Genomic DNA, 144,179 nt, shown 5'->3' with positions numbered 1-144,179 from the left:
TTCCACACACTGGGGAGAAAGTTCCTCCAGAAAGGACACAACAAAAGAAGCTTTCCCCAGACAGAAGAGACGTTTTTGTTTAATTTAATTCAAATTGAAATTCTAATACCGCAAAGCTAGATGTTTGTAAAATACAGACCCAAAGAGTAAGCAACAGAAGGGCAAGAAGATGTCACAATGTCAATTCACTGGTGCCAGAGCACTTTCAGGGCAAAGGGTATTTAAGACAGATGCCAGAAAACACCTGAGAAGACCTGCTTACCGACCATACATAACCCATTCTTTCTACTTTCACTTCACTTGACATAAACCATTGAGGAAGGCAGGGAAAGAGCAGCAGTAGAAAATCAGAAGTCTTTGCAGAGGATGTCAAGGAGACCATTCACTCATTCATTATTCAAAATTTACCATGGTCAAAAGAATTCATGGTTTGCTAAGGATATAGCTGTGAGCAAAATATACAGTGTCTATCTTGTGGAGCTTCAGTCTAGTGTCGTGCTAGTTTTAAGAAAGAACATTTATTGCTACAGCACATCTTGAGGCCAACAAAGTTGTCAGCTTAATGTGCCAAAAATCACAAGCTTTGTGATTGGCATGTGATCATGGCATGTGATCAATGCAACCTGAGTTTATGCGAGGTAAGAGGTTATTGTAGACTGTCACAAAGAGAGAGAAAGATTTCTAGGAAGATCAATCATCCACAATTTGTATAAAAGTGTTGAATCTTGTAACCCTTCTTGATAAGGGGGAAGAGATATGCCTCAAGAACAGGACGGAGAAAGGGAGGATGCCAATGGTGCCAGGAGGCATCTTTATTGGCAGGAATTTAACTGAGAAAGAAGTCATTTACACTCCCCTCTTGTCCAGGATGGGGAAGAAGGGGTGGTCTACAGAAGAACACACGATGTCCTTAGTGTCAAAGAAATGGATACATGGCTGAGCTCAAGGTCACAGGGAGACCATAACTAGAAAGCAGAATTCTGTAACAGTTTGAAGGCTCTCTCCTTTTCAACAGAATCGTTAGAAACAAAGCCTCTCCCAGTCAAACTGAGCAGTTCTGTGCCCTCATTGTGCAAAGAAATGGAATCTCATGGTGTCAGCTGTCATCCAGGCCATCGCATTCTACCTGGCAGGTGGGAAATGAGATGCGGAATGACATAGTCAGCTTTCTCCAATGAGCACTGGTTCTCGGGCTCATCAGTCAATCCTGCTGTACCGCAAAGTGGTCCCAGAGGGCCTTTCGGCATGAAGCGTATTTTCTGAAGGCAAAATTCTATACAAATTGTTGAGAAACTATCTTGTTTATTTATGCATCAGATGCCCTAGGATCCTGATTGTCCATATTGCTAGTAAGCCCCAACTCCTGTCAAGGCTGTCTACCTAGGCATAACCTCAGCAGTTCTGAGTCTACGAAAATCTAAAGTAAATATTAAATTAATCCTAACCATATACATATATAATGGGGGAGATGAAGGATTACATTAAAATGAAAGCAGGGTATAGAATAACTCATTAAATTGTGGAGTCTTTGCTTGATCTGTAGTACCAGACTCAAAAAAAGAACTACAGGTATATGCTCCAGATAAGTGTGAGTACATATATAGGTAGAAAACAGATTTCCAGATACAGCTGCCAGACTGCCTGAGCAGATCCTACCACTTCAGTCAACAGGGGCTGTTTTGGGGAGATGGGACATTTTGCTGGGATTAAGAGTAGTCGAAAGTACTATTTAGTGAATGCACAATAAATATTTGCTGAATGAGTTACGTTTCCAAGAACAGTCGAACACAGGAGTCTTGTGTCTCAGCCATTGGCTTAAAGAGACTGAACAGCAATGAAAGGCTGCTAGGCAGTAAAATGTTGTCTATAGGTCAGGAAAGGTGACCCTGAGAAAGTGACCTGGAGGATACACGGAATGTATCCCAAGAGGGAGAGTTAATCTTCAAGGCTAAAGAAATGTTGTATGTTCATGTGACTTAAGCCTGGTACATGTGGGTAGATCAGGGCAAGTGGGAGTAATGAAATGAGTCTGAGGCACAAGTCAGCTGGCCAAGACTAAAGACGAGGGGCTCAGAAGTACACGCCCCACTGAAGCAGGGACTGCAAAGCTTTCTGGCAAAGGGAGGAAGAACTGGGTCCAACACATTTACCCGTGAAATCCACTACCATATTATTTCAAAAATTTTGAAAAATAAAAATAGAAGGACATCTTTATACTGCTTTTAAAACAACTAAATATTTAATAAAATGAAAATAAGGTTGACTTCATCTTTTTTTTTTCTCTGAAATACTAAGTATCAGAATAATTGGGAACAATGTAGCAGACTGAATAATGTACCCCCTCCCCGACAACCAAAGATGGCCACATCATAAGGCCCACAATCTGTGATTATGCAAACTTACAAGGTAAAGGGGACCTCAGAGGTGTGGTAAACTGAGGATTTTGAGGACAGCAGATTACCCTAGATTATCCAGCTGGACCCAATGTAATTATGAAGGTCCTTAAAAGAGGGAACAGGATCAGGGTCAGAGAAATGACGGAAGAATCAGAAAGAAGAGAAGATGCTATTATACTGGCTTTGAAGCTGGGGGAAGGAGGCATGAGCCAAGGAATGTAGATAGATGTTCCCTATCAACTGGAAAAGGAAATGAATTCTCCACTAGGGACTCTCGAAGGAACCAAATATGGTCACACCCATTTATTTTAGCCCAGTGAAATTGATTTCCAACTGCTGATATCCTGAACTGTAGGATAATAAATCTGTGTTGTTTTGAGCCACTAAGTGTGTGGTAACTTGTTACAGCAGCAGTAGGATACTAATGTGCATGATCTAAAGAAATTCGAAGAGGAAAATGTTGTGGCTTAAGCCTATTTTACCCAATAAATTGTTTAAATATATATTTTAAAAGAAATGTCATCAGAAAGCCAAAGATTTAGTAAATATACATATTTATATCAATTTTATTGACTAAATCTCTGTTTAGGTAGTTGCTATGAATAACATCACTTCATTTTTATACTACTACTTTCTGGGCTGGGCACGGTGACTCAGACCTATAATCTCAGCAGACCTACATGGGCAGATAACTGGAGGTTAGGAGTTTGAGACCAGTCTGGCCAACATGATAAAACCCTGTCTGTACTAAAAATACTAAAATTACCCAGGTGTGGTGGTGTGTGCCTGTAATCCCAGCTACTCGGGAGGCTGAGACACGAGAATCACCTGAATTCGGGAGGTGGAAATTGCAGTGAGCCGAGACCGTGCCTCTCCACTCCAGACTGGGCAACAGAGTGAGACTCTGTCTCAAAAACAATAATACTTTCTTACTACTGACATTTTTATTTTGATAAAATTTTGGATTGACTCTAATAGGTCTTCAAATACTTTTTTTTTTTTTTTTTTTTTTGAGACAGAGTCTTGCTCTGTCTCCCAGGCTGGAGCACAGTGGCACAATCTCAGCTCACTGCAAGCTCCGCCTCCCAGGTTCACTCCATTCTCCTGCCTCAGCCTCCTGAGTAGCTGGGACTACAGGTACCCGCCACTACACCCGGCTAATTTTTTTGTATTTTTGGTAGAGACGGGGTTTCACCGTGTTAGCCAGGATGGTCTCGATCTCCTGACCTCGTGATCCGCTCGCCTCGGCCTCCCAAAGTGCTGGGATTACAGGCATGAGCCCCCGCGCCCACCCTTCAAATACTTTTTCAAAGAAAAACAAGTGGATATTGTTTCTGAGGCTTTTTATGTCTAAGACATTTCTATTTCTATTGCTGTAGCACGTGAACATTAGGTTGGCTTGTTTCACATGTTTAGGCCAAAATCTTTTGCCCTCAAGTATAGCTTTAAATGTTTTCATGTTAAACAATAAAGAATAAAATTTAATGAACTATTAAACTTGAGATTCTTAGAAAAATACAAAAACGCTAAAAATTAAATAATTCAGAATAGGATTAGGGTTATGGCTATGGTAAGGCAAAAAGTAAAACCAATTAAATGGACAGACTTCTGGCATATCTAATTTTTAAATGTGTGAAACATAAATAAGGGAGATATAGATACCTACAGAGAGAACACTAACAGTAAAGAAATATTTCTATAGTCATTATGTAAAAACTTTGCCCTTTAAAAAAATGGACAATGTCTAGATAGGGCTTTCATTCTCAAACTTTTTCTCTCAGGACTCCTTTTAACACTTAAAATGTATTTCAAAAGCCCAAAGTGCTTCTGTGTAGGTGAGATATCTCTATCAATATTTACCACATTAAAAATTAAAACTAAGAAATATTTAAGACACAAGAATACACGAACACAGTTTTCACTAGCTGTCAGAGTAGTAATATCAATATGCATTATTTATTTTCTGGAAAATACCATGTACTCAGAAGAAAATGAGAATGAAAAGGCAAATATCTTCATTTTACTATGAAAATAATTTTGACCTTGCAGTGTCCTAAAAATGTATTGGACTATACTTTGAAAATAACTAATCTAGTATACACGACCACATTACAATTGTGTAATAAAAATTACCAAAATTAAGAGGAAGGTTTGTTTTTTTAAAAAAAAAAAAAAAAACAATAAACTAGTAACCAACGAAGGACTTGGAAGTGTCATCAAGGATTTATGTACAAATAAGACTGCTAAGTGAATGAGTAAAACGATGAATTTAAATATTCAATAAAGAGAAAAATGTGCTAATAAAAGTTTAACATAAAGTCCTGTGAGCATACACACACACAAAAGAAACCTAAAAACCAATTTTACTAATAAGTGCAAAAATCTTAGATAAAATACTTGTAAACTCAAAAAGACTGTCAGTAGTGGGGTCAAGGCTTGGTCTCTGTAGGTGTCTCCAACCTTAGGTCCCAGGCTCTTTCTAGCATGACACTGAGCCTTCCGGAAGCAATGTTACACAGTGACCCCTTCTGCTTTTTCATAAGCCTGAGACATGAAAGTTTTGCTTCATTATTTCCCTTCTAATTTTTGTCATTTAAAGAGTGTTTAAATTTCTATTCTCTGTAACAGTTGGTACTATCTTTGAAGTAAAAGCAGATAACAAAACTTCTATATTGATAAAATATCTGAACACTACGTAAATACACTAATTTCCTATTTGCATAAGTTTGTGTACTTTTCTTAAAAATTGCATAAGAACTTTAGTATATCAAATTATTTACCTACGCAAACAAGATCTCTTCTCACCAGAAATGCAATGTTGATTTTAGTATTCATCTGATGAATATTAATATGTAGAATATTACATTAAGAGATTGTGTGTTAAAAATATGATTTCAATGAATGCCAGAAAAACATTTGACAATATTAAATATATTATTATTATTTTTATTTGTAGAGATAAGGTCTCGCTATGTTGTTTAGGCTGGTCTCGAACTGCTGAACTCAAGTGATCCTCCCGCTTTGGCCTTTCAAAGTACTGGAATTACAGGAATGAGCCACCATGCCAGCCTATTGCTAATATTTTAAAGAAGATTAAGAATAGAAGAGTCTTCTTCAACATAATAAGGGTTATGTAACTTAAGTCAATCTACATCTTGCAGTCACAAGTGGAACCAGACTTGTGTTGTAACAGACACTACCAACGGAAGAGCAAAGAAACTCGGTCTTCAGGGACAATGACAGACAAAGAATTAAGGCAACTCTAAATTCCACTCTACCCTCTGAACTTTCAAGTTATCAATCTATTTTCTTATAGCATAAGCCATTTTTAGTTATATTTGTTATTTTCAACACACAGAGCTCTAACTGATCCAGTAGTCTGTGGTATGGCCATGCCATATTTATATGATCAACCTCTTTTAGAGGAACAGTTGTTTTGCTTACAACCTTTTATTATTATCAATAAGGTGGCCATGAATATTTTTCTATATACAACTTTGATATCAAGCATCAATATATCTTCAGGTATCATTCCTGCAACTTAAATTGCTATCAAAAAAGAGACAATTTTAAGTTTTAGCAGAAATTTTCAAATTTCCCTTACAGGAAGTTTGTAGCATTTTTTACACACATTGACAAAGTATAAGAATGTCCATTTGGCCAGGCACATTAGCTCATGCGTATATTCCTAGCACTTTGGGAAGCCGAGGTGGGCAGATTGCCTGAGCTCAGGAGTTTGAGACCAGCCTGGGCAACATGGCAAAACCCCGTCTCTACTAAAAATACAAAAAATTAGCCGAGCGTGGTGGTGTGCACCTGTAATCCCAGCTATTCAGAGGCTGAGGCACAGGAATCTCTGGAACTCAGGAGACAGAGGTTGCAGTGAGCCGAGATCACGCCACTGCACTCTAGCCTGGGTGACAGAGTGAGACCGTCTCAACAAAAAAAAAAAAAAAAAAAGAGAGAAAGAAAAAAAAATACACAGAATGTCCATTTGCCAAACATTAACACAGAGTTATCAAAGTTCTTGACCATCAAATATTTACAATCAATATTTAATGCTGGCAGAGATATAATAAGTTAGGCATCCTTGAATACTTCTGTTATGAGTGTTTAATTACCTGTAACTTTTCTGGAAAGCAATCAGGCAATATGAATCAACAGACTTCAAAGTTCATTCTTTCTGATCCACTTTCCACTTTGGGGAACTCTATCATGAGGAAAATTTTAGACAGGTGGACAGTGATTTATACATAAAAGAACATTGAATTATTATGTAAAAGAAAACACTAAAGAAAAATGGTACCATAAATTATAGCTTATCCATAAGATTAATATTATTTCATCATTAAATATCATGTTTTTGAAAGACAATGGGGAAATATGCTTCTAATGTAAGGTTAAGTTACAATTGCTCATTTAAGATAACATGCTGAATTTGAAAGTATGCACACTCATACACACACATATATATGCATTTCTATTTGGCAAATATGTATATGTAAATATTATTTATTTATGTATACAGGTGTTAAAGGATTTATGCACCAAAATATTGTGTTTGTTTTTTTCTTTCTCTGGTAAATTAACCAGTGGTTGATTCTTAATTTCTTCTTAACAATCCTCTACATTTTTAAATTTCATGTAATGAGCAAGTGTTATTCTATAATCACGAAAATGCTATCTTCTCTTACTATCCCTTGGCTTTAGCTTGACAAGCAGTCTGAATTCATAATTAATTGGAGGAAGGAAAAATGATTTCTGGTTCATGAAACTTTCAATATGAATAAAAAGTGAATACTTTTCATAACATTTCTGAAATGCTGATCTCTCTACTCCAGACTCTTAATTTATTAAGTTATAAGGCTATGAAAATATTCATTGCTTATTTCAAACTCTTCTGCCCAATGCTAATTTAACCTAGCAATATGAAATTCCAAGGTAGAGCACACATGTGAGGGGAACTCAACATTTAAAATGCAGTCATGTCAATACATGGTCTGGTATTTAATTTACTCCATTGTTTTCATGCTTTCATTACTGGTTGTAATATGCACCACAGTAATGAGCAAAACAGACTATCTTTCTTGCAGTGAGGGAATAGACATTCATGAACAATCTCACAAATGCACATTTTAGCAATGATAAACCTGAGAGACAGAGGCAGCATAAGTGAGATAGTTAAAAGTCTGGACTCTGAGTTAGATGCCTGGGGTTGATCCCGACTGCCATGGACTGGGGGTGTGACTCTGAGCAAGTTACTTCACCTCACTGTACCCAGTTTGCTGATAGGTAAAATGGACACCTTAAAATTATTCCTTGTATAGGATTATTAAGAGTGCTGTGTTATTTAAAGTGCTTATCCTGTGTTTGCCAGAGAGTAACCTGTAGTCAAATTTATCCAAAAAAATAAATAAATAAATAGAATGCTATACATGTATTGAAAGAATTTATTAGGGAGATGTGACTGAGGTGGCCAGAGAAGGCTTCCCTGTGTAGCTGGTGATTGAATGGCAAGAGTTACCTATGTGGAAAATGCAAGATGAGGGAATTGTAAAAGATTCATGTGGAACATGAAGAAAAGTGAGGACCGATCATGTAGGGCACGTTTGCCCACATTAAGTATTTCAGTTCTTATTTTATGAAAGTGTTCTATGGAAGGGGTGATTTGATCAGGGTTCTGTTTAGAGAAAAAAAAAATCACTGACTGCAGAGTCAAAACTGGAAGAGTACAACTGGGAATAAAAGAACGTCCCCTAGGAAGCTATTACAACCATCTAGGTGAGAGACAAGGTGGCTTGAACCAGGGGAGGTACAGTAGAGAAGAAAAAGGGACAAATTTGAAAAGCACCAGGAGGATAAAAGAATCTCCCTAGGGGCTAGATGAGATACTGGGAATGAGAAAGGTGGAAATGGGAATGTTAACTCCTGAGTTTCTGGAGCTACTGAGACAGGGACCACTGGAAGAAAAGACTAGATGTGCCAGCTAGAGTATGACTTTGAGTCTAAATAATTTGAGTTCAAGGTGACTTTGAATCATCCAAGTAAAAATGTCAAGTAGCCTATTGGTTATACGAATCTGGAGCTCAAGAGGATTGCAGAGTTGGTATATATTATCAAATGCTGCTGAAAAACCAAGTGAGATTGACTAAAAAATATACAATTTGGCAACATGGAGGTAATTATTGACCTTAAAATGGCTTTTTTTTTCTCATTACATAATGGGGATTGACACTAAATTTTTAAAAATTGATTATGGGATGGGGTAGGATAAAGGAATGGTAACAAGTATGGAAAACCCTTTCAAAATGCTACAAAGAAAAGTGCAATAACTAGTTGGGACTTGGGGTACAGAGAGAATTTCTGGCTCTTGATTTAATGGAGAGCTTCAAAAACTGATTAGAAAGATATACTTGAGAGGCAGATGTTTACTATATAAGCAAAGAAAGCATAATCAATAGCACAAGATTCCTGAGTAAGTAAATGAATTAGCCCTAAAAAGAGGAGAGGAAGACCTGTGTTGAGACCAAGAAAGAAGGACAGATTGGGTTCAGATGTAGGTTTCTATCACATTAGCCACCCCTTGTTCTCATACTGCCCAATTAGTCTCATGTCATTGATCTAGTAAATTAATGTGAAGTTCTGTGGGCTACCCAAACTATCCAGATCTCTTCATATCCTATTATGAGTGGAAAAATTAGTTAACATAGCCTTAGGTAGAGCAAACCTGTTAGCAAATATTTTTGTCCATTCCATGTAAACATTAACTATTTTTGATCCTTTTCTTATCAAAATATAAAAAATTCATTCAACAATTTAATGTTCCAGTATCATGTAGCTGAGGCTGTATATTTGGCACAATAGCTGCAACTGGGGTTACTATATGGTTGAGCTCATAGTCATCTACAGTTATTCTTCAGGATTCATTAATATCTGGGGGTGGGGGCAGACTGGCAAATTAAAGGAGATAAGAAAATGATGGAGACCACAGCCTCGCTAATCTCTGCCGCACTCTCACTACTACATCTTTTTCCATGCCTGTATTCACCAGTATGGGTGGGTCAATTTCAAAGGCTTCTGTTTGGCCTGTCTCACTATATTATCTCTTACCCAACAGGCCAAAGTCCCAGTGAATGGATTATTCCAACTACTAAATGTGTCCATTCTGATTGCACTTTTAGGAAATGACTGGGGAGTAGCTTCATGGACTCAATGAATCCACTGGAAACTGGGTTTTAGTTAGAACTCCATTTATTGCCTGCCTTCCCCCATAAGCTACCACATTAGCAGGGGGGATGCATTGGCCATGAGGATGCATTGGTTCCCCAAGTGTCAAATTCAACTCCTGCCTGTGCCCAGTAGTTCTTGAAATGTCTGGGTATTTACGTGTTCTCAGTGTGCAGTCACCTGAGTCAGTGGTGTAGATTTTGGTGGGAAGGACTGGGAAAATCATTACACTTTACAATTTCTAGCGAGTTGTGTTTACATGCCTCCTAGGAGTGAGGCTGCCTTATAATCAATGGATTCCAGAGCTTGGCTTGGGTCCAGAATGAACAAGGGGTGATGAAGTTTTATCGTACTATCTACCCTTAGCCTCCTGCTTCTCCTTGGTACCTTCTTCTGATTCTACATGTCAAAAATGCACATGCATCTATTTGGCCCCTAGAGGCACCATACTTTGTTAAGCTTTCTCCATAACTTCTTAAAATGGTCTTAAGGTTTCTAAGGTTTCTTTTGTTTTGTTATTTTTTGAGACAGAGTCTCATTCTGTCGCCCAGGCTGGAGTACAGTGGTGCGATCTCAACTCACTGCAACCTCCACCTCCCAGGTTCAAGCAATTCTTGTGCCTCAGCCTCCCGAGTAGCTGGGACTACAGGCACATGCCACCATGCCCAGCTAATTTTAGTATTTTTAGTAGAGACAGGGTTTCGCCATGTTGGCCAGGTTGGTCTCGAACTCTTGACCTCAAGTGATCCGCCTGCCTCAGATTCCCAAAGTGCTGGGATTACAGGTGTAAGCCACTGATCCCAAGCCCAGTCTTAGATTTCTTAAAGGTTTACACACATCCACTATATGACTTAGCTATTGCATTCCCAGATATTCAGCAGAAATAAAAGCAGGTGTTCATACCAAAACTTGTACATGGATGTTCAGGGCAGCTATATTTGCAATAGATAAAAAGTGGAAACAACCAAAATATCCATTAGCTTGTGAATAAATTGTGGTATATTTATACTCAGCAACAAAAGACACTATTACCACATGACATTAATCAAAACATAAAACACCACGGATGAATTTCAAAAACATTATGCAAAATGAAATCAGTCAAATACAAAAAACTATAAACTGTATGTTTCTATTTGTATAAATGCTGGAAAAGGCAAAACCATATTTCCAGAAAGATCTGTAATCATCTAATCCCAGGGAAGTGGATAAATTTCAAAAATGCATATGGAAACTTTTTACAGTAATAGAAATATTCTCTCTTGATTGTGATGTGATAACTGTATACAATTACCAAAATTCATCAAACTACACTTAAAATGGATTTCATTGCATGTAAATTATGTCTCAAATCTGAAGAAGGATGATTTGCTAAGCACTAAGGACATAAAAAGATATAATAATCATATTCCTGTGTTCAAAAAAATACATAATTTAGTAAGCAAGAGAAAAATACAAATATGCTTAATAAAAATATGTAACATGAAGCATGACACAAAAGGAATGCAAGTGATGTGAGAATTTAAAGGAGAAAGAGGTCGCTTCCATTTGGGATGTTCCAACAGAGCTCAAGGAAAGAGGCAGTATTTAAATTAAGTCTTGACCAATAGGTTAGACAGCTAAGGGTAGAAGAAATTCCAGAAGAACTGGATAAGGAATGCATTTATATTTGTATTTACTTATTTACTTATATTGTTGTTTATATCTATGAAATCTGAAGAGTGTGTTTTGAAAATATGTAACTGCAGCATAAAAATTATGTAGAAAATAAGGTATAAGGCAATAAAAAGTAATTGGAGCTAAACCATAGAATGCCTACAATTCTAGAGGATAAGCAACAGATGCCACCGGAAGTTGTGTGACAGATCTTTGCTTCCAGTGAAGATAATACTGGTAAGTCAATGCAGGATGGATCAGACAAGAGGCATGGGAGGAGGCTAGGAGACTCTCTGGTGGTGCTGGAATTTTCCAGTTACAAATGCTGACATGAAAATGGAGTAGAAAATATGTATGAAAGTTTGCAGACAAGAAATTGGTGACTGAGTGGGTATGGTGGTGGAAAATGAAAGACAACAAAGATGATAGCAAAGAATATACTGAATCCATAACATTAATATTAAAAAAAATCATTGTCAGAGTGTCTGAAAATTAAAGCAGAATGAGGTTTGAGAAGGGGCTATTAAATTAGGTGATTACATAGTTACTCAATGAATAATTACGAGTGCCACCTGTGTACCAGTCAAGACATACAGGGGATAATGTGAGGCACCAGTCAGAGACAGTCCCTGTTCTTAAAGGGTTTATATTCTTGTTTGTAGAGATAGACAATAAGCACTTAAACATACAGTAAGTCCTCACTTAACATCCTCAGGAGGCTCTTGAAAACTACAACTTTAAGTGAAAGTATGTATAACAAAACCAATTTTACCATAGGCTAATTGATATCAAAAAGAGTTACATTCTTCCAGCGTATTTCTGATCACGAAAACATCACCAAACTTTATAGAGACTCAATATGCTTCTAATATTAAACACTGTAATAAATGTGAACTATACATACACTTAAAATAGATTAGTAAAAACAAGATAGTTTTAACTTTTATTTTAGGTTCAGAGTACCTGTTCAGGTTTGTTACAGAGCCAAATTGTGTAGCACAGGGGTTTGGTGTACAGATTATTTCATCACTCAAGTAATATGCATAGTGCCCAATAGGTAATTTTTTAATCTTCTCCTTCCTCACAAACTCTACCCTCAAGCAGACCATGGTATCTGTTGTCCCCTTAAGATAATTATTTAACCAAGTTTTGGCGAATCAGTTAGTGACAGCAGTTGATAGTGGTAGTATGTTAAATCAATGAGTAAATATTTGCAAAGCAAACATTGCAAGGAGCAGTTCCAACCACCACGCAGTTCAAAAACTACTTTAAATTTCATATGGAACCAAAAAAGAGCCTGCATAGCCAAGACAGTCCTACGCAGAAAGAACAAATTTGGAGGCATCATGCTACCTGCCCTCAAACGATACTACAAGGCTACAGTAACCAAAACAGCATGGTACTCACACCAAAACGGATATATAGAACAATGGAATAGAACAGAGGCCTCAGAAATAACATCACACATCTACAGCCGTCTGATCTTTGACAAACCTGACAAAAACAAGCAAGGGGAAATGGATTCCCTATTTAATCAATGGTGTTAGGAAATGGCTAGCCATATGTAGAAAACTGAAATTGGACCCCTTCCTTATACCTTATACAAAAATTAACTCGAGATGGATTAAACATAAGACCTAAAACCATAAAAACTCTAGAAGAAACCCTAGGCAATACCATTCAGGACATAGAGATAGGCAAAGATTTCATGACTAACACACTAAAAGCAATGGCAACAAAAGCCAAAATTCACAAATGTGATCTAATTAAACTAAAGAACTTCTGCACAGCAAAAGAAACTACCATCAGAGTGAACAGGCAACCTAGAGAATGGGAGAAAATTTTTGCAATCTATCCATCTGACAAAGGGCTAATATCCAGAATCTACACGGAACTTAAATTTACAAGAAAAAAAAAAAAACATCAAAAAGTGAGTGAAGGATATGAACAGACACTTCTCAAAAGAAGACATTTATGTGGCTGACAAACATATGAAAAAAAGATCATCACTGGTCATTAGAGAAATGCAAATCAAAACCACAATGAGATGCCATCTTACACCAGTTAGGATGGCGATCATTAAAAAGTCAGGAAACAACAGATGCTGGAGAGCATGTGGAGAAACAGTAATGCTTTTATACTATTGGTGGGAGTGTAAATTAGTTCAACCATTGTGGAAGACAGTGTGGCAACTCCTCAAGGATCTAGAACCAGAAATACCATCTGACCCAGCAATCCCATTACTGGGTATATACCCAAAGGATTATAAACCATTCTACTATAAAGACACATGCACACACATATTTATTGTGGCACTGTTCACAATAGCAAAGACTTGGAACCAATCCAAATGCCCATCAATGATAGACTGGATAAAGAAAATGTGGCACATATACACAATGGGATACTATACAGCCATAAAAAAGAATGACTTCATGTCATTTGCAGGGACATGGATGAAGCTGTAAACCATCATTCTCAGCAAACTAACACAAGAACAGAAAACCAAACATTGCATGTTCTCACTCATAAGTGGGAGTTGAACAATGAGAACACAGGGACACAGGGAGGGGAATGTCACACACCAAGGCCTGTCAGTGGGTGGGGGATAGGAGAGGGATAGCATTGGAGAAATACCTATTGTAGATGATAGGTTGATGGGTGCAGCAAACCACCATGGCACACATATACCTATGTAACAAACCTGCGTGTTCTGCACATGTATCCCAGAACTTGAAGTATAATAAAAATTAAGAATGTATGAGAACAAAGAATAAGATGACAGGTAAAAATACAGAGAAAATGTACGATGGTAAATACCTGAGGGAATAGGAGTTGGGAAATAAATTGGACTTTGTGTTTGCTTTTACAGACAGTTTTCCTCATGTTAGTGAGGATGAAAGAAAGATCTGTGGATGGGTTTCCAGGTCTGAAGATAGAGAAACAATTTTTGGAATGGCAGCTATGAGGAATATGAGTATCAACCATAGCAACTAGCTAGCAGGGCATGCTGAGAACCCATAACACATTACAAGCCATACATTTTTTGGAGCACCTAATCAGCACGACTTTCTCCAGCAATCTGAGAGCAAAAAATGTTGAATATTTAGGTTGTGAAACAAAATTAAATAATTGATTTAATGGGAATATATGGCAGAAAGTTGAGGACATTTGGTATTTTAAAGTGTTGCTGAAATGAATGGCAAGAAAAAAGAAATCAGAATCACAAAGATAAGCCATGGTCAGTCAGTGACAGAAATGACAAGCAAATGAAGAATAAGGTTACTGGAAAAATGGTCAGTAAGAAGATTGTAGGCAGAAAGCAATAGTCAAAACTAAGATACAGGGTTACAGAAGCTCCTAGAATTAATGTAGTCAGAATAAGGTGTTAGACCTTAATTAAAAATATTCTGCATGGGAAGCATTTCAAAAAAAATACTTTTCAAATTTCAACCTATCATATATTTACAGATCTCTATGTGAAATCTTAAGGTGCTAATTAAAGTCTTTATAAACATTTGCACATAGTAATTTCATAATTATTTGAGGAAATATGGAGAAGCACTTCATCTTTTGAGCATTGTCTATTTCTGCAAATGATCATTATTAATGTGAAGTTATAAAAAGGAAATTTCAGATGTCTTCTCTGTACAGTTGACAACAGTCTTTTTTCAGCCAGGATGATGTGATTGGATTATGGACTAGAAGATTCCAAATGGGCCTCATGCTATATATATGATGATTGAAGTAAATTTCTTTACCCTCAGGATTTGGTGATCAACGTGAGGAACAAATAGAAACTAAAGAAATAGAAAAGAACATTTTCTCCTAACATTCTGCTTCTTAGTTGAGAAAATGAATTTTTAGGAGCTATATTATTTTGACTGGAAGAAACAAGACTCTGGCAAGGCAGCAGGTGGTTATCATTTTGAAACAGAAAAATAAACACAAATTCCCATACTTAAAGTTCAAAGTGTTTCTTTGAATTTAGTCTGACTGAGTATCAATGCCTCTTGAGTACTGGTGTCTATGGGTGAGCTCTGAAATGCTAATACCATGACTGACTTCATTACTCTGGAGCACATAGTCAAAGTCCTAAATTATAGAAAAAGAAAATATCTTACGCCTTTTTAGTCTATAAAAGACACACTTCTGAAAGCAACATCCATTGGGGAACACCCATTGGAATCATTGCGGTGATAATGGAACCAAAACATTTAATAATACCAATTCCTATGCATGCTTTACCTCACCTGAGCAGCACACACTATAGTCCTGAGGTCTCCCCAGAATAATATCTCTATTTTGGATGAATTACAGAATATTAAATGGGCTAAATTGCTCAGACCAATTCGGTCACATCACTATAAATATGTTTATTTCACTTATTTTCTTCTACAATGGAAGATTTTTTTTCTCTCTCCTTTTCTAGAATGCACAGTAAATTCTTCTTCTGACTATAATTAGGAAGTTCTGCCAAATGCTTCGTGGTCTGCTATGTTAGGTATAAAACAGAAGCAGATGGATCGGGGCCTAAAAATTACACAACACCAGAAGACATCATTCATGCAGAGTACAATGCTCTGTCCCAGGTGGTGTCATTCATGTTATATTCTGTGTTGTGCAACATAGTGTCTCCGTGGGGAACAGATGACAGATGAGCTTACCAGCTAAGTGTACATGATCAAACATTTGCCATGAGAAACAGGTTGTCTATTCATCATGAAATACAGAAAGAGTAAACACTTACATAACACCAACTTATACCAGGCATTCTTTTAACCCTATGGGAAACATAACATTATTATTTCATTTTACACATGAGGAAACCAAAATGGAGACAGATTATATACCTTTACCCATGGTCATAAAGCTAATAAGTGGTAGAGCCAAGATTTGAAATAAGATAGTCTGCCTTCAGAATCTGGGCTCGTCTGTTTATTAGAGATTTCAGTTTTTTCCCCAAAATGAAAGGAAAATAACAAAAAAGCTTAGCGTACTTGAGTTCTGCAATGAAAGGTTTAGTAGTAGATTTATGATCCAAGCTTGGCTTTCCAAAAGCAAACCACAGGATATGTTGTCTACCAACTTTTAGAAATATAAGACAAAATAAATTGACAGTGGCACCTGAGAGAGCAAATTTAATTATGCAGCAATTACCCCTTCCTTCGTAATACATCAAATCTGCACAAAAAAATAAAACTACAAAAAGCGTTTCTTCAATGGTAATTACCACAACCTAGTTTTTATTTCCCATCTCTTTTAAGTAAAACTGAAAGAAAAGTATGGGCTTTATTGTGCAACTGGTTTACTTTTAAACACAAGGTTAAAGTTGAAGTTAATAAATGGTAACATAACAATACATGAAAACCTAGATTTATAAGGAATAAAAAAATTATAAAAAGGAAGACAAATACTGGCATACTCATTTTCAATTGATTTCAGTCATATGCTTCTGGATGATTCTGTATTTTTTTTTCTTAATTGATAATGTCTAATTCAAGTAAATTTTTCAAGAGTATGAGAGACAACTACTCACAGTGTTAGAATTTTTGTCACATAATTCAAATTTATCAAACACATAAACTCTCTTTCTTTAGTTAAAATAAAGCACTTCAGCTTTAAATGTGCCAGGCAACGGCATAATATAGTTTGTTCTCCAAGATGTATCCTCTCCTTGACAATGTTCATGCATCACTCTCAGATGCTGACAGATAACATGATTGTAAAAATTTTTACAACCAAGCTAGTGAGATATGTCAAGGTTCACATAAAAGAAACTCTGGCAATTGGTAAAACTCTTCTCAATGAAATGGAACACTCTTCCATCTGAAGTAGCTATTGTTAAATACTGAGAGATGAAAGCATTTGGTTAGAAACTCCTTGGCAAAGTCAAAAGTAGCAAACACATTTTACAATTCAACTTGGCCCTACTACTTTAAGATGAATGTCACAAACCAGAATAAAGATATTATCTTCAGAGAACAAGGGTGAAAATTTCCATCCCGAAAACTCTTAAGATAAAAAGATGTTTCCCACTTATGAGTAGGTTTAAAGGTGCCAAAAAGCAAATGTGTTAAAGAGAACTAAAATTATTCGTATTTTGTTTAGGTTTTCTGGAGTTTGATATAGAAAACTTTAATATAACAAATATTAAAGCCACATTCTTGGCTATTAGATATTCAATATTTAACCACATGCTGAGGCTACTTGCAATTTATTTTGCTATCTCTATGGAATATTACATAAGAGTGTTGAAAATATTAACATTACCACTGATATTAATATCGAACTTAATAATTTATGTCTGCAGATACTTTAGGAGTGACACCAGTCTCCAGTTGTAGGAAAGAGTATGTCCTGAGCCTGAAGCTGGGTTCTCCACTCTAAATAGCAAGTCTAGGGCACATCTGAGACAATGCTTTCCATATAAAAGTTGTTGGCATGTTTATTAGGAGATATGTAAAGTTTGGTTTTTATACCACCTTGTCTTTTATTGGCCCAACAGAATTCATATTATACAAATTGAAAGGGAAATTTTAGTCAAGTCTGGAGAGTAAACCTGAGAAGCAAAAAAGACGGAATGTGCATGTATGTGTGTGTGTGTGTGTGTGTGTGTGTGTGTGTGTGTGTGTGTGTACTTTATCTATTGGTCTAGCTAAGCCCAGGAGAATGAAAGATGTATGAGTTAATAAAGAAATGTAGTATTAATAAGCACTTTTCTACAGCCTTTGCACTAGCTGGATTTGAAGGTCAATGTGATTTTACCAAGAAATGCTGCCTATGAGAATGCATGGCAAAGAGCCAAGACTAGCAGCAAAAGAGAAACAAAACAGGAAATAACAGAGCTGGCAGTTTCTGTTCCCTGATTGCTTCTTTTCCCTTTTCTCACCTCTCTACTTCAAGAGTATGAGAGACAACTGGACTTCTGGACCAGGAACCATTTGTTAGGGTTTTGTTCTTTTGTTTTCAAGTAATAAAAAGCCACTGCAGTTATCTCATCTGGGGGAAAGGAAGTTGAATGTAAAGATGCTCAGTTGAAGAACTGAGGTACTGTGCAAACTCTTCTTTGTCTTTTCATTTGCCTTTCTTCATCTCTGTTTCTGTGTATATCTCTCTTTCCTCTCTCCACCTCTTCATAGCTTTTCTGCTCCCTTATAATTTCAGTTTGCACATGACTTTGGATAAGCCACAGTCCTGATCTATAACATCCCTTCAAAAAGACAATTCCTTTTTTGTTTTCAATTCAGATTCCCAAGACAAGGAATGTGGTTAGCTCAATTCATTATTTTATGTCTAGTCTTGATTCATAAATCTTTGGTCAGTATTATTGAATGAATTCTGTGCCACAAAAACATATATTGAAGTCCTAACCCCCAATACCTGTGAATGCGACCTTATTTGGAAATAGGGACTTTGCTGATATAATTGAGTTAAGATGAGGTCATTAGGGTGGACTCTTAATCCATTATGATGGGTATCCTTACAAGAAGCCAGAAATTTAGACACAGGCACAGAGGGAAGATGGCTGTGGGAAGACAGAGGCAGAGACCGGAGTCACACATCCACAAGCCAAAGAATGCTTGGGGAAGATGTAAGGAAGGATCCTCCCTTAAAGACTCCCTGCCAGCACCTTACCTGTGCACCTCTAGTCTCCAGAACAGAGAAGAAATACATTTCTGTTGTTTGTCTTAAGCCATGTAGTTTACAGTCCTTTCTTACAGCAGTCCTGGAAAACTCATACAGTCACTTTAGTCAATTGTCTAACCCTGATCCAAATATTTGAAAGGTGTCATACATCCAAAATATGACAATTTTGCCCTTTGGCTGAGCTTGTGGGAAGACATTTTCTGTTAGAAATTGTAGGAGTTGGTAGCCTGTGTCTACATCATTGTCAAGAATGTACCTAATAGCTACTGCTAGTAAAAATCCCAAAAAACAAAGATAAAAACCAATGTGTTCCTTTTCATCAGAAGTGCATATGGTTTATTTCCCACATTTTAGAAAAGAGGAAAATGTCTAAAGGAAAAAAATCAGTTATTTCTTCTAAAATTTAAACAAAGGAAGTTATTTTAAATGTATTTTACCCTCTTACACAAGTTGTCATACTTCTCGTAAGAGAATTTAAATACAGAAAGAATTTTATATTTAACATTGACCATCAGTTGTCATTTCTTAAAATCTTCTGCTCTCATTAGTGTCATGAAAGGTACTAAAACCTAAAATAAAGTCAATAAAGAAACAGGCATGGGCTGGGCACAGTGGCTCATGCCTGTAATCCCAGCACTTTGGGAGGCCAAGGCAGGTGGATCACGAGGTCAGGAGTTTGAGACCAGCCTGACCAACATGGTGAAACCCCATCTCTACTAAAAATACAAAAATTAGCCAGGCAAGGTGGCACGCACCTGTAATCCTAGCTACTCAGGAAGCTGAGGCAGGAGAATCACTTGAACCCAGTGGGTGGAGGTTGCAGTGAGCCAAGATCACACCACTGCACTCCAGCCTGGGAAACAGAGTGAGACTCCATCTCAAAAAAAAAAAAAAAAGCCAGGCGCGGTGGCTCAAGCCTGTAATCCCAGCACTTTGGGAGGCCGAGACGGGCGGATCACGAGGTCGGGAGATCGAGACCATCCTGGTTAACACGGTGAAACCCCGTCTCTACTAAAAAATACAAAAAACTAGCCGGGCGAGGTGGCGGGCGCCTGTAGTCCCAGCTACTCGGGAGGCTGAGGCAGGAGAATGGCGTAAACCCGGGAGGCGGAGCTTGCAGTGAGCTGAGATCCGGTCACTGCACTCCAGCCTGGGTGACAGAGCGAGACTCCGTCTCAAAAAAAAAAAAAAAAAAAAAAAAAAAAAAGAAAAAAGAAAAGAAAAGAAACAGGCATGACATGCCACCCAACAGATCCTTCTCAGTGCCCTTTATATAAACCAACATGGCCATGCAAACCAATGAAAGACCTAGTTAGAAGCCCCCCTCCAGCTGTTTGCACTTTGGCAAACTATGTCAAAACAGGGGTCAGCAAATTGTGACCTGTGGGATCAATCCAATCCCCTTCCTATTTTTGTAATGTTTTATTGTAACATGGCCATGGCCATTTATTTGCATATTGTCTATGGCTGCTTTTATGCCACAACTTGGGACAGAGACTGTACAGCCTCAAAGCCAAAATCCTCTACTATCTGGCCCTTTCCAGGGCAATTCCAAAGACATTTTTGTTCCTTTACTCCACTACACAAAGCCTCACCTTCCTGGTTTCTCTACTTCCATATTGGCTCCCTACTTGACTCCCTCTCTCCATCCCTAAATCAACTACCTTAAGATGACAGCTGGTTTGGGCTTGATATTTCACATTTGTAATTCAACAGCCTCCAGGGCACAACTTCTGAATTCGGCCTTCCAGTGTCCCCCCATCAGAACTACAAACCAGACCCTTCCTGTCACTGCTGCCACAGAGTAGCACAGCTTCCATAAGACGACACAGCACATTGTGCTCTCTGTTCACGTAAGTCAAATGCCCACCCCTGACACCGGTTAGTCTAGCTGCTGGTAACCATGAGAGATACTAGCTCTGCATTTGCAAATATTCTCCCCAGAGCCACTGTGGTTACTTCTCCCCATCCCAGACAACCATGCTGTGATTCCGCTGAACTCTTTCCTCTTAATGTGTTTCTCTTTGTATAGACACTAAACTCTATGTTCCTGGGTCATCCAAACACATCAAATCTTAGCCCCACACCTGTCAGGGGACACAGACTTCCCTGAAGCCCATCAGTTTGCACTTAGCCTTATCCCTGTGCAGAAAAACAGATTATTTTCCATAAAAGTGGGATGAATTAATGGAGACTGCTGGTTGATCAAGTTGCTCGTGTCCCATCACCGGGAAGCTGGATGGTAAGAAACACACTAACTCTTACAACCCTATTTAAAGAAGTCTTCAAGGAAGTGTTAATTGTGGAATGCTCATGAAATTCTAAGCTTCCCATTGTTTCATTCTCCCACTTTCTGCCCAGTTTTTTTCAACTAAAGTTTTGATGCAGATAGAGGCCCAGTTGAACACATTAACATATTCTTAACCTAAACTACATGCAGTTACATCCATATCAAGTTGGCCCCAGTAAGTAGGATCAACCGGGCCAGGTGGCTATACATGCATTTGGTGACAGGTCACTCTCCAGGTACCTATCCTCCCAACAGAAACTCCACCTGGAAGGAGGGGCAGATGGGCTGACCCCTGCGCTGCAGCTCCACTGCATTTCAGCTCTCAGCCATGGAATTAACAAGAGAGGTATCATGCCTCTACTAGAAGGCACTGATGGACTCTGAGGGATTAGGCAACTTAGAGAACCAGGCCCTAGTCCAGGTCTCAACTGCCTATCAAGGCCATCTCCTATGAGTATACTCTGATGAAAGAATTCCTTCCTCTGGGGAGAATGAACCACCCCCTGGAATCTCCTCACATAGTTCCATAAAAAACAAAGTCAACAGCATGGGATCATCTGTCATTTACCTCTCAGACTTCCTCAAGGTCTATGCTATATTTCGCTGGGTAATAATTTTTCCATCAATCACTCCACAGATGACCACATGTATACTAAATGCAACACCCTACCTTCAAGGAGGTGTTAGACATGGAGCTTGCCCTCAAATCACATGACAACCACAATATCTCCTAGTGCCTACATTTCAGTCAAGCCAGGTATTCTACCCTTTAAAGCCTAAAACCTGAGATCACGAAGTCTTCAAAGAGACGAACGTCATTCAGCTCCACAACTCATAGATATCTCAGAGCTGGACCCCCACATTCCTTCATTCTCAGAAGATCATGGGAGGGAGATGTCCTCCCAGATACTCTTAGCAATGTTCAATGTCTTTCAGTGCTATCTGGCCAGCAGTATGTACTAAAAATCTTTCGGAAATTAATGAAGGGGCTCCTGTATTGTTTTCCTGGACAAATACTAACATGACTAGGTAGCATTTTTTTTTTTTTAACCTTACCACACCCTTCTGGTCTGAGATCTTAATTCTCTGTGGCAGCTTTTCATCCAGGTCAAGCCTGAGAAATGTCTTTCAAGAGTTGATGTCAGTTCTAAGGGCAGTTGTCCAGAATAAAGACATCCTAGAATTCCTAGATATTTTGGGAGATCAACTAATTGAACATTTTATTTGGCCCAATAAAAGACATGTTTAATAAGCAAAGTAGGCTTGGCTGTATGTTTAATGTTTGTGAAGGTCTTGTGGAAACTAAAGCGCTTGTTCACTCCTTTCCTTAGCATTACCAACTCTAACCCAGTTCAGCTGTTCACTATCAAAATTGAGAACTCAAAAATAGCAGTGTAGACCATTCAATAGAGGAAAATAACAGCTCTAATGACCTCTTTCCTACCCCGTTTCTCCAGTGAGTCTCAGCTACAGTCAATTATAGTAGCTAACACATGTGGTTAATTTCTGGCACCTCCAAGGAATGGAGGAATTACCCCAAGAAATATGGTGCCCCTTGAAGATGTGTTAAGACCTTTCTCTGCCACCCGGAGTAATTGAGAAACTCAGAATTTCAGTGTATTTGGCAGTCACATTTCCTCATTTGTTCACCAATTGCCATATAAATGTCCTTTCTCAGAAGCAAAAGTAGCGTAAGGGGGAATGCGTCCTGTAAGTAGATCTAGATGCAGAAACCAGTATAGGTATAAGTCTATAGCCCCACAGCAGCTAGATGCACTCTTATGTTACCCTTGAACAAATGCTTAACAACAATGGGGCAAATATGAGCATTTCCTGGTGTCCCTAGAGGCAAAAAAGAAGCTTGTACCTGGTTCTAGAAGGACAGAACAAAATATACTTGGTCACTGTCCACAAAAGACACATGCCTCACGATGCCATCCTGGTTAGTACTCAGAGCCATTTAGATGGTCCACGAAATTCACAATAATAACCTTGCACCCACACCGACACATGCCCAAAATGCTACTACCTACAACTCAGGTGTGAGGTCAAAGACAGATCAGAAATAGTGCCACAGTTTCCTGACCTCCCAATTTCCAAATATGCCCCAAGATGCTATGCTAGTAGACTTTACCTATTCCACTAAACCACTTTCATTTGTACTGGAGGATTCCAGCAGGAAACAACAACAGCCCATTTCAGCATGTACCCTTCCAATGGTGGGCTGAAACCAGCTTGTACCAGCTGCCAGAGCCAAATGTTAAAGTTTCAGAAATTCTGTGAGCCAGTTGACATTACACTGGAAGCTTAAAATCAGCCATCCTGGGAGTATTTACTGAACAAACATTATCAGCAAATAATTCCAGAAAGAAAAAAAAAAAAAAAGAGTCTCTTTTTCCAAAGAGTGGCTGCTAGACATCTATCAGAACACCAATGACTCTGTTCCACTCCTATTGTCTCAGCCAAAATTTCATTTCTTAAAAGAGGTATTCCACTTTGTATAACTGTCTAGCCACTTGAACACCAAGTTCCAGTTTCTTGCTGCTTTCTATTTCTGAATCTACCTGTTTATCATCTTCCCTTTGCCACAGAACAACAAAGAAACAAAGGAAATCAGCTGTTTGACCTCCCAGCAGCAACACATCTGGTCCACACATCAGGGAATTCATTTCTTATCACTCATAATTCTTCTATAGTAGCAAGAGCTATTATCACTGCGATCATTTTGCAATTCAACCCCAACTCCTACAGATCCTCCAAAAGCAGTGACAAAATGTTAAGAAACAGATTAAGTGTAAAAGTGAGCATTTGAAAATGTTTAGTGATAAGTATTTTAATTCCAAACTAAGCCAAAAGGAGCATATCCCCCGAAATAAATAGAGATTAAGACTGATGCCTTAGACAGGCTGCTTCTGCAAAGTCCCGAAAAGTAGCTGTGAATGTTGGCCTCCATCCCATTTGATAAGCTGGGGATTGTCTGCTGCCGTTCATGGAAATTTTAGTGTTCACGACTCCACTCTTTAAGATCTATAATAGGGATTGTTTATCCCTCATGGTTTTCGATTTATTTCTCTCTCACAGAAAGGGAAATGAAACTTGCTCTAAATGTAAACCCTTCCAGACTGCAATAATAATATAAAAGGATAAATCCTTTATTATTTTAATAACTGCACTCCTTTTGTCCTCTCCCCTGTGTGTGTGTGTGTGTGTGTGTGTGTGTGTGTGTACCTAATGAAACAGAAATAATCATAAAAGGGCCGGTTTATGGATAGATTGTTCCTGAAAGATACACACAAAATGCTATTCTGTCTAAAAATTATCCTTACTAGCTATCTATAATGTATAAGTTTCTACCATTAAAGAGTTATTCCCTTGGTTTAAAGAACTATGTTAAGCTATCAAATTTTAATATGAATCAAATAGTCCAAAAATTAAAAAACATATTTTTCATCTTACAATCTTTACTGAGTTCCTAGAGTTTATGAGGCCCTGGACTGCATTAAAGGAACACATATATGAAGTTTAGACTTGATCAGTGGAGATCTTCATGAAGAATACGTGGTTCCTAATAAAGTGTCTGTGACAATGGGACAAGGATAAGTTTGTTTCCATGTTGCAAGGTAAGAAGTTAGATAATATGCCCAAGATCACAAAACTAGTAAGCGGTAGAGCTAAGAGTTAAGCCAAGGTCTAATTTCAAAACTCTAGAGTCTTTTCTTTACATTGTTGCTTAGGGGAATAGAAATTAGGGACTGATATCTGGTAATATGCAACAATCCCAGGAATTATGGTATCCTTGTCCTGAGTGATACATACTCAAGATATTAAAATTTTTTACCTGTTGCTCTGCAAAAATCCTTGACCAGACAAAACATGACCTAAGAATTCCACTGTTTTTTGAAACCCATGTATTAGGGGTTGAAGGAAGGTGATAACCAGTTTTCATTTAATAGTTCTTGCATTAGTTTCCCGTGGCTGCTATAAACTGGGTGGCTTAAAACAACAGAAAGTTATTCCCTCACAGTTATGGAGGCAGAAGTCCATAATCAAAGTGTCAGCAGGGCTACACTGTCTGGAGGCTCTACGGAGAATGTTCTGTGGCTGTTGCAGCTTCCAGCAGCTATTAGCATTTCTTAGCTTATGGCTGCATCTCTCTCTCTGCTCTGTCTTCATATCACCTTCTCCTCTATGTGTCTGTATTATCTCTTTTTGCCTCTTTTAAGAAAATTTATGATGGCATTTGGGAACCACCCAGATAATCCAAGATAATCTCCCCATCTAAGAATCCTTAACTTACTTGCACCAGCAAAGATTCTTTCTCTAAATAAAGTACCATTTACAAGTCCCAGGTACTGGGATTTAATATCTTTGGGTGGCCAACTGTATTAGTTCATTTTCAGGCTGCTGATAAAGACATACCTGAGACTAGAAAGAAAAAGATGTTTAATGGACTTACAGTTCTGTGTGGCTGGGGAGACCTCACAACCATGGCAGAAGGCAAAGAGGGGCAAGTCACATCTTACATGAATGGAGGCAGCAAAGAGAGAGAACTTGTGCAGGGAAACTCCCTTTTTGAAAACCATCAGATCTCTTGATTGTTTATCCCTTACGGAACTATCATGAGAACAGCACAGGAAAGACCCACCCGCATGATTCTATTACCTCCCACCAGGTTTCTCCCATGACACATAAGAATTGTGGGAGTTACAATTACAAGATGAGATTTGGGTGAGAACACAGCCAAACCATATCACCAACCTACTACAATGCTATATTTAGTGGAGTCTATTTCTCACTCACATAGAGAACTGGATATAGTGGTGTTAGATTATCAATCTATTTTTGCTCGAGAAAAAGAACAAGATACTACTCTGTTCCTTTTCCTCCCCACATCCATTGCCTATCATCCCATGCTAAATTGGACCATATTTGGAGGAAAGGCAGACTGCTGCTTCATTCTCATGGCTGATTAGTCCCATTATTCCATTTTCAAAGTACAGCTTAGCAAAGGCTGTAAGTAATGCTGCCTTTAGATGTAGGCTACAAGGGTCCCCAACATGAGTCCTGCACTTTGGAGGAACAACAATGGTCTGTCTATTGCTGTACCCCTCCCCCTAAGGCACACTCCATGAGACAAGAAGGGCCTACCTAGAGCTCATAACCTCCACCTTCCATCCCAAACGGTATTCTGAGGACTGAAATCTTAAAATTCCCTGGCTTAAGTCTTTTCTCCCAAAGGTAGACTACATTGTGGACACCCCAAGCCCTGAGAAATGTTCAAGATGTGGGTAGGTAAGGTATAGATTCACTTGGACGAACTGTTGGGACCATTTGTACCTATGTACTCCAGGCCAGAGCCAGGTTTAACAAATGGAGGTGGGAGATCTATAGACTGGAGTCTGCATTTATTTTTTTATCTAAGGTCCTGCAAATGTCAGAGGTAGACTTGGCCATGAGAACAGGGGAAGAGGTAAAGCCAGACAATGGCCATTAGCCGCCATTTGGCTTCTCCATGATATGGCAGGAGACAAGAGGATGCTACATAATTAGGAATAGCTAAGTAACTACTCTGCTGCTGAGTTCATTTCCAAAAAATGTTAAAATATATAATACTTGCTTTAATATATATTAATGGCCTTAATAGAGTTCATACTTTTTGGCTCAGTAATTTCACTTCCTGGAGTTTAATCTTTGGAAATGTAAGAATTAAAGAAAGAGGAGAGAAACACTACGGGTGGCTTTACAGTCAACAAGGACAGGTTTATTTTAAATAAACCTGAGAGGAACTTCTGGACAAGTTAGGTCAGAGCCACACTCACTTACAGACTAAGAGTTTTTAGGGGTTCGGGGTGGGAGAGTTTATCAGAGGCTGGGACTCCTTCTGTGTCTCTCTGTTGTGCTTATCTAGGAGGGAGAGTTTTGTGTCTGTTTCCATACATCTTTCTGCAGCTGCAGGCATGTCCCTTGAATCTGCTTTTAGCTTCCCTATCTTAGTGCACCTGAAAGGAAAGGAATGTGCTTATTAAGGCCCACTGTTTTAATGGGGCCCATTGTATGATAGTGAAGTTTGACAGTGACCCAAGAGACTTTCCTTCTATTTCCCTCTGTGCCCGAGCTGTCTTATCTGTGTTTTACTTTCTGCTGTTTCTGTTTGCTTGTAGTTAGGAGAGAAGTGATTTCCTTGAAATGCATGAGGCTAGAAAGGGAGCTGGAACTGGTGATGGTGTTTGCCCGAGATGACAATGCTCCTGCTCTGTCAGGAAATATTTCAAAATGCGAAATAAAAAGGCTTTATATACAGATTTTCATTACCTTTTTTTTTCATTTAAGAAGATAAAAAAGGTAAACATTCCAAATGTCCAATAATAGACACATAGCTAAATAAATGGCAGTATGCTGAAATCAACATAATGGAGTTTATAAAAATAGTGTTTACAAATTGTTTTAATAACATGGAAAACCCATATAGTGTTGATTTAAAAATAAAAGAAATGAGAAACAAAATCGTCTCAACTATGTAAAACTTAATTCTAGCCAAAAAAGATGACTTCAGGAAATAACAAAATGTTAATTGCCCTAAGAAAATGGGCTTCTGAATTATTTTTATTATAATTTATAATTTAATTAAAAATTGCCTACAATAATATACATTACTTTTACAACCAGATTTTTAAAAATGCAACACTATAAACACGGAAACCAGTTACACATGGCAGATGGAACATGTATGTTTGTTATCTCCTTCCCCAAACCCTACTAGATGACAGCAGATTTTTTTAAGGGCATAAACCCCCAAAGAAAAAGAACAGAGAAGACAACAGCAAAACAACTTGGCAAACTACAAAGCTAGTAGATAAGAAGTGACTAACAAGTAGACCTGAGGAAGGTAACTTTACTGCCAGCCGTGGAGGGAAACCAATCTGATCCACAGAAAAGCTCAGGAATTGGGGACACCTCCTATAACAGAGTGGGATAACAAATTGGTATTAAAATAAGGAATTGATTGAAAATTGGAACAAAATGCATTGAGAGGCCAGGTGCAGTGGCTCATACCTGTAATCCCAGCACTTCGGGAGGCCGAGGCGGGCGGATCACTTGAGGTCAGGAGTTCAAGACCAGCCTGGTCAACATGGTGAAAACCCATCTCTACTAAAAACACAAAAACTTAGCTGGGTGTGGTGGCAGGTGTGTGTAGTTCCAGCTACTCCAGAGGCTGAGGCATGAGAATCACCTGAACACAGGAGGCAGAGCTTGCAGTGAGCCCATACTGGGGCACTGCACTCCAGTCTGGGTGACAGGGCAAGACTATCTAAAACAAAACAAAACAAAAAATTGCATTGAGAACCTCAGAAATCTCTCCAAAGCCAACAGAATTCAGAGGTTTACTCTCTGAAAAGACTGAATCAAAAGATTCTGGACTCAACCCTTAGGCAGAGCTGAGGGTTGGTGTGCTATATTGAAAATACAGGCATTAAGTAAATGGTGAAATTCCTGCTCACTTCTCCAGAATGCTGGTATAAGGCTTATACCTTTCCAAGAGTAAACTGACTAAACCAAGGAAAGACTTACACATGCTAGCAACTGGGGGTGGGCGGAGAGGGCATTTTTGATAGGCTATTCATCGATATGGCTTTTTCATTTATACACAGTAATTGACTAACATTTTATTGCCTCATTCTTTAAAACGAATAGAAGCCAAGAATCACAAGTCATTTGAGAAAAGTATCCAATGTGAAAGAGAATCTAAGAGATATAAAAAGCAAAAACAAAAACAAAAAACTTCAAGGGAAACAAACAATGTAGTAAGCAGGTAGGAACTTTGAATGAGCAATAACCGAAACCCTCAGAGAAGTAATGCAGTAAACTTAATCCATAAAACGGGAACAGAAGGTTATAAACCTAAGAATATTGAGAGAAAAAAGATATGTGAAATTTAAAAATAATGTGATAACAAAATGAAAATCTCAAAAAAAGTTTGGAAGCAAAATCACTTTTGCTGGATGAGTGGTAGTAGTGCTCATCCTCGAACCTAACTTTGAGTTCAAGACCAGTGTCCTCTCTGCCTTCTATCAATGCCTGCCCCCAATATATTTTCATAGATGGTGCCTGGGGTTTGAAGAATTCATCTGTGGCATTCTATACCTCTCTTGAAACTGTTATATGAAAGCACTCTAACTTCATCAACAATAAAATTTTATTGTCAGACTCTGCCATTTATCTGGAAACGGAAGAACAGGTTTCCTCTGCCTCCTATTTTTCTCATATCATTCTCAAATAAAGTTTGTATGATAATTTTATAATACCAACTGCCCAGTGGGTGTTTTTCTTTCTTTTCCCAGGAGGCCCACACAAAATTGACTCTTGTTTTATAGCCTTCGGAAATAGTAACTGGAATTAAGAGGAAGTATGGACATATTCCCAGAGGCAATGCCCAGCTCCAGTAGAAACTTTTGCTAACACCAGCCAGCTCTATCCAGAAATAAAGACCCATCATGAACCACTCTGTACTCAGTGCTCTAATCTACGCAAGATCATTAATTACCCACTCCTTCAACACATTTATGCTGTAGTTCTAGGTGCTGACAACATAGGCTTGTCTCCTTTTATGTGGCCACTTGAAACTTTGACAGCAGCCAAAGCTCAGATTTAATCATTTGATTCTGATTACTTTCTGTACCAAATTGTAATGGGATTGAAGTACAGTATGACAGTTCAGGGACAATAACACTGCTGATCAATGTCATTCTCACAGCCAGGGGTCTAGCTTTGCAGAAAATTAAAGACTTGGTTTTAAAAAGCTTTTAGACATTTAACGGGGCTGTGCTAAAAGCTTTAACTTGTTTTTGTTGTCGGGGTCTGAAATACACTGGGGTTCTAAGAAAGGCCAAATATGCATTTATCAAGATATCTTCTACTTATAGTGAATCAGAATTATTAGGTAAAACATTAGTTCATTGCAATGGATGTGCTTTAAAACAGCAGGGCAAGTATGCCCTGTTTGAAAAAGTTTGACACCTGAACTTATCAAACAAATATGCTAGAGGAAGTCATTCATACCACTGAGATGTCTAATCAACTAGAATATATTTCAAAAATGAAATTTTTTAGTCTACCAAAGCCGCAAAACCACATACTTTGTAATTTATAACTATATGTTTTGGAGCACATAAGTTTACTATTATAAGAGCTACAATATTTATCTGAGTTTGCAAAATATTTTGCCTACATTATCTCATTTGAGCCTATTTAAAGCCCTGTGATAAGTAGCTCTTATCTCCCATGTATAGATGTTGAAATGATTTATAATAAAACAGGTTTTCTTCAAATAAATGTTTATCCCTTGAATATACCAATGCTTTTAGCAGCACTTGAAAGCTAGAAATGGAGTGCCTTATTGACTACCTGAAAATAACTAAACAAATGTTTCTTGAAAAAACTATAACCTGAAGAAAATGTTTGCTTTCAAAATCATACCTTTCTTAAGGGGTTTCAGAGAAAAATGTTTGCAAGACTAACCCATACGGTAGAATACTGATGTAGCAAAAGTACTGCTTCCCTGGCTTTTTGGAAGAGAAGAAAGATCTCTTGACTTATACTCTGAATATAAGTCATCTCTTGGTTGGAATGTCAGCTTGGCTTGCTTTATCATTTACAATGTCCCTAGCCCAGAAATCACTAGAGTAAACAAATAAGGTAAAAACTAACTAGTGTGGGACAACTTGGCAGCTGCCTAGCCTGAATTATTGTAATCTGAAGTACTGAAGCTATTAAATGAATAGCTCTCCTTTTTGACTTACATAAAGGAACTTGAAGAATGCCAATAAAATGACTTCATGGAGAAATAAGTAAAATTTATTATAACTAACATGTTTCTTATAATGGTTGGCTTTGTATACATAGTTTTGGGACAGTGGTGGCCACATTGTTTGGTAATCATCTGTTTCCACGTATAACCATCTTTACCTTCCACCTCCAGAGAAGGGTCTGGATTTTATTCATCTCTGCACTGCCAGAGCCTGTCGGGTAAATGTATGTGAGACTTGAAAAATGTTTGGTAAATAAGTTAATTAATGAATAAAATGCAGCTGAGTGGTTGCTGGCTGCATCTTGGCAGAGAAAAAGGCACAAGCCTTAGTCAACAACACTTTGGAATTACTTTCCAACCCACCTGAAGAGTAGTTGTGTGGTCTGAAATTTCTCAATCTTTCTGGGACTCTGTTGTCTCAACTGTAAAAAGAAGGTAATCATGAGGGATAATGCCTATCTTATGGGGTTGCTCTGATAAGAAAATGGGAGAATGTATGTCAAGTGAAAAGAGTATTCAATTAATCGTAGGTAAATATTTTAATTGTGTTTCCTAACACCTTGTAAATGCTGTAAATATACTTTAATAATAAAAAATTATTAAGATGTCTTAGTCTGTTTTGTGCTGCTGTAACAGAATACCACAGACTGGGTAATTTCTAAGGAAAATAAATGCATTTCTTACAGTTCTGAAGGTCAGGAAGTCCCAAATCAAGGTGCCAGCATCTGAGGAGGGCCTTCTTGCCATGTCATTCCACGGCAGAAGGCAGAGAAGCAAGAGAGTATCAAAGAGTAAGAGAGGAAGGGGGCTGAACTTTTCCTTTTACTAGGAAAATACTCCCATCTAATCCACTCTGGCAATAATGGCATCAATCCATTCATCAGGGCAGAGCCTTCATGAGTGAATCATCTCTTAAAAGAACCACATCTCAACACTGTTGCATTGGGAATTAAGTTTTCAGCACATGAACTTTAGGAGACATATTCAAACAATAGCACAGGCTAAACTTCAAATCTCAAAATAGCACAGCGCTGAATTTTCAAATACCAAAATAAAAGACTCCAGCTAAATGTATCATCTTTTTTGAACACACAAAATATCATGAGTAATTAAAAGTACATACTAGCGACTATTAATTGAAAATAACAAAATGAATAGTAGGTATAAATCAATATTAAGACATCTCCAAGAATATGGACTTGTTGCTTATTAAGTTTGAGAGTAAACATTCATTTGACTTCTTTAAAATTAATAGATTTGTCCCATTAAATTGTTGAAATTTAAATTCTGGGGTTATTTATTGGCAGCAAATTCTACATAGGAAAAGTATAGTTCATGAAATAGCTTGGAAGCCATGTCGATAGCCAAAAAACAATTTAAAGAACAAAAATGTGTGCAAAACCTTAGTGGGAATTCTATATTTCCATCATTGCAGAGGATGAAAGCTTGGCCTGGTGTGATTTCTAATTCCCTGCAAGCTCTTCCACAATGCAAATGTCATGCTGAAAAATTTGGCAATTGCTTTAGGGAAAGGTAAGTTGCCCAGATCACTGGAAAATGTTTTGACATTTCAATGACCCTTCCATCCTGTTTTACAAAAGAAGTTCCAATTAAGCTCAGGGCTTTCATCTTATTTAGTATACTGACCCTGGAAATACAGGCTGAGAAGTTGAACACTATTTCTGCTGTGGGAGCAAGGCTGAAAGTTCTGCAAGGAATAGAACTCTAAGCCATCTCCCAAGAAGATGAGAGTTGATGAAAATTGCTGTTTTTCGTAACATTTATCACCATCTCCCCACAGCACTGTTTTTTCCTTGGCTGTGGCCCAACACAGATGTTCACTTAGGCAGGCAGAACACAGGGAGGAGTCTGATGTTGGAAGGTTCTGGTCATGGTTTTGCTACTAATTTATCACATAACCTTGAATAAACTTCTATCTCTTAGAGCCTCTGTTTTATTATCTGTTAAACTAGGGGGCTGCACCAGATGATTTCCAAGGTTCCTTCTATTTCCAATATACTGTGTGTGTATATTTGTGGTCAGAAGGGAAAGAAGGAAAAGACAGACTACCTGTGTGATAATGTGATTCCTCAAATGCAGCCAACTGCCCCCTGCTTCCAGTGGAAACCCCAGAGTTAGAATAAAATAACCAAAATTTGCTGAGCCTAAGGGTGGCAGACTCACAGTTATTCAGCTCCAGAGTCCAATATTTGATTCACTGGCTTATTTGAAATAATACTGGATAAAGGCACTTCTACTTCCTCTCTTGTGCTAATTAGTACTCTTTGCTTGTAGGCAGTAGAAATCACACCAAGGTAGCTTAAGGAAAAGGGAGAGCTGGTTATACAAATATAATCTTGACCCAGGAAGGAAGTGGAACTATGAATCCCTCAGAAACTTAGGCAGTTTTTATCTACTGTATTCTGTCTGTGCTCCTTTCTGCATTTATCTGCTTTCTCCACCTCCTCTCCTCCTCTTCCTTCCCTCCACATTTTCTTCCTCTCCCTCTCCAGTTCTTCTTCCTTCTTCTCTTCCTGTGTCTGTCTCCTCCTCTTCATCGTTCTGATCCTCCATTTCCTTCCCTCCTCATTCCCTTTCCCCTACCGACAGGCTTTCTCTACCTCTCTATCTACCACCACCCCGTCTTCATGTGTGACAGTTCTACTTGTATGAAGTGAAGAAATGACCATTCCTGAATCCAGTTCCAATGTCCCTAGGCAGAGAAATTGAATGGACCAGGTGTCTATGCCTTGTCCCAACAAATGTGACAAAAAAGGAACTCTCAGGAACATGTGAATAAATAATAGTTCGAAAGCCTCAACTGTAAGTCCTGATCTTTTTAAGCAATCTGCAGACATAAGCAAACTTCAGTAATCACCTGGTTCTATTTGCCTATTTGAAATTGATTATATGAATGTTGAAGCTCACTGACATTTATGATGTAACTAATGACCAAAATTTTTTAAAACCTGTCAAGATTGATATTTTTAAATAGTGCTGTATAATTAAACATAATCACATTCAAAATGATAAGTCTTTAAACACCTTTCAAGATCTTACTTGATTTCGTTGCTGCCACTTGGTTGACATAATTCAGAATATTGCACTCCAGAGACTATTTCCTCTGGAATTTCTTCTTGAAATAATTCATTCCTAATCAACATAAAACGCTGTTCTTGAGTTCCCTAATAAGTTATGTTTATAGCACCTATGATATAAAGATTCCATGGTGTCAAGACACTGAGGACAGCTTGAGGAATTGCAAGAAGAGAGAAAGAAATGGCCAGAGATATTTGAGCACTTCTTTCCTAAGGTAGCATCAGATAAATAAGATTGCCAGATCCTACGAAAAATTTATACAGCCTTTGTATGCTTAGCTACCCAGGCATATCAATATGTCTCTATTTAGTCCTTTATTCACTCAACAAGTAGTTATTTGTTGTCTACTCTGCAAAAATAATTGCTATATTCTTTCTTCCACAGTTGATTAGATTGGTCATTTGTTACCCAGAGAAAAACATTATCCACTATGCCCCACTAAGAATCACTTATGAGTCATTAAGCATCTACCATAATATATTTTCACAATTTTATAGGACTTTTTAATTCCTGAATTTAAAAGCATATACTGTAAAAAAAAATTTCAAGTGCTAGAAAAATGAATAAAGCAGAACATAAAACTCTCCTATAATCTCAGCCTTTCCTCTGTTAAGTTTGCTTTTAAATTCTACCAAATTTTTCATATGCATACACTGATACAAATTGTATGTGCATATAATTCACAAACATAAATGCATATAGAACATATATACTTATTTTTATAATAGAATCAAAATGTGCATATAATTTTATAATCTGGTTTGGTTGCTTAATGATATATTATATAATAAATGTTTGTTCTTACCCACCTCAATGTTTTAAAAGGCAGCCTAGTAGTCCATGATTTGGATATAGCAAATGCCATTCAATCAATCTCCTATTAATACCCACTGTAAGTATTTGCATTTCTTCTGTACAAACAATGCTTCTATGAGCACTCTTAGATATATACCTTTGTGCACTGGAGTCACATTCCTAAAGAATGAAATCCTAGAAATGAAATTGCTACATCAAAGGGTATGTATACTTACTGTTCAAATAATAATTGTCAAACTGCTTTCCAAAAAGCTTTAACCAAATTACACTTCGCCTAGGGTTCATGACAATCGTGTTCTACACTCTGCCCAGCACTGGGTATTTAACAAATCATCATTAGTTTGCCAGATTTAAAAAGGGTTATTTTAATGTTTTACTTTTCATTTCTTGGCAAAACACATTTGTCTGTTTATTTGTATTTCTTCTGATACTATTTATTTTTTGCTCATTTTCTATTGAATTGGGTTTTTATATTGATTTTAGTATGCTTTACATATCATTATCATTAACCTTTTTTTGCATTTCATATGACCTTCCATAGTTTTCACTTGCCCTTCAGCAGGTGTGTGAAATGGAAATCATATCAGAAATTTTTTATGTAGTCAAGTCTATCCTTTTTTATGTTTTCTGGTTTTCATATCATATTGTTTGCATCTTGTATGCTGCTGTAACAAATTAATACCAACCTAGTAGCTTAAAACAACACAAATTTATTAGCTAACAGTTGTAGCGGTCAGAAGACTTATAATCAAGGTGCCTGTAGGGCTGAGTTCTTTCTGAAGACTCCAGGAAATAATCCATTTCCTTGCCTTTCCCAGCTTCTAGAAGCCACCTGGCATTCCTGGGCTCATGGAGCTTTACTTCATCTTCAAATCCAGCAGTGAGGCCTCCTTTCTCCCTCTTTCTCCTCTTCTCCCTCTCCCACTCTCCTACTCCTGTTTCCATTGTTCCATCTCCCACTCTGATGGAGGTCCTCCTGCTCCCTTCTCAAAGACCCGTGTGATTATACTTTATCCACCCAGATAATCAAAAATAATCTTCCTATCCCAATGTCCTTAACTTGCTCACATCTACAAAGTTCCTTTGGCAATGTAAGATAACATACCATTGACTTTTAAAATACATGCACAAAGTAAGAAAAGAAATCAACTAGGAACACTTTTGCACTGTTGGTGGGAATTTAAATTAGTTCAACCATCGTGAAAGACAGTGTGGCCATTCCTCAAGGATCTAGAAGCAGAAATACCATTCGACCCAGCAATCCCATTACTGGGCATATACCCAAAGGATTGTAAACCATTCTACTATAAAGACACATACACACATATGTTTATTGCAGCACTATTCACAATAGCAAAGATTTGGAATCAACCCAAATGCCCATCAATGATAAATCAGATAAAAAAAATGTGGTACATATATATCATGAAATACTATGCAGCCATAAAAAGGAATGAGATCATGTCGTTTGCAGGGCCATGGATGATAAAACAAAGCCATCCTCCTCAGGAAACGCAGGAACAGAAAACCAAACACCATATGTTCTCACTCATAAGTGGGAACTGAACAATGAGAACATATGCAGACAGGGAGGGTAACAACACACACCGGAGTCTGTCCGCCGGGGCCGGGGGTGGCGGGAGCAAGCAAGGGAGAGCATCAGGACAAATAGTTAATGCATACAGGGCTTAAAACCTAGATGATGGGTTGATAGGTGCAGCAAACCAACAAGGCATGTGTATACCTATGTAACAAACCTGCATGTTCTGCACATGTATCCCAGAACTTAAAAACGAAAAAAAAAAAAAAGAAAATAAACCAGCCTATCCTGAGGGCAGGTTTTGGAGTTAAAAAGATCTACATTTAAGTTCGAGTTGTGTGTGATCTTGGGAAACTTATTCTCTCTGAGCCTCAGTTTCCTTACTTTTTTCTTTAGAGGGGTTTATTAGAAATATGAATGAGGCGGCTGGGCACCGTCGCTCTCACCTGTCATCTCAGCACTTTGAGAGGCCGAGGTTGGAGGATCACAAGGTCAGGAGATCAGACCATCCTGGCTAACACGGTGAAACCCCATCTCCACTAAAAGTACAAAAAATTAGTCAAGCGTGGTGGTGGGCACCTGTAGTCCCAGCTACTTGGGAGGCTGAGACAGGAGAATGGGGTGAACCCGGGAGGCGGAGCTTGCAGTGAGCTGAGATCGGGCCACTGCACTCCAGCCTGGGTGAGAGAGTGAGACTCCGTCTCAAAAAAAAAAAAAAAAAGAAAAAAAATCAACAACAAAAAAAATTTAAATGAGGCAATACATGAAAACGCATAACATGTTGAAAAAAGACTAGGCTTTTGGCTCCTTTTATCCCACTGTCACTGTGTCTTTTAACTCATTTCCTGTGTCTGCAACAGGGAGAATAAGAACTAAGGATAATGTAATATGAAAGACAACACATATAGGACATTGATTTAAACTTTTTTCTGTCATGACTGACAATCTTAATTACTTTGTCCCTTTAGAGTCTTTTGTCTGTATATTTTAAAGACTATAAAAGCAAGAATTATAATACATAATTTATAACAACAGTAGCTAGTTTAGGGGGTTCATGATTTGTAAGTTTCCCTGTGATCCTCATAAAACCAGCAGCTTTTTTGTTTGTTTTTGTTTTTTTTCTGTCTGTTTTAATTGTGGCTAAGAGCTAATTATATGCGGTCCTTTTAAATATGAATTGCTGGCTAATGATCTGACCAAAATTACATGTTTAAGGACAGATAAGGGTAAGAATTGAGGAAACTGGAGCCAAACTATCCAACATTTTGCTTCTAATCTAATACAATTTAGGGATCACTCTTGCGTCTTATTATATAGTCTATTTTTCTTCAGATTCCTCAAGCTTCACTTAACACCACTAGTCAGCTTTGGGACTGGGTTGAGTAAGTCTAAATCTCTGGGGTGGCAGGGGTTGTTTTTTGTATTTATTTTTGAGACAGGATCTGACTTTGTCACCCAGGTTGGAGTGCACTGGCATAATCTCAGCTCACTGCAACCTCCACCCTTCCAGGCTCAAGCCATCCTCCCACGTCAGCCTCTCAAGTAGCTGGGACTATAGGCATATACCACCATGCCTGGCTAATTTTTCTATTGATTGTCTCAAAGGCTAGTCTCAAATTCCTGAGCTCAAGCAATCCGCCTGCCTCAGCCTCTCAAAATGCTGGCCACCATGCTGGGCTAAATCTCATCTCTAAATTGATTGAACTGGGTAAGCTTGATTCCAGCTCCATGGTTCTCTGAGTCTCCATGTACAACTGGAGGCTTCTGGACACTGAGGGACCAACTGCCCTGTTCACCAGTAACACAAAGAAGTCAAACACACAGTCTTTTTAGCTTCCTTTCTGAGTGGAAGTAGTTGCAAGCAGCAGTGAAGGGCAGGTCACTATTTGACCTTGCCAGGGCTAGGGCAAAGCAGCAATAGAGTTGAGGGTTGAGAGTTGCATGCAGGGACCAAATGGCAAAGGAGAAAGCTGAGAAGGCAGCTTACAGCCAAGATGCTTAATGGTCCAGATGCACTCCTGTCTTGGCAAAGACCAAATAAACACGCTTGAGCTGTTGATGGTTCTGTTTACTGTGCAACCTAAGGTTCTTTAGTTGAAATGGTGTTTTTGTGCAGGAGCCTTCTGTGTAATGACTTGGTTCTTTCTATGGGTACATCTAAACTATGTAGGAATGCAAAAAGCTAAAGAAAAAAAAATGTAAAGATAATCAGGGAATAATTGCACCAAAAAAGGAGACTTTTGAGAATGGGTGATCCAACTTTTATCCAGCTTTTTGCCCCTCCAATTTATGGGTAATAAAAATGAAGATGAGGAGAGAGATTAATGATCTGTTCAAGTATCTGGGTTATCTTGATCTGACTTAAGTATCTGAGATGATAGAGTTAACAAGTATTAGATACTTAAATTATCAAGTATCTTAGCTTGAGTTATCAAGTATCTTAACAGAATCTTGTTAACTTGATCTCAGTATCTGAGTTAACTTAAGCCATTTGATTTATAGACCAAAGCCCACTAATGTGTGGATCATATTTGTACCTGCCTTTGTGAGAACCTGGCTACTCATGCATTCAAAACCAAAAATAATCTCTGCCATTTCAAAGTATATATTCAGACTGGATCTAACCTAATCATTGTCCCTTTGATATGGACTTGCCCTTGAGGTTCAGGTTGGAAGCCCCTGAGGCCCCAAGAATTCCTATATGTGAAATGTTCATCAGTCCCATTGTCATCTTTGGTCTTTTGGTCAACAGTCTTCCACAAGTGCCTCTTGCATTTCAAGCCCTTCCCAGTTTCTGACCCTGTAGGGCAGCCCAGCTGAGAAATCAGATAGTTAGTCAAATTTTGTATAGTAATAATTTTTTTTTTAATTTTGTAGCCCTGAAAACTCCAGAGGCTTACTCAACAAGCATTTATTTTTTACCTAAGGGTCTGCGGGTCTGCAGGTCTGCTGAGACTCTGCCTGGGTCTGCTCCACGTGTCTTCTCATTCTTGGGACGTTGGTTTAATGGGTAGCTCCATCTACATATCCTGTTCTCCTAGCAGACAGCAAGAGCAAAAGGCTGAATCAAACCATAAAGAACATTTAAGTTGCCGATTGGAAGGGCATACATCACACCTACCCCATTCTACTGGCCAAAGAATGTCACATAGTCCATCCTGACTATAGGACAAATAAGAAACATCTACTTGGAATCATGGCAAGGGTGATGATACTTGATATCCTACAGGGGAAGAAATAAGTAATTGGAAACAATAATATAACACATCTGTGATGGCTGATTTTATGTATCAACATGATTACATTCAGGGATGCCCAGATAGCTGGTAAAACATGATTTCTGGGCATGTTTCAGTCTCCACTGTCATGTTTTTGGAAAAGATTAACATTTGAATTCTCTTAGAAATTAATTAGCCTAAATTTTTTTTAAAAAGTAATGTTGTTGTTTAACAAAAATGAGATAGATGACTTCCTGAGTCAACAGGTTGTGTATTTTGTAACAGTGGGAATCTTTTCCAAAAAGCAAAATCCCATTTAGGATTCTCCCTTAGTATTGAGATGGCAATATCTTTATTTTCACTTTATTCAAATTTATCTAAATGTTTTCTTAGTTTCTGTAGATTCTTTCCAAGGCAATAAGAGAAAGTGTTCGTAGAGGCTAAGGGAAATCGTAGATTTTAATATGGGGACTTTCCCAGTGGTAAATACCAGTAGCTTGGTCCTAGAAAGAGTGTGGGTTTAGAATTTGGATTATCTTTGTCCAAGCAACAGCTCTACCACCTTCCATGACCTTCAGTTTCTTGTTTAAACTTTCTATAAAACAGACATAATAACACCTGCCATCACAGGCTGAAGATAATTGAGATAAAAAAAGAAAATACTCTATAATCTCTAGAAGCCTTGAAACACTAGTAATTATTGGTATATTGCATATATAAAATATTGTTAATTAAAAGTGCATCAATGTCTTAGAAACTAGGATATGTCAAATAAAATTAGACTATTCTTTAAATTAGGCATAGAATGTTTTTGATTTCCAAAACTCCTCTAAAACTCAAAGCAAGTTTATATAAGATGTTTACCTCAGCCAAGTTAAAAAAGATTCTCCAAGAGTCATCTAATCTACTACCTAGTTGGCTCAAAGCCATAATGTAAAATAAATGACCCATGGTACCATGTTGATTTACTATTTCATCTTATAAAAAATATTTCCGTCTTCAGGGTTCTGAGAGCATGTAATTTTCAAAGAGGAATAGTGAGACTAACTTGAAACTAAAGGCACAGAAAATCGCTAGATTTTCTGAAACAGGTTAAATAAGTTGCTTCGTCAATACACACGTATAACCGAAAGTTAGGAGTCTTTTCTTAAGGTAAGAAAGAAACACCTCAAGGAATAATCAATTGATTTGGAGGAACAACTGATGAGCAAAAGCCTAAAAGGGATTCACTGGGCTGTGCTGAGGATTCAAAAATAAACATATGATAACTGGTGGAGCTTGGGACAAGAGGTCCCACTGTGAAGAAACTGTATAGATTGAAGCCATTCACCCAGCAGTCCAGGCCATTGCTAACACTCAGGAGCACAATGGATACAGAGTTAGAGCTTATAAACTACTCAGTCTCTACTCATGTGAGTGATGTCTGAACCAAAAAAAAAAAAAAACCCAGCTACACCAACTGTCTTCCCCCCACTGGTGTTCAGTGAGGATCTACCTTTGACAGCAGCTAGCACTGATCACTAGTTATTGACAGCCAAAATAAGTGACATCCATTGAAGCCCCATGCCTTTGCTTTATCTCTGTCAAACTCACTTCTATATAAAAATCCCTTTGTCCCAAAGAACTCCTAAACTCCAGAGCTGTATGAACATGGGAAGCAAGAGACCTGATAAAGGGGTAAGGGGTACAACAGAACCACTCCCCATATCTGTAATTAACTGAAGCTAAACACATATATAGCTTGAGATCTATCCCACAGGTAAATGTGTGTGTAAAAATGAGAGCGTTTTCATTCTCCTGCAGATACAATAGAGGATCTCAGAGTTCCAAGATAGGCCTAAGACTGAAGATGTTTCCATACCATCTTCATCATTATTTATAATGCCTACTGGGCCCCTTGTGAAGAAATTCCAGACAGTTGTCATTTGAAAAGATAGAGCCTTTCAATTGGGCTTTGTGGGAAATTAAATTTTTATGGGAAGATACACATTTGATTGACCATCCAATATTGATTCTACCACTTTTCATTGTTCATCATGAAAGGGGATTGACTCCATTCCCGGAGAGAAACTAAGTAGTCCATGCCAATCATGAAAATTTCTTTACCCACATAAGCATCAAGAAACCAGGCATAGACCAACAGCTCATGGCATTTCCCAGGAAACAGACATCAGTTCAGGAGTAAGCATGTGATTCAAATCAGGTCAATGAGACATCAGGGAACAATTCCAGAGGCTTCTCTGTAGTAAGAGTCACAGAAAGAAATGCTTTCTCTTCTGCCAGAATGGTTGAGAAAGCCAGCAACTTCATTTGTTACTGGCAGCATTTTTATTATTTTCAGGGATCCGGCTTTAGTACGAAGTTTACAATGTGAATGGCAGACAAAGAGATGGGAAAAAAACTAAATCCTTTTTTGACATCTTTGAGTTACTGGATCAACTAATCCTGGTGCCTTCCTTGCTTCCACTAAGAGATTCTATTTCCTCTGTGTTTTAGCCAGTTAAAACACTGGGCAAAGGCCCAGAAGAATTTTTATCCTCAGATTAAAGTTAGAAAGAATTGGATGACCTCAGGAGAAGAGCAGAGTGAAAACATCTTTCTTAACCTTGTGAATAAAGGCATTTTCTAGAAACAAGAAGTGAGATGCAATTGGAAAGCTAGGAAATAAGAAACCTATCTAAGATGCTCTTTTAGGAGTGAAAATCATGTTACTATTACAAGAAAATGCTAATACTGTACATACAGATTGTAGTTTTGTCTATAACATCTCTATTTTATAGATGCTTGTTTACCTTTAGCATTAAAATTGTTTTTGAAATGTTTAGAATACCTCTGCTGTACTATGAGAAAACCAAGACTATATGCATCATGGTAATAGAAATGGAAGTGAGAGGGCTGTAATATTACCAAGAAAAGTTAGGGCACATGATGCTGAATCCTTCTCTTTGGAGATTATACTACCTAGGCTCAACCTAGGTTTTATTCTGTTGATATCATATTCTTTACATTGTCGTTTCCTTGTGGCTATGTTGTATTAAAATGGACAAAACTCAGCATCTAGATGGCCTAAGTGGTCACATTGGTGACAGATCCATTGGCCCTGGATGGTGTGTCCTCACCTCAGAGATGCCTAGGTCAGCAGAGTCACTGTTCAGAGTGCTTATAAAACCTCAGGCACCATCAATCCCCAGCCTACAGTGTGGACCCACTTCCTCCCATGTAACACTTGCAGCTTGAAAACTGAAGTTTCTCTGAATTGGTACCAGCCCTATTTATAGATATTAAGACCCTGCCCATTCATTTTGGAGCATCTTGCAGATTCTTACTTTAACAGAAAATCAATATATGGAAAGTAATTTGTGTATCAGCACATTCAGCAATGCACAAAGGCAAAGACAAGGAAAGTAAGCATTTTTTTCTTTATTCTTGGGTAAAACGTAAGTTATGGCAAATTTTTCTCTCTAAGTATCTCAGAAAAAAGAAAATACAGTTTTAGTGTGTCAACCTTTACTGGCTGGTTGTAGATCTATTTGACTCTAATCACCTTTTTTGGAGCAATTTTAATATGTTTTATATGTATATGTATACACACCAGGTTAACTTGCTCAAAAGGCTTTAGAACTGTTTCATTGGGAACACAACCAAGTTCCTGAAAGAAAACAAACCTAAGAAACAAAATATCATACAAATTCATAACAATGTAATTAACAATTTTTTAATTTGGTTGGGTGTTTCTGCATATCCCCAAGCAATTGCACATATCAGTTGCTTCTTGTGCAATTTTAACTCAGAGTGACAAAACTATTTCTGAATTCTAATAGATAACATTGGTTTTGTTTTGCTTTTGCAATTCATTTGAATCCCAGATATGAGCTTTATTTTTTATAATTATGCTAGGGTATAAAATCTTCATTCTGTGCCCTTGAGTTTTGGTTAGTGGTTATTTTTGTTATTTTGAAGTTAGAAGTCACTCACTCAAGAGAGACACAGCAGCACTCCCCTTTGAAAATCTCAGCTATGTACTGTATTTTATTATCATCAATACCACGTTTTTGACTTAAAAAATAGAAAGCCCAAGGTATCAAAAAGAACTTACTTATGCACCACATGACATCCCTTTATTTAAAAATAGAAAGCTAATCTTTGGAGCAGGCATTTGTAGTGATATTGGGTCTACGCTTCTAGTTATTGTTACTTTCATTATTCCTCAGTAATTTGGTTCATAGGACAGTAAAATATAGGACACCATGAGACTCATTTTCAGCACAGCAAGCAGATACAAGGTTTCACTATTCAACTTGCAACAGCCTTACTGTGCAAGGAGAAATACATTTCCCCACACCATGATGAAATTAATGCAAGTAAGACCACACTCAGAAGACAGTAGTACTGAAATAGGTAGGCTGGAGCATCTGTTGTTAGGTAGGTAGTAGAAAAAAGAAAAAAGTTAAGGATCTCAGAGGTCAGTTAATTTTAACAGTGGGGACCGCCTAAGTGAGATCATTTAAATCCTAGAGTTAAAAAAAAAAAAACTAGTTCTTGTTGACCAAAGTAGTAATATAAATGTTAGATACTGTTTTCAACAGCAGGCAGCTCTGAGTAAGGTGCATATGATGTAATTCAGATTATCTGTTTTTCTTTTTGACTTAATGTGCTAAGATGATTTGTGCAGAGTGGAGGTGGTAGTTTACATCTCTAATACTTCTAAAGCCATTTCAACAGGTAAATTCAGCCAACAGTCACTGGTCACAATGCATTCTTTGAGGAAGGTACAAAGTTGAGATAGGGATTCACACATCCACTTACTACTCCCACAAACATGTAGCGGGACCCTGCTATGTTAAGGTACTGTGCTAGGAACTGAGGTAATCACAGGAAGTGGCAGCCATTGAGCCTGCTGTCCCCTGGCTGACACCAGGAGAAGGAATGACACAAACCAGGTGGCTGATCCTATTTCTATATGGCCATGTACAGTGATTACAGTACTGCTTTCAGAGACAGACTGACCTGGATCACAACCCAGGCTCAAATCTCAAATTCTTACCTCTCACATGCCTTTCAGAAAATCGTTTCTCTGGGCTTTAGTTCTTTTATCTGTAAAAGGTCAATAGTAGCACCTACCTTGCAGATATTTTTAGGATTGAGATAATCTCTGTAAAATGCCAAAGAAGGTGTGCAAATAAAGGTTCTTATTTAGATGACGATGGTAAGTTTTAAATGGGCAAGGAAACCAGTTAGTAGCCCTTTAATCAGGTAACATTGATCACACTCTTCTATTGATGACTTGAAGGATGTCAAAAATATGCTGGTGCTAACCACCAGTGGGGTTATATCCTGTCTTGGAGCTCATTCCTTTTGAATTAAGACCTTGTGTTCTGTTAAAATAACATGCATAGACATTTTCAGTCATTAAACATCTTAATATAAATGACTTCATTGTGTCCTACATGGAGGACCCACATGACAAGGTTTTCAATTGTGTGCAAGAAAAAGGGTAGGTCCAGAGAATACAGCATTGTCATCATGAATACATTGGATCTGCACAGTCAGGAGTATAAAGACCCAGAAAACATGGGTAAGGAAGAGAAAAAGGGAAGGAGAGGTAGCAGCAAGAGGGAAGATGGGCATTTTTAAACTAACACTGACAAAAAAACTATTCTAAAAATCTTACGTGCATATCTCACGTGGTACTTTTGCTATTCTTATTAGGTAAGTACCACTCATGCTCCCAGTTACAGTTGAGGAATTTGAAAAAGAGAAGTTAAATAACTTTCCCCAAGATGCACAGGTAATGTTACTGACAAAGCCAAGATGCACACAAAGGCAGCCTGACTCTAGAACCCTCTTCAGCATGGTCCTACACAGGTGCATTCAGCTCTTTAGCCACATTACTAGTTTGGACTTTATGACATTTATCCAAGATTCTCAAAGTTCTTTGTATGTGTAAGTCCACCGTGAGTCGATGAGAAGGCCCATTTTTACATCAGGAACTTCATGAGACTGCAACACAAAGGGCAGCAAAGGAGAAACAAAAGCAAGAGATTCTGTGTCCTAGCACTTTTATGGAGAATGTCTAAAGTGAGTACAATATGTACTGACACCTGTGAAAAGCATTTTGGAAGCTCTTTATTAGGAAGAAACCGTTGTTTACTTTTAAGCACAGCTGTTAGAATGTAGTAAACAGTGTTCTCTTGAGACATGGCCAGACATTGCTACTTAACAAAACAGGACTCACCAAATCCATTTACTTGGTAATAAATGGAGACGGAACACTGCAACCTACCAATTTACTTTCCGGCAGGAAGTACAGCTTGTGGTTGTATTGGAGGTTGGAAGCCCAGATTTCAGCAGGAATTTCCATGATGCAGAAATCTGGAGACATGCGTAGTGGGGTGGAGGTGAAGGGAGCATGTAGAATTTCTTATTTAAGCACAAGGGCAGCTTATTGTATGGGAATTACATTTTTCTCTTCCTATTATTTTAGTTCTTTGGGGCTTCAGTTAAAAGTAAAATGAATTCCTCACCCTGGAGACCAATATGTCATTTATAATTTCTGGCTTCAGCTTGGAACCATTTGTAAGTCTTATTACCACTAATGTTTCTTTTTGCCTTCTAATAACTTGAACTGGCAGAGATAGGGTGTTAGCTTCCCTATAGAGAGGGACTGAAGAATGAAAGACAGGAATCAATGAACAAAAGGGGCCTTTTTCATCCCAAGAGACCAATGTTGCCTTTTAATTTTCATTAGTGTTCTGATGGATTCAGGAAAATGGATGAGGAAACTAGCACTTCCAAAATGACTTCCAGGCCTATTAAAACATCAAAGCCAAAATATTGTTTCAGAAATAAACTCCAGATGAAAGTTTAAAAGAAGACACACCAAAATAAGTTCTTCTTCATATTCACGAAACCTAAGCCTCCCGTCTTCATAGTGTTCTATGTTTTTATGTATTGAATAGCTTGTAATCATGTCAAATACGAGCATGTGGCATTCATATAGAGACAGACAATCTAAAACACAATGCTTAATCATTCAGTATCACTCTAGTCTTTTCCAATACTGACAGGGTAAAAGTTGAAGTTGTCATGCAAATTAAAATAGAGGAAGAACACTTCTACAGGACAATTCTTTTGGAAATTTTTATTGTCACAAAAATGTTCCCAACCACTGGAATATAAAAGGTACACAAACGCATACAAGCATGAAAGGAGCTAAGAACATATAGTAGTGAAGAACTCTGTAGAAAAACATATACTTTTATTTGTAATAAAGACTTTCATTTTTTAGAGCAGTTTTAGGCTCATAGCCAAATTGAAAGTACAGAGATTTCCCACGTCTCTGCTGTCCCCACACATGTATAGCTTCCCCCATTATCAACATCCCCACCAGGGTGCTACATTTGTTACAACTGATGAACCTACATTGACACATCATCATCACCGGAAGTCCACAGTTTCATTAGGGTTCATTCTTGGTGTTGTACAATCTATGGGTCTGGACAAATGTATCCACCATTATAGCATCAAACGGTAGTTTCACAGTCCTAAAAATCCCCTCTCCTCCCTATTTACCTATTTTTAAGTATATAGCTCTGTGTTAATCTCTTTCAAATAAAAGTGATTCAAGTAAGAATCAAGCCTGATTTTAATTAACTTTTTAATGCATAGTAAGGTTGGTATGAAATCGGATATGCAGTTTTGAGCTCTTTGTGACCCTGTGGGTGCTCTCCTGAAGAGTTTACGTTAGAAACTCCAATCCATTCAAACATCTGAATATTGGTAGACTTTGATATTCAAAGTCGGCTGATGCTTTCACAAGAATGGGGACACGTGTACCTTCTCTGCTAATATTCCCTTGTGAGCAAAGCTGAGGAGCTGAATCCTTTCCAGGGATGCAGTTATGCCCTCTGCAGCTGGCAATGGGAGGTGTCCACAGAGATTCCTTATTCTAAAGTCTGTATGGGACTAGAAACTGCACGTGCCAAGTTGTCAGGGACACTACTCATGTGAAATATTTGGTGTTATTGTCCCAGATAGACAGTTCCCAGACCATGTGTACTGATTTTTCTCACAGAAAATATGGTCACCATATGTTCAGATTTCTATGTTTTACTAGTTCTATTTCCTCCCCTCTCCCTTTTCTTTAGCAGTTTATGGTTTCTTTTCCTTGACAAATTGCCAAGTCTTAATTTAGAAAACAGACGATGTGTAAAATAACCATAGTGAAGAAACCAAAACAAAGAGAAAATAAAGCAAAAAGAAATAACACATCAAAATATTTTCCATCACAGAGGTATGACCTGTCTTCCACCTTCGTGACGTAAGCCCCTAAAGCATTCAAGGGCAGCAAAAACCACCGAGAGGGCACCAACCTATGATATCTACATTTTTTGTCTGTTCGGTGAGGTGAGGAGACTTGTTCAATTTTCTAACAAGTCAGCGTCCTTAAAAAATAAAATGAAGTAACAGGCAAAGAACTGATAAGTTGAGCATTTTCAGAAAACACATTTTCTTACTCCAGTTCAACCAAAATAAAAAGCAACCATCTTGAAGTAGAAAAGCCCAGGAAACTTTCAAATCTTGCCCAGTACCTAAGCGTCTAAAGAGGATTTCACAGGACTGTTCCCCTGGGTCATTCCTTTTTCCTTTGTCTCAGCCAAGTAGGAGGAAAAGAAAATCTCTCCCTTCCTGTCTAGCTTATACGGTTTATCCTCCTATTTCTTTCCCCGCTTATTCAACTCCCCAGATACTTATGGCTCTCCCTAGACTGCACTGTTACATCTGACACCTGCAAAATCTGCGCTGTACCCTCAGCTAGAGGCCTCTGCTAAGGTCAGTTCATGGACCTAATCGAAGAGTATAGATTCTCTGTTCAAGATAAAGTTCTTGCCTATTCTGACTCAATAAGACTTCATTTATTTGCCTAAATCCCACCTCCCTAAATTGAGGAAAGACTTGGTCTTACAATAAGAGGAAATGGAGTACTTCCCGTATCCTAAAAAACTGTCTCGTCTCTAGCTTACCAATAATATTAACCTACCTAAGCGTGTGTGCCTGAAAGGAGATGACCAGGATGAAGGTATGGACCAGAAGTCAAAAGGAGCCTCTGGCAGGTGTGTTTGACATGGTGCAGGAGAGGTTGGTGCTGTTCACCAGACTGTTCCAAAAGAAGTGGCAACTCATCAGCTCTTGTAGGGAAGGGAGTTGCAGGAAATCACCCTCCTCACTTCCAGGCTACCTTCTTCTCCTTCCTCTCTCTTCAGGCTCACAAGGTACTCTGATGACTGGACTGGCTTCCCAAGTGATTCTATTCTTGGGGTAGTGTCCTGAATAGGGGGCATAATCACCAGAAAGGAATGCCCTCCTCCCCCAGCCTTAATTTCTGCTTCTAGTTTCCATGACTGACCGATGGTGTCGTGACTGGTGTCAGTTCATCTCTGAGATCGTGATGTGTCTAGAAGTACTGATAATGCTGAGGTCTTGGAGCTGTGAGGATGAAAACTGAACATCCTGTCTCACTTCAACATATTTACCAAGGTTAGGTGGCCTTAAAGATAAGAAGCCTATTGATGAAGAGCCAACGATACATGTTGGCCTCTCAGAACCAACACTTCCCTTCAAATGTCACCAAATAACACCAAATACAAACTTTAATCAACCTCTTCCAATCCCTTCTTTCCTTGCTTTATCCTTTATCTCTCCAGGTTACTCACCATTCTACTAACATGCCAAGAACATGCACATCCCTACCCCTTTCTAAAACTGGTATTGCTCTCTAGAATTCCTTAGGACTGTCTCCAGGAAGTCATGGGGGAACAGAACTTTGAGGAGAGATTCAATAGTGCCTATTCCAAGTGGGTGGAAGGAAGGGGGTACCATTAAGTGAAGTGAAATACAGACAGGGTGAGAGCAGATCTGGGAGACAGCAAGACATGGTGGGGACAATTGGTTCGGGGCCCTGTGGTCTTTAAAGTATCTATGAAACATTTCAGAAAAGACACATGCAGCAAGTAGCCCAGGCAGAGGTTGGAAATGGTGACTGATACATGAGAACCATGAAAATAAAGCTGTGATTGGGAGGCCGAGGTGGGCGGATCACGAGGTCAGGAGATCGACACCATCCTGGCTAATATGGTGAAACCCCGTCTCTACTAAAAATACAAAAAAAATTAGCCGGGCATGGTGGCAGGTGCCTGTAGTCCCAGCTACTCGGGAGGCTGAGGCAGGAGAATGGCGTGAACCCGAGAGGCAGAGCCTGCAGTGAGCCAAGATCATGCCACTGCACTCCAGCCTGGGTGACAGAGCAAGACTCCATCTCAAAAATAATAATAAAAAATAAAAATAAAGCTATGATTGATGAAGAGATTTCCAAAGGAATGAGAGTAGAAAAAAAATAAGAATGAGGACAGAGGTTTAGTATACAAAAATAGGGCACAAAAATGTAAGCAGCATAATAAAATCCACTCAAGAAAACAGAGAAACAGGAGAACCAGGAGACTTCCCAGTCACAGAAGCCAATGGAGTATCCAAAAAGAATCAACAGTTTGAAGCAATACCAAGACCCTAAGCAACAGAAGAACTGGAAAAAGAAAAATGACTACACAGGGGAATTTAGAGATAGAGGAAACCTTGAGTAGGAGGCAACATAGTTAACTATGGAACGGGACTGCCTGGGTTTGCATCCTGCCACATCCTTGCTAGCTGTGCCAACCTGGGCCAGTTCTTTACTCTCTCTCTGCCTTAGTGCCTCATCTGTAAAATGGAGATTATGATAGTGCCTATTTCAGAGAGTTGGTGTGAGGATCCTATGAGTTAGCATATTTAAAGTACTGATACCACCACCTGACACAAGCTCTTTGTGACTATTTGCTATTATTTAATATTATGACATTTCAAGGAACCACAATGTATATTGTGGTTATATATATTATACTGTAAAAAAGAGTTCCAATAAACTGAAGGAGAAAGAACACTATCTTTAGTAGGAAGATAAGCACAGCCATTTTTCCTTTTGACTTTCTCCCACATCAATACTAAGGGTGGGACGAAGAAATATCAAATTCAGGATAGTTGCAGCATAAATACTAGTAACACTGAAACCACAGCTTTTGTCAAATACTGGAAAACTTCAAAGCCTTTATAGATATTTCTACTCTGACTACCTGAAAACATGGAGTAAACATCTTTCTGATGGTACACTAGGTACCATCAGGTACATTTTTTAAATGTCCTTAAAGTACTTTTTAAAAATTTCTTCCAACTCTGATTATATAATTTGGTAAATAGAGTATCTATCAATTTTAATCTTTAACTTCATCATCCCTAACATGGCTTTCAGAAGTAAATATTGCATCAAAATAAACTTATAAAGTAATTTACTCTTTCCAAAGAAACATTACAAGAATAACTAATCTATACACCATATGTCAGTACTTTAAGAACAAATTATGCTTCCCCAGATAATTTTGCTTTAACTCTGGCCATCAATCATCTTATAATTAGTAAAGAAAGTGGTTCTTCTCCCTAATTGTGTAAATTCTTTCATCTATAAATAAGAAGTAGAAAATAAAGGAAGGATTTATTATAAGGAATATAAGGTACTTTTTTAAATCAAAAAAATGAGCATAGTTTTCAGTTTTCTCAGCATTTGGGATCATTCTGTTGGTGTAGTATTCCACTGTATTCTTATTTCATAGCCTCACAAAGCTTCCATTCACATCAAAAGTATGCTCAAGACCCTAACCTTGACCATGAAAGTTCTCTTTGTCTTTATGATTACAGCTGGTAGCGCTTAGCTGGCCATCTGTTATCAATTATTCTATTTAGCATCGTAGACTATATTGGCCTCCTCCGCAAAGTCTTTCAAGTAAGATTTAGTTGGAAATTTTTGTTTCTTCTTTTTTCATTTTGAAGGAAGAAACTAAGTTAACAGAAGTTTTTTTTTTTCAAGAGAATTAATAAATTATATTTGGAAAGTAAAACAACCAGGACTATCACAAACAAGTTACCAACTGAACATCTCATTCCAGTTTGTGCCCAGTTAGGTGTGCTAGGTACTGCAAAGTTGTGGCTTGCCAATTTATCTATGTCATGCTCCACCTGCCATCCCATCAAACAATCTTAGTGTCTCCATGGCTTTCTTTTTAAAGTACGTTTTTGGACTTCTAAAATTTTGTGTCAAATTTTAAGAATTTAAGTTGAGTAGATGAATCTGCTGTTTGAGAACCTCTAGTGTAAGGAAAACAAAAACTTTAAGAGTCAAGCCCCTGTTTGTAAGAATACAGACTTAACTTGGGAAGCAAAACTCACAAACATGGAATGATTAGATATCAGCAAAGTATGAAGCAGTGGGAAACTGTCCATAAATGCAATGAGAGTGGAAAAAAGGGAGGTCAACCATGAAAAGCAGAAGTAAACATTCACCTTATTGGAAAGGAATTAAGGATGAGAAGAAGGGCTCTCTATGGTAGGAAGACAACTTGAGAGAAAAATCCCAGCAATATTTTTGCCAAGAGAGGGCCCAAAAGGAGCCTTGGAAGATTTCCAGGAACTAGTTCAAGCAACAACATCGTTTAAATGGGTCACTTTCAGTCCACAGACTTTTCTTTTCATCTTGAACAGGAGAGTTTACTTTATAATTTGGTATGTTATGTCATTTTATTGCTCTACCAAATTTATAAATTAAACAAGAAATTTCTCACATGGGCAACCTAAAAAAAGAAAACTTAAAAATGTTTGTCCTCCTTAAAATGAAATCCATGTTCTTTTATGGTTCATTATGTACGATCATAGTCTATTTTCAAAACATGTTTATGCTTCAGGTTTTGTTTTCCTGGCATCATGCTGCACATAATAGCAAGCCCTGCATGGCTTCAAGGAAAAGCTGCTTCATACCCTCCCTGGCCAAGGTTAAGAGAAGATTCTGCCTACATAGTCTGGTCTGGGAAGCAACCTGACTCTGGCTATGTTTACTGGCCACAGATCTGAAAGGACATATACTTTCTAAGAGACTGCTGATGCTCCCTGCAGGATGTTTAATTCTACTCAGAAGTTGACTTTAAATGAGCTAGCTGTTAAGAGAGGGGGCTCTGTCAGATCTCAGAGTCTTTGTCCATATTTTCTGCCCCAGCTTTGAGTGGCGAAGAAGGAAGAAAAGAGGGTATTGAAAGTCAACTGCTGAGAACTGCACATTTCAATTGTTTTTCCCCAAGGAAGTCATGTGCTTATTTTTAACAATGCCTATTTTTAAATAAGAGTTGTTTTCTGAGAGTAATTTATTTACAATCATGTAATTTTTAAATCTTTAAAAACCAAACTCTATAAAAAGTGTATCAAGAAATATTACTCCCATGTCTCCTTATATCTTATTCTCTAGTCCCCCACAACAACTTTACTCATTTCCTACGTACCCGCCAGATATTTTCAAATCAAATACCATCACATTTAAGTGTGTTGTCTTATTTTTGTGCTTTCTTATGTACAAGTTAACATACCATAAAAAATGATACAGTGATTATGCTAATTCCAGAAAAAATTTAAAATTGCATTGGTTTAGAATAGATTGAACATCAGTACAGAGAAAACCTCCTGCCCGGCATCACTGCTAAACTCGCCAGTGGATGAGATTTTCTTGTTGGGGGCTGAGCTGGGGAGTGGCCACACTACTTCCAATGACTGCTCACTCATTGTCTGAATTGCTGAGAAATCTGTGCCAGAATCTCCTCCATGCTCCTCAAGCCTGTGACTCCAAACTCTACATTAGACACAACTAGGACCTTGTAGGACATTCCACAGATTATATTCTACTCCTATCGAACACCAGAATTTTAAGACAGAATCTTGCTCTGTTGCCCAGGCTGGAATGCAATGGTGCAATCTCGGCTCTCTGCCACCTCCGCCTTCTGGGTTCAAGTGATTCTCCTGCCTCAGCCTCCCAAGTAGCTGGGATTGCAAGCATCCGCCACCATACCCAGCTAATTTTTACATTTTTAGTAGAAATTTGGTTTCATCATATTAGCCAGGCTGGTCTCGAACTCCTGACCTCATGATCCACCTGCCTCGGCCTCCTGAAGTGCTGGGATTACAGGCATGAGCCACCATACCTGGTCCCATGCTTTTTACATTTTGATTACTGATTACTGCAATTTTCTTTCAGTCTTTTCTTCTGTGACCCAACTGACGAATCAGCAGAAATATCACAAATAAGTATGTTAACATCTGAATGTAGTTTGCCAAATTCGGTAAAGTATGTTGAACTCCTTAATGTGTTTCCTATAGTAGCCTGTGTTACAATAGTAGTCATCTTTAAAAGGTAAACGGGAAAATAAGACTTGATCGAAATTCTGTTCCTTCATGCAAAACAGTCACTAATGACTTACCAGAAAATTCAGTTCAGGCCCAGGTAACACAAATGCCTTTAAGTAAATATGCATGTCAATGATTACTTTTTTATCTTGAACAACTGTACCCACAAAATAACTTTTCTAATCAACGAACACCAGCAATTTGAAATATGACAATTAAATATAGTTTTACTTAAATTATTCTCATTACCAGACTATAGCAAGTAACAGTGTATGTTTTACATTACTGACATGTTAAGGAAACATTTGACATGCACATTGTTTTGTACGATATTCATCAGTAAACGTATGGTCAAAATGCCTCAGAGTCAGTCTAATAAAAAATTCTACCCATTTGCAAATCTGTAGTACTTATATTAGTCTTTCAAGTATGCCTTTCTTCTCAATAAAATTGAAGATAAAATTGAACAATGTGTAATATTTTAGGTATCTCTGCTATGTTTAAAAAATATATTTTGGCTAGTGCTATTCTTCTGTCAAACTCACTACTTCTATGGGATTTTACTATAGGATTGGTTCCCATTTTACTTGCAGAAAAGCTGAAGCATGGACAGTATACCAAGTCAGTAAAGGTAACAGTAATTTGTGTAACTGATACCAATCTTCACTGTTGTAAAGAAGGGTAGTCATAACCATTATGACCTTTAATGGTTAAGATGCCCATCTGTGAGCTTTCTCATCAACGATATCAACATGGACTATCTACGATAGAGACAGGTATCCTGAAAGGAAACAAAGATAGGTTCTTGACCCTTGGGGAACTGACACTTGCAAAATCACTACGGCATCACTGTGCAACAAGAATAGTAGAAGGCCAGGAGATTGGTTTGATACAATTCTAGTCCTGGCTCTTCCTTGATATGATTTTAGCCAAATAGTTCGTCTCTTATTTTATATTCTGAAAATGAGGAGATTAGGTTACATACGCTTGCTTAGATCTCTCATAGCTCTAAAATGTCAATGGGTTTAGATATATATATACACACACACACACACACACAGAGAGAGAGAGAGAGAGAGAAAGTCAACTCATGCTAGGTGTTGAATAACTACAGATACTGAGGACTAGAGAGATTCAGAGTAAAGATCAGTCACCACAGCCTGGCCAGAGTCCCAGGAAGAACACAGGCTGGGTTGAATGATTGCAGCTGGATGGGGAGGACACAGGACCTAAACTTGTGTAGTGAGGTGGGCTGGTGCAGAGTCTAGGTACAGATTCTGGGCGACCAAGAACAGGGCCAGCTGAGCAGCAACAGTGACTTGATACTGACCCAGCAGCCCTTAAACCCAACTTGGTCAGGCTGTGCCCAGGTGCTGAGCCCTGGATCACTGTACTGAGGGTGCCAATGACTCCAGTCAAAGGGAAAGAATTATAGAAGCTGAGACGAAGCAGTTCTTAGCAGGTTATTTCCCTCACATGTTTACTGCATGAGTTACTGGTACGTAATTTTAAACGGAGTATAAATAAAAAGCCACATTCTATTTCACAATACAGTATATAACCTTCACTTTTTATTTAAGCAGTTACTCATTCTATATTTTACTAAGTGACAGAAATACACCAAATTCTGGGAAAATACTGATTTAGAAATGAGATGAAAGATTTAAGGAAATAGGCCGGGCGCAGTGGCTCACGCCTGTAATCCCAGCACTTTGGGAGGCCGAGGCGGGCGGATCACAAGGTCAGGAGATTGAGACCACGGTGAAACCCTGTCTCTACTAAAAATACAAAAAATTAGCCGGGCGCGGTTGTGGGCGCCTGTAGTCCCAGCTACTCGGGAGGCTGAGGCAGGAGAATGGCGTGAACCCGGGAGGCGGAGCTTGCAGTGAGCCGAGATCGCGCCACTGCACTCCAGCCTGGGCGACAGAGCGAGACTCCGTCTCAAAAAAAAAAAAAAAAAAAAAAGATTTAAGGAAATAAGCACATATGTATTCTTTTTCCAGACCCAAATCTTTCCCTATAAATCTGAGAATATGACTATTAGGTGTGATTTTAAAATTCTGCAGTAATATATGATTTTATTCAGGATTTCTGGGCCTCTAACCACCTCAGGTCAGCTCCCACATGTTCAAGCCCCCGCCCAAGGGTGAATATTGGATATTTCCAAGCTGCTGGTCTCAACCCTACCCCATAGTTGATGAATGAGCTCTGCCATATGTAGGAGCTTTAGCCTCACCCTTACTCAGGCTGCAACCTGGATATTATCCAGCTTGTCCCAAGTAAGCCCTTAAGGATCTCTATTCCCCCAAACTACAGGCTTATGTTTCAGCCTTACTGTGTGGGCCTAGTTCCTGTGACAGAGCTTCTTCTCTCATTCCTAATAGACACTCAAATTCCCCCACTGACTCCTCAATTTTGCCCTAAACTGCAGCTTGGTTGTCAGGAGTTATATTTAATCTGTGGCAATCCCCTATTTCTAGGAATAATAATGTAAGAGGCTAGAAGTTTCCAGTTAAAAAGGTTTCTACAGCCAATATCCATTGCTTCACTGACAGCTCCTGTCCATATGTTTATTCTGGCACCACCGGGAAGCAGCCTTTAGCTAGGCTCAAAGGTGGCTTCAGGTGCCCATTAACAGCACAGAAAATTCTTGAATTGTTTCTTAGCTCTCAGCAACCGTCAGAATCTGTTTCTACTGTTAGTCACAGTCTGTCCCCAAATCTGATTGTGTCAGCAGCTCTTATAGGGTTCTGAATCCTTAGTATCAACTCTGGAGAAGAGGCTACTTACTCTATGCATTTCCATAGTCATTTCCTACTGCTATATTTAAAATTGCCAGAAACTTAGTGTCTTAAAACAACATTTATTATGTCAAGAGTCAAAAGCCCACATGGACTCAACTGAGTTTTCTGCAGAGGTAGAAATCACATTGTTGTTTGGGCTGGACTCTTATCTGAAGGCTCAGAAGAAGAATTCACTCTCAAAATCATTCATGTTGTTTGCAGACCTCATTTCCTTGCAGCTGTGGGTCTGAGGTCCCTTTCCTTGCTGGCTGTCAACCAAAGTCCACCCTCATCTCCTAGAGGCTGCCCACATTCCTTGGCTCACGGCCTCTCCATCTTCAAGCCAACAACAGCACACCCCTCCAATCCCATTCACACGTCCAATCTGACTTCCTCTTTTGCTACCAGCCAGAGGAGTTTGTCCTTAAAGGTTCATGTGATTATATTAGGCCCACCTGGATAATCTCCCTTTTTAAAGTCAACTGTGTCATATGCTATGGGCTGAATTGTATTCCCCCCAAAAAATATTTGTTCAAGTTCTAACTCCCAGCACTTCTCAATGTGACTTCATTTGGTAATCGGATCTTTAAGAAGGAACCAAATTGAAAATGATGTCATAAGGGTGGGCTCTAATCCAAAATAACAGATGTCCGTATAAAAAGTGGAAATTTGGACACACACACACAGAGAGGGAAGATGATGTGAAGATACCCAGCAAGAACCCCATGTAAAGACAGAGGCAGAGATTGGACGGCTGTGACTGCAAGCCAGGGAATGCCAGGTACCGCCTGCCATCATCAGAAGCTAGGAAGAGGCAAGGAAGGATTCTACCCAGATTCTCAGAGGGAGCATGGCCCTGCCAACACTTTGATTTCAGATATCTTGCCTCCAGAACTATAAAGCAATAAATTTCTGTTGTTTGAAGCCATCTAGTTTGTGGTGCTTTGTTACAGCAGCCCTAGAAAACTGGTATACCATATAACACAACACATCAAAGAAGTGGTTTCTCATCACATCCACAGATTCCAGGCATTGGGGGGGTGTGATCTTGAAGGACATTCCAAGACGTTCTGCCTATGATGCTGATGCTATTCCTCTTTAAAGAATTTGTTCAAAGACCCTTTGTTCTAAGTCCCCTTGACATTCCCTCCTCAGACCACACTTCTCTTTGCTCTTGAGACAGGAGTAAGACCCAGTGGTTCTTCCTTGCCTTAGGGTATTTTTTTCTTAAGGACTTCTGTTTGGTTAAACTGTTGCTATTACTCACTCCCAGCAAATCCAAGTATAGACTCGGAAAAGGCTCCCAAATTCTTCAGGGGTTCCATCACCACAAGTCAGAAAGAACTATGTACTTCAAGTACCAGGAGGACTTTAGATAGCTCCAAGGTGTCCAAAATAGCTTTGTGAATGAAACCTAATGACGACTCTGGATTACACATAAGTAACTCGTCTATGGCTAATACATTAGGAAACTATTTCTCCTTAAATGGCCTACCACTTACACAGCTGATTCATTTGCCAAATATAATGTTTTAATCAAAGCAATTTGTTCTTCGTTACCTTCCTTATTTTGAACCAAAATCCTGAGGTCTGAGCATTGTCTTGCACGTCCCCATACCTCACTGTAACTCCACCCTACCTCTCCAAAAAGGATTTGAGGTTTCCCTGCAGCCATGTAAGCTCCTATAGTAAACAGGGCGGACTTTTTCTGAGACAGGACTTCTGAGGTCCCTTTTGATCTCCAATCTTTTCATTTTCTATCTAAATATGGATTGTTCTTCTTTCTACAACTTTTCTAGCACTGAACAACACCGCCCTCTCCTTCTGCATGAATCTCTGCTAAACATTTTCCCTACATTGAACAATGCATCGTTCTCTATGAGAACCACAACATTCACTCATGATCATAAATTCTGTGGGTTCAGGGCCCAGGGATCTGCCTCTGACCAAAAAGCCTTTCTCAATGGGCTAGTTGGGAAGGAACCAGTCACTTCTGTGGGTCATCAGGCAGGACAAGCTTGTCAAACACCACTACTCCATTCTAGTGCATGACCAGGGAATCTGAGCTGGTTCTCCCAGGGACTCAGAATATGTATAGTGTCCTGTTAATGGAAGCACTACTGATTTTCTAAGGTGTAGGCTTTGATTTTATGTGTAAATACCAAGTATTCAATGAGAAAGTTCAGTGTTTAACCAAAACTTTATATGGTAGAAAAGATTATCTTCCTAGTGATCTCTATTTTAGAAAATGTATATGACCCAAAGTATGGCAGTCACTTCTTGCAAACAATTTTTTCTCATGAATATAACACTAACAGTGTTATATTGTGCTCCAGGAAATATCACAAAGTGAAAACCTACATAATCACTACCAACATTAAGAAACGAAATATTCTTCATGGTCTTCCACAATAGCTACCTCCCTCTTCCTCCAGAAAGGTAACTTATATCCACGCTTCTAATATTCTTCCATAGTTTTCCTTTTGTGATTTTTTTCTTCTTTTGTTTTTGCAGTTTAATATTATTATTGTGAGATCAATCCTTTATGTGCTTATTTTTATTGCTGTATATTATTCCATTCTATTTATTGCCTCTATTGTGAAGCACATTTAGATTCATTAAGTTCAGGCTATTACAAATACTATATGGAGGTCTGCTTTCAGCTTCAATGGGTAAAGAGCTTGAAAGCTGTCACTTTCATCTTTACACAAGCAAAAGCGGAGGCCTGGCATGGTGGCTCACGCCTGTAATCCCAACACTTTGGGAAGCCAAGGAGGGAGGATTGCTTGAATTCAGGAGTTTGAGACCAACCTGGGCAACATGGCAAAACTCTGTCTCTGCAAAAAATACAAAAAATTAGCTGGGTGTGGTGGCGCATGCCTGTGGTCCCAGCTACTTGGAAGGCTGAGGTGGAAGGACTGCTTGAGCCCCGGAGGTCAAGGCCACAGTGAGTTGTGATGGTACCACTGCACTTTAGCCTAGATGACAGAGACCCGGTCTCAAAAAAAGAAAAAGAAAAGAAAAAAGCTGGACACACCAAAACTCAACAACTTTTCTTAGACCCAGCAGAACACAGAGGTTCCAGAGCAAAATACCAGCCCAAGATTTGGAGAGACAAGAGTACCCAAAAAAGCACAATTGAGATTTGCTTACTTAGAATAGAATCCACATTGGTAAGTGCAACCAAATGGCAATTTTGCCAAATTGGTGGAGACTGAGTGTGGATTAACCTGGGAGTAAGAAATATTTAGGCCTCCCACAGTTTCCTCCAGGAATCTCACTAGGTTCTCACGGTGAAGATTTCAGAATGGTCCCCTTTTGGTTCTGGTAGGGAGGAGGGAAAGAGTAATCACTGAGAAGTACACCCAGAGACCTTTCCACAGCAAAAGCCTTCTGTCCAGGGGAAAGAACATTGCCAGAGCCTTCTCCCAGCTGGAGAAAAGGCATTTCTACACACTCTTCCCTGTGCAGCCTTCCTCCTCCTGTCTCACCTGACTTGTCAGGGGTGTACTCAACAGGGATCACAGCCTCAATGAAGTAGATTGTAAATGCTGCATCCAGAGAAAGGAATAGAGGGTAAAGAGGTAGAAAGGCCCTATCACTGTAGAAATACTTATGAAGTCCACAGTCCCGAGACACAGGCCCACTACAAATCTGGGATTTAATTGGAAGATGGTACAATGTTTCCCCACCCCCACATTTTACCACCACACCAACAGGGCACTAGTGTAACAGTGGATTACAGTTGAAGAATCTGCAAGAAACTGACCCTTTTTGAGCAGGAGTAATTAGGAAAGCCTGAAGTCAAGAAAGGAGACAAAAACAAAAACTAAACATAGCCCAACTTCTACAAAGATTAACACAAATCTCACACTAAATGCCTATTTACCTCAATTTCTATACCTGATATAAATGTCCAACATTCAATAAAAAATTACAGCCGGGTGCGGTGGCTCACGCCTGTAATCCCAGCACTTTGGGAGGCTGAGGCGGGCAGATCACGAGTTCAGAAGACAGAAACCATCCTGACTAACACGGTGAAACCCCATCTCTACTGAAAAAAAAAAAATTGCTGGGTGTGGCGGTGGGCATCTGTAGTCCCAGCTACTTGGGAGGCTGAGGCAGGAAAATGGCAGTAACCTAGGAGGCAGAGCTTGCCGTGAGCTGAGATCGTGCCACTGCACTCCAGCCTGGTGACAGAGCAAGACGCGGTCTCAAAAATAAATAAAATTACAAGGCACAAAAAATGGTAAGAAAAAAAATCTTTAGAAACAAAGCAATTACCGGAACCAGAGATACGACATGGATGTTAAAATTATCACATAGAGAATTTAAAATAGCTATTTAAGGGCTTTGATAGAAAAAAGTAGACAATATGAAATAACAAAAAGGTAATATAATCAGAGGGATGAAAACTAGTAAAGAATCCAAAGGAAATGCTACATGTCAAAAACACTAACAGAAATGAAGGATGCGTTCAATGGACTCATGAGTCACTGGATATGGCCAGTGAAAGAATCAGTTAGCTTTCAGATGTATCAATATAATGAAAAAACAACAAGAGAATATCCAAGGACTATGAAACAATATAAAAAGTTTTAACATACACATAACTGGAATCCTCAGTGAAAGAAGCAGAAGAAATATTTGAAGTAACACATAATACTGGTATAAATATTTTTGTGCCTATCTCTTCATATACAGGCACATGCATATCTACCTTTTGGAGTTGCCTGACTTCAATTTTGAAAGATAATGGTAAGCTTTGTCCCAAAGTTATATCCATTTACAGATCCACCAACCATATGGGAGTTCCATTCCCTCCATGTCCTCACCAACACTTGGCATTCTCATTCTCCTTGATTTTACCCTTTCTGGTGGTTGGGTAATATTACTCATTTTGAACATCCTCTTTGGTGATATAACTGTTTAAGTATTTTGCTTTCTATTTCACTGTCGTTACTGATTTGTAGCTCTTTATAGATCCTACATATAAATACATTTTCAGACTACTTCTTATTCACCCTTACTTTGATGACAGTTTTGTCCCTTCGGTCCCACAGAGCTATCAAAAGTTCTGCTATGTTTCTCAGGCTCTCTACTGCCTCCCTTGGAATCAACAGATATCCTTGGCTGGGAAACTGATCCTAGTGCTGAGCTTCCCCGTCTGGATGTCTTCTTATTCTAAATCTTGACCCCGTAATTCTTTACTGCCCTGCGAGCTTACCGATGATTTCAAGCAGATGTTTTCCTTTTCTTTCCAAGTTTTCTAACTATTTTCAGTGGTAGGGTTGGACTGAATTATTTTATCGGCCATTACCAGAAGTAGAATTCTCATATGAAAGTGGCAGTCACTCTGTTTAACCTCCTTTCCACTCAGGTATGAAGAGCCTAAGAGTATGCTCATGGCTCAGCATGCAAACAGATGTAAATTTGACCCTAGTATTTTATCTCCTTTCATATTAGGCTAAAATATTCTTATACATTGTACTTAGTACTTCAATATTTTGACTTTTAGTTTACCTTTTCTGAGACAGAGTCTCACTCTGTCACCAGGATGAAGTGCAGTGGCACAATCTCGGCTCACTACAACCTCTACCTCCCAGGTTCAAGCGATTCTCCTGCCTCAGCCTCCTAGGTAGCTGGGACTACAGGCGTGTGCCACCACACCCAGCTAATTTTTGTATTTTTAGTATATTTAGTATAGACAGAATTTCACCACGTTGGCCAGGATGGTCTCAATCTCTTGACCTCATGATCCCCCCCTCCTTGGCCTCCCAAAGTGCTAGCATTACAGGTGTGAGCCACCATGCCCAGCCAACATTTAGTTTATCTTCTAAAAACACTAAGCGATTATTTACTACTTAATTTAGGAATTAGAGAAATTTTGGTTCTTATTCATCCAACTCTTACCTAACTAGAGCTCTGATTTGCATTCACTCAAATACATATTAATAGTTTCTGTGTACTAAACATTATTCTAGGAACTAAAACAAGAATACCAAGATCTCTTCCCAGGGGATACAGACAACCACAACAACAACAAAAAACCTTGAAAACATCATAAAATTGACAGAAAGGAATTTAAACGATGTTGTATTAACAAATGATAGGAAAAGAATACAGATTATTGTGTGAGGATAAAGAGTAATCACTTTAGAATGGGAGTAATGAAAGGTTTTATAGGAGAGTTGATATTAAAAATTGAGATCTAGGCGGGGCACAGTGGATCATGTCTGAAATCCGAGCAGTCTGGGAGGCCGAGGCAGGCAGAACACCTGAGGCCAGGAATTTGAGACCGGGGCAAACATGGTGAAATCCCATCTCTACTAAAAATACAAAAATTAGCCAGTCATGGTAGCGCTTGCCTGTAATCCCCACTACGTGGGCACCTGAGGCAGGAGAATCGCTTGAGTCTGGGAGGTGGAGGTTACAATGAGCCAAGATCACGCCACTGTGCTCCAGTCTAGGGAACAGAACGAGACTCTCTCAAAAAAAACAGATCTGAATAAGAAGAGCTCCAGTAGATCAGAGAGAAGAGTATTCCAGGTAAAGGGAAGAATTTGTGTAAAAGTCCTGACACTAGAACAAGCTTAGTTTGTTTCAAGAAAAAGCAAAGGCTAGCACGGCTGGAGTATAATCTACTTCCCATATGATTTACAAATTGGTAAAAGGGAACATGGTGTAAATGAAGCAAGAGTGACAAAATGGAACTAGATCATGTGGGGCTTTGTAAACCAATATAAGCAGCTTAGATTTTATTCTCATTGAGATAAGAGCTTTGTAAAAATATTTAACTAAGTTTAGGAAAGGAAAGGGGAGGTGGAGCTAACAGGATCCAAGTAACTTTTTTCTTAAATATATTTCTTTGGCTGCTATGTGGAAAATATATTGTGTAGGGATATATCAATCAAGATCAAGTAATGATATAGAAATTTCTTCTCTTCTGCTAGCTTTGGGGATGGATTGCACTTGCTTCTCTAGTTCTCCTAGGCGTGATGTTACGTTGTTAATTTGAGATCTAACTTTTGATGTGAGCTTTTAGTGCTATAAATTTCCCTCCTAATACTGCCTTAGCTGTATCCCAGAGACTCTGGTATGTTGTATCTTTGTTCTCAATAGTTTCAAAGTGACTTCCTGATTTATTCCTTAATTTCATTATTTACCCAAAAGTCATTTAAGAGCAGGTTAATTTTCATGTCCTTGGATGATGTTGAGTGATTTTCTTAGTATTGATTTCTATTTTTATTGTGCTGTGGTCTGAGAATATTTTGTTTTTGTTTTTGTTTTTGAGACGAAATTTCACTCTTGTTGCCCTGGCTGGAGTGCACTGGCACCATCTTGGCTCACTGCAACCTCTGCCTCCCAGGTTCAAGGGATTCTGCTGCCTCAGCCTCTTGAGTAGCTGGGATTACAGCTATGTGACACCATGCCCAGCTAATTTTGTATTTATTTTTATTTATTTATTTTAGTAGAGATGGGGTTTCTCCATGTTGGTCAGGCTGGTCTCGAACTCCCAACCTGAGGTGATCTGCCTGCCTCAGCCTCCCAAAGTGCTGGGATTACAGGTGTGAGTCACCCTGCCAGCCTTTTTTTTTTTTTTTTTAATTTGCTGAGAATTGCTTTATGTCTGATTGTGTGGTTGATTTCTGGGATGAATGGCTAGCAGCCATAAAAAGGAATGAGATCATGTCCTTTGCAAGGACATGGATGAAGCTGAAAGTCATCATCCTCAGAAAACTAATACAGGAACAAAAAACAAATCACCACATGTTCTCACTCATAAGTGGGAGTTAAACAATCAGAACATATAAACACAGAGAAGGGAACAACACACACCAGGGCCTGTTGCAGGGTAGGGTGCGAGGGGAGGGAACCTAGAGGACGGGTCAGTAGGTGCAGCAAACCACCATTGCACATGTACAACTATGTAACAAATCTGCACATTCTGCACATGTATCCCAGAACTTAAAAAAAAAAATTGCCAGCCATATGCAGAAGATTGAAACTGGATCTCTTCCTTACACCACTCTTTTATACAAAAAGCCACTCAAGATGGATTAGACTTATATGGAAAACCTAAACCTATAAAAACTCTGGAAGATAACCTAGTAAATACCATTCTGGACATAGGAACTGGCAAACATTTCATGTGAAGATGGCAAAAGCAGTTGCAACTAAAGAAAAAATTGACAAATGGGATCTAATTAAACGAAAGAGCTTCTGCACCACAAAAGAAACTATCAACAGAGTAAACAGGTAATCTATGGAACGGGAGAAAATACTTGCAAATTATTCATCTGAGAAAGGTCTAATATCCAGAATCTATAAGGAACATAAATTCACAAACCAAAACAAGCAACCCCATTAAAAAGTGGGCAAAAGACATGAACAGAAACTTCTTAAAAAGACATACATGCAGCCAACAAGCATATGAAAAAAATGCTCATCACTAATCATCAGAGAAATGCAAGTCAAAACCATGATGACATACCATCTCACACCAGTCACAATGGCTATTACTGAAAAGTCAAAAAAAAACAGACAGTGAGGTCAGGGACAAGGAAACACTTATACATTGCTGGCAGGAGTGTAAATTAGTTAAGCCATTGTGGAAAGCAGTGTGGCAATTCCTCAAAGAACTAAAATCCTAACTACCATTTGGCCCAGCAATCCCATTATTGGTCATATGCCCAAATGAATATAAATTGTTCTACCATAAAGATACATGTACACATATGTTCACTGCAGCACTATTCACAATAGCAAAGACATGGAATCAATCTAAATACTCTTCAATGGTAGCGTGGATAAAGAAAATGTGTCCATGGCCAGGTGCAGTAGCTCATACCTGTAATCCCAGCACTTTGGGAGGCTGAGGCGGGCAGATCGCTTGAGGTCAGGCGTTTGAGACCAGCCTGGCCAACATGGTGAAACCCCATCTCTACCAAAAATATAAAAGTTAGGCAGGTGTGGTGGGGGATGAGGGTAGTTCCAGGTATGCAGGAGGCTGAGGCAGAAGAATTGCGTGAACCTGGGAGGCAAAGGTTGCAGTGAGCTGAGATCACGCCACTGCATTCCAGCCTGGGCAACAGAACTAGACTCTGTCTCAAAACTAAAATGTGTATTTATACACCATGGAATACTATGCAGCCATAAAAACAATATGATTATGTCCTTTGTGGCAACACGGATGGAGCTAGAGGCCATTGTTGTAAGCAAACTAATGCAGGAACAGAAAAACAAATACTACATGTTCTTACTTATAAGGGGGAGCTAAATGATGAGAACTCATGGACACAAAGACGGAAAAAACAGACACTGGTGCCTATTTGAGGGTGGAGAGTGCGAAGAGGGAGAAGTTCAGAAAAAAGACCTATGGGGTACTATGCTTAGTACCTGGGTGGCGAAATAATCTGTATGCCAAATCTCCATGACATAAGTTTACCTGTGTAACAAATCTGTACATGTACCCTTGAACTTTAAGTAAAAGTTAAATTTAAAAAATATAGATATAACTTTGCATCTTTTAAACAAAGGAGAATTAATACTAGGGATCAGATACATAATCGAAGATTTAAGAGTTCACAGGGTATAATGAAGCAACCTGAGACTCACAATAGCAACTAATACTTCTAAGAGGAAGGATGTAATATGTGAGCAGGGTCAAGAAGCTGGAGTCATCCACTTGGCATTATCTTGGCAAGGGCTTTCTAATAGACTTAGGTCTACAGAAGGTGGGAATGGTAGCAGGTGCTGGAGCCACGGGAAAAAAATGCAACTGGTATACAAGACATCACAGGAAGCAGTCTTCCTCCAATGCCCTTTTTTGGCTGAATCTATCTAGAAGGGCAAGAGTTTGGGAAATTTAGTTCCTGGTTCAGTGTTGAGCAGAAGATCAGATAACCAAAGACAGTTGACCAAGTCGGAGGACAAAAATAAAAGGAGACAAGGAGGCTATTGCAGTAGGTCAAATGAAAATCATGGAAAGTTGGACTAGGAGCGTAGAGAAGGAAATGAAGACAAATGTAGTCAGTATATTTGGTTTTTTGTTTTTTGTTTTGTTTGGAGACAGAGTCTTGCTCTGTCACCCAGGCTAGAATGCACTGAAACCTCCGCCTCCCAAACTCAAGCAATCCTCTTGCTGCAGCCTTCCAAGTAGCTGGGAGTACAAGTGTGCACTATCACACCTGGCTAATTTTTATATTTTTAGTAGAGACAGGGTTTCACCATGTTGGCCAGGCCAGTCTCAAACTCCTGACCTCAAGTGATCTGCCCACCTCAGCCTCCCAAAGTGCTGGGATTACAGATATGAGCCACTGCACCTGGCAGTCAGTATATTTGAAGTATAATCAACAGAACTCATTGAGGAACAAGATGTAACAAGAAAAAGCACAAGCTTAGGAATAACTCCTAGATTTTTAACTTGAGAAACTAGAAGGAGAGTGATGTCATTTACTAGAATGAGAAAGACTAATCATGGGAGTTCGGAGGTGCAGGAATAAAATTTCTATTTTGGCTTTGTTAAGTTGAAATTGCCAATTAGACATCTATGTAGAAATTTCCAGTAAGTATTGGATATGTAAGTCTGGAACTCTGGGGAACTATCAGGACTCAAAATCCAGACTTGAGAGTCATTGGCATGTGTGTTGTACTCAAAAACACAAAACTGGATGAAATTACCAGGAGAGAATACATAGACGAAAAAAAAAAAAGAATAGGCCCAGGAATACTCCAAGGTTGAATGATGCTGAGCAGTCAAGAACACTGTGTTGGCAACCCAGAGGTCAGTTAATGATTTTGAGAGTAATCACCTCAGTTTCATTGAGGGGACAAAAGTCCAAATAGAGTGAGTTGAGGAGAGAATACAAAATGTGAAAAAAAATTATTTTCAAAAAATTTTGTTCCCAAGGAGAGGAGAGAAATGGGACTGTAGCTGTAGAGGAATGAGTTTTTCTTTTCTTTCCTTTTTAAATATAGGATGTTTAAAGTGAAAGTCACACAGAAAGGGAACCAAGGGTTCATGCTAGCAAATTGAAAATGGGTGCTTGCCTCACCAAAGAAGGTGTGGTTTCAATTATTCTCAGTTGTGACATTCTATAAAAAGGATCCAAACTCCCAGGAGGCTCATGGAAACGTTTTATTTGAAAGCTTCTTATGTAAAGGGAAGACACTGGGAGGCTATAAACACTTTTTTCCCTATCATGGACAATTTTGCTTGCGAAACTGGCAGCATGCGTGACGATTCAGTTACTCCGCCTACATAAAACTTACTCCAAAGGAGTTCTAAAATGTAAGATGAAGATTTCTAGTGGATATGAGGGTTATTGGCTCTAAGGCAATGATTTCTTGAATCAACAGAAGACTATTGAAAGACTTGTCAAAAACCAGAAAAATAATTTCCTCAATTTCAGAAAGTACATTGCAAAACATTCTCATCTGGGAAACAGTAATGTGACAAAATAGTTTGTTTTACTCTAGGTAGGCAATAAATATAATGGTAGTGTTTTAATACAAGTGCAGGAATTTCTTCTTCCTTTACTGACACAACATAGGCATCATTTGCCATCTATGAAGCTGGCTGTTATACTTGTACTGACCTTGGAATCTTTAACCTATTTGACATAATTTGTATGATATACCCAATCAGAACAAATTTGGTATAAAAACCAAACAGCCACATGTAATCCATTTCAGGAGTTCATTGAGACTGAAATTCATTTCCAATGAAGAACTTTAATTCATTTATAATCCTGAGATATTGAAGCTATGAAGGATCTCAAGGATCATCAAGACCAAGCTCCTCATCAAACAAATGAGGAAACTGGATCCCAGAAAGAGGAAGTGTTTTTTACAAGGTTACACGGTTAGTTAGAAGCAGAACAGGGTCAAAAACCCAGACCTCCTGACTCCACAGATGGTGCTCATAACAGTGAGATGGCAATTAATTTAAAGGAGACAGACCATTCTAACAAATAACAGATTATAGAAAACCATCTTCATATAAATTATAAGGCATCTCAGTAAGCAAATAGACAGAGTCCTAATGAAATCAGGATGAATTTAATGAAAATTAAGAAGCCAGGCTAATGAAGATAGGCAGAAATTAGTAAACACATAATGTATGGTAATTCTTTCCTCCAATTACTTACAATGTATGAGAGTTACATATAAGTGCCTCATTTTGTCTGGTTCTTAGATCTGGAAAGGAACCAACCATAAATGCCACAACACAGAGGGGAACCAGAAGTCAGTATAAATTGGCAACCATACTTATTTGAGAAAACGTGAGCAAGAGTCCACACATCAAAAATGATTTTGATAACTAGGTGTTCTACAAACAGAAATAATTTAGTCTTCAAAATCTAATTTTAGCAATCCTCTTTTTTCAAATCAGAAAAAATAATGTGTGCAAGGCAGTTTGCAGTAAGGTCTGTCATTGTTGAGAACACTTAAATCTATATAAGGCTTGTAGGCAAAATGTTGCCTAGTATCACCATCTTTCTGGATGGTGTTGAAGAATATAGCTACAAAGTCAATGCATTTACCACAACAGAAATCCTATCTAATCCCTTTTGATACTGAGAAACAACATTTTTAGATACGAATTTTTGTTCCCAAATTCAAAAATCCAGTGGGATAATGGCTGCAATAAAAGAAATTGAATGTATGACTATCTGTATCCAGGCACTAAATGCCACCAGCAGAACTAGCCCACCCACACATTTCAGTCTCTCAGTGACCAGTAACAATGTCCATGACTGAATTGATTGTGAGGTGAACCACATATATTCCTGAGGGGGCCAACAAAATGATTCCAACATTACCATGCTCTTTCTGTATGTACTTTAATCTCATAGTAACAACCCACAAAACCTAATTTCAAGACTTACTATGTAAAGCTACAGTTGTCAAGACAGCGTGGAAGTTGTATGTAGACATATAAATAAATGGAACACAACAGAGAATCCCACATATATGTGCTCAGTTTGGGTTTGTTTCATTGGTTGTTTTTTTGTTTGTTTGTTTACAAAGGACCGAGGTCATGTAATTGGGGAAAAAATCATTTTTTCAACAAAGAGTACTCATATCGGTGTGGGATTAAAATGAATTTTGATGTTTACTTCACATTGTATACAAAAATCAATTCCAAATGGAACATCCACTGATATACTTTGAATTTGTGTCCCTGTCCAAATCTCTGGTTGGAGGCGGGGCCTGGTGGGAGGTGAGGGAAACCTGGGGGTAGTTTCCAATGGTTTAGCACCATCCCCCAGTGCTGTCTCAAGATAGAATTCTCACAATATCTGGTTGTTTACAAGTATGTGGGCTGGGCGCGGTGGCTCACGCCTGCAATCCCAGCACTTTGGGAGGCCAAGGCGGGTGAATCACGAGGTTAGGTGGTTGAGACCATCCTGGCTAACATGGTGAAACCCCGTCTCTACTAAAAATACAAAAAATTAGCCGGGCGTGATATCGGGCGCCTGTGGTCCCAGCTACTCGGGAGGCTGAGGCAGGAGAATGGCTAAACCCGGGAGGTGGAGCTTGCAGTGAGCCGAGATCGCGCCACTGTACTCCAGCCTGGGAGACAGAGTGAGACTCCCTCTCAAAAACAAAAACAAAACAAAACAAAACAAAACAAAAAAATGTTCATGAAGCTTTATTCATAATAGCCAAAAGATGGAGAAATTCTAATGTTCGTCAAGATTAAAGAATAAACCATTTGTGGTGTATACTTACAATGGGATACCACTCCACAATTAAAGAGAAAGAACTATTGATACATGTAACAAGATAACCTCATATCAAAATAATTACGCTAAGCAAAATAAACTAGAACCAAAAGACCATACGCCAAAGGATTTATATAAAACTTTATAGTGTACAAAACTAATTTATAGTGACAGATAACAAATTAGTGGTTGCCTAAGGCCCAGGAATCAGGAGCTCAAATGCAAAGAAACATGAAGAGGTTTTTGGGGTGATGGAAATGTTCACTATATTGTGATAGTGGTTACATGGGTTTATACATTTTTTGAAAATGTAAAAGTATAATAGAACCTTCAAACTGACAATGAAATAAAAAGAAAAGAAAAATTTTACCAAGCCAATAAAAGTAAGGAAATGGAGAGGGAAAGTGAATGGTAAATATCAAAGAAGGTATAAAGACAAGTATATCACATGATCTGAGGGTTTTTGTTTTTGTTTTTTTTGATACAGAGTCTTACTCTGTCGCCCAGGCTGGAGTGTAATGGTGCAATTTCCGCTCACCGCAAAACCTCCGCCTCTCAGGTTCAAGTAATTCTCCTGCCTCAGCCTCCCGACTAGCTGGGACTATAGGCGCACGCTGCCATGCCAGGCCAATTTTTTGTATTTTAATAGAGACGGGGTTTCACCGTGTTGCCCAGGCTGGTCTCAAACTCCTGAGCTCAGGCAATCCACCCGCCTCAGTCTCCCAAAGTGCTAGGATTACAGGCAGGAGCCACCATGCCCGGCCCTGAGTCATATTTTTAAAGGACATTGTGTCCTCTATTTTGAGAAAAGACTGAAAGGGAGAACCAAGTTTTCTTCCAAATGTTCCCTCAGCAAAGAGAGGGAAGCTTCTACAGTTTGGTTTTTTTGTGGGGGGGGTTTTCCCCCAGTAGAAATTGGAAATCTAAACACCATATAAAATGCAAAAGACCAAGAAGAAGAACAAAGTGGAGTTATTAATACTTAGCTAGATACACAGGTAAAAAAACTAAAATGGTATGTCATTGCCTGAAGTTTAGACAAGTAGACCAATACAACCAAGTAACAAGTCCAGAACACGGGGGAAAGGAGAGGCCTTCAGTAAGTGATTCTAGGTCAACTAGATAGATAATTAGAAAAACAACAAAAAAAAGAAACTAGGTCCCTACATAATATTTTAAAAATTTTAGGTGGACTGAAGATTTCAATGAGAAACACCAAAGTTCCTAGATGAGAACGTTTGCATAATTCTTCAGGACCTTGAAGTAGATTCAACAGAACATAAAAAGTTCTGCTGATAACAAAAAAGAACGAGGCCGGGCACAGTGGCTCACACCTGTAATCCCAGCACCTTGGGAGGCCGAGGCGGGTGAATCACTTGAGGTCAGGAGTTCAAGACCAGCCTGGCCAACATGGTGAAACCCTGTCTCTACTAAAAAATACAAAAATTAGCTGGGTGTGGTGGCACATGCCTGTAGTCCCAGCTACTTGGAGGCTGGGACAGGAGAATCACTTAACCAGGAGGCAGAGGTTGCAGGGAGCAGAGATCGTGCCACTGCGCTCCAGCCTGGGTGACAGAGCAAAACTCTGTCTCAAAACAAAAACAAAGAAACAAAACAAAATTAAGAGAATCATAAGCTAGATTATAATGAAATCAAGACTCTCTATTGAAATACCTATATTGAAAAAAAAAGAACAAGAAGCAAGTTACAGAATTGGAGACAGTATCTGCAACACTTATAACCAGCAAAAGACTCATACACAGACTACAGAGGTACTACAAATCAATATTGAAAAGACAATACAATAGACTTGAACAATCATTTCACCAATAAAAGATTATAACCTGGCCAAAAAAGTTATGAAAACTGCCCAGCCCCAATAGTAAGCAAGGAAATGCAAGCTAAGATCATAAATCAATATCACTATTAACCCACCAGAATGACAAAAATTAAAAATTATGATTTATATGTATAATGTCCTTCATAATAAAAATTAAAACTATAATAAAAATTAAAACAATTTAAAAATTGAGGGGAATTAATATTAGAAAGTCATTTAAGAAAACAAAAATATTCTAATGAATGCACAAATGTCCAAACAATGCTTATAACAAGTAGAAGCGGCCGGGCACAGTGGCTCATGCCTGTAATCCTAGCACTTTGGGAGGCCGAGACAGGTGGATCACGAGGTCAGGAGTTGGAGACCAGCCTGGCCAACATGGTGAAACCCCATCTCTACTAAAAATACAAAAAATAAGTGGGTGTGGTGGTACACACCTGTAATCCCAGCCACTCCAGAGGCTGAGGCAGGAGAACTGCTTAAACTAAGGAGACAAATGTTATAGTGAGCTGAGATTGCACTACCGCACTCTAGCACGGGTGACAGAGCAAGACTCCATCTCGGGAAAACAAACAAACAAAAATAGTAGCTTTGTCAAAAATTCAATTCAACCAATATTACTTTCTTAATTTAATACAATTTCAATGATGATTCTGTTGTTTTTAAGAAAAATGAATAAAATTGTATTAAAGTTGATGAGATTTAAAAATTTTCTATCTATGGAATACTATTCAACCATAAAAATAGAATGAAATTATCCTTTCTTGGATGCAGCTGGAGACCATTATCCTAAACAAATTGATAAAGAAACAGAAAACCAAATACTGCATGTTCTCACTTATAAGTGAGTACACATGGACATAAAGATGGGAACAGATCATGTGATCTACTAGAGGGGGGCTACAGGGGAGGGAGGCAAGGGCTTGAAAACTACCTATTGAGTACTATGCTAAGTACCTGGCTGACGGGCTCATTTGTACCCTCAATATCACACAATACATCCATGTAGCAATCCTGCACATGTGTCCTTTGAAATTAAAAACTGACATTTTAAAAAAAGGGAAATAGTAATATTTTAAAAAATTAACCAAACATCATTTCTTTGGGTCTTCTTTGCTTTATGAAAGCTCCCATGTCTTGCAAAACTTTCACTAAATAAACTTGTATTCTTTTCTCTTGTTAAAAACATAAAAATAAAAATAAAAAGTGTATATGATAGAAAATTTTGAACAAAGAAAAGTGGTAAGGGGATTATATACCTTATGAGATACTTAAATTTACTACAAAGTCACTTTAATCAAAACACTCTGGCACCAACACAAAAACAGACAAGTAGATTTATGGAACAAAATAGAATTCAGAAATAAATCCACAAAAATGGCATTTTGATTCAGTGGGAAATAATTCGTTTATTAATAAATGATCCTGACATAGTTGGCTATCTGTGTAGAAGAAAACAAGCTAGATCATCTACCTCGTGCCATATGCCAAAATGAATCCCAGATGGATAAAATTTAAATGCAAAAATATTTTATAGGTTTATAAAAATTAGAAAATTAAGATGTTTTCACAATCTTGGGGCAGAGGAAAACTTCCTATGCGAAAAAGAATTGTCTCAAGCCATAAATTTTAAGAGACATATTTTGACATAATAAAATTAAAACGCTGTATGGCAAATTCACTATAAACAAAGTCAAAATAAAAATGATTAACTATGAAAACATTTGCATATGACAAAAGTTCACTACATATAGTAAGCAAAAAGAATGCCTCCAATTAGGGAAAAAAAATGAAACAATGAAAGAAAAATGGAAGAAATGGTTTTTTACAGAAGATAAAATTCAGTTGGTCAATAAATGAAAAGATGCTTAGCCTCATTAGTACAGAGACATAAAAATAAAGTAGCATTTTTCACCCACATCAGCAAAACCAAAAAGATTTATGACATTTGGAACTGATGAAGATGCAGGAAAATGGGCGCTCCAATTTTATTTCTGGAGCTACAAGTTGCCTAAGCTTCTCATAATAAGCTAACATTAAGAGATCTGGTCATTGTTAACATTCAGAATATACATACCTTTTGGCCAGGCAATTTCACTTTGGAGAATCCACCCCATAGATACAAAAGCACCTATGTATAATGGGATGACTATTGCAACATTTTTGCAGAGACAAAAAGAGAAAAAGCCTGTAGAAACAAATGATTATCATTGATACAGAAATAGATTGTGGAGTATCCATTCTACAGATGTAAACCTTGAACAAAGGAAAAGAAAAGAAAGGGATGAGAAAAATAAAGGGAAAAGGAAGGAAAGGAAAAGACTTAGATCACTAGTCTTCTGCAGGATGTCCATGATGTATTGCTAATCTGCCCATGAATGGGTATAGAAATTTTTGTAAAAGAGCAAACAATACCTCTATATGTATATATGTTTGCTTGCATAAGCGCTGAGAAAGTCATAGAAGTTTTAACATCCAGCATACATTTAATATTAGTTTGGAACAACTGGGAATAGAGGAACGAGGAAAAAATATCTTTTAAATACATCTCTTTGCATTGTTTTATCAATTACAATGAACATGTATTTCTTAATTATTGTACTAAACTACTTTTTATAGAATACTTATTGATTGAAAATACACTTTTCATCTATGGCCCTTAACCCATCTGAAAATGGGTATTTGACCCTATTAACTTGACATACATTCTAATATAAACCCTTTCTCTAACTTTTCTATCAATCTTCTTTCCTGGATTTCCTTTTGTACTCTTTCTATTCCTTCTCTGTCTCTCTTGTTAGTACCATGTCCTCATTCATTCTTGGGGGAAAAAAAAAATCTCTGCAAATTCCTTCTCATAGTTATTTCCTTCCCTTGCATTCATGGGAAAGAATTCACTTATTCACCCACTCATGGTACTGAATCCCCCTACAAATTCAGACAAGTGTAGGAGACAGAGATGAAAATCAAAAAATTAAAGTGGGGTGAGATAATCTTTGAATGTAATATATACTGAATCCCTAGAGGTAGGTGTGCAAAAGTACATTTTAAAACACTAAAAAGTAACCAGCCACCTGGGACTAAACCTTCGGAGCAGAGTGCTGAAGAAAACGTGGCTTTGCCAGATGGACAAAGAGGAGGGCCAGTACTCCAGACACTGAAAACCATGTTTTCGTGTTGGCATTCATTCTTTTTTCCAGCAATCTTAACTTTTTTGACAAACCACATGAATTGTAGAGGAGTACGTGTTGGACTAAAATTGTGCTAAAAAAATTTCCTCCTCTGAAAACTAGAGAAGTAAACATATTGCATAGCTAGTAAGAACAGTCAATAATAAGAATGAACACCCATACTCGTGGGCACCATAAGTGGGAAAATAAAGAGCACAGCATGCTCTGGTCATGCATACACTTTAATTCTTTTGTTAGATTGGTTAAATGATTACAAAATATTTTGCTACATATGTTGGTTCTCATAATTTGTTAGGGAGTAGGGTTTTTTTTGTTAAGCTGACTGGTTCTTTTCCTTTTAGGAGAAATGAAGGTGTCTGAATTGGAGAATGGAGTGGGAGGAAGCATTTAAAATGACTGTTACTTGCAACTGTGCTGTTGGAGCAAGAGAAAACCTGGAAGAATTCTGAAATAGCTCTGCTAGTTCTCCTCATTGCACAACAGTATGACTGCTACAGAGACAGCAAACAGAGAAAGGGGAGAATGGGTTGCAATCAGGTAAATAAGCTTCTGCTCTTTGGCTAATTTTCTAGTAAATAGAAATATGCTTGCACAATAATACAATGAGAATTTTGTTATTTAGGAAAACTGTCTCATATGTAGCGGAATTATAGACCTATAGGGTAGATTAACTGGAAACTATGTTAGAAATGTGTATCTCAGCTTCCTCCTTTTACAAATTAGGTCAGAGCAGTTAAATACGTTTAAGATCTCATAGCTACTAAGTTGTCATTCCTCTCTATAATTCTACCTCTGTAATATAAATCCTTTGAAAAAGCTGCAAGCAAATATTTGTAGCACTTCTGGACAAATTAAGATCTTTCTGAATATTTGTACAATAGAAATGCCACTTTAAATACACAAAGGAGATTTGCTATTTAAAAAAACTCTGAAATTAATTTTTAATGCACATAAATACCTTTCATCAATACAGTTCTTAGGTTTGATTTTTTAAATAGTATTTTATTTTCCTGGGAAAAGGAAGTAACTATTATATTTTAAAATTATGATAGTGAAAAAAATCAATGTTCTTATCACAACAGCTACAGAAATAACTGCAGTGATCTTATCAACTCTGTTAGATAATTATTGAGAAATGTTTATTACTATTGCAGTATATAGGTTGCCTAAATGTTTTCACCAATAAGGAAATCTTGAGATTACCCAACTAGAATAAAATCAAGTGCCATTAAATCTGGCATGCCTTTTGCTTTTCTGACACCTGTAAAACCACTTTCTGTACCACCCCCAGCTGGTTTTTAATTTATTGACTACACGTTTTAGTCAGCTGCAGGTACCACCTGTTTCTAAACACTTAGCATCCATGTCTGATAAACTGCTGTATAAATACTTTGGGGACTTCCTTTGTATCCCTTGTGAGCCTTTCCCCAACTACATTTCCATCTTCAGAGCTTACATTTCCAATCCTACCTTAAATAAAAGAATATCCAATTACAGTCTGAGAAAAGGCTCCATGTTTATAAAGGAAGATAAGTAAAATCATGTTATGTTTAGAAGAAATGGGAGAAGTCACATCATATTCTCTTCCTGTCTTTATCCAAGGTCTTGGTTTTCCTTTCAAAGGTTATAGCTCAATTTCAACAATACGCTCACACAAATGCAGCATTTTATTTCAACAAATATTTCAATGCCCACATGTTGCAGGCACTGAAACATCATGGTATTGGGGGGTGGGGGTAGAAGTAGGTTAGCATTGAAACCAAGGGGTTAATTTAATCAGGTTTGCCTACTCTGCTCTGCTTGGGTTTTGTTATTTCTTTTTCTTTCTTCCATGAACCTGAAGGCCATGGTAGCTACTTTTAACTTTTCCATAGGCTAGGAAATCTATCATCACTTAGGCATGCCTTGAGGTATATATACCTAATCTCCAACTTCTTTGCCTGTCCCAAGACCTCTTCCCCATGACTGTTCCCACCAGCCAGTTCCTCCCATTCTTAGAGACTAATTTCTCACTCTCATCTCTAAACATCCACATGGTTGCTAGAATTCACTTTAGAATCTAGAACCAGAATCAATCACTACATGTTCAGGGAGCCCAAAAGCAACTCCTGCTGTTCACCCCCAAAAAATAACAGATATTAACACAAATAAAATGACAGCAAAAGCTTAGGAATATGAAATCTGTCAAAAAACAGAAATAAAAGATAGTAAAAAGAGTCTAAGCCTATTAAGACAGGGCAGAAACAAGATTTTAAATAGAATCACAAAGTCTGACTAGGCAGATTTTCACACGGGTTTTCAAGGTCAGCTGGTTGATTTCTTTTCTACTGATTTGGGGTTTTTGTTGGAGTTTTGTTTTTGTTTTGAATAACTCCAATAGCTCCTTCCCACATCTTGGTCATCCAAAAGGAAATCTATAGTTTTCTCATCATCCAGAGGCTACATTTAGCCCCTTCAACCCATACTTAGAACGCCAAGGGTTCTGTCTGGGAGAACTGAGTGGGAAGAAAAAGGTAAGTGTTCTGGTTCCATCTGAGTTCAGTAAGTCCCAATATTCTATGTTGGCACTTCACAGAAAGAGGTTTTCCAGCTTCACATGCTGTAAAGAAATCCCTGCAGTTTCAAAGGGGTGTCAGTGGGAACCTTCCCTGTGTATATTTTCTAGCTTCTCTGTGGGTCTAAAATCTCCCCAGCTGAAACTCTGAGGTGGGACCTGCCTTCTACAGACTTCCTATTTCAGCCTGACCTGTGAAACACACAACCTAGGTTCTTGCTGTGGAAGAAACTGAGTCTTTCTTGTTTTAGGCCCTTGACTGGTTACCTCATGCCTTTTTAAAAACTGAAACATCTTTGGGCAGGAACTTTCTACCTGTTTTTTGAGCATGTATTTAAGATTAGGTATATATAAGGGCAAGTTCACCAGACCTGCTTCTCACACAAGATGCAATGTTTTCAGACACCATTCAGACTGTTATCTTGCAGTATGCTTCCCAACTGAAACCTGACTAATTGTTCAACATGATAGATAAGATTTCTTATGTAAACTTGTACCGTGAAAACATCACCTGCTGAATATTAGTGAAGAAAAAATAAAATTAGTCAGGACTTTCTCAGAAAACTTTTAACTTCTTGAAACATTTCAGCATATTTAACTGAAAATACTTGAAGTTAAATATGAGTCCTATACAGTTCAGATAACATATGGACTAGTGTTGGTCTAAAAGTTCATTGTAAATTATTTGAGATTCAGTGAGTTTTTTCATAAAGAAAATGATATGTGGTACTTAAATGACAGATATCAATCTTCATTAGCACATTTGATTCCTAAGGCATTGGCATTTGACACTCATTGAATTATTTCCATTGTAATAAACCTAAACCTCCATGTATACTCGAGAACCCCCAAACACAAACTACTTCAACATGCCTCCTCACACAAACTCTTCTCCCACTTCCAGGACTGTGTGTGTTGCCAAAAAAACTGGCGAGTTCAGTGTAAATCCTGCTGCTCGCTGCACAGAAAACCAATCGTTTAGATAGTGAGTATTGCCGAGCAAGAAGACTTTATTCAGATACTACAGGTGAGATGGAAGCTCAGCCTGAAATCCATCTCTCTGACTCAAACTACGGGTTTATGCAGCAGGAAAGAAATGTAGCAACGTGTAAGAAAGCAGGAACTAATGAGGAACAAGGAGGCATCTGGTACCCTGATCTGGTGAGTTTCAGTTCTTTGATACTTTGAGAGGCCTGAAGGTTCTTTCCTGAGGAAGGAACTCAGATAAAACAAACGCAAGTTTCAAGTTTTAACAGCAGAAAGGTCAATTTCTATGTTTATCCAAAAACAACTCTCTCTGGGACTACTGGACCGTTTTCAGTGGGAGAAGAAAACTACTAAGTGCCAAAATGAAGTAGTATGTTAAGTCCTACTTAATTTCCTATTAAAAGGCATGTGAAAATCTAATCATGGAATGTCTGATAGGGTGTATAATTATATAATCATATGTTAATGTTGAAATCTTTCCCATTATTGCAGAGCAAGAGTTTTCCTCTATGCACCAGGGGGCAATCCTTGGTCATAGATGTAAAGATGAATAACAGTGTTTCTACTCTCAGTGGAGCTTTAGAAGAATACACAAAGACACCTAAACAGGTCAATGCCCTTATAACAATACTGCATTAGTCTTTGACTTCCATAAGCAGCGTGTGTCTAAGATTGACCGAGAGGTTTGGAGTCAGAGATGCACAAAACTATTTCAGTAAACGTTCATCCTAAGACTCAACCACATTATGACACCCAACTTTACAGTTGTCATGAAGCTCCATGGGAAAACATATGGAAACCACTACTTACTGTGTCTTGTGTGAAAAAAGAACTTCAAAAAAATATGGGCTCCTTTCTCTTTCCTTCTTGACATCTCATGTCATCTGTCAAATTTCAAAACATGTTTTTAAAAGATGAATTCCAGATTTCTGAACCACAGAGGAAAATGCCCAAAGCTGGGAACATAATTGCTACTCTATGGGGCAGCCTCCATGGTAATTGTATCTTACTTCTTCCACTGTAAACAGTTTTCCAGAAGCAAAGAGCTGTGGGAATGTGGATTATCTGTAAAAGTTAGACCTTTCATTATTGTTTAACACTGACCACAACTTGGTTTGGAGTTGAATCCCACATGTTTGTTGCTGCAAAGGGACTTATTTCTAAACTGATCCAATGCTATTACTTAGAAATAACTCCTATTATGGTTCCTTTATCTTCTTGTTTAATAGCTCTCCCTTTGTTTAGAGTGACCTCGCAAAGTGTGGTTAACAGGACTTTCCACAAAAGTTGAAAAATCCATTAGAAGGCTCAGTTGAAAAGGAAAAAACTGAGAACCTATAAACATTTGAGGAAATGCCAGAGGCTTGTTCAGAACTTTCTTATTAAACCCCAGACCTAACTAGCAACAGTTTGTTTCCCGTTAAGTGAATAAGGAATGATCTCTAAGGTGCCTTCAAGCTCTTAATTTCTATGAGTTAAAGTGGACAAGGTTTCCTTAAGAGAGCAGGTATTTTAATGATATGAGAAGTGGATCCGAACCCTTAAGCTCTTTTTTAGAAATTCATTTCAAGGCAGTGGTTTATGCTTTCAGTATTCAAAGCCCAAGCCTGTTATTACTCTGTGGAGGTGAGTTTGTTTAAAGGAATGTGCCCCTTTGTGTGATGTGCACAGCCAAAGCAGTATGCATTTTTTAACTAGGTTCACAATATTGGGGTAAGTCCATAGGAAACGTTTCAAGCTGAACAAATGTTCCCTAACCTTTTCATCCAAGCCTGGAGCAAGGAAAGAAATTCAATGTCCTGTGAATTTTAGTTCTCATTTTAACTGGAATTCTTACTTGACCTCAGTCTCAATTCTTAATCTAGGCTCATCTTAAATTTTTTGCAACACAGATCCTTAAGCTGCTTTGAATAACTCAATAACCAAGAATTACTATTCAAGTTTAAGTAGTCTTCTTTAAGCAGCCCAGTTATAAGGAAGAAACTGAGCTCTGACAAACTAGTAATAGCTAACATGCCAGGCCTTACATCAACTCATTTAATCTTGTAATGACCCTGTGAAATAGGGACAATTAAGATCACCATGTTATCCTTGGAGAAAATTAAGGTGTAATAAGCTTCCCAAAGTTACAGATATTAAGTGACAGAGACAAGTTACAAACCCAGGTTCCTAATACGGCCTTACAAGAGCTCTACATGAGAAAGATTTACCTTGAACTGATGCCCAGAGATTCTGATTCATTTACAGTGGGATGGGATGGGATGGGATGAGATGGGGCTGGAGGCAGTTGTCTACAAAAGCTAGCTCATCCAGGTTCCGAAGAAGCAATTGTAAGATTTTCAGAAATTCAATCAGCCAGTTAACTTCACAATTTCATGTTGGTTGCTTGAAATTGTTCATAATGGGAGCAGTTATGAGTAACCAACAATTGCTACAAGCTAGACCCTTCCTCTTTCCCCTACCCTCACACGACTGGTTGTTAAACACCACCAAGCAGAGACTAATTATTACTTTTTGAGACCGAGTCTCACTCTGTCACTCAGGCTGGAGTGCAGTGGCGTGATCTCTGCTCATTGCAACCTCCACCTCCTGGTTCAAGCAATTCTCCTGCCTCAGCCTCCAGAGTAGCAGGGACTACAGGTGCGCGCCACCATGCTCAGCTTATTTTTTTGTATTTTCAGTAGAGGCAAGGTTTCACCATGTTGGTCAGGCTGCTCTCAAACTCCTGACCTCAAGTGATCCACCCGCCTCGGCCTCCCAAAGTTCTGGGATTATAGGCGTGAGTCACTGTACCCGACCTAGTTATCCTTATTTTTAAATTCTGCCGATTCTAACATGGCAGTGAGGTTGACAACTAACTACTCCTGGTACACAGTTAACTCTGGTTTCTTTAAGGGGTAATATGAGAGGATACAGAAGGTGGGCCATTCACTTTTTACTACATAATGTGTTTGATACAAGTATACATTTCTTTTATAAAGTAATATACCAAATTTAAAGAAAACAAATAGGCCGGGCGCGGTGGCTCACGCCTGTAATCCCAGCACTTTGGGAGGCCGAGGCGGGCGGATCACAAGGTCAGGAGATCGAGACCACGGTGAAACCCCGTCTCTACTAAAAATACAAAAAATTAGCCGGGCGCGGTTGTGGGCGCCTGTAGTCCCAGCTACTCGGGAGGCTGAGGCAGGAGAATGGCGTGAACCCGGGAGGCGGAGCTTGCAGTGAGCCGAGATCGCGCCACTGCACTCCAGCCTGGGCGACAGAGCGAGACTCGGTCTCAAAAAAAAAAAAAAAAAAGAAAACAAATATTTTTCAAGGTTTCCTCTGTCATTTACTTATAGATATAGAAAAAGCAGTTGATGTTGTCCTTGAGGCTTGGCAATGGGATAGGTATAGTAGGTAACGAGGAAGGGTCCTTAACCACAATCTATAGAGAAAAGTCAAGAGTTGCTCAAACAGTGAGTGATATGAACAGCCAAGAGTCAGTTCTTAGACAGAGAATATTTCCTGGTAGACTTTGGGTGGCTCTGGTACCAGGTGGGGATAAAGAAAATATAATAAACTAAGCAGTAAAGTCAGATAACAAAGAACTAAAGTCCATCTGGTCCTGATACCTGGACTTTGCAGACAGAAGTGGAGTCCAAACCTGAGAAGATTATCAAGAATACAGGGAAACTTTAGTCATGAAGTAATTGGGATCCTAGCAGGATCCCCAGATGTAAAATAATATGGACAGGTAAGACCAAGGCTCACTTCTTGAAACTAAAAGATGAAAGCCCAATTAACTAGGCCAAGGTTAGAGAAGACCAAGCAGCACAGCTGGCCTGACCACGAGCCTCTACCTGAGGCCCTGCCAAATGCCCAGGGCCTCTGCTGTGTCCCTACCAGTTCCACAGGAACATAGATGATCTGGCTGCTAGGACTGAAATTCTTAAGGGACAGTGGGCCAAGGAAGTTTATTACATGTAATTTCACTTCAGCAATTATGACACACTCTGAATTATAATCTTTCTTGCTATGAACTAGTTTTAAAAAAGTCAGATGCCATTGCAATTAATTCACATAATGAGGCCACACCATCCCCCATTACACTCTCATTTTTACGTGACACAAATTCCCTATCTTGGTCCAGCTTTGTGATTTTTACCAAAAACCAACTAGTGTGGTAAAAGTTAAATTAATAAGTAGAAAAAGAGAACAGCATGAATTGACATAAGGGATGTGTATCAGATAAAAGCTAAAATAAGACCAGCACAGTTGCTCACGTCTGTCATCTCAGCATTTTGGGAAGCTGAAGCTAGAGGATTGCTTGAGGCCAGAAGTTTGAAACCAGTCTTGACAACATAGTGAGACCCTATCACTACAAAATAAATAAATAAATAAAACAAAAAGCAGCCAGGCATGGTGGCCTGAGCCCGTGCCCAACTACTAAGGAGGCTGAGGCAAGAAGACTGCTTGAACCCAGGAGTTTGAGGTTACAGTGAGCTGTGCTCACTGGAGTGCTACTGCGCTCCAGCCTGGGTAACAGAGCAAGACCCTGTCTCTAAAAACAAAATTTATATAACTTTAAAATAAAATTTAGGCCGGGCACGGTGGCTCAAGCCTGTAATCCCAGCACTTTGGGAGGCCGAGGCGGGTGGATCACGAGGTCAGGAGATCGAGACCATCCTGGCTAACATGGTGAAACCCCGTCTCTACTAAAAATACAAAAAACTAGCCGGGCGTGGTGGCGGGCGCCTGTAGTCCCAGCTACTCAGAGGCTGAGGCGGGAGAATGGCGTGAACCCAGGAGGCGGAGCTTGCAGTGAGCCGAGATCGCGCCACTGCACTCCAGCCTGGGCGACACAGCGAGACTCCGTCTCAAAAAAAAAAAAAAAAAAAATTTAATAAATAATTTTTAAAGCTAAAACATAAAGGGGAAGGTATGTAGACTCATTATGTTAATATAATGATTAAGTTATCCTTAAATTTTTATTCAGTACAAAATAGGAAACTTGAGAATGAAAACTCCTCCTAATACTGACTGTTAAGAAATATGTGCATAAACCAAAAAATATATATATATATACCAAATTGTGGTGAAATGTTTTCAGTAACCTGCTTAGGGGCATCCTTTGAAAACAGAATCATCTTTTCAATTTGACCCATTTGCTTTAAGGTAATAAGAATGTGAAAATTAATAAGTAATGATGATACATCAGATACTGTCCACAAATCCTCAAATTCATGGAACTCTTTGGAGACAGAAACTTCAGTAGTGCCCACTACATAGTAGATAACGAATGTTTACTGACTTGAAAGGATGGCGTGTAATGATTTGTACATTGTAAGTCACTGGAGCAGACTTGAGATTGCTAGGGTAGATATTAAAAAAGGAATTTAGTGGCCCAACAGTGTATTTTTGATGAAGGTATTTTAGTGACTCACTGAAATAAAATAGGGGTCTTTCATAGGTTGCACTTAGTAGAGTGATACGTACTATAGACATTTACAGTCTTTGAAATATAAGAATTACTTATATGGACTCCTTATTAATGTCTTTAATGGTATATTTACTTGATATTCTTTTATCCTCAAAATTTGTTGTTTTATTTATGCTCTATCAGTTTAACTTTAGATTTTTTCTATTCTTTTAGATTTTTTCTATTTCAAGAAACTACTTCAAAAATGTCAAGTCAACTTGGAGACACATCTGTTTTACTTTCTTATTTCTAAAAAAAAAGTTGAACGAATTAGTAGCATTCTATATATGCTGGCATGTTTTTCGCCTCTTTTACCTTTTTTATACTTTCAAAGGTACACTTTTCTATTTTTGCTCATATTCAGGATTTTTTTGGCCAATTTATCTAAGACAATTTTCATTTCATTCTAAACGTTTGCTGAGTATTCAGTGCTGTGGCTTGCCAAGAGGCTCAACCTTGGAGACTTTGAAGTTACACAGCCTGAGAGACATGAATCATTCTTTTTTGCCTAGTAATCTCTCATTAGTTGGCAGGTAAACTCCACTTAAAACAGATGTTCTGGCATGGAGTTAAAGTTGTTAGCAAGGCAATGACTGAGAAGAGATGGCACCGATGGGATTCTATCCCATCCTCTCCCTTTATGTGGGGTTCCACCACCAAGACAGCTTCCATTCCAGCAGGAGTCTTCAAGTCTATAGAAAGCCAGGGTCAACTCACATATCTGTTAAGGACTTCACAGTGTGTATTAGTTCCCTATGACCTCTGTCATAAATTAACATAAATTTGGTAGCCTAAACAGATATTTATTCCATCATGCTTCTGGAGATCACAAGTCAGAAATGTTTTCACTAGACCAAACCAAGTGTTGGCAGTACTGTACGATAGAGGAAGACTAATTTACTTGCCTTTTCCAGCTTCTAGAGCATTTCTTGCATCCTGGCCCCATCTTTTATCTTCAAAACCAGCAGCATAGAATCCTACTCCAGTGGTCACATTGCCTTCTTTGTACTGCTTCCCTTCTGTAAGAACACTTGTGATTACATGCAAGGTCCTCCAGGATAATCCAGGATAACTCCCCCTTCTCAAAGTCCTTAACCAAATCACATCTGAAAAGTCTCGTTTTTACATGAGATAACATTCAGTTTTAAGAGATAAGGATCTGAATATCTTGAGAGGCGTTATTCAACGTATCACAGTATGTTACCATCCATTTTTTAACTTGTTTTACTAAACATATTTAATGTGTTTTTAAAACGTTTATACGTTTGAACCTCAATTGAGCTTTCTGTAATGCTTATTTATTTTGGTATTCATTTATTTACTCTTTTCACTAAGACTTGAGTGGCTACATTGTGCCAAACAGTCAGCTGACTCAGATAAAACAAAGAGTTTTAAAATATTAGGCAGTGGCCGGACGTGGTGGCTCACGCCTGTAAACCTAGCACTTTGGGAGGCCGAGGCCAGCGGATCACAAGGTCAGAAGATGGAGACCATCCTGGCTAACACAGTGAAACCCCGTCTCTACTGAAAACACAAAAAATTAGCCGGGCGTGGTGGCAGGTGCCTGTAGTCCCAGCACTTTGGGAGGCCAAGGCGGGTGGATCACGAGGTCAGGAGTTCACAACCAGCCTGGCCAAGATGGTGAAACTCCGTCTCTACTAAAAATACAAAAAAAATTAGACGGGCATTGTGGCACGCACGCACCTGTAATCCCAGCTACTCTGGAGGCTGAGGCAGAGAATTGCTTCAACCTGGAGGGGCGGAGCTTGCAGTGAGCCGAGATTGTGCCACTGCACTCCAGTCTGGGTGACAGAGTGAGACTTCGTCTCAAAAAATAAATAATAAAAAAAAAAGTAAACTCTACAAGCCAGAAGAGAGTGGGGGACAATATTCAACATTCTTAAAGAAAAGAATTTTCAACCCAGAATTTCATATCCAGCCAAACTAAGTTTCATAAGTGAAGGAGAAATAAAATCCTTTACAGATAAGCAAATGCTTAGAGATTTTGTCACCACTAGGCCTGCCTTACAAGAGACCCTGAAGGAAGCACTAAACATGGAAAGGAACAACCAGTACCAGCCATTGCAAAAACATGCCAAAATGTAAAGACCATCAAGGCTAGGAAGAAACTGCATCAACTAACGAGCAAAATAACCAGTTAATATCATAATGGCAGGATCAAGTTCACACATAACAATCTTAACCTTAAATGTAAATGGACTAAATGCTCCAATTAAAAGACACAGACTGGCCAACTAGATCAAGAGTCAAGACCCATCAGTCTGCTGTATTCAGGAGACCCATCTCACACGCAGAGACATACATAGGCTCAAAATAAAGGGATGGAGGAAGATTTACCAACCAAATGGAGAACAAAAAAAAGCGGGGGTTGCAATACTAGTCTCTGATAAAACAGACTTTAAACCATCAAAGATCAAAAGAGACAAAGAAGGCCATTACATAATGGTAAAGGGATCAATTCAACAGGAAGAGCTAACTATCCTAAATATATATGCACCCAATACAGGAGCACCCAGATTCATCAAGCAAGTCCTTAGAGACTTACAAAGAGACTTAGACTCCCATACAATAATAATGGGAGACTTCAACACTCCACTGTCAACATTAGACAGATCAACGAGACAGAAAGTTAACAAGGATATCCAGGAATTGAACTCATCTCTGCAGCAAGCAGACCTAATAGACATCTATAGAACTCTCCACCCCAAATCAACAGAATATACATTCTTCTCAGCACCACATCATACTTACTCCAAAATTGACCACGTAATTGGAAGTAAAGCACTCCTCAGCAAATGTACAAGAACAGAAATTATAACAAACTGTCTCTCAGACCACAGTGCAATCAAACTAGAACTCAGGACTAAGAAACTCAATCAAAACCGCTCAACTACATGGAAACTGAACAACCTGCTCCTGAATGACTACTGGGTACATAACGAAATGAAGGCAGAAATAAAGATGTTCTTTGAAACCAATGAGAACAAAGATACAACATACCAGAATCTCTGGGACACATTTAAAGCAGTGTGGAGAGGGAAATTTATAGCACTAAATGCCCACAAGAGAAAGCAGGAAAGATCTAAAATTGACACTCTAACATCACAATTAAAAGAACTAGAGAAGCAAGAGCAAACACATTCGAAAGCTAGCAGAAGGCAAGAAATAACTAAGATCAGAGCAGAACTGAAGGAGATAGAGACACAAAAAACCCTCCAAAAAATCAATGAATCCAGGAGTTGGTTTTTTGAAAAGATCAACAAAATTGACAGACCACTAGCCAGACTAATAAAGAAAAAAAGAGAGAAGAATCAAATCGACGCAATTAAAAATGATAAAGGGGATATCACCACCGACCCCACAGAAATACAAACTACCATCAGAGAATACTATAAACACCTCTACGCAAATAAACTGGAAAATCTAGAAGAAATGGATAATTTCCTGGACACTTACACTCTTCCAAGACTAAACCAGGAAGAAGTTGAATCCCTGAATAGACCAATAGCAGGCTCTGAAATTGAGGCAACAATTAATAGCCGACCAACCAAAAAAAGTCCAGGACCAGATGGATTCACAGCTGAATTCTACCAGAGGTACAAGGAGGAGTTGGTACCATTCCTTCTGAAACTATTCCAATCAATAGAAAAAGAGGGAATCCTCCCTAACTCATTTTATGAGGCCAACATCATCCTGATACCAAAGCCTGGCAGAGACACAACAAAAAAAGAGAATTTTAGACCAATATCCCTGATGAACATTGATGCAAAAATCCTCAATAAAATACTGGCAAACCGGATTCAGCAACGCATCAAAAAGCTTATCCACCATGATCAAGTGGGCTTCATCCCTGGGATGCAAGGCTGGTTCAACATTCGCAAATCAATAAACATAATCCAGCATATAAACAGAACCAAAGACAAGAACCACATGATTATCTCAATTGATGCAGAAAAGGCTTTTGACAAAATTCAACAGCCCTTCATGCTAAAAACGCTCAATAAATTCGGTATTGATGGAACGTACCTCAAAATAATAAGAGCTATTTATGACAAACCCACAGCCAATATCATACTGAATGGGCAAAAACTGGAAAAATTCCCTTTGAAAACTGGCACAAGATAGGGATGCCCTCTCTCACCACTCCTATTCAACATAGTGTTGGAAGTTCTGGCTAGGGCAATCAGGCAAGACAAAGAAATCAAGGGTATTCAGTTAGGAAAAGAAGAAGTCAAATTGTCCCTGTTTGCAGATGACATGATTGTATATTTAGAAAACCCCATTGTCTCAGCCCAAAATCTCCTTAAGCTGATAAGCAACTTCAGCAAAGTCTCAGGATACAAAATTAATGTGCAAAAATCACAAGCATTCTTATACACCAGTAACAGACAAACAGAGAGCCAAATCAGGAATGAACTTCCATTCACAATTGCTTCAAACAGAATCAAATACCTAGGAATCCAATTTACAAGGGATGTAAAGGACCTCTTCAAGGAGAACTACAAACCACTGCTCAGTGAAATAAAAGAGGACACAAACAAATGGAAGAACATACCATGCTCATGGATAGGAAGAATCAATATCGTGAAAATGGCCATACTGCCCAAGGTTATTTATAGATTCAATGCCATCCCCATCAAGCTACCAATGAGTTTCTTCACAGAATTGGAAAAAACTGCTTTAAAGTTCATATGGAACCAAAAAAGAGCCTGCATCTCCAAGACAATCCTAAGTCAAAAGAACAAAGCTGGAGGCATCACGCTACCTGACTTCAAACTATACTACAAGGCTACAGTAACCAAAACAGCATGGTACTGGTACCAAAACAGAGATATAGACCAATGGAACAGAACAGAGTCCTCAGAAATAATACCACACATCTACAGCCATTTGATCTTTGACAAACCTGACAAAAACAAGAAATGGGGAAAGGATTCCCTATTTAATAAATGGTGCTGGGAAAATTGGCTAGCCATAAGTAGAAAGCTGAAACTGGATCCTTTCCTTACTCCTTATACGAAAATTAATTCAAGATGGATTAGAGACTTAAATGTTAGACCTAATACCATAAAAATCCTAGAGGAAAACCTAGGTGGTACCATTCAGGACATAGGCATGGGCAAAGACTTCATGTCTAAAACACCAAAAGCAATGGCAGCAAAAGCCAAAATTGACAAATGGGATCTCATTAAACTAAAGAGCTTCTGCACAGCAAAAGAAACTACCATCAGAGTGAACAGGCAACCTACAGAATGGGAGAAAATTTTTGCAATCTACTCATCTGACAAAGGGCTAATATCCAGAACCTACAAAGAACTCAAACAAATTTACAAGAAAAAAACACACAACCCCATCGAAAAGTGGGCAAAGGATATGAACAGACATTTCTCAAAAGAAGACATTCATACAGCCAACAGACACATGAAAAAATGCTCATCATCACTGGCCATCAGAGAAATGCAAATCAAAACCACAATGAGATACCATCTCACACCAGTTAGAATGGCAATCATTAAAAAGTCAGGAAACAACAGGTGCTGGAGAGGATGTGGAGAAATAGGAACACTTTTACATTGTTGGTGGGATTGTAAACTAGTTCAACCATTGTGGAAGACAGTGTGGTGATTCCTCAAGGATCTAGAACTAGAAATACCATTTGACCCAGCCATCCCACTACTGGAGATATACCCAAAGGATTATAAGTCATGCTGCTATAAAGACACATGCACATGTATGTTTACTGCGGCACTATTCACAATAGCAAAGACTTGGAATCAACCCAAATGTCCATCAGTGACAGATTGGATTAAGAAAATGTGGCACATATACACCACGGAATACTATGCAGCCATCAAAAAGGATGAGTTTGTGTCCTTTGTAGGGACATGGATGCAGCTGGAAACCATCATTCTTAGCAAACTATCACAAGAACAGAAAACCAAACACCGCATGTTTTCACTCATAGGTGGGAACTGAACAATGAGATCACTTGGACTCAGGAAGGGGAACATCACACACAGGGGCCTATCATGGGGAGGGGGGAGGGATTGCATTGGGAGTTATACCTGATGTAAATGACGAGTTGATGGGTGCAGCACAGCAACATGGCACAAGTATACATATGTAACAAACCTGCACGTTATGCACATGTACCCTACAACTTAAAGTATAATAATAATAAATAAATTTAAAAAAAAAGAAAATAGAATTTATGGATTCAATTTATGTTAAAATTGTTTTTTACAAGTTAGTATAGTGAATGGAAGAATATATTTTATTGGCATTAAATATTATGCTTTCTGAAGTAAAAAAAAAAGTAAAATAAAAAATAAATTAAAATATTAGGCAGAAAATTAAAGAACTAAGTATGACTAGTTTATTAAGGGCTCCATAGAAAAAGTAAATGACAAGCAAGAATAGAAAGATTAGGTAAGCAGAGAAATTGAATCAAATGGAAATGCTAACAAATCAAAAACACTAACAAATAATGCCACTGATAAGTTCATCAGTAGACTGGACACAGCTAAAGAAAGAATCAGTGGCCGGGTGCCGGTGGCTCAAGCCTGTAATCCCAGCACTTTGGGAGGCCGAGACGGGAGGATCACGAGGTCAGGAGATCGAGACCATCCTGGCTAACATGGTGAAACCCCGTCTCTACTAAAAATACAAAAAAATTAGCCGGGCGAGGTGGCGGGCGCCTGTAGTCCCAGCTACTCGGGAGGCTGAGGCAGGAGAATGGCGTGAACCCGGGAGGCAGAGCTTGCAGTGAGCCAAGATCTGGCCACTGCACTCCAGCCTGGGCGACAGAGCGAGACTCCATCTCAAAAAAAAAAATAAAGAATCAGTGGACTTGAAGATAGATCAATAGAAACTTTCCTAACATAGAAACAAAACCGTCAAACAAAATTGATGCTTAACCAGTCAGAAACCTCCAACTGACTTTTAACTAGAGACTTTACCAATCAGAAATCACCAACTAACCTCTAAGGACTTCCAGTTTTAAAACCAATCAAATTCTTTTTTAATCTTTCTTCTGGAAACAAAAGTTTCCCCTTGAGGCCCCTCAGTGGAGCCCTGAAGTACTTGTGCCTTGCACTGCCCAACTCATGAATTGCTGAATGTGCAAATAAACTCTTTGAAATTGTAATGTGCCTAAGTTTATCTTTTAACAGAAATAAAAATGGCCAAGAACTTTCCAAAATTAATGACAGACGTCACACCACAGATTTAGGAAGTTCAGAAAACACCAAGTAAAATATATACAAACAAAACCCATCCCTGGGCATGTCATATTTAAACTGCAGAAAATCAAGGACAAAGAAAATCTTTCAAGAAGCCAGACTGGTGTGGGGCATGTGGGGACACCTTACCTTTAGACAGACAAAAATAGGAGGTACAGTATATGTCTTGCCAGAAACCATATAAGAAAAAAAAAAAAAGTGAAATAAGCACAAACTCCCACCAATGTAGAATTGTATGTACATCAAAATTATTAGAATTGAAAGAGAAATAAGAGTGTTGCCAAAAAAAAAAACACAAACAAAAAAAGCATGGAAAGCATCGCCAAGAGAAGTTCCCTTTAAGAAGTGTTTTTAAAACTTTAGGCAGAAGGAAAATAACATTGGTGAGAGGCGTGGATCCACATTAAGAAAGTATCAGAGGCCAGGCTCGGTGGCTCAAGCCTGTAATCCCAGCACTTTGGGAGGCCGAGACGGGCGGATCACGAGGTCAGGAGATCGAGACCATCCTGGCTAACACGGTGAAACCCCGTCTCTAATAAAAAATACGAAAAAAAACTAGCCGGGCAAGGTGGCGGGTGCCTGTAGTCCCAGCTACTTGGGAGGCTGAGGCAGGAGAATGGCGTGAACCCGGGAGGCGGAGCTTGCAGTGAGCCGAGATCTGGCCATTGCACTCCAGCCTGGGTGACACAGCAAGACTCCGTCTCAAAAAAAAAAGTATCAGAGAAGAAATAAATGGAGGCATGATGGTCAGTTTTATGCATCCACTTAGCTAGCTGCAGTTCAGTTATTTAATCAAATGCTGATCTTAAGGTAAATGGCCATCAATCAACAAGTGGATAAAGAAACTGTGAGATATATATGATGGAATACTGGTCAGCCGTAAAAAGGAATGAATTAACAGCATTTGCAATGACCTGGATGAGACTGGAGACTATTATTCTAAGTGAAGTAACTCAGGATGGAAAACCAAACATCGCATGTTCTCACTGAAATGTGGGAGCTAAGCGATGAGGACACAAAGGCATAAGAATGATACATTGGACTTTGGGAATTTGGGGGGTAAAGTGAGAGGGGGGCAGGGGATAAAAGATAACATATATGGTGCAGTGTATACTGCTTGGGTGATGGGTGCACCAGGATCTCACAAATTGCCACTCATGGCTTTTTGTGTAAAGAACGTACTCTTTTTGAGTAAAGAACGTACTCATGTAACCAAATATCCCTGTACCCCAAGAACTTATGGAAAAATAAAAAATAAGGTACTGCTGTGAAGGTGTTTTGCAAAAGTGATCAAAGTTTATAATCAGTTGACTTTAAGTAAGGGAGGTTACACTAGATAATTCAAATGGGCTTAATCCAAGCAGTTAAAAATTCTTAAGAGTAGAGTCAAGCTTTTCCTAAAACAGAAATTCTACCTGTGGACAGCAGTTGCAGCTGCAGGTTTAGCAGCCAAAGTTCCAGCCTGCCCTTTCCAACAGCTTGTCCTACAGATTTGGGGATTGTCTAGCCAGCTTTTTTTGCATAAGCCAATTCCTTACAAAAAAGTTCTGTATCTTCTACTGTTGTTTTTTTCTGGTTGAATCTTGACTCATACAGAGTTAGAATAATTTTTTAAACTGTCCTTATTTAATTAACCCAAAAAATGGTTGACTATTAAAAATACAGTCATGATGTATTGAATGAAATGAATGATAACAATACTGTCACAAGGGATCATAGGGTAGAATTGGAAATAGTCCATCATAAATTACTTGCACTACCTGTGATGTGCTATAGGCTTATTTGAAAATAGATGTACGTTAGTTTAAGATGTATACTGTAAACTCAAGGACAGCCACTAACTTTTTTTTAAAGTATAATTGACACACTAAAAAACAGATAAAATGGGATCATATGAAATGCTCAATTGAAGAGGAAAGAAAGAACTCACAAATAAATGATTAAATAAATGGGAGCATATCACGCTGTACATAATAAATATATACAACTAAATAAATCCTTAGACTTTTTAATTTTAAAAAGGCTCAAATTGATACAGATATATAGCTCTCAAGGAGGTAGAGTATAACGTCCCATAAGTGTGGGCTCACAGTGACTTCATTGCAAAGAGTAACGTGGAAAGGGGGGAAAATAACTTGACAGTGGAGAAATCTTTCAATAATCTGTGACATCCAACGTGATGTGTTGTTAGTGCTTATCAAGCCTAGCATCAGCAGAAATAAGCCACGTTACCATCAATGTGATGTGATGAGAACGGCACTTTGCCGCTTCAGTATTCTTCCCCAAAACTCATAACCTTCATTTAATCATAAGAAAAACATCAACCAAATCTCAATTGTGCGACTTTCTAAAATTACCTGAACAGTACTCCTCAAAACTGTCAAGGTCATCAAAAACAAGGAAAGTCTGAGAATGTGCCATAGTATGAGACGCATAAGGAGACATGACAATTAAATGTAATGTGGAATCCTGTGAACTCCTAGAACAGAAATAGGATATTAGGTAAAAGCAAAGGGGATCTGAATAAATCGTGGGCTTCAGTATAAAATATACTAATTATATGTGTGTGCATATATGTACTTATACATAATTAGAATTTTAATTTGAGTATTTAATTGCAAGTAAAATTGAGCATATTTTCATGTATTTTTTTTATAAGGACAGAATTTTTTGCAAATTGGTTATTTATCAGAAGGAAGGAAAGAAAAAAGGAAAGAAAAGGACGGAATGAAGGAAGGACATGCTGAAACAGGAAGTGGATTTCCCATTTTAACAATTTTAATTCATTTTACTTATATTAGTCCTAACTTTTATAATTCTATTATAGTCTAGTTTTTTAAATTTTTAAACTTTTATTATTAATCTTTATAGTTTTAATTTACATTAATTTTTCAGTCACTTCTTTTTTTAAATTACCATTTCTACAGTATTCCCTTCTTTTATACAAATTTGTTTTGTTTATAACAAGTATTGACTTGTTTATGAAGAAGTATGTTCTAACTGCAGTGAGAAAGCCAGCATCACGAATATGAAAGCTGGGAAAATTACTTTCCTGATTGTATTATTAGCTATTGTTGCATAAAAATCACCCCAAAATGTAGTGGCTGAAAACAATAGTCATTTGTTATATCTCCATGATATCAGTGAGTCAGGAATTCATACTGGGACCACAGAGCAGCTTGTCTGTACTTCATTATGTCTGGACCTCAGCTGGAAGGCTTAAAATCTTGTGCCTAGAATCATCCAAAGGCTGCTCACTGAAGGCTTGTTGAAATCATTTGAGTCCAGCTGTCAGCTGAGGTCTGAGCTGGGGCTATGGGCCAGAACACATACACATGGCCTCACCACGTGGTCTGGGCTTCCACACAGCCTGGTGGCTGTGTTCTAAAAGTAAGCAAGCTAAGAGAAGAAAGAGGAATCCATACTGCCTAATTACAACCTGGACTTGAAAGTCACACAGCATCACTTCTACTACGTCCTGTTGGTCAAGGCAGTTCCAAATGTGTATTCAGTTTTAATGAGGAGACAACACTGTCGATGTCATATTCTTTGACAAGCATATGGGATGGGATATATATTGGTGAAGCCATATTTACAAAATACAATTTGCCAGATTACCAGATACATCTGAAACAATCCTTTATGTTTCTTACAAATAAACTTTGTGGCTTCCAAGTTTGGCTATAAAAAGAGACAGATAGGTAAACAGACTTCACCTGGTTAACTCAGAATAATTTGGTACAGTACATTTCTCTGTCCCAGTTGGTTGATCAATGGTTGCTTCTCCCATATATTGTCAACTACTCCCATATTCTACAAATATTTTAGAGTCCATGTTCCAGTTACTGCACTAGGGTCTGGAGAAATATTGGTAACATTACAGAATCCCTCCCCTTAATGAGCTACAGGTTTATAGGTAATACAGAAAGTAAGCAGGAAATTATAATTCAATGTGTTTTGTATGTTAACGATGGTAAGTATTGGAAGCACTTGGAATAGACACATTACCTAGGCCTGGGAATTGGGAACAACTTCCCAGGAGAAGTGCGATATGACAGAATAAATAAGTAGGAGTTATCCAGGAAATTGGTATCCATGATGGAGGAAGGGAATGGGTAAAAGTATTCAAAACAGAGGGAAAAATAGGTTCACACTTCTAGGAGCAAGAGAAAATGTGGCATAGTCATTGAGCAGACCTTGTAATCCCAAGGTGCTGTGCCCAGGGCCTCAAATGTACTATGCAAAGCAGCTGAGATTACAAGTCCAGCTCAGAGACCCCTTCAGGCCTACTGTACCCTCCATGACAGAGTGATTTTTGTATATTTTTGGGAATATACTAGGCATATATTCCCAGTGCCTAGTATACCTAGCACATGGGGATGCAATAAGTATTTGTGGCTTCATACTTGGATTCCTGTCTCTGAATATTGACTTTGGATGAAAACGCTACTGGACAGTCTTGCTATTCATTGTTTTCCATCCTAGATGCAGCCTTTTGGCTCAGGCTCAGCTCCATCAATTGTGGCCTGAAGAAAAGATCTGCCATCATAGGCTTCCCAGCTCCAACCCGGGCCAGCCACCAAAGTTACTGCTCCTCCTAAAGTTCTGTCAAGCACTTAAAGAGCGAACACGGCATTTGAAAATTCATGGTCCCCAACATCTTCAACTAAGATCTGACAGAAGCCATGGCAGTAGACCTGGAGTTGATTATATCTAGGGAATGATATGGCTCACACTAATAACTTTGCCCTACCTTGATAAAGACACAAGTGGTGCTAACTGTCCTGATATACATGCCTGTAAGAAGATATAACTAAAGGGCTTTAGCCATATGCAGAGCTTATTGCACCAGCCTCAATCTAAAATTATATATAGTGATTATTTCAGCCTTGAAAAAGGAAACCCTGCCATTTGTGACAATATGAATGAATCCAGAAGACATTAAGTGAAACAAGTCAGACACTGCAAGACAAATACTGCACGAATTTGCTTGGATGTAGACTCTTTAAAAATTAAACTCATAGAAACAGAATAGAAGGGTCCTAGGGGTGAGGGGAGTAAAGAATGAGGAGATGTTGGTTAAAGGGTATAAATACATAGTCACAAAATGAGTAAGTTCTGGAGACCTAATGTACAGCTTTATTACTATACTTAATAACGTACACTTGAAGTTTGCTGAAAGTATATCTTTTTTTTTAAATGGAGTCTTGCTCTGTCACCCAGGCTGGAGTGCAGTGGCATGATCTTGGCTCACTGCAACCTCTGCCTCCTGGGTTCAAAGGGATTCTCCTGCCTCAGCCTCCCAAGTAGCTGGGATTACCGGCGTGCGCCACCATGCCCAGCTATTTTTTTTAAGTAGAGATAGGGTTTTGCCATGTTGGCCAGGCTTGTCTAGAACTCCTGACTTCAGGTGATCTGCCCATTTCGGCTTCCCAAAGTGCAGAGATTACAGGTGTGAGCCACCTTGCCAGGCAGATCTTATGTATTCTTATCACAAAAAGATAACAATGTGAGTGATAAATACATTAATTCGCTTGAATGCAGTCATCATTCATTTCACAATGTGTATGTATTTCAAAATATCATTCTGCGTATCTTGACTATAATTTTTATTTGGTTATCTCAAAAAAATGAAAAATATTTTTAAAATACTCATCTATAGTGTGGTTCATCTATCCCATCTCCATTGTCAGTAGTAGTATAGAAAATATTCTGCAAACCCCAATTACTACCGCCCAGCTCACGTTTCCTGCTTCTTTCATCCAACAGTAGAGAATTTCTGACTGCAGAATTTACTGGCCAGCTTACACTAATGATTCAATAAGATCATAGAAACAAGGATCTCCAACACAGAGGCAATCCCAGTGGTGTCTAATATGTGTTTGCAACGTATCTAGTTTTTCACACATTGCTATTTTAGATCATTTTCTCTTTAGCCAAATGGAAGAAATTAATGAAAGAAGGTAAATGTGGGTTGGAAACCCTATCTCTTTCAACCTCAAAGAGGTTTTCATAGGATCTTTCATCTTCTTGAGACAATACTATCTTCCATTCTTTCCTTTCTTCCTGCCAAAGATGACTTGGAGATCTGGCTAGATTTTGATGACTTCAGTCTATTAGAACAGGTAAGGGAAATAATGTTAAGAAAACATTTACGTTTGGAGTATGGTAAATCACACTGCGGAAGCTAAGACCCTGATGTTTACCTAGGTAATTACTTTGTGGCATCAAAGAAAACCAAGACCTTTTGTCCCAAAGTATGTTGAGTCGTTGCCTCTGTGTACCTGGGTGTAGTAATGTTCTGTCCTATAAGTGGCTTTGATGGGTTCCTGTGTTAGCACTGTTCACACTCACTCTGAATGGCAGGCACACACTTATCATATGACTTACCATTATTCATTCTAATGATATGCTACTGTCTAAGGCAGTCATTCCCTCCAAATGTGGAGATGTACAGTAGCTCAAATTCAGCCACAGAATTTTCCAAAATCTGCTAATTAGCTTCAGCCTTGGCCTTCAGAAGGCCAGTCAAATGCAAACTTCAGCATCACTTCTGGAATTCCTAAATTTGCAGCTTATCAATTTTCTTGTGAATGTTTGGTTGTCATCATAGCTACTCTGCCTAACAACATCTAATCACTTCTTGCTTGCATTCTTTATAGCTTTCATTATATCCGGATCAGTGATGATTTTCATTGCTGTTGTACATAAAGATTTTTTCTCCTTTTAAATCTTGAATTGACATTCTGCTTTGAATTGTTCCTCACAAATTCGAATAATTCTTTAAAAGGATTTTTTGAAATGCTTAAGCCTTAAATAAAAAAAAATAAAAATTAAAGTTTTTAAAGGTTATTTTGTTTTCATTTTTAGTGTTAACTCACTAAAAAATTCACAAAGTTTAGAATTATATCTACTCTCTATTGTAATGCATTTCTATAAACATATGTCTAACTGCATATAGTATTCTTTCTAAAGGCATTGAGTTAAAATACTCTTCGTATTTTAATAACTGTCAATCTGTTTCCCTATTTAGCCATTTAAGAATTCTCACTGGCTGGTCACGGTGGCTCACACCCGTATTCCCAGCACTTTGGGAGGCTGAGGCAGGCAGATCACGAGGTCAGGAGATAGAGACCACAGTGAAACCCTGTCTCTACTAAAAAAAAAAAAAAAAAAAATTAGCTGGACACGATGGCGGGCACCTGTAGTCCCAGCTACTCAGGAGGCTGAGGCAGGAGAATGGCGTGAACCCGAGAGGTGGAGCTTGCAGTGAGCCAAGATCGCGCCACTGCACTCCAGCCTGGGCAACAGAGCGAGACTCCATCTCAAAAAAAAAAAAAAAAGAAAAAAGAAAAGAAAAAAATCTCACTTATTCTGTATAAAACAACTTAAATTCATCTTTAATTATTACTCATTTGTCTTCAAACGTCTGATAATATTTGACATACAAAGCACATGAAGATATTATGTTGCTCTGGGTCATATTTAATGTACATACCTATATTTGAAAATAAATATACTAAAAACTACTCCAAAAGCATGCCTTGCTTATGTCACTGACTTTTTGTGTTGACAAGATATGGTGGAAATTTACCTTATTAAAAGCACATAAGCTGGGAACCAGAAATGAAGTAAACCTTAAGTTATTTGGTTTTCCAAGGGTTAAAATGGAAGCCTCAGAGGATATTTGAACCAAACGTTGTGGTCCAAATTGCCCAGTGGTGCACTTAGGAGATCTAAGGGAAATCCTACCATTTCCTAGGACAGTCAGCAGGCCACTGTAACAAGAGACACAGGATTGAAAACTGCAGCTTTGGGATTGGTTAGATACCTTTCCCAAAGATTCTCTTCATATTCTAGCTCTCAGGCAACCATGGCTTCAGGCTTTGACAAATACATAAAACTATTCATATGAAAGGTAATTCCTTTGTAGTAGTTATTTTACCGCACCTGCCACATTCGTAGATAGGCTCACTCCCCTCTCATGGTTGTTTACATAAAATGTATAAGCTGAAGCTGCAGATGAAGAAAAACCCTTCCTCGACACTGTCAGGTTCCAACTGTCAGTGTTTTAAATGGTCACAGTACCAAAATGTGTCTACACTGTTGTTTAAATAATTCAGGAACTCATCTGGGCCTAAGAAAAATAATGGGCTCAGTGGAATTCTTCCTTAGCATTCACCCACACCCACTGCCCGCTCCCTTCCTGCTGCAGAGAAGTGCCCACCAAATCCCTCCCAGCCTCTTCCTCACAACCCTTATTATCATGATAAGAACACTTAACATGAGATCTCAACAAAATTTTCAGTGTATAATCTGTATTGCTAACTATAGGCACAATGCTGTATAACAGGTCTCTAGATCGTCTTGCATAACTGACACTTTAAGCCCCTTAACAGCAACTTCCCATTTCCCCTTCCCCCAACCCCTGGCAACCACCTACTCTGTGTCTGTGTTTGGTTATTTTCAATAACTCTTGAATCCTGCAGTATTTGCCCTTCAGTGATTAGTCTAACATAATATTCCTCACAGTTCACCCGTATTGTCACAAAGCGCAGGATTCCCTTCTTTTTTGAGGCTGGATAATGTTCCATTATATACGCAACCCTTTATCCTTGTTCATTTCCCCAAATCCCTGCCCCTCCTGTCATGTAAGAGGAGAGAAGAGAGAGCAGGGATATATGTTCCGAATATACTAGCCCACTCTTTGGACATGTTTGTATTTTATGGAGAAAGCCTGATTGTATAGAAGTTATAACAATAGCAAGTCTATCCTAGCTTTATGTTACTGAGAGAAAGGGTTGATAATGGAAGGATACTTTTTGAACAAGAGACCTTTCCTGCATCTTTCAGATCATCCCACAGATCTGAATGTTAGCTTTTCAATTGTAGAGGGTCAGGTATGGCTTCTCCAACACTTTCCAGCCTTGCTAGGGGCCCTTTCTCCATGTTCTTAGAGCATCCTGGCCATGTCTCAGAGTACTTGCTAAATCATACACATTTCTATTTGTATGTTGATTTTCCCCAGGTCCAAGTAACATGGCCAAGAGTCACAACCAATAGATGATAGAGATGGGATTTGAACCTGGGCCTTTCTGATATCAGAGCCTATGATCTCTTGATTTTTACATTGTAACTTATCTGAAAATATATATGAAAATTACGTCAAATTATCTGAATCATTACTTCTGGGATAACAAATCCTATTACTTATTATGTTAGTGTCCTTCTTTTAGGTGAATTAGTATTATTTGTTTGGTTTGCTTAGGTCCAATATTTCTTAAAATGTATGTAAACAGTAACTATTAATGTGCTTTTCATAGTTATATGTATTATATAGAGACGATACGGGTATATGAAGTTTGCAAAGTCATACAGATTAAGAAGAAATGTATACCATATAAAAATGTCTTCTACACAGTCTTTGCATGCAGTCAGTGCTCAATAAATGTGGGAAAACTACATGAGAAGCAACAAGGTTATACTTGAAGGTATATCAAGCTCCACTGTTAACTTAGCTATCTCACTTTTCTTCTAGACGTATCTGCTCTTCTGTAGAATAAGGGCATTGGTCTTATTATTTGAAACTGATGTTGAGTAGTCTCCTGCTGGCCCTGGAACTACAAATCAAGCACACTTGTGTAGCCTTCCTGAGAAACGAACATATTTCTTTGGAATAGCCCAATAGCAGAACTACAGAAAGATATTTTGCTTACTCAACATATCAGTTTATATAAAATAAGAAGATCCTCAGAAAACACTAAAACTTAATAAAGTATTTTAAATGCCTCAGTGAAAATAATATGTGAATGTAAAAACCCTGAAAGCAAAGCATAAACTTCCTTTGACATCTGTCCGCCCTAGAAAAAGGTGATGGATTATTATGCATCTGCTTGTTTGGAATTCCATTTATATTCTATTCCGTGCTGCAAGATTTAGAACATCATGAAAACGTTGTAGCTGTTGGTTGGTGGTGGAGGGGGCGGGGAGAAGAGGAGATAATAAAGTTAATCCTTGAATTAAATGAAAAAATATGAAAGATGAAACAAATTTCAGGATACAATGAAAACAGGTATCTTCCAAGGAAAAAGAAGTGTATCATGCAGTTAACTGCAAGCTTAATAGGTAGAGAGAGAAATGTATAGATTTGCCACACTGCTGAAGCTTACAACTTAATACCAGAGCCGCATTCTGTAGATTTAAATATATAATTACTTCAGAGTCCTACTAACTAAATTCAAACATATAATTGTTTAAGTGTCTATTGTAAGCAGTTTTGCAAACTCTCAAATATGTTCAGAAAAAAATTGCTACACTCAGCTGTGGCTAACAATCAAAAGACATTCAAAGCATTTCTCCAGTGATAATATTCAACTGTGGTTTATTCTAATTTAGACCAGCATCCAATGAAACCTACATCTTGCAGTTTTTCATTTATTAAAATCTATTTTTATTAAAAACATCAGAAAGTATTCAATTGAGTTTTCTTAAGTATTCCCAGCTGGATGCATTATCAGTACTGAATTCAGTATTCAATGTAATAGTACCAGGTGGTCTTATAGGCTTAATGAGGATTTGATTATAAATACAAAGAAAAATATTACAATGGGAATGTCTTTATTCTGGATACCTTTCCAACTTATCTCAATGTGCTACCTTTTAGGTAAAACTGCGTCTGTATTCCTAACAGAGACCAGGCTGAAATAGCAGAGCTTGTCAGCATCAACTGGACACAACTGTGTTGGAATTTTACTTTTGCCCCATTTTCCCAGGCCGTATCCTAATCTAAATGGAGAAGTTACAGAGATTATGCCCAGAGATGAGTGCTAACAGACAGGGGCCGGCTACTTTAAAATAGTTTCAGACAGGTTGTTAGGACATGGAATAAAAGTTTTTAAGATGATTGGAAAGGGAGAGAAGTTAGAAAAGGAACTAGAAAGATTATTTTGCAGCTGATATTTGGGAAAGGAGAGCTAATGGAATCAAATGTGACATATGCTTAATAAATTGCTGTCTTGCCAAAGTGACTGGGCACCCTAGGAGGTAATCCTCTTTGAATTCGACTAGAAAAAACATTTGACCAGCTGTTATCACTTAAATAAATTTTGATTAAAAAATGTGCAGGGAAAAACACTGTAGACCAGTGACCTTCCATTCTCCCATATCATCTCTATTTTTTCTTTTTTGCTAGCAATGGCCCCAACTGATATAAGGAGATGAAGCCTCCTTTGTTCTCTTGGTACTTTTATGAGTTTAGGTATGCAAGTTTAGGGGAGGACAGGCATTTGAGACCTACTCTGAAAAAAGCAGAAAATTTTGAACTCTGGTTGAAAGATAAAAGAGATGCAGAAAAATAGACTGAGTGAAACCTTCTTAAAATTAACAGAAATCATAAGACATGGATTTAACAAGGGTCTTATAAAACAATATTTAGCTATCAGGAGCATGAAAGGATTCGTTTTGCATCTAGGTTACGTATGAAAATAAGCAATGGAGCATATGGGGTCTGAACACAATATTGAAATTTAAGGTCAATTAGACTTAATTGTGGGGAAATGTCATCGACTCTTTGGTCTAGAAGAAATTCATGAAGTCATTTAGTCCATTCCCCAGATTACAACTTGGACATATTCAAACGATTACAAGCAAACAATATTCCTTCACGCACTGCCTTATACAAGAACCCAATGCCTCTTTCAGCAATTTCCCTTAGCTGTCATAGTTCAGGGCAATAAGTACTGAGGATCTACATAACTGAGTGACGCTCTAGTGCCTACAGAGGTACCCACCATCTAAAATCGATGAAACGTGTCAGATTTAATGAACTAATCCTTTTTCCTAAGTAGTATTTTAGTAATTTAGCAATAAGATTAATAGAAAGTATTGCTAAAACTACAGCTAAATGTGTTTCCAACAAGGAATCCGCAGTTATATCAGGACTTTCAAAAGCCTTTTCTCTTTACCTGAACTCTAATTTCAAATCTGATTTCACCTAGCATGTAGAAATATCTTATGGAAATATACTGGCCGAAAAGTAACTTGTCAGGGTCATTGGCAGTTAACTGGAATACAGTCGCTGTCAATTAAAATGGAGCTGCCATGCTTTACTAAACCAAAACAGCTAAGAGGCTTACAAACAATTCAGCACATCATTAAAACTCAGTGAATCTCAGGGTTGGAAGTGGCTTTAATAAATGAGAAGACAAGGCCAAGATGAGTGTCTGAAAGATATTTCAAACAAGATAATTCCATTTAGCCATCACAGTTAGTTCACTTTTTTAAGAGGCAGGATCTCGCTCACTGCCCAGGCTGGAGTGTGGTAGCATGATCATAGCTCACTGCAACCGGAAACACCTGGGCTCACGGGATCCTCTCACCTCAGCCTCCTGAGTAGCTGGAATTACAGGCATGCACCACCATGCCTGGCTAATTTTTTCTTTTTCTTTTTTTTAGTAGAGTATCAAAGGAAAGAAAGTAGTATCATTCTTTTTTAACTTCTCTGATGAGGTGACTAAAATGCAGGCCAGTTTTTAAAAGGAGAGAACATAAAGGAACTAGATAATCCATGAACTGAGGGTGCATCTGTTGAAAAGTGCAACATTTACCATAATACTGAAATAGCCTGTTTGTTGTTGTTTGTTTTGTTGAGACACGGTCTCACTCTGTCACCTAGGCTGGAGTGCAGTGGTGCCATCTCAGCTCACTGCAAGCTCTGCCTCCCAGGTTCAAGTGATTCTGGTGCCTCAGCCTCCTGAGTAGCTGGGATTCCAGGCAAGCACCACCATGCCTGGCTAATTTTTTTTTTTTTTTTTTTTTTTTTTTTTTTTAGTAGAGACGGGGTTTCAACATGTTGGCCAAGCTGTTCTCGAACTCCTGACCTCAAGTGATCCGCCCACCTCAGCCTCCCAAAGTGCTGGGATTACAGGCGTGAGCTACCAAGTCCAGCTACCATCCCACAGGTGTGAGCTACCAAGTGAGCTACCAGGCGTGAGCTACCAAGTCCTGTTGGTTTTAAAAAATGCTTATTTTTAAATGACAACCAGAGCCATAGGTGCGACATCAAAAACAGTATTTTACATAACTGAAATCTCTCTCATTCATCAAAGATGAAAGAAATCACAAAGTTTGCTTACAAATAGCATTCATAAAATATACTGTATTTGATGACCATCTTTAATAATTAGAATTTTAAAAATTATTTTGTTTATTCACACATTACCGGGCATCGTCATATTCTGACTGAATGCTAATATGCATTTTTATGTATTTTTCTTCCTGTGGATTTGCGCAAACCACACACCACAAAATAAAGACCTTTGTTGCCTCTAAAAGCCTTTGCAGTAAGAGTCCATTCAGATTATCCTATTAATTTTGTTATGAAAGCACTGGTAAAATACAAAGTGATTCTGGAATGTTCCAGAGTTCATCAGGTGAAAATAGAAAAAAAAAAATTTTAATTAGCCTGCTTTTTAAATGACTTCAAGCAGATAACCGCTGGGATAATGCCACATATTTCTCCATCTGGGTTTATAGATTCTAGCCTTGCACTCATCACCCTGGCCCTTTCAGGGAGGAATCCTCCCAACTAAGCCCAAGGATAGAAATGACCCATACAGGCGTTTCCAATGGAATCGACAGAGCAGCAATCAAAAAGAGAGGCTATCAGAAAACTCAGTACTATTTAATTCATTTAGAAAGTTCTTCTTAGTTTATAATAACATAACTTAATAAAAATTATTTATTTATGCCAGAAAGTGGCCTCATATGTTCTATTAGTCCATTTTCATACTGCTATAAATAACTACCTAAGACTGAGTAATTTATGAAGAAAAGAGGTTTGACTCACAGTTCCACAGGCTTACAGGAAGCAGGACCTGGGGGGCGGTCTCAGGAAACTTGCAGTCATGGCAAAAGGCAAAGGGGAAACAAGGAATGTCCTCTCATAGTGGCAGGAGAGACAGGCGTAAAGTGCTACACACTTTTAAACCATCAGATCTCGTGAAGACTTACTATCACGAGAACAGCAAGGGGGAAGTCCGCCCCCAGGATTCAATCACCTCCCTCCCCTGACACGTGGAGATTACAATTGGAGATGAGATTTGGCCCACCTGAGGACACAGAGCCAAACCATATCATATATCTTAGACTAATTAATCATGGTGGATTTTGCTGATGCTAGTGCTGTTATCTTATCCTGAACTGCATATATTAGTTCGATCAATCTCTAATTGATTGTGCTCTTCTCTCCTGGAAAAAGCCCTATTTAGAAGCTGATAATTCTGTTTGCTTCCAGAGAATGGTTTCGGTGTTTTGTGTTTTTTTTTTTTTTTTTTTTTTTTTTTTTTGGTTGGGTTTGATTTTGGCTTTGTTTACATCTGTCTTTGGCTTACTTCATAATCCTCAGGTTTTCTGGTGCGCGAGTGGCTTTGTGTCTTAAAATATAGTCTAATCTGTGAAAAATTCTATGAAGTAGCCATGAAAAGCCAAGAAGAGGAAATTAAGACCCAAACTGCCTTTTTTTAGCTTCGTAAGATAACGAGTTTCCTTGTGTATAAATAAATGCCCTCTAAGACTGACACAGGCAGGAGATTAATTGTTTCACCTAGAAGTGTATCATTGTCAAGGAAAGATTCAAACTCAAGATTTTTAATCTTGTTTTAGTTCAGCAACTCATTTGTAATCAACGAACATTTCCCAAATCGAACATACTAGACACCAGAATACATAGAAGATACATCCCTTGCCTTAAAGAGCATATCCCCTAGTTGAAGAGACAGAACATCAAGGGAAACAATAGCCACATGGTGCATGGTAAAATGAAAAGGCCTGGGGTTAGGGTTAGTCAGAAGAGTGACTTTAAGTGCAATCACTCTATCTCTGGTTACATCTGTGAAATAAACACATTTATGTTTGCCCTACCTTCATCCACGGGTGCATTAAGGCTCAAACCACAAGAATATGAAATGCCCAAGCAAATTAAGTTGTTGTAATGATTTCATTTAAAAATTGATACTGAATAATCGGTATTTTACTATCCTATTATAAACGTGAGAATTACCAAAATTTCTGAATTTAACTTCTTTATTCTATAAAAATTAGGATCTTTAAAATCATCCTAATGGCTAGCAAAGAAAACCTATTTCCTGGTGCTTTTTCCTCAGTGATGTCAATATGATACATCTCCAAAGGTGCAGAGAACTCAATTACTTGTAACACCGGGCCCTGAAGATGTTCTTATGCCATCAGAGTTGTTTGCATAATTTTGGAATATCCACTCCACCGTCCCCCACCACCCCCCCAAAAAAAAACTCCATTTTCAAATTCAGAAGATGTACCTGATGAGCCTGAGGGGAATTTCACTTCCTTTGTTAGTGATTGATTCGGTAATGGTCAAAGAAAAGTACAAAGATGTTTTCATGAGGGTTCTCACTCCCCGTGTTTAAGAGAAAGCTGCAAAATGGAATAATATCTTAGTCAGTTTAGGCTGCTATAACAAAATATCCTAAACCAGGTGGCTTATAAACAACAAAAGTATATTTCCTACAATTCTGGAGGCTGGAAGTCCAAGTTTTAGGGTGCCAGCATGGTCAGTTTCTGAGGAAGGGTTCTCTTCCGGGTTCCAGACTGCTAACTTCTCATTTTATCCTCACATGGTGGAGAGCAGAGAAGGGAAATAAACTCTCTTGCGACTCTTATAAGGGCACTAATCCCATTTATGAGGGCTCCACCGTTATGACTTCATCTAATCCTACTAACCTCCCAGAGGCCCAACTCCCAATGCTATCACATTGGGGAATAGGGTTTTAACATGAATTCTGGGGTGACACAAACATTCAGTCCACAAATAGCATCCCTTATTCTTCTGGGTTTTTTCATATGTAGAATCTGCTATGGTCATGTTACTACCTATGCATGAAGCTGACACTAAAAATTGGAGATTGCAGATGGAAAGAATCTGGATCTCTATAACATCATGGAGCTGTGGACTGAACCACCCCTTAAGGGAGGTAACCAATGCCCTACCATTGATCTGCCTGTTACATGAGAAAAAAATATCCTTAGTGTTTGAGCCAGTTTGAATCAGAATTTGTTACTTTTAAATGAAAGCAGTCAACTAATATACATATCATAACATTTATTTACCTCTTAATGTGAAGAAGGCCCCCATGCTAAATACTTCATAGGTTATTTTATTTTATCTTCAAAACATTATCATTCAGAGATGAGGAAACCAAAGACAAAAAGATTGAATGATTCATCCAAAATCACACACAGCCAGTTGTGGAACCCAGGCAGCCTGCCTCCTTCAACACCCATAATTTTTTTTTAACAAAACATTATCTTTTAGCATATTTGATTAATCCCTTATTAGAACTATGCAGAAAGAAACTTCCCTTTTAAAAATGCACTTGATGAGGCTGGGTGTGGTGGCTCACACCTGTAATCCCAGCACTTTAGGAGGCCGAGGTGGGCAGATCACCTGAGGCCAGGAGTTCGAGACAAGCCTGACCAACATAGAGAAACCCCATCTCTACTAAAAATACAAAATTAGCCAGGTGTGGTAGTGCATTCCTGTAATCCCAGCTACTCGAGAGGCTGAGGCAGGAGAACTGCTTGAACCTGGGAGGTGGAGCTTGTGGTGAGCTGAGATCATGCCATTGTCTAGCCTGGGCAACAAGAGCGAAACTCCATCTCCAAAAAAAAAAAAAAAAAGCACTTCCTGAATTAAATATATAATAGGTAGAATATTTCATCATTTTCCAATTTCCTGTTTACTTCACAAGTATGACTAGTCAGAAGTTTGCTTAGAGATCCTACGTATCTCAGACTCTCACAAGCTTCCCCAAAGATGAGAGAAATTATAGAGCTAATTCTGTAGAGAAGCCAGTGAATGTGTAATTTTTAATGAACAGCTGTAGTTAATTTACAATTTTTTAAATGGAACTAGAAATACTGCTATAATAGCACAGAACCTCTGAAGCCCCTAACCAGAAAGCAGGAGTCTTATACCTGTTTTGTTATAAAGGAGACAGAAAAGATCAAACAATTTGGAAATTTTTCCTCCTGAAGGTGCTGCTGGTCTGACTCAACTGGGCTGATGATCAAGTACTTGGCTAGGATCAGGACTGGATACGTTAGGCCTGGATGAGAAACAGAAGAAGCTGTGACTACTCAGAGCCAGGGGGACAGCCAGACCAAAAACCTTTGGGGAAAAAAGGAAGCTCAAAGGCCCAAAAGATAGAAGCCAAGTGTCAAATCCAAGAAAAAAAGGCAAGAATCAATGCAAGGATCAAAAAGCCCTGTGACCTTGATGTCAAAATTTGAGCTGATCAGAGCCAACCCAGCAGGAAATGGGTTTCTAGAAGAACTGTCTCAGATATGTCTGGGCCTTCATGATCCCCTGCAAGGACCAGCAGGTATATGACACCTGGGAAGATGACAATGGCTTCCAAGACTGAGGCTGGGCAAACCACGAAGGATCCCAAAATAAAAGTGAAGGTTTAAATGTAAATAACTAGCATGGCAAGAAGCAAAGTACTCATTGCATGATGAAAATCTGAAAGCAGAATTTCTCTTGGTGCAGCCAAGGATCTCTAGTAAGAAATAACATGAGAAAACATAGGTGTTAGAATCATTATAAAGGTTGATGATTCTTTTTTTTTTTTTTTTTTTGAGACGGAGTCTCGCTCTGTCGCCCAGGCTGGAGTGCAGTGGCGATCTCGGCTCACTGCAAGCTCCGCCTCCCAGGTTCACGCCATTCTCCTGCCTCAGCCTCTGAGTAGCTGGGACTACAGGCGCGCACCACCACGCCCCGCTAATTTTTTTGTATTTTTAGTAGAAATGGGGTTTCACCGTGTTAGCCAGGATGGTCTTGATCTCCTGACCTCGTGATCCGCCCGCCTCGGCCTCCCAAAGTGCTGGGATTACAGGCGTGAGCCACCGCGCCCGGCTGATGATTCTTAAGTACATTCGAGGATGCTAAAGTTGTAACAATGTTCAAGTGTAGGGATGAAGTGTCTTTTACATAATCCTTCCACCAGAAGACATCAAGCTTAACTGAAATTCAAATCTAAACAATAGGACAACCATCTGGAAAATAACGCTGCAAAACTACTACACAGCAAGTAAGCCAATCTGCAAAGCTGCAATGAACTATAACCGACAGAAGAGTATGTTATATATTGCAGGCTATACCAATCTGTGCATGTGAATAACTGTCAATATCCCAACCTAAAATAATTTTAATGATGGGAATAAACATTAAATATTTACCAGCTGGTGCACCACTAGATCAATGGGCTCATCTCCCTCCCCTGAGTACACACAATAATAAATGAATAGACTTGGGCTTCCAACAGCAAGAAAAAGATTGCCTGAAAATTGGAAATCAATGATACCACTATGGTTACATCAATAGGTGAAGCGATAAATGGAGGCTGCTGTCATTTAAAAATATATATTGTAATAACAGAGAAAAAAATGCTAAAGGGAAATTTTTTTACGTTTGCCTTATTTACTTTCTAATTTTCAAAAATGAATTTTGACAGAAGTCCTTAGCCATTTGTACTTTTTAAAAGAACATATTGTCCCAAACTAACAATGTCTCCTAATATGAAATGCAGTTCCTGTCAATCTGCCCATAAAAATATTTTAGGTTTAGATTTTTCAGTTTATGTCTGGTGCTAAGAAAATGTGTGATAATTAAACTGATTGAGAGGGAACAGGAGATGGGGTTATAGGACATAGTGTCATGGGAACAAGCAAAATAAAAACATATTTTAAAATGTTAAAATTTAATCTCTATTTTATTCTATTAAATTTTATTCCTTATAAGATACGCTGAACCAAGTGTTCTCAAGTTATGACTTATCATGGAAAATTCTGGTGTGATTGTTTTCTCTTAGAAATAAAGATATTGGGCTGTAAGAGTTGATGTAACTATCGTTTTTAAAGCTTATGTGAGGAAATGGTTGATAGTAAGAGCTCCACTAAAATACCAAGTTGGTTCATTTACACATCCCTTCAACCTACTCAGTGAGGGACTCTCAGCCTTCCAGCAGCATGATGATAACACCTCCGTGGCTGTTATCCTCTTCATCCTAGTCAAGTGGCACTGTGACGAAACCTAGGAAATACCTGATAGGATATGCTGGCACATCAGCCAGAAACTTTTCCCCTGACTACTGCTTTCTTACTATCTGAATCAAAAAATTGGTACAAGTCAACTCCAAGGATGAGACAACAATAACAGATGGCAGCAAGGGGACACTTGGGTTGAATCAGAAAATATGTCTCCTTTTTGAGAAAAGAATTGGCACTAATCAAAGGGAAATATAAATTACAATTTGGTACAAGCAAGGAGTCCTAGGAAGTAGAAACCATTTCAGAGCCCTAAAAATACTTTATTTCTTCAGTTGCTATTTTGAAAATTGCTTTTCCCTGTATGATAATATTCAGTAGGATTCAGAATATTTGAAAGGAACAAAAAGCCTTGTTAGCTCTTTTCTATATCATAAAATCCATTCTTTGTCATTTTACATATTCATCGCTGTATTTTCTTGGGTGCAATATGTTTTTAAATGGTGTCTGAAAAGTGAAATTATTTTTCACAGAAAAAGAATGTTATCTTTTATGATTTTCTGGTAATGATTTTTGCACATTATCTATCATGGTCTTGAAGTGTCCATTATTGATTTCTGAGGTTTTTTTTTTTAATAATAAAGAAAATGAACCTGAAAAAAAAAAGAATATTTCTTTTTGTGAAAATTCAAAGCCTGTAAAGCATTGTTTATATTATGAAGGCACACAAATGTTAATAGTTGAAATTAGTTCAAAATGTCCTCATTATGAATCATTTAAATTGTAAATAGATACATTAATTTGGTTTGGTTTTATTTTCTTTCCATTTCTTTGTTCTTCCAATCTATAAAGACTCTGTGAGCCCTCTGGGGAAAGGCCCAGTCAGTGTGTGTGTTTCCTGCAGCTTCTTATATCAAGTCATGTTAAATATGGATACCAATATGCCACCTCTTATATAAATAGTAATTTCATCAATAAGCATTCAACATTCATATATTGAACCTCTACTATGTGCTACTACTCCTAGTCTAGACGATGACACATGACAGTAACCTGGCAGAAAATTATGCAATCCCAAATGTTTTTAAATTACGTACAGTTCAAACATGAAATCATGCTTGTAAAAATGTGGAGGTTGAGAATATTTCAATTTCTAAAATTATCCTTGGTGCAAGAATTGCACACTTTTATTTATTTTTATTTTTTATTAACATTTATTTTTATCTCAATAGTTTTTGGTGTACAGGTGTTTTTTGGTTACATGGCTAAGTTCTTTAATGGTGATTTCTGAGATTTTAGTGCACTCGTCACCCAAGCAGTATACACTATAGTCTTTTTTTTTTTTTCTTTTTTTGAGACAGAGTCTTGCTCTGTCTCCCAGGCTGGAGTGCAGTGGTGTGGTCTCAGCTCACTGCAACCTCTGCCTCCCAGGTTCAAACAATTCTCCTGCCTCAGCCTCCCAAGTAGCTGGGACTACAGGCGTGCACCACCATGACTGGCTAATTTTATATTTTTAGTAGAGACAGGGTTTCACCGTATTGGTCAGGCTGGTCTCGATCTCCTGACCTCATGATCCACCTGCCTCGGCCTCCCAAAGTGCTGGGATTACAGGCGTGAGCCACCACACCTAGCCCCAATATGTAGTCTTTTATCCCTCATCCCCCTCCCAGCCTGTCCTCCCACCCTGAGTCCCCAAAGTCCATTATATCATTCTTATGCCTTTGTATCCTCATAGCTTAGCTCCCACTTATAAGTAAGAACATATGATATTTGCTTTCCTATTCCTGAGTTCTTTCACTTAGAATAATGACCTCCAGCTCCATTCAGGTTGCTACAAAAGACATTATTTCATTCCTTTTTATGGCTGAGTAGTATTCTGTTATATATATATACATATATCACATTTTATTTATCCACTTGTTGGTTGATAGGCACTTAGGTTGATTCTATATCCTTGCAATTATGAATTGAAGCACTGCACATTTTTAGAAAACAAAATACTTTGAAGAGTCATGTTAGTGACATTTAAGGCACCTCAATGATTGGAGAACAAACTCATTAAAAATTTTTTATTAAAGCATTTTTGAAGGATCAGAGGCCAGTTAAATGTCCCCAGGTCCTACTGTGGACAAGCAAGCAAGCAAGCAAGCCAAGGATAGGAGTCATATCACACTGTGTAATAGAAAGCAAAGGAGCGTGGAGACCTCGGGGAAAAGACAGGAGGAGGATCCAGAGAAAGGAGAGCAAGAGATCAAAAGAAGAAGGGTGAGAATATGGGTAGAAGTGAGGCTAAGAAAGAAGTTCAGTGGACATAGGTGTCTAACATGACATTTTTTCTAAATGTTCTATGTTTTATAAGGTAGGTCTCGCATGTCTACATGATTCCTAACCCATTCTCCACCATATATTCACAAAATATTTTAAAAGAGAAAAAATGACGTTGCAAAATCCTAACTGTTTATTGGATTTCTTAACAAAACCACTGAATGTACAAGGTTCCAAATCTGGGTTGATGCAGGCTGAACGATCAGGGTGTGGCAGGGAGGATAGCCGACGCTGGGTTGGTTACATCTACAAAATCTACAGCAGTACAGATCCAGGTTTATAGGGCCTAAAGCTAACACAATTTGAGAATTTTCTTTAAGAAAAATTCCACAAAAATATAGTTAGCTACAGGGACTTGGAAGAGGCTCACAGAAGTGAGGGATACTGAAATCAAAGCTTCATTGGCGTCAAAGTAAATGATCATCTGTCTATTTATCAGGCAAATTGTTGAAACTTTTCCTAAAAGAAATACAAATGCAACCAGGCACAGTGACTCACGCCTGTAATCCCAGCACTTTGGGAGGCCAAGGTGGGTGGATCATGAGGTCAAGAGATAGAGACCATCCTAGCTAACATGGTGAAACCCTGTCCCTACTAAAAATACAACAATTAGCTGGGCCTGTTGGTGTGCTCCTATAGTCCCAGCTACTCGGGAGGCTGAGGCAGGAGAACTGCTTGAACCCAGGATGCAGAGGCTGCAGTGAGCCGAGATCGCACTGCTGTACTACAGCCTGGCGACAGAGTGAGACTCTGTCTCAAAAAAAAAAAAAAGAGAAATACAAATGTTGGGCAAGACTTTCTTCACATAAGAGAACCTCAGAACTCTGGATAGAGGGGAGAAGGGATGGGAATATTAAAAATAAAGTTATTTATAAAGTCAATGTTTATCATTAATTATCTAAATCATTTCCTATATGCTCATCATTGACACATTCTTTTAATTAAATGCATATCCGATATGGAAACCATCTCATTATGTTACTATAATCAGATAGGAACAGTTTATGTCATTACATTTAAATGCATGGTAATTCCCAATGTCAAGGTGAGTATATTTAGAACATTGATTGCACTGGTTTCCAGTTACTCTTATTAAGATTTACCAAGAATCTGCATGAATTATACAGCACATTATTATTATAATTATGGGAGAAAATAGAATAGAGGAGCAATGGCAGCTGTTTTCCTAGTGGATGTCTGGTGAGGAGCTTCATCAGTAGCTGATGTAATGGGCTATAGGAATGCCTGTTCAGCTCTGCCTGAATGTAAATTGGACTTAAAAAAAAAAAATTCTACTAACAATGAGAAATGTGTTTGACAGTCTGCTTTGACCATTGAACTTTCCTAATCTATCCCTTTTTATCAGCTCAGTGCCTTTTCTTCCAGAATTTTTCACTGAGAATCCATACAAAAACATCAGAAAAAGAACCCTAAAAACATGTCTAAGAAGTACATTGTTAATCTTAATATGGTCCTTCTACTGCATTCGTGTTGACTTGGTGTGATATGGTTCAAGGAGCAGCAGGAAATAAAATTCCATTTGATGGTTCTACTTTGCCACAGTACTCCCTTCCCCTCTTCTCTCAGTAACAGCCCCAGCTTTTCCTTCAGAGGACCGTACCTCTTCCTATCCCTCTGCTCCTGTCTGTCTCAAGGTGCCTGAAGGGAGGGCATGTGACCCAGGCTAAACCAATTGGACTTTCTTTCCCGGGAGACCGCATCTATCTATAGCGGGATGAAGAACAGATGGATGCCATTAGGGCTGAGTGTTTCCAGGGGCAGAGTCTGAAGAGGACATGATTGTCAGTGAATTCCTGACAGTTCCCTGGAGCTCTCCTTCCAGCAGCACAGTGATTCAGCAATTCTTCGGAATCTGTTCACTCTCCAGAATGCCTCCAACAAAGTCCTCATATGCTCAAGTTGGAAAGAGTGGATCTCTGTTGCTAGCAGCCAATGTGCCCTAACATGGGGATAGAGAGTAGTTCATCACTAAGTTAATAGGGTTTCACTTCTCATTTTCCAGTCTTGTTCATTTCTCTCCATAGTAGTGAAGCTACATTTGACAGAAATCTGAAAGCAGTCTTAAAAGTACAAATACCCCCTACTCCCTCAAAAAATTTTCATGCAAAAATTTAAAACATTTAGTTCCTTTTATACTTTACCAAATGTGCTCTACCATGTCTAAAACACAAGCGAGATGAAATATGAGAATAGTTGTGTCTCAGGTGGTAACTCCCAAAAGGTCATTCCTTTTTTCAGATGCTTGTAAATCCAGGAGAGTTTGGAGATTTAAAAAATTATATCTTCTGGTTTGAGACTTCACTGAGATTTTTCTTTACACTCTGCTTAAGACCTAATTTGAAGGTTTACATTAACTCTTGGGGGACTTTAAGCTTAAAATATTAGTTAAAATTGGTTAATTAATTTTAAACTAGTTAAAAATATTTCTGACAAGTTTATATTTGTGTGTGTTCATATAACTCAAAACAGATTAATTCTGACAAATTGAAATTGGCAAGCCAGTTACGTCTAATAGCATCCAAATTGTTTATTCTACTTAAACAGCAAAACAAATGGATATGGAGAACCTCTGGCATTTTCCAAACTCAGCATTTCCCTAATGTTTTCATCACCAGCCTAAGAGGTTACCACAGGACACTCGAACATGCACAGAGAAAGTGAATCCCCTGTGGAATCACTCAGAAAAGATTTCCACTTGCCTTTCTATATTGTATCATACCGGGAAGCCTGGGTTTTCTCCCTTCCCGGCCCAAGACAGGACGTACATTAAGCAACTGCCAAGCTATCTGCTCTAATGTCTTCAATGTAAATTTTCCAGAGTTGGGCTGAATGTATTTCTAGACTTGCAGTTGAAAGTACTTTTAAAACAGCAAAGTAAATCTATATCTGATGTGGTCTTATGTTAAATATTTATAAATTGCTAATAATTACAAAACCTTTGACTTTCTGCCTATACTTCTGAATCATTCCAATCAGGACAAGCCCTGTCAAGAAGCAGGCTACCTGGTCTTTTAGAGAGAACTTACCAATCCCACCTCAAGCCTGACTATAGGAGAGGAAAGTATAGAGTTTTAGCAACACCTATGAACTCTAGATAACATTTGCTGATACTTAGATCATGAAGGTAATGTGGACTACAGTGTCAAAGGGAAATGCAAATGATAAAAATTTTGGTGACACTCATATTTGGGGAAAAGCAAAGTTAAGTAGAATATTAATTGGGTTTCACTAAAATGGCAATGTGAGTTATAGGATAGGGAAATGACATCAGATGTTGCTCATCTAACAGTGGTATACATGTCCATGCTTCCACATGTCCCATCTCTGGGGAAGAATCTCAAGTTGTTTCCCTTCAGTCACCCAAGTAAGGATATGGGGATTTGCTCACCTACATTCCCCATTCCCCTGGGTATCAAAGACTTAAATGTCCATTTTTGTTTGTATTCTGTAGATGAGATTGGAGAGTTGGACTGGTAAGTGTCTGGATCCTTAAAAGGGAGAGAATTATACTGGGGGTTTCAGACAGAGCTGAACAGGCATTCTCATAGTCCATTACATCAGCTATTGATGAAGCTCCTCACCAGACATCCACTAGGAAAACAGCTGCCATTGCTCCTCTGCACAAGCTGCTGGCACAGGTCACTTAGGTGGGGATGGGCAGACATCGACTGGACTACCATGCCCTCAATTGTGTTCACATGGCAGAAGCCAGACAGCGTCTCAGGGCTCCACTGCTTTTCTCTATGTGGTCCCTTCAAGTCTGTTCTCATCACACGGCCCACTGACCTCGCATATCATGATCCATGCATACTCCTCCAGCACCACCCTGCAACGCTGACCACCCCAGTCTAGTCTGCCAAGGCTCTTCATCTGTTTTCTTTCCTGGTGTGTGTGTTTGTGTGTGTTGCCCTGCTTCACTTATCCGCCCATAAAGCTTTGCATCCCTATAAATGACATTTGCTAACATCTTAGTGCACCCCATACAACTTCCCTTCCCAGAACATAGGAACAAAGTTAACATCTGAAATTTGTTTCTTCAGAATACTAGGCTCCCAAGAGCATGTAGGTTGGACCTAAATCCTAGTGGAGTACTCATGTTTTCCTAATAGAGAATCACCATTTGTTTTTTCAGGATGCTCTCCTTTTACCCAACATTACTGACCTCACTTGCTACTATCCTACCCAACTTGTTCAGCCCCAAATGTTGAAATGGCTTCAGGCAGTGGACAACTCTTTACCTAAAGGCAGAGAGAAGTCTTAGGTGAAACACCAACCCAACCTCCTACCATTCCCTCTTCTTCCCGAGAGTCACTGGGTCTCTAAGGTGTGGTCACCTGTGTTTTTTGCCTCAGGCAGAAAAAGTCAAAGGTTTTCTACTTTTTGGTCCCTATGTGGATCTCCACAGATCCCAAGCCCATTTTAATGTCCCAACTCCTAGCTTTAAGATCTTTTCCTTGCCTAATTATGGGGTATAATCCCCCCCTTCAAAGCAAAAACACTCCCTTTATGCCCCAGATCTCCATTCTTCTCATCCCAGATGATATGGCATTCCACATTTAAGAAGAGATTCAACGCTTTCAGTGGCTCGATATTTTGAAGTTGCAGTCTTTCCATGTCCATCTCTTTCTGTAATGGGTCTCTGTCTGACCGTGACACTTTCAACCATGCTCTTATGACAGTCTCTCTTCCAAAATTAACAGGGATTTTTGAAAATCTACTTCTTTGGTGCACACCGGTTTTCACAAAGGGTCAAAACTCTGGTTTCAGACTCACTTGTTCCAATTCTTATCTAGGATTATATTAGTTTGTAGAGTAGATGTGCCTTATACAAGGATTCTTCAGAATTCCAGACATGTGTGCCTGTATAAGAAATATGAATTTCAACAATCACAAAAGGTAAACATGCCTAGGTAGAGCTTTCCTTATACCTTTATAACCTAATACTCTTAAACCCCTTTTTTTTTCTATTCATGTAATCATCCCAAGTATAAGTATTAGAGACTGTTAAAACAGAATGAATGTTTCAGTCTTAATTGGTGCTGAAACGCCAAAATGATAAATGCCAAATGCCAAGAGCTCTCACATTTCTGTTCCTACAGTGGATTTAATTAAAACATCATGTGACCATTGGCTCCAACCCACTAGCAGATATAAAGAAAGGAGAGTGGGGTCCTTCTCATTACCTCTAGTCAATTGAGAGGCACTCCAATGGGACCAGTCACAAAGTTTCTATGTACCTATGGGATTGAAAGGATTCAAATAATTGTGCTCTTCTTTCAAAAATTTATTTGCAAAACTCTTCAAAATGGGGAGATAAAACTTATATGTTGCCACTACTTTAGATGACCTTCTACTGAAAAGTCCCACTCTGATTCCAGCTTTTTATCCAGTGGCCCCAACCCACAGGCTCCCATAATACCATCCCTTGCTTTCTCCCTCCAACATAAGGATGCAGTGGTTTCCTGCTTTGCCAACCTCTGGATTAGCTCTGCATCCTTTGTTTGGTTCTCAGCTCCTATGTCACCAGTATAAACAACTCTCTACAGTAAACTTCCTCTACTGTAGGCACTTGAAGTTGTCTCTGTTTTCGTAGTTAGGGCCTGACTGATCTACCTCCAACACCCATGCACATGGCCTCCCCATCACTGGGGACCTCACCTTCAATTCTCTGACAGGGAGAGTACTCTGGCCTGCCACTGATGGTTTGTCCCTCCATCCCTGGTCACTGAGAACACAAGCATCTTTCAGCTGACATCTCCTTTTCCTGACAATGGTCATCTTGGATGGAACCTAAGATGAATCAGCTTCCATGTCCTAGATCTGTTCCTCAGGAAAATCACAACCCAGAATATATTAGGCCATTCTTACATTGCTATAAAGAAATGCCTGAGATTGGGTAATTTATAAAGAAAAGAGGTTTAATTGGCTCACGGTTCTGCAGGCTCTGGCATCATCTTCTAGAGAGGCCTCAAGAAGCTTACAGTTACGGTGGAAAGTGAAACAGGAGCAGGCACATCATATGGCCAGATTAGGAGCGAGAGAGAGAGACAGAGAGAAAGATAGAAAGAGAGAGGGAAGAGGGGGAGAGGGAGGGAGGGAGAAACAGAGAGAGGCGGGAGAGGTACTACACACTTTTAAATGACCAGATCTCCTGAGAACCACTCACTATCCTGAAGACAACACCATGAGGGAAGCCATAAGGAATCCACCCCCATGATCCAATCACCTCCCATCAGGCCCTAACTTCAGGCTGAAGATTACTATTCTACATGAGATTTGGAGGTGAGGGGAACAAATATCCAAACTACATCCCAGAAATTGCCAGTAGCAGTTCAATTACTCCCTATTTTAGCCTGGGTTCCCCCCAAAGCAGACTCTAAGACAAAGCCTATTATATAAGCACTTACTTTGACAATGTGATCCCAAGGAAGGGGAATGAGGGATGGGAATGGAACATGGATGCTCTATTCATTTCCTTTTACTGCTGCATCATATTTCTACAAATTTAGTGGCTTACCACAACACAAATTTATTATCTCATGCTTCCGAAGGTCAGAGAACTAAAATGGATCATATGGGCTAAAATCAAGGTGTCTCTAGGGCTGGTTTCTTCTAGAAGCTCTGAAAGTAGAATCCATTCCCTTGCTTTTTTCAGATTTTCAAGGTTGCCAGTGTTCCCTGGCCTGTGACACCTTTCTCATGTTCCTCCAGCACCTTGCTTCTGTCATCACATCTTCTACTGCCTCTAACTCTACTGCTTCCATCTTACGTGGGCCCTTGTGAAAACGCTGGGCCAGTTGCATATCCCAGATACTCTACTGATCTCAAAATCCTTAAATTAATCACATCTGAAAAGGTCCTGTTGCCACATAAGATACACATGTACAGATTTCTGAGAGTAGGACATGGCCACCTTTGAGGTATCATTATTCAGCTCACCATACATGCATTGGCCACTGCTATAGGCAATTCATTCCTGCAGAACATGCTGAGGAATCATATGAAATGCATCACTGCACCATCCACCTAGGGGAAAAGAGGGAGGCAACATTATCTGGCAGCACCCATCCCCTATTGATCAAGGTTGCCCCCAGGGTGTTAACTCCTCCATGAATCCAGGAGCCATGTGCATGAGTGCTGACTGGGGTCCTGTGGTAGACCATGATGCTGCCTCAGAGAAGCCCCCAAACCAGAGGCACGAGGTTCAAAGTAAGGTACAATCAATATTCACCTCCCAAATTTGGTTAAAGGTGAAACTGTATGGAACTGGACACTGTAGCAGTAGCTGGAGAAAGAGGCGAAGCCTAAAGAATAGGCAGAGATTCTACAGTGTTTAGTTTTCTGTTCTCGTGTCAGTTTGCTGAGAGTGATGGTTTTCAGCTTCATGGATGATCCTGCAAAGGACATGAACTCACCCTTTTTTTTTTTATGGCTGTATAGCGTTCCACGGTGTATATGTGCCACATTTTCTTTATCCAGTCTACCACTGATGGGCATTTTCGGTTGGTTCCAAGTCTTTGCTATTGCGAACAGTGCCGCAAAGTAGGAGTTGAACAATTAGAACACATGGACACAGCGAGAGGAACATCACATACCAGGGCTTGTCTGGGGTTGGGGGTCTAGGGGAGGGATAGCATTAGGAGAAATACCTAATGTACGTGACAGGCTGATGGGTGCAGCAAACCACCATGGCACGTGTATACCTATGTAGCAAATCTGCATGTTCTGCATATGTACTGCAGAACTTAAAGTACAATTTAAAAAAAAAAATTCAAAGAGAAAAAAATAAATGTAGCATCCAAAAATTAAAAAAAAAAGAATACTCAGAGATTCATAGTAGGGGTCCAATTCACTTCCCTGCTCTACTCTGAAGCTGCAGGCAACTCCAGCCAGTTTGTATATCTCTCATGACTACCATAGGGAACCATGAATTTCTCAAATACATTGCTGCCCTTTCTCTCTTATTTCCCATCCACAAGACATTAAAACTCTCCCTGCAAGTGAGTTATAATAGGAGTAAAGTAAATTTTTAAAACTCTCAAAAATTAGACAAAAGCACCAAGAAAGGCAACTGGCCGAGTGCGGTGGCTCACGCCTGTAATCCCAGCACTTTGGGAGGTCGAGGTGGGTGGATCACGAGGTCGGGAGATCGAGACCATCCTGGCCAACACGGTGAAACTCCATCAAAATACAAAAAATTAGCCGGGCGCAGTGGTGGGTACCTGTAGTCCCAGCTACTTGGGAGGCTGAGGCAAGAGAATGGCGTGAGCCTGGAAGGTGGAGCTTGCAATGAGCGGAAATCACACCCCTGCACTCCAGCCTGGGTGACAGAGCAAGACACCGTATCAAGAAAAAAAAAAAAAGCAACTAAAGAGGTTATTCTGCCTATAGCTGCAGACAATTATTATTGAGAGTTCAAACTTCTTGGAGAGCAAAGGGAAAGCAGCACCAGGGAAGGAGCAGTTGAGTCCTGACCTGGCATATTTCTCAAATGCAACAAGAGTTACAGAACCAGGAGGCAGAAAAGATAAGCTACCCAGGTTATTCATGTTATCAGGACAACCACCCTTTAATGAACAAGCCTCTGGATTTGTTGAAAACCTTAGGACTGAGCTAGTCACTCTTCAACCATTTATCAGGAATGGGAGGAAAGTATCTGTGTGTGGAGACTAGAAGTACAGCAAAGAACAATGACCTCGCTCACACACACACACACACAAAAAAAAAAAAAAAAAAAAGGCGTGTGAAATAACATGATACTGTCTTGCTTATCAGAGAGGCAAAGACGAAAAGGACATACATACGTTTGGAGAGGGAATGAAAAAGTGAGTATCCTGACACTTAATTGGTGGGAAAACACAAATTGACAGAAGCTTTTGGAAAGGCAATTGGCCTTAACTATCAAAGTGTGCAGGGTGCAGACTCTGATTCAGAACTCTACTTCTAGGGGAAGGAAATCCTTCTGAAATATGTAAACAAATGAGCAATGTGTATCAATGCATGTTTATTACAATATTGCCTTGAATAGAAGGAAAAAAATAGAAACAATCAAATATGTTTCAGGAAAAAAAAGAATGAGTTAGCTCTTTATGTACTGGCCTGGAAGAGACTCACAATATGTAAAGAAAAATGACATGTTGCAAAACAGTAGGTGCATTATGATCCAGTTTATATGTTTTAAATATACATTTGTGTGTGAGGGCTTACATATGATATGACTATCACACCAAATCCTTGACACCACAGCCAAAGTTAAGTTCACACAGAGAAAATATAGCACCAGAGCTGCTTTGTTTGTGTGACTTCCTGCTTTGTTTTTATGATAATGGGGAAAAATGGATGATGAGAATGGTATGAATATGAGCTCTGTGTTAATCAAAGTATTGGCAATTGTAAGAAAAGAAAATCCATCCTCTTGAAGAAATGCTGTATATAATCAAATGCTAATATGCCCAGTGACATTTAGGTTTTGTTGCTGTTCTTTTAAGAGTTACTGAAATCCCCATGGGAAGAAAAAAAAATTGCTTCAAAGTTCTAAACTCTCTAGCTCAAACCCCTTTTCTTATTAAAGAAATTTATGATGCAATTTTTAAAAAGCCAGACAAGATTCCCAAAGAATATAATTATTGATATAGAGCAAAAAATTATATTCAGAAAAACCCTAAAAAGCCTAAAAACTGAAGACTTCACAGCACACAGAACATGGATGTTACTTTTTTACAAAACCCACAAAAACGAGATAAGAAGAATAAAATCAAGATATAAACCCATAAGGTCCGAGAGAATGTAAGAGCACACAATAGTGCAAAGAGGCGTCAACACAGTTTCCATAGTGCAAAGAGACATCAATACACTTTTCCTTACTGAAAAGTAGGAAGGAACTGAAAAAGCTGAACACCAAGTGTGGGGATGAGAAGGCAAATATAAAGCAAGTCTCTTGTTTCCATGAAACCCAGAAACACTCAGCCACCAGAGGTACCCGCTACCTCCAAAAGTTGGACAGGGAACTGCAAACAGGAGTGTCTAAAATCCTATAAGAGGGAGTTACACCTCCACATCCTCTTCCCCATCTCATGCATCCAGACAACTACCCTTCCCTGCCCCAGCAAGAGATGAGACATTTATTCTTTGGGGAGAAAAAAACAAGAAAGCAAAAAACAAACAAACTCAATCAAAAAGGCTTCAGGTCAGCCCTTCTCAACGAGTGTTCAGGAGAAAATTTATCCCTAACACCCTAAAGCATTCATTGAATACAATACATCAGTTTCTCTTGTAGGCTTCTAAAACAGTACCAACTATGTACCATTCTTGAGTGAACTGAAGAAAGAAAATAGATATTCAATTAATTTTCTGTAGGGTTTCAATCTCTTGTAAAACTCGGGTTGAAAAAGCCCACTCTAGATGCTGACACCAGGCATAGAGGAGGGCCGCTTAGAAGGGGAGGGGAAGAGAAGGAGAAAGGTACAACACTGAAAGTCTCCATACTTAATGGACTCCTAGCCCCTTGTGTGGCTCTGCCCCCAGAATGGCATTGACCAAGTATATCTTCCTTTCTACCCAGGGCCCTGGAAGGAGATTGAAAGAGTCTTACCTGAACAAACCGAAGTGCCTCAGAAGAAAAGACCAATGCATAAGGTCTTTCGTGGGGACCTGAGAAAATGTCAGTACCCCACTTCATTTCTCTATGTGGCTCTCCTCCATCCATTCACACAGACCTTCCGTCATCTTCAGATTGCCTCACTTTTAATTAAACAGATCAACAGATAGTTGAAGAAACTACCTTAAAACTTGAAAATCAGAGAAGAAAGCACACAAACAGATGAAGAAATTGTCTTTGAGAACTAGAACTCAGGAGTAGAGAGGAGTGGAGCAAAGAAACCCACTTTTCATTTAGAAGTCTTGTTGAATTGTTTAACTTTTGAATCTATATCCATGTATTTTTGTGATTATTATATGTACATTTTTAAAGAAAGAATGTTTCAGGAATAAACATTCAACTATACAGAATTCTGGGCAGTAATTTTTTTACATATTTGATATGCTTCTGTTATGCTTAAATTTTCACAGTAATTGTATGTTTTAAATTTTTTAAACAAAATGCAAATATTAAAAAAAATGAGTAATGCATTCAGGCATAGGCAAGGCTGCCTGAGCACACAGAATGGCAGGGCTGAGGGATAACCCTAGCTCCTTAGTTTCTTCCAGTTGTTGAAAGGGGCACTCAAGTAAGTGATTTTAAAATAACCCTTAAGTCTGAAGTAGCAGCATCAGTGAGGATCTAACAAGAACAGCCACAGCACAGACTTGCAGAGTTTGCAAAGCAGGTGTCACACTCTTGCAAGCCACTAAGGGGTAAGACGCTAACGACTGGGTGGCAAAACTAAATAATAGCGATCTTTGCAATTCCTACTGATCTGAGCTCAGAAGTACATTGCTGCCCTCTCTCTTACTTTCCCATCCACAAGTATGGAAACTTCCCCTGCAAGGGAATTATAATAGGAGTAAAGTATTCCCTGAAGGGAGAATAGCAAAAACTTGAGACTAGTGCCTGCATCTTTGTAATCCTGGGGAAACTTGCCACTATCCCAGTAGGAATCAGGAGATATCCAAGAGATTAAAAAGGCAGAGGAAAAGCTGGAGATCTTCTAATGACAGAACCAGAGCCTTCTCCAGGGAAACTAGAATTTAGCTCCAAGACTGAGAAAACAAAGTTGATTAATGAGCATTGTACTACAGAATACCCCCTTGAAACTGATTTTGCCCCGCAAAGCAGCATCCCACCATTTTGAGAATACTTGTTCAAATGACTTTGGCTTCTCTGGTGGAAAAAAGAAAACAAAAAAATAACATTTTTTTTCTCTAAGATGGCTAAAGACATGAAATTTAAATTCCAGACTTGTACCCACTGTAGTCAGCAGAAAGCTCTGCCAATACAGACAGCTTATTTGGGAAATATCCACAGCAGCAAAGTCCTAGAGCAAATATGTGTAGATTTCTTGTCTTTGAAATTAGAGAGAAAGAAACTTGAGACATAGTGTGATGACCCATCATGGCACTCAATGTACACAAGTCAACCAACCATACCAAGGGTTCGAAAAACATCCGAAACCCCCTAGTGTTATGGGAGAAATTGTTTTCCATGCATGGGTTTTCTATTCAAATCTACTAAGGTGAAAAAAAAATGTGGCTCCTATAAGAAATTTTCACTAAAGCTGGTTACAAAACTCTGAGACCAGTCCCAAGAAGTCCCCCAATCTGAAAAATTCGACAAATATAACTGAACTTGTTGGTGATGGTGCAACCTGAGCTACCGGATGGCTGATACCAGAATCCATCCTGACCCAGCCATATCAGTTATCTATTGCCACGATACTGCTACATAAATACAACCACAAAATATCAGTGGCTTATATTAATAAACATTTATTTTGCTCACAAGTTGACAGTACACCTGGTTGATCCCGATGCTCCAGGACTTAACTGATCTTGGCTGGATTCATTCATGAATCAGCAGTTAGCTAGAAGTTCAGCTGGGGTCTGGTGGGTCTAGTACAACCTCAATATTCAGTTGGGATATTTCCTGTCTGATTCAGGTACTCAATCCAGCAGGCTAGCTCCGCCTTTTCTTGTGAAGGAGGCTGGAATCTGAGAGAATGAATGAGGGCTCTTGGGGCCCAGGCTCAAAATGGCCATATCTTCTTATCTGCTGTATTTTATTGGCCAAAGCAAATTACAGGCCAGCCCACATTCCAGAGAGGGGAAATAGACTCCACCTTTTTATAGGAAGCGCTAATATTTTGCATTACAAGCAGCATGTTTACAAAGAGGGATGATCGATGCAGACCTTTAGGGCAATCAGCCTTCCACACCAGCATCTTGATGGTCAGAGAATTAGTTCTGTGAGTAAACCAAATGAACTGGTTAAAGACAATGTGGTATTCTGGAAGATTAAAAAGAATGATTCGTGAGAAAACCACAGAAATCTGAATGAAGCCTACAGTTTAGTTAATAGTAATATTAATTCATTTGTTTTGACAAATTCACCGGGGTTATATAAGATGTTAACATAAGGAGGAGCTGGGTGAAGGGTGTATGGAAAATCTGTACTCTCTTTGTAACTTTTCTGTGAAGCTAAAATTAATTCAGCATAAGACATTTATTTTTTAAAGAACATGATAAAAAGGAACTTGCAGTATAGGCCATTTGGGTAGCAGTGCCCTTGAGTGTGTGCACCACTGAGTCATGGAGAATCCTCCATCCTCTATTCAGAAACCCCTGCGGCCTGGGAAAATTTGGCAGCATGTGGGGCACTGAAAAGCTCAGCAGATGGCTTGGCCAGGGCCACCTCTCTGCAGACCTCCAAGACAACAGCAATGCTGAAGGCTAGGGGCTGTGCCAGCATCCTTTCTCAGTGTGACCAAAAGGGTGTTGACCCAGCTGGCTCTGGTGGTTACGGGAGATGCCACATGGCCACATGGCTGCAGTGCTTGGGAAATTCTCTTTTTTTCCTTTATGAAGGGAACGAAATCCAGACTTAGCCATGTCCATCTGACTTTCTGAGTGTGACAAATTGTGATCTTCACCATGTAGCAGCTCTGAGTCTGATGTGGAAACTAAATCAGACACATAAACACACAATTACAGTACAGTGTGACAGAGTCTGTATAGTGAACATATGTTTCTTGTCTGCTCCACTCTCTTCCTTCAGAAAAGCCCAACCTCCTTCCACCTTTGCCTCTAGGCTCCAGAGGTAGATAAGCATATGACATATGTCTCAGACCTGGCTGTTCAGAGTAACTCATCCCTCTGGCCACTGCAAGTGATCAGGGAGATTAGCCCCAAATTGAGTGCCAATCAGACCTTCTTCATCATTTTTGACATAAGATTTCTGGGAAAAGAAGGGTCTTTCTTTCTCTGGTACCAGAAAGAGTTATAAAAATAGAGACTTTCTGAAGCTACAGACCACCGGAGGGAAGAGCCAAGATATGGATAGAGAAAGTCTTCATAATGTAGTTTAAACCCCTAGATGCAGCCAAGCCTGATGCCAGAGATACCCCTTAGACTTTCGTATTTCCAGCCATAATCTAGCTTGAGCTGAGTTTCTCTCATTTGCACCCAAAACAATCCTGCCAAATGCAGAGATGGGTATCTGGAAGTGGGGTGCTGGAATTAACAGGCATTAAAATGAAAAGAAAGCCTGACAACAGGTGAGACCCTGGGCAGTCAACACTGGGATGTTAGTGGTGCCTGTTAAGTGGTAGCAAAGCAGCAGGGAAGGTTTTTCCTTGTTGTTCCTGGGACTCAACTAATTCATTTCCGTGTGTCTGCAGATATCTTTTGACAAAGTTAAAATGGGCTGACCGTATTTTGCAGCCTTTATTATGCTAGAAGCTTCAGACCAAGCTGTCCCTCTACAGCAGAAAGGGAAGGGCCTACGTAGCCTCACCAAAGAGATCATTTCTCCCTCCAGCAATCCTTGAGAAGACACAAAGTATGGGTTTTCTGTTTTGAAAGGAGATCAATTTCCTGCAGGAACAGCAGGAGCACTGGGGGAATCCTAATTTCCTAGGCCCTTACCAAAAACTTCTGGCTACGTACTCCTCACCTTAAAAGACAGGCTCATTTTAAAGAGACAGCCCCTCTCATTATGCCAGCCCATGGTTCTAAGTGCAGCGACCAAGAGGCAACAAGGTAAAGACATTATTCAGAGACAGAAACTCCAAAACCAGCTTGGATTTAAAGAACATGCCATGGTTGATCCCCAGTCTAATTGACTAGCCTGTTGAATTTCCGAATATCGAATAGTCTGGCCTCCCTCTGAGATTCTAAAGGTTATTTCTAGAGACTCGTCAAACCCTGCAGACAGGCTTGTTATAGATTGTTCAACCTCTAAAGCAATCTCCAGACCCCCAAACCTGCACCAAAAGAAAATGTGATACTGCTCCCCGGCAGCTCTTCCTGAACTTAGGTAAACTCAGGGGAAAGATTACCATGGCCTCGTTTTAGCCTGCCTCTGGCCCTAGCCCCAGTGCTGCATTCTCAGCAGTGAATCGGGCACTGCATTTTCATTCCCATCTGACTTGTGTGTCCAATTCACAATTGATCCACAATGTGCAAAAGAAGAAAAGTGAGTAATTAAGTTATGCTCCAAACCCCAGCCCTGAGGAGTTGGTATTTTATCCTGTAGGCCTTAAGGAAGAGTGAGGGCTTATCACCAGTTTTAAGGAGGTTTAATACAGATAAGACTTGCGGTGTGTTTTGTAAAGGTAATGGCGGCAGCATGGTAGATTGGTAGGAAAAGGGTAGGACTGAAAATGAACCTAAAATTAGTAAGCAACAGCAATTTAAAAATAACTAATATAGGCTTGAATTCAGAGTTGCAATGACTATGGTATAGCATTAAGGGACACCAGAGAGTATGCAGAAAATGGAACAGCTTGCCAATATCAGAAACACAGCAAGAAGAACTCCTCCTGTAAGATAGCATGAAGATTAAACTTCATAGACTGTAAATGGATGCAAGTCCCTTGTTTTGTTTTTGTTGGAGGGAGGGAAGAAGCAGACACCTGGAATTCTATCTGAAACAGAAAGAAAGATTTTTAAGTATTAAATACTTGTTTATTTTTCACTTGAAAAGGATTTGTACTGAAAATTGTCAAGATCTATAGGTGCTCTTAAGGGATTTTGGCAACATATACACAAAAGAATGCCTTGGTTACCTACTGAAATGCAGCTCATGGGCCCTAAAACCTTAGCAGGTGTTTGAGAGCCTCTAGGTCCACTGCACAAGGTTTTTGGCTAGAAAATGAGGCTAATTACATTCTTTCTGAGTTCCCTTTCACCTGGATGACAGCATAGTATGAAGTGATTCTAAAGGACTTAAGAGACAATAGAAACAGATCAGAAAAGCTGAAATCAAAATATATTTTCATAATTTATAAAAGCTAGAAGAGATGATTACTTGCCCAACAGAGTTGGCCTCAGCCTTAGTCCTTCAACGTCCCTTCCCTCACTAAGATTCTGTGAAATAATGTATTCCTCTAAATGCTATACCTTTCCTTTTTTGCCACCGCTTCACGTTAATCCCTAAATAGTGTTAAATAAATGCCCATTGGTCTATCAGGCAAATGTTGATTCAGTGTGGCAATTGTAGTCCATCTATCACATAGGGTCTATGCAAGGATTGAATGAAATTTTGCAGGTTAAGTGCTTAGCTTAGTTCCTGGCATATAATAAGCACTCACAGATGATGGCTATCTTCAATTACATATAGCATTGAAAACTGTAATTTTAGCTACAAAAGAAGTTAGCAAAATGACACTTTTATTATTTTAAGTATCTATTAACCCACCCCATTTTCACTCCAGTTTCTACTTCTTTGTGCTTTGATTGCCCAAAATTAAATATTAAAATTAAATTTATCCAAGAATTTGAAGACTTAGATGCTTAGCTTTTAAAAAACAAAAAACATAATGGCAATCAAAATCCCACCCAAGCACTCTTTGGCTAAGTCCGAGAGTGTTATTCACTAGCACAGTTATGCTCCTAATCCTTTGCAAAGAGCAAAACTTCTTTCTCATAATCAAGGCTAAGGTTTTAAGTTCTTTCCCAGAACTGCCTTAAAGTTCTTTCTTCAACTTGGCCAGCTGCACTTGAATTCAAGATTTCCGCCCTAGAAAGAATGTAGTTATGTCCAAGTGGGATGAGTCATTGGATTCCAAGAAGAAAATATTTTATCTGTTTAAGAGGAGCAGTGGAGAGTTCCATTTTTATGGTGAAACAGTGCTTGAAGTAGGCCAGGACGAAAGCCATCCCATCTCATCTCATTTCCTCTTTTTCATGCCTTGCAACTGTGAGAGGAGGGGAATAATTGACTAGAAAGTATTTGAACTCTGGCCATAGGCCACTTGGCTTTATAGATTTACCAAGTAATCTTAGCAAATAAGAAAAAGTCCTTGAGTAATAGTATGCAACATTAAGCCCCTCAAGGATGCTCATTAAATGCTTGCTGGCTGTGTGTAGAAGTCTTAAGCCCCATCAAGTCATGCTGCCCTATTGGTAACTCTAGACTACATCACATCTCCACCTTCTTTAGACTCTGTATAGGAACCTATGACCCTATTTTTGAAATTTACAACAGTTTATTAGCTCTCCAGCATTAACTATATGAAGATGAGTTTTCATTGAGTAGCTTGTTGAGAGAATGATATTTTCAGATGGACATATGAATATGTGAATCACTCAGGTTTTCTTTGTGAAATAACATTGCTGAGGATGAGTCCATTTCATCTTGTCAATGCTCTTCTTCATATTTAATCATTGCATTTACCTTTAGAAAGGTAAAGGAGATAATATTAATTCCAATTGATACAATCATGTAATAGGCATTTAAGGAACACCTACTATATGCAAGCTACTCTACTAGGTACTTTGGGAATACAAAGCTGAGTAACACTTAGTCCCTGCTGTCCAGTGGCTTTTAATAGCAGAGGAAAGACAAAACAAAAGCACATATAACTACAATACAAGGTGGACTATGAAAAGATTTTGATTGTTATGTATAAACTGATGGGAAAGCATCAAAGGATTGTTGTATGCAAGAGAGTGACATGATTGTAACTGCATTTTAGAAAAATTACCCTGGCCAGACACGGTGGCTGACACCTGTGATTTCAGTACTTTGGGAAGCCAAGGTGGGCAGATCACTTGAGTTCAGGAGTTCAAGACCAGCCTGTCTAACATGGCGAAACTCCATCTCTACCAAAAATACAAAAATTGACCAGTTTTGGTGGTGTGTGCCTGTAGTCCCAGCTGCTGGAGAGGCTGAGGCAAGAGAATCACTAGAACCTGGGAGGCAGAGGTTGCAGCGAGCTGAGATTGTGCCACTGCACTCCAGTCTGGGTGACAGAGCTAGACTCCGTCTCAAAAAAACAAAAAAGAAGAAAAATCACCTTGCCAGAAGGATGAAGGGACAGATTGAAAGGGGGCAAGCAAGGCAAACAGCATTAGGAAGTTTGAAGTCCCATGATCTTCAAGTTGGAGGCCCAGGAAAGGCAGTAGGTAAACTCCAGTCCAAGCACAGAAGAGCTATGTCCTACCTCAAGCAGTCAGGCAGAGAGGGAGTATTCAACCTTCTCCCTTTTGTGTCCTATTTAGATCTCAATGGATTAAATGATGCCCACCTACACTGCAGAGGGACATCTGTTTTATTCAACCCACCAATTCAAATGCTAATGTCTTCTGGAAATACCCTCACATACACACCCAAAAATAATGTTTAACCACATACCTGGGCATCCCATGGCCTAATCAAGCTGACACATAAAATTAACCATCATAGGAAGCTACTGTAATAATAGAGGCAAGATATGAAAGAGGTCTAACCTAAGGTAAACAATACAGAGGGAATGAAGGAAATGTATTAAAATATTTCAGTGAGAGAAAATGAATAGGTCTGGGTGGCAAATGATTGACTGATGTGTGGCAAATGATTGATTGATGGGTGGCAAGTGATTGATAAGGGATGCTGAGGGAATATGAGATAGAGCGAAGACCTCTACCTTTGGCAGCAGAGTGGGTTCACTGCAGGAGGGCATGGCAGAGATGGAGAAAGGCATCTGGGCGAGGCCGAGACAGAGGAGCATCAGAAGTGTTCAGGGAACAAGGACAGCACTCTGATGGAGAGTGGGGTACACATAGTAGGAGAATGGCAGAGGAGGTTGGAAAAGGAGGCTGAGTACCTGCAATGGTCAAGTTTAGGAATCAACTTAACCCAATTAAGGGATACCTAGTTAGCTGGCAAAGCATTGCTTCTGAGTGTGTCTGTGAGGGTGTTTCTGAAGGAGATTGGCATGTGAGTCTGTGAACTGAGCGAGGAAGATCCCCCCCTCAATGTAGGTGGGCACCATCTGATTAGTTAGGGGTCCAGGTAGAACAAAAAAAGTGGAGGAGGGGCAAATTTCTTCTCTGCCCTCCAGATCCAGGATGTTCTTCTCCTACCCTTGGGCATCAGAACTCCAGGTTCTCTGGCTTTCGGACTCCAGGATTCACACAGGTGACCCTGGGTACTCAAGCCTTCAGCTTCAAACTGAGAATTTTACCATCAGCATCCCTGGTTATGAGGTTTTGAATTTGGGCTGAGCCACACTATCCACCTCCCTAGTTCTCCAGCTTGCAGAGGGCCTCTGGTGGTACTTCTCAGCCTTCATAACCATGTGAGCCAATTCCCCTAGTAAATCCCTTCTCGTATATATATATATATAGGTTCTGTCTCTCTGGAAAACCCTGACTATTACAGCACTTTGAATGCCACGCACAGAGGTTAGACTTTAATTCAGTGAGCAATGGAGAGGCTTTTAAGTCATAGAACAACATGATTGAAGCTGTTCTTTTGGAAAATTAATCTGATCAATGAAGAGGCCTAGATTCCAAAAGGTTAATTGCTAAGACACCTAGTTAGTGCAGAGATGGGACTAAAATGGAAGTCTTCAGACTCCTGACCTATTTTGTGCAATGAGGAAGAATATTGCCTACTTCATAGAATTCTAAATATGTACTCCTCTCTCCAATAAGTCTTCCTTCCTTACTGAATTCCACAGCCTTCATGCTTATCTTGGGCCAGACATTTAGCACACAAAGAGAATGAATGGATGCTTCTAGTATTTTTTTATTAATGCCCAAACAGCCCAATTCTATGTTGTTCCAATCATAATGTTTAAAAAATACCTGCTAAATGTAGATAAAGGCAATGGTTTTGTAAGACTCCTTCAAAGGTGGAAATCTACTAGGAATAAAGTAAAAATAAATTTTAAAATTACTTAAAAATAATAAATTGGTTTACAAATACAAATTAGCATTATTAAGACAACAATACTAAGAATTATATTTCATATTTTCTGTGATAAGGGTTGTTTCATACATGAGTTTATTTTGTCTTCATAAATACCTATTTGATGTATGAGGAAACTGAGTCTTAGAAAGGTTAAGTAACTTACTCAATACCACATAGTAAATGGTAGAGTCAGGATTTAAACCCAAATCCAACTCCAGACCCCAGCCCTTAAGTGGTCTGCTATTCTGCCCTTCAGAATCATTTTCTCAAGAAGGTTCAAAGGAAGCTAAGAGGAAAGCAGCAAATTTTATTTTTTATAAATGCAATAAACAGTGATTTTCTTGCAGCTGTGTAGGCCATTAGAGCAAACAGTTGTCTTTTACTCAGCGCCCCAGAGAGAACCTACCAACTCAAATCGCAACTCCCAATTGCAACTGAACTATCTGGGAAGAACAACAAGTTCCTATCACATGGGAAATGAAGACTGGAGAAGAGGACAGAATGAGAGGGGAGGGAACTGCCATTAACCTCACTTATTTTAAACAGCACTTAGATGAACAAAAACAATCAGGAAATTAAAATAAACCCAATTCTAATCTGTATGTGTGTTGTGTGCATTTGCGTGCTTATGTGTATGTATGTACTCACAAAGAATGCGAGGGAAGTACTGGAAAACCAAACAACCAAATTCAACAAAAGGCAGTGATCTTACCTCTTAACTTCTGAGCTATTTTCATGCCATGAAATGCTGCATTTTGGCTCTTTTTGTTTCGTGAAGGCCCTTGGGTAGATTTTTTATGAATGTCATTATTCGCTAAAGTGAATTTAGTAGAGAAAGCCCCAAGGGAGCAAGATGATGAGTTTTTTAAACAAACATTTTATAATATAATTTTACATTAACATCTCTCTTTATCGTGTTTATTCATGACCAGACAGTGAATTTTAAATCAGCTCCTTTTGTAATACATCTTGAGAAGAATGAAGATGGAACCTGATGAAAGGAAGAGGAACCATTAAAAAAAAAATACCATGATTGAAGCAATATGTGGAGAAGGGGATGAGAAAGAGGCAATTTGACAAAAGAAAATAAAAAATGAGGTGATTAGAGCATGTGAAATTTAATTTTTTTCTAGTACTCATTCTTCAATTTTTTCCAACATATTGACCTATATTCTCAATTTCACAGTATTATCTAGATTATATCAGAGTGTTGGACTATTGTTATATCAAATTATGTAGCCATTTGGTGATGCAATTGGTTGCAAAGTAATTAATGACAACTCCAAAATAAATTAGTGTTCATTCAGAGGAAGAGTGTAGGCTGAAGTAAAGGATGAGAATGAAAGAAAAGGATGTGGAACAGTGGAAAGGAACCACTCATACACACAAGAAATGGTTTCTTAGTCACCAAGGTATACGTTTAAATTTTATGTCTAAGTTGCTAAAAGCAGGAAAAAAAAACTAAAATAGTTTAAGAAGGAAGAAGTAGTGAATCTAAAAGATGTTGTTGCTGTAGCTATTTAGAACTAAGAAGTTACACAGTATAATATACCATGAAAGTAAATGTATATATGTATGTATTTATTTACTTATTTTATTTTTATTTTTATTTTTGAGTCAGAGTCTCACTCTGTCGCCCAGGCTGGAGTGCAGTGGCGTGATCTCGGCTCACTGCAAGCTCCGCCTCCCGGGTTCACACCATTCTCCTGCTTCAGTCTCCTGAGTAGCTGGGACCACAGGTGCCCGCCACCACGCCTGGCTAATTTTTTGTACTTTTAGTAGAGACGGGGTTTCACTGTGTTAGCCAGGATGGTCTCGATCTCCTGACCTCGTGATCCACCCGTCTCGGCCTCCCAAAGTGCTGGGATTACAGGTGTGAGCCACCGCGCCTGGCCAGTAAATGTATTTAATAAGAGAAGAAATGGAAAATGTCAAATAAAGCAACATAATAATTTCAATAATGCGCTGACTCTTAAAATGTTGTAAGTCTACATGAAGACTTGAGGGCAGCTGATTCTAGAATATCCAAACCTGAAACAAAATTATTTATTGATGTGACAGATTTACTGAGATCATATGAACATTATCATATATTTTATAAGTGAGACAAAGGTCTTTAACAGAAAAATGAATTTTTAGACTCAGTAAATCAAACAAGTTGTTGAAGAAAATAAAAAAGGCCTGGCTCTAGGATAACCAACAATATTACTAGAAATCATTTATAATAACTCTCCTTTCCTGATTTTTCTAGAAATAGTAGTTTTACACTAGAAAACTTGGAAGGACTTACCTCAAACAGTTGTGTAAAAATCCACATTTCTCCCAATAGTGATTTCAAAGCAAGAAAAACTTATTCCTGTTTAACTTTTTTTTCACCAGGCTTAGAAAAGGAGATGCTATGGTCAGTCTTGAAAACGCCCATCAGTCAATTCTAAACAACCTTGAAAGATTATCTTTTAGACTCTAACATGAGACCAACAGAAATAAAATAATCCACTTTTAGAAAAAGACATTTTTTTCTAAATATTATTGTCTTTAGAAATTATATTAACTTGCTGCATTCTTCTGATTAAAAAATACATATTAAATTACACTGTAGCCTATTTTGCTAAAATCAGAAATTGTTTAGATCAAGTAAAGAGGCCAGCTAGTCCAAAGAGGAGCCTGGGAAAGACCCAGACAAGCATCACCCTGGCTCCAAGGAGACATCAAATCAGATGGCAGCGATGAGGTGACTCTCCTGTGTGGTGAATCACCACAGCTCATCTCTGTCTGGAAATGGCAATGCAAGAGTAACTTACACTTACTTGCATTATTGATAGCTGGATCTTCAGACCTAGACTTGGAAAAGGTTTTCCACTACTGTATTAATGCATTCTTGCACTGCTATAAAGAAGTACCTGAGATTAGGTAATTTATTTATTTGTTTATTTTAAAAAAGAGGTTTAATTGGCTCATGGTTATGCAGGCTGTATAAGAAGCATAGTGGCATCTGCTTCTGGGAAGGCCTCCGGAAGCTTCCAATCATGGCGGAAGGAGAAAGCAGAGCAGAGCAATCACATGGCAAAAGCAGGAGCAAGAAAGAGAGAACATGGCAAGAAAGTGCTGCACACATTAAATGACCCACATCTCAAGAGAGCTCTCTATCACAACAGCAGCAGCAAGAGGCTGATGCTAAACCATTCAAGAGACCTGCATCACCACGATCAAAGCACCTCCCACCAGGTTCCACCTCCACCAATGGGGATTACAATTCAACATGAGATCTGGGCAGGGAAAAATATGCAAACTAGACAACAACTGAGCTTTTTTGTAAGAGAGAAGATGAAAGACTAAGAGAAGTCTCCCTCCCTTCTTAATCAATGCCCCTAAAGACTGCAGCTTGGAGGTCAGGGAAATGACAAGAGTTTGTACCTAGTAGAAGTCACAGCCAGTAACAGCAGTGCCCCACTTCTGAATCCTTCACATCTGCTTTTGCACTCTGCCTCCTTTAAAGTCCTACCCCAGATCTCCCTACCAACAATTAATACGTAATTACTGTGTATCTACTATGTGCCTGGGAATATGCTGTCACTTAATATAGTATAAAAGCATTTTTGCTCAGCTTGCCACATAAAAACTCACCAAAAAAATCTAAAACTATACAGATAGAATGTCTCCCACTTCAGTGAAATACAGAAACTGTCATAACCACAAGTCACACACTATAAGGCCAACCTAGGAGGTATTGTGTGAAGATTGATTCAGGAAGCCTACCTAGGGGCCAGCTCCTCAGACCCTAGGCAGAATGAAGACATCCCCTACAACAAGGGAACCAGTAATCTCTGAACTGAAGCCTTGAATTCTCAGTGTGAGGACAGATCATGGGAAAGGCAGAAAATGTTCTTGAACAGTCACAATGCAACATCACAAAACCAAAGAGAGCAGAGGGAGCTGTAGGAGAAAGCAGGACATCTTATCTTTTCTTGGGATGATTTCCCTGTTATCTAAGGGAAAAAGCCAGGGGAAGAGCTGAGTGGAGGGAGGAAATGAAACAGTGGTGAGCAGAGAACAACAAGCCTGTGATCCCAATGGCTTTGCTGGTACCTATGCTATCCTCTGCTTCCTGAAAAGCAAAGGGATATTGTTCCCCCAGGCAAAAGGAGAATAGATTTGATGAAGGGAGAAAGTTCTCAAGACAAGAAACTCTAAGGGAGCCAATGGATATCTATGGCTCATCCACCACTACTACCACCTCCATGTTGGCATCACCCCAGCACTACCTCTGCACACACACACATACACACACACATGTACAGACACACCAGGGACAGAAGTAAGGTCAGGCAAGCAAGCCTAGGGAAACCCTAAAAGTGAGCTTCCTCCTTCAATTTTACACCCCAGGAGCCTTGTTTTTGCTTCACTTTAATCTCTCTGTGTCCTGACATACACAAACACTCCTATTTGTCAATAAACAACGGGTCCCATTCAAAAATGACGAATTCATATAGGAAAGGGAAAAGATAAAGTAAGAGACAAATAGCTCTCCCTGGTCTCATAGGAAAAACAGGCAAAATTAGATTACCAAATCCTGGGCTTGGACCAACCTCTGAGGCCAAGGAGTTGGGATTATCCCCACTCAAACTTTTCAGACTAAAACTTGCAGGGGGAGAAGGAAGTTCCCTAAAGAGATACTAGGAAAACAAATGACAACCTTGGTTTTCATAACTTTAGTTAACTGTTAGTATTATGAAAGAAGTACTTCTCCAGGTATTGACTGCCATAGGGCAAATAAAAAATACATTTCATATTTTTTGAGTTTAAGGAGGATAGTAACTGAAATTAAAATCTGAAGTTGAAGTTGCCTTAGCTAATAGCAACTACCTTTTACTGAGCAGCTACTGTGTGCAAGGTAATATGTGATACTTGTACCATCTCAGGAAATCCTCATTAAAACCCTATAAGACAGGCATCATTTTTTCTTTTAAAAAGAGAAAATTGAGGCCCTAGGTGGTTATTTAATGTCGTGCCAGTCACCTATTGACTCCAGTAGGGATAGTACTGTGTCTGAGAAGCCAAAGAAGAGACTTGCAGACAGGGAATGACACACAGAGTTTATTGGGGGCGCTTACACACAGGGATAGTACAGAGGCGGCAGACTGTATGAGGGAACCACTACCATTTGTAAAATCCATACAATTTATATAGCATTTTCTCATAGCAACCTCCATTTAACCTAAAACAAGGGCCTCCCAATCCCCTGTATGACCTACATTCCAAAGAATGGGCAAGGGGTTCAATTGTCCTTCATGGATAAGATCAGTCTCTGGATTGCCCACTCCCAGATTCCTTAGCTCAGAATTCTGAACCAATGCTCTGCTTAAACCATAGGTCATCCTTATGGTATGCTTCAGTTACAGCTGTCAGGTGCCTCTGCCATACATTTAATTGGACAATTTCATACAACTAAAAATGGCAGCACTGAAATTTGAATTCAGGTCACAAATTTTTAATAACTAAAAGATTAGGGATTCAGGGTGGGGTTTGGAGCCCATATCCTGTCTCTCTTTTGGAAAGTAAGAAACCTACAATGTCCTAAAAAATGGCACAAACACCCAAAGAATGAAAATCTAAATGGAGATTAGCATCACCCTCCTTAGAGGCTGGCAAGTGGAGTCAAAGTAGAATCTTTTGCAAACACGTGGGAGAACTAAACTGAAGTCTGAAGGCTAATGGGGTCTCCTCTCCTTCTCTGAATCAAGACTTTGGGGTCTACCCTAGAAAGAGATTAGACAAACAACTCAGAACCATGACTAGCTGCTGGGCACAGGATCACGGGTCAGCCTCACACAATCAGACACTGATGCGATGGCAAGAGCGAGAGAAAAAATGGCTCTGTTTCCTTCTAGAAATCTTCCACAGACCCATTTCCAGGTCCATGCTTACCTCACAGGAAAACAGAAGCAAAGAAAGCCCTGGCCCTCTTACCAACATATGTCACAGATGGGGGAAAGGGGCCATTCCACAAAACACAAGGACCCTGATCCCACAGACAAGCCTGCCCAGGACCAGTGGGCTTCCCAACAATCACATTGCCTACTTTCTTTCACTTAGAGCATCCTTAGTAAGGAGGAGAAAGAGGCCAGAAGTTCCCTTCATAAGCCTGCCCCCATAGGGAACAAGTGTTGGAAGGCAGAAGTGTGGGCACACGTTTGTTCCTTTTTCTACAAGCTAAAGCAGGAGCATGTGGCTGGCAGGAGAAAGGTTCTCTCCTGCACTGGGAAGAAAGCACGTGAGTCGGCAGGTTCAGAGCTCCCTGAGATGGGGGATGGGAAGACCCTGTTGGCGGCCCGCCATATCCCCTCCACCCATGCAGAAGGTAACTATGGTACTATTCTTGTTTAAATGCCTTTCTACCTCTCTCCACCTGTGTAGGCAATTTCTGACAGTGGAAAAGGCTTGGCAGGCTGGAAATTGCCCCAGAAGGAACCCTCAATTAATGAAGGGTAGGAAATGGTGGATAAATGCAGAGCCATAGGAGGGTTCTGAAATGTGTTCCACAGTCTTTCAGAAGGTCCCTAGAAGGATGAAGCTCCAATTGCTCCCAGCAATAGCCCGCTCATTACCACACTTTGTAGCGGTTTTTTCCCTTCTTTTATCTCTTCTGCCACTGTCTTGCAGTGCCTCCTGGGATCACATCCCAAAGAAACTGCTTATATGCAAACCCTTGACACAAGTTCAGTTTTGGGTGGAGGTCACCCTAAGAAAGGACCTTCCAGGAGGGAGATATCACTTCCACGCTGCTACTCCAAGCCCTCTTCATTACAAGTGAGAGAGCTGCTTAACCTGAGTCAATGGAAGGTCAAGCAAGTCGTTACACTGTCTGGCTGCAGGGCTTAACTAAGTTTCAACAGGTGTTGTCTCCAGGCACCACAGGTGAAGCTTGAGGATGAGGTGGCATTATGGCTTGAAGGTCTCCAGCCTTCCACCATCTTAGTAACAGGAGTAGTATCCAGGTAGTGGCAATGTTAAGAAGTCTAGTGTTTCAATATACTCTCATGAAAAAGAGAAGTAACAAATTCTCAAAAGAAATCTTATGGACTTGAAAGGCAAGTTGTAGAAACTTTATGTTTAATCCAAGCCCAGATAGTCAGTACATAAGTTCAGAAACTTATAGTCCATATTTTTTTTTTCTAAATAATGGGACCACAGTTTCCTACTTGGCATAACAATAATAATGCTTAATTTCAGGGTTGTGACAAATAAATGAGATTGCAGTCTTAGCCCAGTGCCTGACACAATGTTAGCATTCAACAAGTGTAACTTCTCTTTCCACTTCCATAAACGTGAGTATCCTTCCACCTCCCCACCTCCCCAAGAAACTGGGATTTATGTTGGTCTCTAGCTCAGCCTGAATATATTATTCACAGATATTTTATTATTGTCACTACCAGTTTTTAAGGACCACCTCTAGGTTCTTATGTTTCAGATAAAATATTGTTGAAATGAAAACCAAATTAAGCCCTGTCGTTTTTTACAGACTTCTTAAGCTTTCTGATTTCTAGCAACATGAAATTCTAGGCAAAAAGCTATCTTTAATTGGTTTTTTAAAATCAAGTCTACAGTGATTGATCCACCTGGTTCCTCAGTCAAAACAAGGAACATCAGAAGAGCCTACTTCTAGAGCTTGGAGAGCAGGGGTAAGCCAGATAATGCATCTTTCACCAAAGGAAAGCTCCACTTCACAGAGAAGACTAGGCATAGCAAGAAGAGGTGCTGACTTCTATTTTACATGACATATAATTATTTCCATTGCTTCTCCTCTTATTTAGTGAAGACAAACTTGTGTTTCTATAAGTCAATCTCATTTGCTAGATCTAGTTCTTGGCTTTGTTAGCATCCAAAGAACATTTATTTTTCCTTTCCTATTTACATGTTTCAAATTCCCATCCTACAATGATTTCTCCCCTCTCTGTACATTCATGTATTTCTCACATGGTTTCTCTCTCTCCCAAGACCATGGTGCCATCTCTTTTCTTCCTATTAGCTTGCTACACCAAAGTCATTACAGGAACAGGCTGTCTCTATAATGCCTTACTGAAAATGCAGTGAAAACCTCCACAGCAGCTGTGTCCCTGGATGAGACACAAGGTCCCAACTGATGTTTTCATATTCAGTCCACATTGTGCTCAGGGCCTCACTAAGAGGATTTGTAAGCTTTCATAAGTGTGTTCTTTAATGGCCGACACAAATGTTTTTACTCTTCACCCTTCCCACTTCTCTAAAATTAACAAGAGGAAACCTCTTGTAATGCTAGTAGAAGAATAATACAGGCCTGGATAATAATAAATCAATTTCCTCATCGCTTCACCAAATGAAATATTCAACCCCAACTGGGCCTGGTGGCTCACGCTTGTAATCCCTACACTTTGGGAGGCTGAGGCTGGTGGATCACCTGAGGTTGGGAGTTCGAGACCAGCCTGGCCAACATGGTGAAATCCTGTCTCTACTAAAAATACAAAAATAGCCCAGCATTGCGATGGGCATCTGTAATCCCAGCTACTTGGGAGGCTGAGGCAGGAGATTCACTTGAACCAGGAAGGCGGAGGTTGCATTGAGCCAAGATTGTGCCATTGCACTTGAGCCTGGGTGAAGGAGCAAGACTTCATCTCAAAAAAAAAAAAAAAAAGAAAGAAAAAGAAATGTTCAACACCAAGTTGCTGAGCCCAGTCTGGGTGGTGCTCCTCCCAGGCTCCCCAAAGCCCCACTCCGTAGGTGCAGGCTTACAGACTTCCCTAACAATTGCTGCAGGCCGCAACCTCAAACTCACAGCAAACAGGAAGCAGGAGGTGCTGTCACATGTAACAGGGTCAGAGCTTCAAGCCCCCCGAAAAGCTCAATGCCAGATTTCCATTCTCTGCCCCTGATGATGCCCTGCACTTTCTTAACTGTGCAGCTCAGAATCCTGTTTCTCACACACAGACCAAGGACACCATCTGCCCCACACTCACCACAGGAAAGCATTGTTGGTAACATTCCTGAAATTTAGTCATCCAACCTCTACTAGACTATTTCCAGAAGGCAGCAAACCCAGCAGGCCTTCAGGGTCAATGTGAACAGAGTCTGCTCCCTCTTTCACATCTCATTTTGTCTCGTCTGCTGCAAGCTAAACTGCCCTGGGTCCTTCCCTCACTCTCAGTTTAACACATCTTGTAGATTCTTCTCTCTTAGTTTCTCTACTGTTAGCACACTTGAGTTTCAAAGCTGCTTTCAAAATCAAGGGTGCTCACCACTCCGGCTACCATTATTGATTCAATGTTACAGATATATTATTATTTGTCACTGGTCTCCACCATGATAGGCAAACGCCAGGGGCTTTAGGAGTGATTATTTAATATTCCTCATTACATACTAGAATACCTATTGGCTACTATTTAGCTGCTTCTTCCTGTTATTTTTTTTCAAAGAATTGAGAAGGAGAATGAGACCAAAAAACAAACAAACAAAACAGCACATCTATTTTCCTGAAAAATCAAAACATACCTTATAAATGTCAAACTATTTTCCAGATTTTTCAGTTTGATATGACACCATTACTGAAAAGAATTATCAGCAAGAACTAAAGAGCAATGCAAATGAATTCAACAAGGACTGGAGGAAAATGCGTATTAAAATGCAAGGAAAATTTACGTGACACAAGGGGCCAAACATTAAGGAAGATCACACTGAGTGTAGCTAAACATGGGAGCCAAACTGTTTTTAAATTTTGATTATGTGTCCATAGACAACATGCAACCGTGGAAGTAGATATTAAGAAAGCAGGAAACTCAGACTAGGGTACTTCCCATACGAAGTGGGCAAGTGCTAGACCTTGGGAGGTCAATGTGTTTTAGAATCACTGCACAGCAAGCTGAGAAAAGAGAAGGAGAAATAGAAGGAAGGCAAGGAGAGAAGGAAGGAAAAGAGGAAGAATTAAATCAGCAACAGAGCAAACCATGCCTAAGTGCCTCATGCAACTACTGTTTCTGCCAAAAGAATAGAAAATGATGAGTGCTTTATTTTCAATAACTCATCTAACAACAATCTCTGTTATTTAGCCACTGGAATGATTTACAGGAGAATTAGCAGAAACCCTCCCCATCTATGTTATCTGATGTGGATTTGCAAAAGGAACATAACATAAATATTCTAAAATGAGAATGCTGTAAGAATCATAACCTATGCACACCCAAACCTACCATCGAACACAGATAAATATAAAAAAGAATTATTCTTCCCCAATTTCAGAGTATGCCTAGTTTGGTATGAGGAGGAAGAAGTATCTATGGGTTTGTACTGTTCTGCTTTGTTTTTGTTTTGTTTTGTTCTGCTCTGTTTTGTGTTTCAGGAGGTAGCATCTGTTGAGAGACTTTTAAAAATGGAAAGAATAGCTACTGCAGGTTTAGCAGAGACGCATAAAAAGCTGTCTTTCCTGAATTGCAAACAGCAGCAGAAAAAAACAGGAGAAAGTAACTAAAAGGTCATTTCACACTCACAGCATTCTGAGTTTGGGGTTTTCCTTTTTCCTTTGGCCACTACATTGCATTCCATTTACATGTTGTTTTCTTGATTTAGTCGAGAAAAACAAGCAAATCAAATGCAATTACTTGCCCGAGTTCCCCTAGCTTAACATCATGAGAATTTGCGGTTGTTTTTAATGCATTTGGGATGCTCCTTCAGGCTATCAACAAACTCTCTCCTATGTTTACGAATTTATTTACTACTTTGGTGTTTCTACTCTCTTCACTCTTCCAGATGGATTTCAATGGCATCTCTCCACCTTCTCTACCATATGTAAAAAAGCACACCTGATGTTCACCCTCTGCTGTTGCTCTGCATTAGCACAAGAATAAAATGAGCAGAGGCATTTTAAAACATAAGAAACATACATACTAGACATGTTTTGAAAGCAGTAAAAGACTTCGCAAATTTTTCTTGTTCTCCGATTAAGTTAACGGAAGTTTTTAAATAGTGAACACGTATTCAGTTTACACCTACTACACGCCCAGAACTATAACCAGGCTCTGTAAGGGATGTGGCATTTTTAAGTACAGCACATGGTCCTTGTTCCTACAGAGTTTAAATTTAACTG

General features: G+C 39.0%; 2 long non-coding RNA genes across 4 annotated transcripts; one reads left to right on the top strand and one right to left on the bottom strand.

Annotated features, from left to right (window-relative positions):
- Positions 1-75,895: 75,895 nt before the first annotated feature.
- LOC139359088 (uncharacterized) lies at positions 75,896-123,973 on the top strand. 3 transcript variants are annotated; one of them, XR_011614720.1, is made up of 3 exons: positions 75,896-76,085; positions 79,007-79,263; positions 123,800-123,973. It is a non-coding gene; the product is annotated as an uncharacterized lncRNA (long non-coding RNA). The 3 variants fall into 3 exon arrangements; XR_011614718.1 differs by lacking the exon at positions 123,800-123,973 and adding an exon at positions 96,298-98,984; XR_011614719.1 differs by lacking the exon at positions 123,800-123,973 and adding an exon at positions 84,725-85,751.
- Positions 114,477-119,231, bottom strand: LOC105481736 (uncharacterized). The gene is made up of 3 exons (XR_987152.3): positions 118,897-119,231; positions 118,012-118,098; positions 114,477-115,177 (listed from the first exon to the last, which is right to left on the bottom strand). It is a non-coding gene; the product is annotated as an uncharacterized lncRNA (long non-coding RNA).
- Positions 123,974-144,179: the final 20,206 nt, after the last annotated feature.

Source organism: Macaca nemestrina, chromosome 16 (genome assembly GCF_043159975.1).
Source record: "Macaca nemestrina isolate mMacNem1 chromosome 16, mMacNem.hap1, whole genome shotgun sequence".
NCBI lineage: Eukaryota > Metazoa > Chordata > Mammalia > Primates > Cercopithecidae > Macaca > Macaca nemestrina.
The sequence above is the reverse complement of the archived record's forward strand: the minus strand, read 5'-3'. Positions and strand labels throughout refer to the sequence as shown.